At 35.2% G+C, this 130,833-nt stretch overlaps 12 protein-coding genes, 1 long non-coding RNA gene and 2 other non-coding genes across 27 annotated transcripts; 6 read left to right on the top strand and 9 right to left on the bottom strand.

Moving 5' to 3' along the window:
• Window positions 1-2,738: 2,738 nt before the first annotated feature.
• On the bottom strand, window positions 2,739-3,167 carry LOC147383367 (nuclear transcription factor Y subunit B-5-like). The gene has a single exon (XM_086427295.1). It carries the CDS (start codon window positions 3,165-3,167, stop codon window positions 2,739-2,741), a length of 429 nt encoding a protein of 142 aa, XP_086283421.1.
• Window positions 3,168-7,064: 3,897 nt separating this feature from the next.
• TRNAT-AGU (transfer RNA threonine (anticodon AGU)) lies at window positions 7,065-7,138 on the bottom strand. The gene has a single exon. It is a non-coding gene; the product is annotated as a tRNA-Thr (tRNA).
• Window positions 7,139-16,671: 9,533 nt separating this feature from the next.
• On the top strand, window positions 16,672-23,309 carry LOC147383365 (uncharacterized). Its single transcript, XM_086428837.1, has 4 exons — window positions 16,672-16,812; window positions 16,947-16,992; window positions 18,939-19,718; window positions 21,116-23,309. The coding sequence occupies exons 2-4, from the start codon at window positions 16,987-16,989 to the stop codon at window positions 22,898-22,900; spliced, it is 2,571 nt and encodes an 856-aa protein (XP_086284963.1). The 5' UTR covers window positions 16,672-16,812; window positions 16,947-16,986; the 3' UTR covers window positions 22,901-23,309.
• A 1,329-nt stretch (window positions 23,310-24,638) lies between these two features.
• LOC147383364 (cullin-1-like) lies at window positions 24,639-28,536 on the bottom strand. The gene is made up of 16 exons (XM_086428161.1): window positions 28,494-28,536; window positions 28,207-28,407; window positions 28,029-28,106; window positions 27,857-27,946; window positions 27,679-27,759; window positions 27,530-27,592; window positions 27,074-27,109; window positions 26,888-26,974; window positions 26,617-26,766; window positions 26,267-26,322; window positions 26,051-26,171; window positions 25,775-25,936; window positions 25,533-25,676; window positions 25,215-25,433; window positions 24,924-25,091; window positions 24,639-24,769 (listed from the first exon to the last, which is right to left on the bottom strand). Exons 1-16 carry the CDS (start codon window positions 28,527-28,529, stop codon window positions 24,668-24,670), a joined length of 1,794 nt encoding a protein of 597 aa, XP_086284287.1. The 5' UTR covers window positions 28,530-28,536; the 3' UTR covers window positions 24,639-24,667.
• A 600-nt stretch (window positions 28,537-29,136) lies between these two features.
• LOC147383363 (uncharacterized) lies at window positions 29,137-31,342 on the bottom strand. The gene is made up of 3 exons (XR_015173538.1): window positions 31,219-31,342; window positions 30,785-30,881; window positions 29,137-29,314 (listed from the first exon to the last, which is right to left on the bottom strand). It is a non-coding gene; the product is annotated as an uncharacterized LOC147383363 (long non-coding RNA).
• A 2,849-nt stretch (window positions 31,343-34,191) lies between these two features.
• LOC147383362 (lipase-like) lies at window positions 34,192-40,251 on the bottom strand. 3 transcript variants are annotated; one of them, XM_086428512.1, is made up of 11 exons: window positions 40,108-40,251; window positions 39,687-39,756; window positions 38,813-38,886; window positions 38,516-38,581; window positions 37,982-38,029; window positions 37,801-37,868; window positions 36,382-36,454; window positions 36,128-36,289; window positions 35,490-35,684; window positions 34,668-34,756; window positions 34,192-34,586 (listed from the first exon to the last, which is right to left on the bottom strand). In XM_086428512.1, the coding sequence occupies exons 2-11, from the start codon at window positions 39,751-39,753 to the stop codon at window positions 34,370-34,372; spliced, it is 1,059 nt and encodes a 352-aa protein (XP_086284638.1). In that variant the 5' UTR covers window positions 39,754-39,756; window positions 40,108-40,251; the 3' UTR covers window positions 34,192-34,369. The 3 variants fall into 3 exon arrangements, with proteins under 3 accessions (XP_086284638.1, XP_086284637.1, XP_086284639.1); XM_086428511.1 differs by having other exon boundaries at window positions 40,076-40,244; XM_086428513.1 differs by lacking the exon at window positions 40,108-40,251 and having other exon boundaries at window positions 38,516-38,615; window positions 39,687-39,743.
• A 6,288-nt stretch (window positions 40,252-46,539) lies between these two features.
• LOC147383361 (Cysteine proteinases superfamily protein) lies at window positions 46,540-51,036 on the top strand. Its single transcript, XM_086428875.1, has 3 exons — window positions 46,540-46,670; window positions 48,873-48,982; window positions 49,972-51,036. Exons 2-3 carry the CDS (start codon window positions 48,879-48,881, stop codon window positions 50,849-50,851), a joined length of 984 nt encoding a protein of 327 aa, XP_086285001.1. The 5' UTR covers window positions 46,540-46,670; window positions 48,873-48,878; the 3' UTR covers window positions 50,852-51,036.
• A 10,725-nt stretch (window positions 51,037-61,761) lies between these two features.
• On the top strand, window positions 61,762-69,575 carry LOC147383360 (uncharacterized). 7 transcript variants are annotated; one of them, XM_086427389.1, is made up of 18 exons: window positions 61,762-61,812; window positions 61,948-62,006; window positions 62,193-62,305; window positions 62,439-62,517; window positions 62,595-62,753; window positions 62,878-62,955; window positions 63,464-63,568; window positions 63,743-63,809; window positions 63,904-63,965; window positions 64,428-64,567; window positions 65,254-65,380; window positions 65,506-65,620; window positions 66,168-66,256; window positions 66,657-66,740; window positions 66,839-67,225; window positions 68,034-68,531; window positions 68,649-68,708; window positions 69,220-69,575. In XM_086427389.1, exons 3-18 carry the CDS (start codon window positions 62,268-62,270, stop codon window positions 69,298-69,300), a joined length of 2,169 nt encoding a protein of 722 aa, XP_086283515.1. In that variant the 5' UTR covers window positions 61,762-61,812; window positions 61,948-62,006; window positions 62,193-62,267; the 3' UTR covers window positions 69,301-69,575. The 7 variants fall into 7 exon arrangements, with proteins under 7 accessions (XP_086283515.1, XP_086283514.1, XP_086283517.1 ...); XM_086427388.1 differs by having other exon boundaries at window positions 61,787-61,841; XM_086427391.1 differs by lacking the exon at window positions 61,948-62,006 and having other exon boundaries at window positions 61,788-61,812.
• Window positions 69,576-70,619: 1,044 nt separating this feature from the next.
• FASS (tonneau 2 (TON2)) lies at window positions 70,620-79,931 on the bottom strand. Its single transcript, XM_086427393.1, has 12 exons — window positions 79,604-79,931; window positions 77,518-77,609; window positions 77,156-77,218; window positions 76,823-76,921; window positions 76,374-76,532; window positions 75,699-75,770; window positions 75,402-75,534; window positions 74,982-75,046; window positions 73,491-73,566; window positions 72,313-72,414; window positions 71,374-71,566; window positions 70,620-70,993 (listed from the first exon to the last, which is right to left on the bottom strand). The coding sequence occupies exons 1-12, from the start codon at window positions 79,740-79,742 to the stop codon at window positions 70,756-70,758; spliced, it is 1,431 nt and encodes a 476-aa protein (XP_086283519.1). The 5' UTR covers window positions 79,743-79,931; the 3' UTR covers window positions 70,620-70,755.
• Window positions 71,122-71,240, bottom strand: LOC147383359 (small nucleolar RNA snoR104). Its single transcript, XR_015174102.1, has one exon. It is a non-coding gene; the product is annotated as a small nucleolar RNA snoR104 (small nucleolar RNA).
• A 2,223-nt stretch (window positions 79,932-82,154) lies between the features above and the next one.
• Window positions 82,155-103,812, top strand: REV3 (recovery protein 3). The gene is given in 24 exon segments (XM_086427569.1): window positions 82,155-82,312; window positions 82,457-82,539; window positions 84,441-84,498; window positions 85,762-85,811; window positions 85,937-86,049; window positions 87,197-87,239; window positions 87,509-87,577; window positions 88,022-88,177; window positions 88,263-88,434; window positions 88,534-88,625; window positions 88,725-89,171; window positions 89,309-89,873; window positions 89,876-90,691; window positions 91,527-91,775; window positions 91,862-92,325; window positions 92,565-92,710; window positions 94,320-94,911; window positions 95,802-95,948; window positions 97,225-97,500; window positions 98,758-98,865; window positions 99,884-100,089; window positions 100,930-101,233; window positions 101,900-102,514; window positions 103,444-103,812. Coding segments are annotated over 24 exon segments (6,057 nt in total). The 5' UTR covers window positions 82,155-82,200; the 3' UTR covers window positions 103,618-103,812.
• Window positions 103,813-107,471: 3,659 nt separating this feature from the next.
• LOC147383356 (putative serine/threonine-protein kinase PBL22) lies at window positions 107,472-111,078 on the top strand. Of its 2 annotated transcripts, none has more exons than XM_086427577.1 (9): window positions 107,472-107,718; window positions 107,836-108,100; window positions 108,202-108,400; window positions 108,495-108,715; window positions 108,995-109,121; window positions 109,199-109,270; window positions 109,358-109,544; window positions 109,643-109,771; window positions 110,606-110,792. In XM_086427577.1, the coding sequence occupies exons 3-9, from the start codon at window positions 108,247-108,249 to the stop codon at window positions 110,649-110,651; spliced, it is 936 nt and encodes a 311-aa protein (XP_086283703.1). In that variant the 5' UTR covers window positions 107,472-107,718; window positions 107,836-108,100; window positions 108,202-108,246; the 3' UTR covers window positions 110,652-110,792. The 2 variants fall into 2 exon arrangements, with proteins under 2 accessions (XP_086283703.1, XP_086283702.1); XM_086427576.1 differs by having other exon boundaries at window positions 107,476-107,718; window positions 109,643-109,775; window positions 110,606-111,078.
• Window positions 111,079-112,477: 1,399 nt separating this feature from the next.
• Window positions 112,478-115,078, bottom strand: LOC147383355 (zinc metalloproteinase aureolysin). The gene is made up of 2 exons (XM_086427578.1): window positions 114,827-115,078; window positions 112,478-112,813 (listed from the first exon to the last, which is right to left on the bottom strand). Exons 1-2 carry the CDS (start codon window positions 114,880-114,882, stop codon window positions 112,621-112,623), a joined length of 249 nt encoding a protein of 82 aa, XP_086283704.1. The 5' UTR covers window positions 114,883-115,078; the 3' UTR covers window positions 112,478-112,620.
• Window positions 115,079-118,044: 2,966 nt separating this feature from the next.
• LOC147383354 (uncharacterized) lies at window positions 118,045-123,343 on the top strand. The gene is given in 6 exon segments (XM_086427570.1): window positions 118,045-118,650; window positions 118,652-118,747; window positions 119,395-119,512; window positions 120,057-120,409; window positions 120,867-120,965; window positions 121,401-123,343. Coding segments are annotated over 6 exon segments (2,781 nt in total). The 5' UTR covers window positions 118,045-118,102; the 3' UTR covers window positions 122,968-123,343.
• A 529-nt stretch (window positions 123,344-123,872) lies between these two features.
• LOC147383353 (BTB/POZ domain-containing protein At1g03010-like) lies at window positions 123,873-128,678 on the bottom strand. 4 transcript variants are annotated; one of them, XM_086427574.1, is made up of 4 exons: window positions 128,314-128,678; window positions 126,641-126,727; window positions 125,074-126,319; window positions 123,873-124,608 (listed from the first exon to the last, which is right to left on the bottom strand). In XM_086427574.1, exons 1-4 carry the CDS (start codon window positions 128,403-128,405, stop codon window positions 124,069-124,071), a joined length of 1,965 nt encoding a protein of 654 aa, XP_086283700.1. In that variant the 5' UTR covers window positions 128,406-128,678; the 3' UTR covers window positions 123,873-124,068. The 4 variants fall into 4 exon arrangements, with proteins under 4 accessions (XP_086283700.1, XP_086283697.1, XP_086283698.1 ...); XM_086427571.1 differs by having other exon boundaries at window positions 123,874-124,608; window positions 125,074-126,273; window positions 126,661-126,727; window positions 128,314-128,677; XM_086427572.1 differs by lacking the exon at window positions 128,314-128,678 and adding an exon at window positions 126,822-126,940 and having other exon boundaries at window positions 123,874-124,608; window positions 125,074-126,273; window positions 126,661-126,727.
• Window positions 128,679-130,833: the final 2,155 nt, after the last annotated feature.

The raw sequence follows: 130,833 nt of genomic DNA, 5'->3' as shown, positions 1-130,833 counted from the left end.
AAAAAAAATGGGGGATTAATTTTCTACATTTGCCATCAAGTGAACATTTTTTTGCCATACTTATCACATGTGATCAAATACAATTGTCATGAGTGTGTAACAAAGTATTAATGATCATTCACACATAGATTTTGCATGTTTTAAGTTAAATAAATCTTTATCATACTGTTGAAGGAGGAAATTCTTGTTTATGGTCTAAGTTATGTATATATATATAATTAACTTAATTAGTATTTCAGTTTTTTCAATATTGAATCAAGAATTTAATACAAAATATACATAAAAGAATTGGAATAAGATATTGGAGGAAATTGATTGGAATATTTGGGTGATTTTTTTATAATCTTGAAACAATCTACAATGAATTGCAACCAGTTCTTCAATTCCGGGTTTGATAAGTTTGTTTAAACGCAACCAAGTTAAGGAATGTAAATCTAAATTCATAAATTACAACCAGTTCTTCATTTCCGACTTCACTAACTTGTTTAAACGCAACTAAGGTACAGAACGTGAAAAAAATATTTTTTTTATTTGAGTAACATAACATACATTTGAAAAATCATATTTTAATTTGCATTTTTAAATAATTAAATTAAATAAAATTAGGATAAAACAATTAAAAATTAAATGATTTTGTGTGAAAAAAATAGAAAGAATTTCTTTTTAAAAAATGAAATAAAAAAATACATTTAATAGATAAATCTTGAGATACTTAAAAATATTTAGTCAAAGAGTAATGTATGTAACTCAAATCAAATTTTCTTATTCGATATCAAATGGCTATCTTTCCATTTTGGTTTTTTCTCATCTAAGCTATTGTCTTCTTAAATCTTACTTCAATATTGAAATCTTGATTACAGATTGGGATGGCCAAAATATCTTCAAATTTTCAAATCTCTGAAGGAATAAAAAGAAATTGTATCAATACAATTGAAGATATCAAATTTGATTAAGAGGAAGTCGACGAAGTATTTGTTTATAAGAGTCAAAGTCACAGTTTCAAATTCTAATAAAAGTGATTTAAAATGACTTGTGATTACAATGGTATGTTCGAGGCTCAACTTATATTTTCATATATTTTAATTAAATCATATATTTTCTCCACCATATCCTAAGTGACACTTGCCGACTTGTCGTGCAATGCCAATGAACTATGGCTGTCAAAACCGATATCCAATAGTATGAGCCCCATGAGGAAAGAATTTTATTTTAGTAGAGGAAATGAACTATGCTTGATATTCTTTTTCCCATAGTACAGCTTTGAAATTAATAAAGTTGGTCTGATGGTTTCTAGGTTTGTGTTTTGTCTCCAGTCTTGTCTCCTACTGTTGTAAATTTGGAATATTTCTACTTAGTTTCCAATCCACTTTGCATAATGTCTCAAAGACACCCTTAGAAGTTCATCTTGAAATTTAAAAAAAAAAAAATTAATTAAAATAGAAGCCACAACAGTAACCCCATCAAACAAAATCGAATGGTGTCTCTAAAATGCTTCCCTAAGACCTTATATTACACTTTTTTTATTACAAGAGAAACCCTAATTTCTGCTTTTCAAACTTTTGCCCCCTTTAAATGGTGTCTTCAACACACTTAAACACCCTTGTTATAAGTTCACATTGATGATCCAAAATAATTAAAATGGAAGCCACAATAGCAATCTCCTCAAAAAAGATAAAATTGTCTCCGAAATGATTCCTAGGAACTCAATTTACTCCAATTTATCCCTAGAGAAACCCCAATTTTTGTATCAGACTTCTGTCTTCTTTGTTCTTTGTGTTTTTGTTTTTTCACGAAAGATCGTTTAATTTCAAGCCACTTAAACAAGTGGTTTGCAAACAAGGACATCAAGCAATGAGATTCATCAAAGCTTTATCCAAAAATTTGGGGTCTGTTGAATGAATTTTGTATCTCCACTTGATGTAGAATATATATTTGTCTCACTCAATGTATCTCTTCACACTTAGTTCCAGCTATCAATTAGTGAATCCTAAATGAGGTAATAAGAATGAATTAGTATTTCTAAACTAATTAACAAATGTCTAGGTTAATTGGTTATAATTTTCTTCTTCTTATATATGATTTGTTGAAATTCGATCTCTATACAAACCCACTTAAGGTTCTTATAATATATCACCAAATTATTCAACGACGTGATCTCTTTTTGTTACAACGGTATCATCACTTAGGAGCCATGCCAGATGAAAGTCTCATGTGTAGGGTTTTGAATGAAAAACATTGGCATAATGAAAAACAATTATCTGCATTTGATTCAATTTGAAGTAAATATATTGGCATAATTTTTGGGTGAATAATGATGAGTGAGATAAGTAGTATACGGACCTTAAATGTTTCCTTCTACATATGAGTTATTCTCAAAGAATGAACGGTCTCCGTCGACAACCTCTAATGCATGTCAATCCAATTTACAACCATGGGAACACAATTTATCCAAAGCAAAATCAACTAAACCATTTAAGTTTCTTAAACAAATTCCAAATACAAACCAAGGTGAAACTTTTGGTCATTTTCATCTAGAAAGCAAGATAATTTGGGGATTGAATTCAAAGATCAGTTCCGAGTGAAATTAGCTGTAAAGTTAACAACCACTCGATCAATAACAAAAAAACCCAAAATTTTAAGATTGCATAGATGAAAACACCCATACATGTAAAACCCAAGCTTTTGTCCCTCAACACTTTCATAGTTAAAGACTACTATTACAACACTACATGCATGAATTATTTCTGCGATTGATCACCATTTCTAAAGATCGATGGTTCATCATTGTTGTCGGTGTTGTTATTAACTTTATTTTGGTTAGGTTTCTCTCCTTCTAATTCTCTATATTTATGCAAGTACCTTTTTAATGGATCGACATAGTCATCAAAGCCTAGTGTACCCAAAGCCCAACAAATATCGTCTCCGTTCAGGGTTTTGCGCTTCTCCTTGTGACACTTCTCCGACGCTTCACCAGTAACAAAGCTTATGAACTCAGACACGCACTCTTGCATGGTTTCTTTCGCTTCTTTGGAAATCTTGGCATTAGTTGGAAGGATTTGCTTTATGATCCGTCCCACATTGGCAATTGGCAACAATCGATCTTGCTCCATGATACATCCATCATCACCAAGTTCGATACTCGCACTAGTGCCTATGTTATCATCCATCTCTAGAAAAAAACTATAAACTTGATAATGTCAAACATAGACATATTGCCCTCCGCATCAACTGACTTCTATATAAATAGATACAACAAATGTATATGTTAATCGACAAGTACATGTGCATGTATATACCCATGTGCATGGTAAAAGTTCCAAGACATGACTCACATCCCATGTCTTATAGTTCAAAGTGGCATGTCATGATACCACATTGGTGGGTCTTTGTTGGTCGGTCACCACACTTGAGGCGACGGAATTTTTGATTGATTGTGTTTGACTTAGGATCCTTAATTGAGGTTTTTAGAGGGTTTGCCACAAAACTCAAACCTAATATCTCCAAAATAGACATCATCAACCATGTTCAATTGAAATGGTCCCCCCTTCTTCGTACTCCTAATTCAATATTTAAACGTAATCGCCCCAATAAATTTTGATCAAGTTTCTTAAATAATGAAATAATATGGATGTGTGCATTTGGTGGTGTGAATCCAATCAGACCATAACTGAAATATGGGTTAAATTATAATATAAAGCCGTAATGTTGAGTTACCTACTACTTGGGTTTTGCTTAATTAAAGATTGTCTCCCAAACAAATCTCACACAAAAAGTGGAACAATCCACTCTATACGATGGAGAAACCTGTATTTTTCATACTAACTACATAAGGTTGCTATCAAAGTCTTTGAATTATTGTGAATGAGAGGAGATGCCAGGAAGTCTTAGAAGCATTATGTGTTTGATTGTAGAGGATTAATGATTAACTGTGAACCTCCCACAACAGCTCTTACTCAAAACATTAGTGAGAGATGTACATTATTTTATGGGCTCATGATGATCATAACGATGTTAGTAGTCCCTATACCTTACATCATGAAAATAACACACACACAAAAACTTGGATTAGTGGGTGCTTTTGCCTGCAATGGTGATATATGGACAACCCTCTCAACCACTAGCTAGGAGATCCATTCGAGGAATATGTGGATTAGTTTTTTTTTTTTTTGATATTGTGGGTATCCCACCCTTCAGGTGGGACTAATCCTGCTGTCACACACACCGTCCCCTCGGAAAGTCCTACGTGCAACAGGTTGAGTCGAGGGTGAATTGGACCCTGGAGGGTGGCACAAAGAAATTCAGAACTTTGTGGGGTCTTGAATGCTTGACCTACTCTTCCTGAGGAGCTTATCAAGGCTCGGCTTGCCACTAGGCCAATTAATAAGTGAATTAGTTGAAGCAAGACAACTCTCAATATAATATTAAGAGGTTCAGTACTTCAACTAAGGTGATGAAAAATTATATAATTTTTGAATAAAGATAGTGAAAAATAGTATTACATTGTGGTTTACAATTATAGTTCCACACCTGTTTGTATAGAGATAGGGCAAGAGTCAAAGAAAGCAAAACTATGAACCTTGCTTTATTAAATGAAATGCATTTAAATCCAACCATGGTCAAGAAATAAAAAGGCACAAATATGTCCCCTAAACTTCATTAAATTTTAATTAATTATTAGTTATAAGTGGGTTTGTGCTTGTACCTTGTTTAGCCCGTACACATGAAAATATAAACAACCCAAAACTTCCCAAATGACTCATCTAGGATTTGGACATTAATTGTTTTTTGGTGGGCATTATTGCATTAGTAAAAAGTGACAAGTGAGACATGCACTAAAGGACTTGAAAATCTCTTAAAGTTGGAGTTGTTTTTGAGGATCTTAAGATAATCTAATAGTTTATCATACCTCTTCCCTGTCTTCAGAGGCCACACCCACAATATTAAGATTGCCCCTCTTTGCACAAGTACACATTTGATCTGATCTAGGTTTTCAATCTGTTGCTTTGGTAAAATTTGGTTTGGAGTTTGGACAAATATGTAGTTTTTTTTTGTTTAGTTTTATCCCATATAAGTGGTGGGTTCACCTGCTTTGAAATACATATTTTCTTATTACTTGATTGTTGATTGGGGAATATGATCTATTCCGAGATGATAACTTCAGATCTAGATCAATAATTTCATATTTTTATTTATTTATTTATAAAGGTTTGATTGATAAGTGTGGGTGTATAATTACTTTTTATGACAAGGTCTAATGAAAAATATCTACGTGGCCACTAACGCATGAAAAGATTGAGTTGGATCAGACACGTGTTTAAGTATTAAAGAAGTAAATCTACTTAGTTAACGAGTAGATTTTGTGAAAAAACAAAGCCACAAAGAGAAACGGAAACAATCGCACAAACACAAGGATTTACATGGTTCGACAGTGTGTCTACGTCCACAGATCATGACATAATCCAATCACACTATATTCTTCTTTATTACAGTCCTAGAGATCTCTAGCAAAAAACTAAGAGCAGAGCATATGTTTCTCTCTCCCAAAAATAAAAAGAAAAAAAAAAAAATCCTTCAAGCCAAGCCCACTTCGCTTCAGAAAAGGTCTCCTTTGATACTATTTTACCTCTTGAAGCCCAAACCCAACTAGAATACAAGACATTTACACAACAGATCTAACCAAGACGTGCACAGGTCAACTTGAAAGGACTCATCTTGGGTGACATATGGCATAGTTAAAGTACTATGTTGAATGGAACCAAGTGGCCATCTTATTAAGAAAGGATCGCAAAGTTAGAAAGAGGATCCTTGTAGACCTCAACAGAAGAATTCCTGAGATCTTAAGTTTGTATTTACGATTATGTTCTTAAATTGAATTAGAAGGTAATTATAATAAGAAAGAACTCTAACTCAACTTGTAATCAAGGATATAAGAATGGAAAGATCTTGATCACAAAGGATAGTGAAGATTTGCAAGATTTTCACAAGAAAGGCTATCAAAGTAAGTAGGATTTTTTGAATCTATAAATTAGAGGATCATCACAAAGGTAAAGGACATTTTTCTCATTCTCTAAATTTAGCACTTCTTTATCTTTTGTTAACTTGATCATCGGAGGGTCTTGATCTAGGAAGTCCTCTTAGATCAAAATTTTCATCAAGATTCGAATTAGGGGGTGAAATAAATTTTTTTTTTTATTACCTCCAATAAATTGTCGGATTAATCATGTTTCGACCTCATAAGGTCCCAAATCGATGTTAGAATACCCCCCACAAAATGGAAGACGAGGCTTACTTCCCTTACGGAAAATCAATCTCTTAATTTGCTAAAAGATAATGACAAATTTGAAACTTCATAAATTTTTTTTTTTTTTCTAAATACCCTTCCAAGGCTAAAATTATTAAAATGCCATTAGATATTTCCAAAAAAAAAAAAAAAAAAAAAAAGGAGAATCAAGTCCTACACAACAAGAAACTTTGTTCCCAATTGATGACTTGAAATCCTATAAGAATTAGATCTAATATCTTATAAATTTGGCTCTGAATAAACCATATCTCAAACTTTTAATGCACAACAACACAATGTTTCGCCTAGTAGAATGATGTTTGTATTGCTCTCAAATAACGCCATTTTCATGATTTAGACTACATTTATTTCATAAATTTCAAAAATCTTTCTATGAATTATGTATCCGAAACTAGCATTCTCTCCAAAATCAGGTAGCCTACCCTAACTTCTCATTTTTGTAAATTTCGAAGGTATGTCGGTATGTCCTACATTCAAAGTAGGGCATATTGCATGCCATCGAAATTAAATTATCTTTGAATCTACCATAAATTATCAATTTAATTTTTTTTACAAAGACTTATATGCTTAAGAGTAATAAATTCATTATATATATTTCAGTTTATTTATTTATATATATATATATATAAAAAAAAAAAATTTAAAAAAAACCCATAACATTTGTGAATCATGTTTTGTCCGAAGCAGTATAAAATTTATTTCTGGCAATAAAATGAAGCCAAAAAATAAATATAAAACGAAACAAAATATAATATTGCATTATTGCTTTCATTGAGATTCGAACTCAAGACCTCCCGCTTACTAAACGGGTGCTCTAACCAACTGAGCTATGAAAGCATACGTTCTTTGGGGTAGAATTTACTTAAATAAACCGTATTTTATCCGATGAAATCCCAGCCTTCACCTCAGTCTACTCTAATATGCTAATTAAAAATCACTTAAATGCCCATCTTCACTATGTAGCCAAAAATCCATGAAAATCAAGTAAAGCTATGAGAATTAATGGATACATCTCAAACTTAATGCATATTGCTAGGTTCCCAAGATGGCCATCTCGATCCACAGATGAAATCTCCAGCCAATTAACTAAAGCTTATGAACGGAGAACTTGAAGTCGTGAGAAGGACCACGTCGAGAATGAAATGCAAGAAAGAAAACGATCGACACTGTACATCAACCGCAACACTCAACCCTTTTGAATTGATTATACTATCTTTCCAATGATTAGTTTGCTCTTTCCTTCTTAGTCTTGCCCTCCCAGACACCATTACTTCAATTCATGTGACATTATCGCATTAGACCTTAACGTTGCTCAGAATTCCTTGATCTAATTTTTTTAGAGATTAATGGAATTGATGGTGTCTTCTTTGAATTTTGAGGTTGGAGATATCGCAATTGCCTTATATGTATTTTTAGATTAACGTACCACATTATACGCATTCTTAGATCATGGACGTTACGTGTGTCCTAATTCCTAAACATCATTGTGCTTATATATATCATGCTAGTTATAATCTTCGGCTAAGGTGTCGTATATAACATTAGTAGGGCTGCAACTTGGGTGGGCCAAACCTGAATCCGATGGATTCAATCCGTCCTTGAGTCAGATTTGGGCACTGCTAGCTATGGTTAGGGCCGGATTTGGAAAAAAATTTGACCAAACCATATCGGGTTGGATTCGGGGCACAGACATTGGATTGCCTTGAATCTGAATATTATAATTTTTTTTTTTTTTTTAAATATCTTTGTTCTTTATCATTCACAATTCACGTTTCAAATTTCAAATTTTAGTTAATCATCAACATCTTTTTCTTAGCATTTGCTTATAATTTTATAGAACTTTGAAATATATTTTTAGGATAAATAATTGTAAATTTTTTATTTTTATATACTATTTATCTTTATATAAGTCGTTATCATTACTAAATTATCTAATATTAATTAGGGATGAGCCAGCTCGGCTTGGGTTGAGCATTGCATACCCGAGGTCATGTTGAGCGTGGCCATGGGTTGGTGTTTGTCAAGTGTGGGTTGGGTATGGCTTGATCCCCAACCTGCCCGAGTTGCAGCCCTAGCCATTAAGTGTCAAGGACACCAAGGACATCGTAGGCACAAGTGCAACACAGGGTCACGAGTGTCAAGGACATGAATGCACTACGAGCGGCATGAACATCACGGGCACAAGGGTGTCCTGGATGGCATGACTATCAAGGGAATAAAGGCGCCATGTAAGCGCATGCTTCTCAAGCCAAGGGGCATCCACGTTAGTAACGCGACCCATCTCTTTGTTATGCAGGCGTGCGGATGTAACTCTCGTTGACTATTAATTTTTATGAGGAAATACGAATGGAACCATGATGTTCGATGATTACTTTCTATCTTCGCAAATATTTGTTACACATCGACTGAATCCACCTTCACCTCCACTAACCACTAACCCCTTGGTTGCATATATAGCACACAAAAAAAAACGTTGCAAATATCAATCTAGTGATCGTATCTTTAGACAACGGAGGCCTTTTTGTTGTCATTCAAGGAGTACCAACATGGTCCCCGAACAAACTCCTCAAACTAATCAATCGAGAAAAGGCCCCATCACCACCAATAAATCTCAAAATTTCTTGAAGTATTAAAAAATTAATGAGTCATGGTATGACCGAAAGATCAAATTTGAAATTTATTGAAGAATAGCAAAGTCTTACATTTCAATATATATAAAGAAATGCTAACCTCCATGAAGTGTATATATATATATATGTCTATCTATCTATCTATCTATCTATCGTTGCACGCATCTCGCTCCCCGTGATGTTCGGGTGAGTTCACGGATGTGCTGGAGCCAGAGCACATGTCGAATGGCCTAAAACCTGCCCCCATACCATATGAAGCGTGAGCAGAACCGCTTTCGCTGGGCTAGCTTAGTAGCGGTGCGTAACGAAGGACCGGCCCGGGAAGAGCAAGGCACTCGGGCATTCCGAACCATCCCTTTTGCGTAGCTCCCTTTACCAACCATCCCTCCAGATTCAACCGGAGGAGGTGTTACGTGAATTCGATCGATAAATCTTTTTCTTGTGTATCCTTAGGCAAATGATCAACAGTTTTGTAATGGAGGCGTAGGGGGCATATGTCGGAGAGGGTATCAAATTATCATAACTCATTAAATATTCAATGAAATTTTGAGTAAATAGTGTTTATTTTTATTTTTATTTTTTATTGTACTACTTTTTTTACAAATATGAAAAATCTCAATAGTATTTTATAAAAGTATCTATTGTATGTTTTGAAGAAATATTTATTGCAATAATATTTTTATAAAATATTTACTGTACAATAATAAAAATATCTTCTTGTTTGCCTTAAAAATGATAAAATAATAAATATATTTCAAAGACATTTTAGAAAATCAAGGGGGGTTTGAAGAACTTATCTTTACTATTATAAAAAGAAAGGGGTGGTAAGTATGGTTCAACACCAAAATTTTCCTCCAAAAATGGCCATCACATTCAAAAATTGACTTAATATATTACATTCAAACCTACCATAATTAGGACCATTTTCAAAATTGCTATATTCAAAATTGTCTTATTCTTTGAAGTATTGAACCACTCATAAAATTGTCTTATTCTTTGAAGTATTGAACCACTCATGTTTTTTAATTATTTGTTTTTATCAAAACAATAAGATTTTATTTGTGGACATAAAAGTTATTCATCAAATTTATTATTTACTTATTTATCCTTCTTGTGAACCTACATTCGATTTGAGTATAATCGTAAACTCATCAAATTGTCCCTTGGGTACAAGTAGCAGTGTCAATGGGTCAATTTCAATTCGATATGAAATAGAATGGTTTATTTTATTTTATTTTTCTCATTTTCGTTAGCTATCGATTCTGATTTTGATTCTCAAATCAATGGAATCGTAATCAAAACCATCAATAATCTCTCTAAATGATTTCGATTATCAATTTTATCGATTCCTATTAATTTAGGTTTTCTATTGGTTAGATTCTTAGATCTAACTCTAATCAATTTCAACCAAAAAAGGAATCAAACTCGTCCTATGAGATTTTTTTTTTTTCTTTTAGAGTCGATTTAATATTAGACTAATGATAAATTGACGTGGTGATCAAACATAAATGGCTAACATGGCAAGGGTACAGAGCCGTTGATCCTTTTTTCTTGTATATCCCAAAGAAAAAGATCTACGATTTTGTGCCCTTTCTACATCAGCGGCATATAGACAGCGTATGTTTTGCCGTGTAAATTTATCATGACTCTTAATAAGAAAATCCTGGGGTGACATTGGGATTTACTACTATTCTTACATTTCTTACGTGGAGGTGCACACATAACCTTTGATTTATTTTCTCGAGATACAAGTAAAAAGCATTTATGGTTATGTGCACACCTCCACATCACAAATGTGAGAATCACAGTAACTCCCAATGTAACCCCAGCATTACTTCTCCTGATATTATTCTAAAGTCGTGATTTCGGACTGGATTGTTTTCACTCGATCTGTACTCGGCTGACATGGCAAGGACATAGATCGGTTTTTTTTCGGGATACGCATGGAAAAAGATCTATTCCCTTACCATGTTAGCCAAGTACAGATCCAGTGAAACCAAGCGAGTCAGGAAATCTTAAGCGATTATTAATTGTGCGAAACTATCATTGAAAATTCATTAAAATTTTGCCTTGTGACAAGTCAACGTGGAACTACTTTGTAGACGCCATTAATAGTTGAAAGTAGTATTAAAGAGGAGAGAGAAAATTATTATTAAAAAATAAAGTTGAAGTGTTGACCTCAAATACCTATAATCCCAATTTACTACGTTTCATCATACCAACTTCGTGTAAGAGTTTGGAAAATATTTGGAAAAAAAATTCAAGAAAATTTCATTCCAAAGATAGGTGGAAAGAAGCTAATATTGCCTACTTTTTTCAAGAAAGAAATAATTAATCCGAAGGATGTTGTTACATTTCTCAGGACTTACATTACTTTTTTATATTTGATAAAGGGATGTAATCTGCAACAAAATTTTCTCTTCGTAGTGAAATTAGTGTGGATTTATGGATTTATCTCCTCAACTGAAATGTGTCGTTAACGTCATTGCAACATTGCATATTCTATGAGATACATGGCTACTACATGTGCTTTCCCCATCTCATCTTCGAGTTAGAATGTTCGAAGTAGTTCTTGACTTACCATAAAAAATTGTTCTCAGGGTCCTTGGCAAAAGGTATCGATTTAGGAATTCTCACGTCATTTGTAATCATCGTCTCGAAGACCACTATCTTGATTTTGATCTCCTCCAATTGAGTATTCTATCTTACGAACTCCACCAATTATCGTCTCTAAGACCAAAGTCTTCCTATTGATTTACTCATCTACGACGACATCAATACACTATTATTATCTCGCTATCAACTCTTTTGTGTTTTTACTGTGTCATCAAAGGAAACGTTATTTATACTAGAAGATGGCACGTGCAAACGCATATGTATTTGAAGGGTTTATTTGTAATTTAAAATATTAATTAAAGGATGATTTTGAAGATTATATAGTAATATATATATATGGCCCCGTTCAGCAACAAACATTTTGACAAACATTTTTCAAAACATGGGTTAGAGGTTTTGGAATGGGCTGATTTTTGGTGAGGATGATCTCTACGGTGAGAAGATCATCCTCACCAAAAATCAGCCAATTCCAAAACTTCTAGCCCCAGTTTACAAGTTGAAAAATTGTGGACCGTCCATTTTTTGTAAACCATTTTTTATGGGGGTTAGAAGTTTTGGAATGGGCTGATTTTTGGTGATGATGATCTCCTCACCGTAGTGATCATCCTCTCCAAAAATCAGCCCATTCCAAAACCTCTAACCCATGTTTTGAAAAATGTTTTGCCAAAATGTTTGTTGCTGAACATTTCCCATATATATATATATATATATATATATATATTCTTTTATTTTGAAAACTAACTAACTTGATTTTAGAGATGTACATTTGCAATTTTCTTGTTTTTATACCAAAAATGATTCAAATTATATTAATATTAAATGTTTTTTTTTAATAATTGGATATCTTGAGAGAGGACCACGAATGTAACCCGCACCAGGTAAGTGAGGGTGTGCCCTCGCAGGTGGGCCCTGAGGAATTAATGTTCATATTAGGTATCGAACTCACAACTTATGGGCATTAACTACTTATCAATCTAAAATTGTCATTGAGCCAACCCCTCGAGATTGAGGATCCACATGTTATTTATGCGTATTGTTTTAAAGCTCAAAGAGTCTACTAGGCTTGAATCACTTTTAGAAAGAGTTAAATCACAACTCAAAATTTGACTCAGTCGAATTTATAGACAAACCCTAACAATCATGATTGGTCCAAATAGAACATAGTATGATCAAATTGATCATGGTCCAATCAGATTTTATAATTAAATTAAAATCATTAATTTTTGTAAAAGTTAAAACTTGACCACTTTAATAGATTTGGGTTCAATCATTGATCATTCTTAAAACTTGAGAAACCCTTTCCTTACTAAGATAGTGAGGGAAGAGGCCTTACTAAGTCTTGTCCACCGTCAAAAAGACCTCGAGATACAAACATAAGATTTTAAGGTTTCTTTTTAATCTTGAGACTTCTTTATGAATCTCTATGTCTTTTTTACGGTGGATGAGACTTAGTAAGGCCTTGTTTTCTCACTACGTCAATAAGGGTAGTCGAACTCTTAAAACTTTATTTGAAATTCAATTGACCTACTTTGAGAATTAGTAGGTTTTCGTAATTAATTCTCGAAATCAGTAGTTGGTTGACCATCTAAAAGAATGAGTCCAACGGCTTCAAAACTTTGAAGCAATCCTCCTTGCAACATGACACGTAATCATTTGATTTCAAGCAACCACCTCACTGGACACGTGTCATCTAATAAAGAGTGTTTTACCGAAATTTTGAAGCAAGATGACCTCTTCAAAGTTTTTTCCTAAAAGTGTAACGAAATTACTAAAATGCCATCAACCACAAAACGTGTAATAAAGTTCAAAAATTAAAACCACGAGAAAGTATCTCCCGATTTTCTCGCCAAATAAATTTCATGAGAAATTACATATCTCGTTCTTTAAGGGACCGATTGCTTACGTGGACGTTGGAGTCACTTTCCTTCCTTTATTGTCTTGATAGTGGACCCAATATGACACCACCACTTATTTGAGATAATTTTTGACCACTATCTTTCTGACACGTGTGAGTTGGCTTTGTTTTTATGTTGTATATTTTTAGTCGGGAGACAAAGGTTGACAAAAACTCGTGGGCTCAACCCGATTTGACGGGCAAGCCGAGACTAAGTCGCATAGAACATGAGTCGAGCCTGGTTTAAAATTATTCAACCCGACTTTAATTTGTATTGAACTTGAGTTAAAGGTTTAGGCAACCCAACTCAACTCATACCCAAAGTTATATAATAATAAATAAATATTTTATATTAATTATATATTTATATTTATTTTAAAATATTTTTTATTTAAGATATAAAATTAATTGATAATCGCAATAAAATTAAACTTGTTCAATGAACCCAACCTATTCAAAAGACATAAAAAAATTGTTGATCAAAACAAAATTAGGCTTGTTCAATGAACCCAACTTGTCCAACCTATTCAAAACTATCTAACCTAAGCTCAACTTGAGCTTAAAAGCTCAAGTTCAGATTGAGTTTGGATTAATGGGTTCAAGCTCAATGTTCAGATTGAGTTGAATCTTGATCTACCCTCCAACCCACCCATATTACAACCCTAGCAATGACAAGATACATATTTTTAAATAGAATAGAATGGTATGACATAACAAGATTTGTTTAGCTTACCTGAAATCTTTTTTTCCCCCTTTTTCTTTTGTCGTTATAAAAGAATACCTCGATACCAATGTACTGGGACCTGGTTGATATTGTATTACGATATAGGATTAAATCAAATATAAATTTCCTTTAAATTAGTACATATTTCTTAAATGTTATAGGTTCAAACATGTCCTTGCAAAGTTAAGTCAAAGAGAAACACTTAATTTTAAACCTAACTAAGGGTCTTTTTGTTCAAATGGATTACTACATCAACAATCCAACACTACACGCCTCTAAGTTTCATCCAAAACCTTAGATCTTTTTTTTTTCAAAAAATAATTTATTTTGAACTTGATCCAAGTTTTTTAAAAATTGATGGCTACTGAAGTTCCACATAACTCCAAAACCTACAATTAAAATTCAAGTTTCATCCAAGTTTTTTTTATTTAAAGTTCATAGAATTTTTCCTCTAAAGTCTACAACCCAGAAGTATCGAATCATATTTTTGGATGCTACAACGTGAAGTCAAAGACCCATATAGTAAGTCCAAGCTCTGGTTCTCTGCTTCGAATTTTTTTTTAAAGAAAAAAAAATGTGAGAGGAGAAGAGAGTGAGTTTCTCTCTCTCTCTACTTGTTAGCAATAAAAAATGATCGTAATTGTGACATATCTTATTGCAGTTAAATTTGTGGAGAGTGATTTTTGCTAGTACAGTTGGAGTGAAAACCTCCTGAATAGGCAAAAAGACTTTCCACGATGAAATGCCTAGCAGAGATGCCTCTTGGAGTTCAAGTTGCTCTTAGTATGGGTGAAATCCTTACTAACATAGCTAGTATGACTCTAAGTCAAATGTATTTTGTGCACAGAGGATCAAATCAAGTACAAATTCCCTCGAGATTAGCACATATTTCTTATAAAAAAAATCCGAGGAAACATATTCTATAGTTGGACCCGAGAATGTCCTAATCGAATTATTCAAAATTGAGTATGGGTCTGTATTGTTGACTCTATAGATTCACAACTATTAGATCATCTTTGCATATGGGTGGAAAATATTTTACCCTCTTTTTCAAGAATTGAACTATCACCTTAGTGAAAAAGAGAATAAGAGCGGTAAATATTTTCCATAAGAAGTATTACTTAAACAATTATGATTGGCCCCACAAGATCTGAAATATATGTGATGAAATTATCGAAGACATCATAAATGCTGTTTCTGTGATGCATTGGATAAACACCCATGAATGAAAGTCATGAAAAACACATTTATATATCGCGAGAAAATATAATAAGTACGGTTATCCAGAGCTTTCCTCTTGAACGGAGTGTAACCAACTAATGACAACAATACCCTTTATTATTATATTTATGATCCACATTTAACGATACTTCTCATTTATTTATTATTTTTTAGAGTTCCTTTGACACACCAACCTCTTATATAACACATCAAACATGGAATTTAAATGGATTAGGTTGGGATTAAAAAAAATGGTGTCTATCACCTTTCTATATGGGTTGGGTCCAATAGACTCATAAATAAATACCAAATCTCAATCTTTTACATATAAATCCAACAATTGGGATTCAGGTTTTATATTCACACGTTCAAAAATTTGTATTTTGTTGAGTTATTTTTCAGGAGTTTATAGTTTCTAACCTTTTTTATATTATTTAAAGAGTTGTAATTATCTTATGGCCTTCTTACACACTCCCCCCATACGTCCCTTGACGTCGCATGAGCTAAAATTATAAAAAAAATTTCTTCAAGCTACACAACTGTACATCCCCATAAATATGTGTAGTTGTGTTTCTCGAGAAAAATATTTATGGTTCTAGTACATGTCACTTCATGGGGAGTTTGTCAAACGAGACGAGTAAGACTAATCCCACGATCATACGAATTGCCCCCTCTCAAAAAATCTTACGTACAGCTAATTGAGTCAAGGGTCAACCAGATCCTAGAAGATGGCCCAAGAAATTCATTTTGTGAGATTTTGAACGCTTGACCTACCCTACCTGAGAAGCTTATCAAGGTTCAGCTTGCCACTAAGCCAACTCTTTCAGATTATATTATTTAAATTATGTGTTATAACAAAACATTGGTATTTTTAAAAAAATAGAATTTTAAATTGATCAATCATAAGATGTCATGTATATTAAGGAGTTCCTTAACATGACTATTTTATGCCCTCAAGACGTGGCATCCTACGTTTTATTAATCTGAATTTTGTGAAATTGTAAATTGACTTTCTTTGTTTTACAAAAATAAAAATAAAAAAGAAATTCTTCCAAAATAATATTTCATTTTTTCATATATGAATATCATTTAGATAGGTCCAACAACGGGCGTGTCGAAGAACTATGATACAAGAGGAATAGTTGTATTTCATTTTTTTTATTTTTTAAAAATAGAAAAAAAAATAAAGTAAGGGTAATTTGGTCCTTACGAACTCCGTGGTCACATCTTCATGTGACCATAAATCCATCCAAACGAATCTGCGTAAATCTCCTTCTCTCTCCCTCCCCACTTTAAATCCTCTCTCTCTCTCTCTCTCTCTCTCCGCTTGGAAGCGAACGACTTTGATTTTCCTCTTTTAGGCCATCTCTATGTTTTTTCTCCCCTGGAGTTCTCACTTAGTTAGCATGAGCTTCTCTTAAACCAGGTGAACTCTTTCTCTCTTTCTCTACATATATATGTGTTGTTCTTTGTTTTATGTTGTTGTTTTTCTTTCTTTTTAGTCCAAAAGTCGACGATCAAGGTCAATAAATACATAATCATGAACACCCATTTGTACAGGTTTCCTTTTACACGTGGATTTTGACGTACAAGCTCTTCCATGGAGGTTAGCAAATCCTCTCCTTTTCTTCGTTTCTGCATGTTTTACTACTCTTTAATCACGATTTAATGTAGTTTTATTAGTGATTTAGTAGTTGTTAGTCTTTAAAATAGCTAGAATTTGATGGGTTCACATGGGAATTCTTGTTGCTTCGATGGCTTGCTTTGTTTTTATGATTTTTATCTAGTTGAGATCATGTGGTGTTTTGTGTCTAGAAATTGATATATTTTTGCTGGCTATTTATTAATTTAGTGTTATTTTCTGGTTTTTGGTGTATCTTGATATGGGTACATGTGTGGTAACTTCTGATGTTCATTTTGGGTTCAAAAATGAATCTGGGGTTGGTTATTTTGTTGTTGGTTTGTGAATTTGAAGTTCTGTTTGTGTTCCTCATCAATAGTGGATAGATCAGATTAATTGGATTTTTGGGTTTATTTAGTCCTGGTTCTAGATTTTTTGGTGGAACAGAATGACTTTTTTGGCCTCTATAGAAGAAAATGTACGGCTAATTGGGTTTGGTGATAGATTTAATTAAGTTATTTCTTGCACGGTATTTCTTATGGGAAATTTCCTGCTTGAATCCTTGTGGGTTTCTCTTCTGGTTTGAAAATTAAATGTTTAAAATTTTTTTTTTTTTTAGTTTGATCATTGAGCCTTTTGGAAATAAGTGTTAGTGAACTTGCTATTTCTTATTAAGAGTGTACGGATTCTCTATAAACATTTTTTTAAGTATCAGGCATTTTGCCTGTTTAAAGGATTCCGTGTATAAGACGCATATCCCGAACTTGTTATGTGCATCGATTTTGGCACACTAGAAGATGATTATATTCTGCTCTAGCTTTAACGCAATAAAGTGATTTTTTTTTTTTTCAAGAACAACATTTATTTATTTTCGAAACGATTTCACTTGTGGATAGATGAACTATTATCTTAATGTGGTTTATTTTGATCACAAGTGAAGAGAAGTGCCCTTTTCTGTTGGAGACTATAAAGACAAGTGTTAGACTAAATGAAAATTTAATGAACATGATAAATAAAAAATAAAGATATAGAAAGCACGGGGAATGTTTCCTAGGTTTTTCACCAATTATGTCCCTAGACTCATTGAGCTGATCCACTATATTCGGCTTGATTGCATGCATTTTCCCAACCCCCTACCTGTGAGCCATAAGTCCCCCTTTCTCCCCTCCTTTACATGAGAGTTAAGGTCTATTTATAATACAATAGGGTAGATGAGAGTAAAAACATTAAATTGTATATCACTTCTTAAGTCACATCGAAGGTTCTTTAGTTGGTGGGTGGTCACGTCACATCACATCTTTCTTGAAAATCATGTCCCTTGGCTTCTAGTACTTCCAACTTTGTTTGAGCAGTCATTGGTCATGGTAGTGAGTGATCTTCGAGAGATCTTGTGTTTGCGATCTTGAAAGGGATGTTGTCTTTTGAACTTTGGATTGTGAGTCCCAGGATTTGTTTACTAGCTTTCTTTGATCTCAAGACTGGGTATCCAATGTCTTTGATGTTGAGATTGAGTGCTGGATAGTTAGATTTTGAAATCTCGAAGAGCATCGGGCTAACTCGAATCTTTGTTTATTGTGGTAAGATCTAATTGTGTATATTGAAGTTTCACGTGTACGGGTTAGATCATGCGGATTTTTTACTTCTCCCACAGTAAAGTTGGAAGATGTTTAGATAAGTGGAAGAATGTTTATTCCATTCAGTCCCATGAGTTTCACATTTGTTTAGGCCATCTTATGGTTTCTTCATCCTTTTAATGATCGATGGTTTGCAGTTAATTCCTTTTGCTTGACATATATTGTGCTCATATTATACTTCTATGGATAAAAGATTTACTTTAAATTTTTTCAATTTCTATTTCCTAAATAATGATTAGTTCTATTTTGTCTTTTCTAATTTATTGCTTACATTTCTTAGTATCAATTGTTTAACAGATGGATTCAGTTGAACTGGATCGTGATGGAGAGTTCATCATGGAAGAAACATCTTCCAACCAGTTTCTCTCTCCGGGTTCCACTGATGTAAATGATATCTTCGGAGATCCTCAGATACTTCCTCGAGTTGGAGATCCGTACCAGGTGGAAATTCCATCGTTAATAATGGAAATTGACCGTCTTCATCTTATAAAGAATCCAATTGATACAGAAGTCATGGTTGATGTTTCTCATTTTCTTGTAATTGGATTACCCATACCAGTTATGTGGGTCCATGACCAAGTTGATGGTATCAAGCATGAACCACTATATACAAATGGATCGGCAGAATCTGTGAACAGCAAGGTGAGCCATAAAAGCTCTAGTGAATGTGCAATGGTAGGCATTGAGATGGATCTTGACTTGCATTTTCCTCGACATGAGCAATCTAACCTGGATCAGAAATACACCAACAAAGGTTACTTTCCAGTTCCGGGTTCATTAAATAACTCTTGGAGTGATTTGGAACAGCAAAGTTTTCTTCTTGGTCTCTATATTTTCGGGAAGAATCTCGTTCAGGTGAAGAGATTTATCGAGGGGAAAGAAATGGGGGATGTTCTATCGCACTATTATGGGAAATTTTATAGGTCTGATGGATACCGTAGATGGTCAGAGTGTCGGAAGATAAGAAGCAGGAGGTGTATACAAGGACAAAGGATTTTTACAGGTTCAAGGCAACAAGAATTGTTATCACGTTTGCTTCCGCATGTATCAATAGAATGCCAGAATACTCTGGTGGAGGTAATTGCCAGACATTCAATCAGAAATTCTGTTTTTTTATAATTTAGTGTCACCATCATCAAAGCCGTATTCTATAAGATTTGGGGTTGGCCAAATGAATCATGTTCTTCATTTCACTCTGTCCAGAGCCTTGTCTTCTGAAAATTGTGTTCATATTTGCTTTCACTATCTCCATCCATGTTCTTTTGGGTCTTCCTCTCACTCTTTTTAGAGCCTTCAACTTGAATATTTCTTATAATTGAGGCTCTAATTGACCTTTCTTGAACATGTCCAAAGCATCTCAGTCAATTTTCTCTTAGTTTATTGCCTATTGTAGCTGCTCCTACTCAAATGCTTTCATTTATAATTTTATCTTTCCTAATATTTCCATTTATGCATCTCAACATCCTCATCTCTTGTCTGCTCAATTTATTAACATGATACTACTTGATCGCCCAACACTCTGCTCCATTAAGCATAGTTGGTCTCATCACCTAACATGATACTCCTACATTTTTAGAATCTAGTATATCATGATAAATTAGGTGATGACAAAAATGTATTGTGCATTTTCATTCTATTGGAAATTCATCGGCAATAAATATACGAAGTATTGCAATCTTTGGAGGGCTATGATGAATAACTTGTTGGCTTTCTTCTATAAATTATTCCTGCCCCAATACTTGAGACGAGGTTAGAAACTGAAGATGAACTGACTATGTTTCTCGAGTTACATGATTTTCTTCTTTTGGAAGTTGGAGGTTTAGGTTTCATCAGCTCAAGAAATAACTTGTGCACAATGGGTCATTCATAACGTTCATGGTCTATATTCTGCAAAGAGAGTTGTTGAATGAAAAATAAATAAAGATGTCTTTTTGAAGCTGTACGTCACGTGCTACGATACTTAAATGTATGCCAATATCACACTTTTGTCCTAAGATAAATTTTACAATTACATGCTTTCCTTAGTCTCTTATACCTCACCAAGATTTTTGGTCATCAATCTCAAAGCATCTATAACTTGATTGAGGGTTCTTAATTGTTAATATGGGAAGTTGGAGGTTTATGTTCTCAGGCATAAATCAGATGTTGCTTCCTGCCTAGAAAAAAGAAATGATGTTGCTTCCTTTCTTCTCATAAATGGATCCAATTCATGGTCCTCAAAACCAATTTGCTACAAGTTGCATTGTGGGTGTCTTTTTATGGTTCTTTTACTGTTAAGCATATGTGGCAAAGCAACCCATGTCCTAATGTTTAGTTGCAAAAGTCTCTAAAAAAAATTTACCACCAAATATTATCAGCTACTTTGGTTCAGTAAGCCTATTCCAAAACATCTAGAAAGCCTAAAATTACTTCATATCTGTTTATCACAAAAAATTTCGTTCTTTTTCTTTTAATAAACTGTATCACATTGGCAGGTCTCTAAAATGTTCGGAGAGGGAAAAGTTTTGCTAGAAGACTATGTATCCACTTTAAAAGCAATAGTTGGCATGAGCACACTTGTAGAAGCCATTGGAATTGGCAGAGGGAAGCAAGATCTCACTGGCATTACAGAACCAATAAAAACCAATCAAGTTATTCCTATTCGTCAAGAAATACCTAGTGGCAAGGAATGCAACTCTCTTACATCTGACGACATTATAAAGTTTCTAACTGGAGACTTTCGGTTAAGCAAAGCCCGGTCCAACGATCTCTTCTGGGAGGCCGTTTGGCCCCGTTTACTTGCAAGAGGATGGCACTCTGAGCAGCCTAAGAATCAGGGTTATGGTGGATCCAAGCATTCGTTGGTGTTTCTTATCCCTGGTGTCAAGAAATTCTCAAGAAGGAGACTCATGAAAGGAAAACATTATTTTGACTCCGTTAGTGATGTCTTGAATAAAGTTGCATTGGAGCCAAAGCTTATAGAGGTTGAAGTAGAAGCACCTAAAGGTGGCGATGACAAGGAGTACGGGTCGGGCACAGAGATGACATTGAACGAAGATGGTCCTTCTGATAGTAAACGACATTGCTATCTTCAACCACACATTTCAAATTGCACTTCAAACATCATGAAGTTTACAGTTGTTGATACCAGTTTGGTTGATGGAGATGGACCACCCAAGGTGAGAGAACTTAGAACTTTACCTGTTGAAATGGCTAACAGTTCCACCCCGACAAGCCTTTCTAGGGAAACTGATGGGGAGAGCTCTGAAGAACCGGTCGACGAGCCAGACTCCTCTAATATGTTGTTAGATGCTCAAGGGGATAATAATACTATTAAGCCAGAAGAGGATTTATTTGGCCGGGGAATGTGTTCTCAGCTATTGGGTTGTGCGGCTAGTATTACAAAGCCAGTAAAACCAATTAATGGCTCAAGTACCATTGATGTATCCATAAACAATCACTACCCTGACATGTGTATTGATAAGCACCCAATGAGGACTGTGAAGTGCCAGATCAGCCGGAAGATGAGACGTAGCCAGTCAAACAAATCGGCCCCTTTCATGAAACGGCGAAGGTTAACTGCTTGTCATGCAGAGACGAGCCGCATCATGAACAGTCTTTCCGAGGGCTCTGAACTGAAAGAAGATGATACATGTTGCCATTTTGACTCACCCGATGCAAGTGAGAACATGGTTTCAAGTAAATGTAGTCCAGATGACAACAGTGAAAGAATTCATAGTGAGAATTGTTTTGGTAGAGAACAGTCTCTTGAGAAAGCTCAACCCCGTCTCTTGATCGACTTGAACCTACCTCATGACCTACAAGATTTCGAAATTGGTGAACCCTTCATCACCGAGGACGACCCAAGTACAAAGGGGTCTTCCATCCAATTGGAAACAAACTGGTTGGAGGATTCTCACTCATTGAGAACTTCCAATGGTGTGGTTAGTGTAGAACAGCAGTCTGTCGTTAACGCCCGGAGGCAAAGCACAAGAAACCGGCCATTGACTATGAGAGCATTGGAAGCTCTTGCGTGTGGGTTCTTATACACAAAGCGGACACGGAGGGGAACAGAGGCTATAGCACGAGAGAACTCAATACCGAGACCCTCCCGACGAGCCCGTGGCAGAGTTGATGTCTCAGCAAACCTTGTTAGCATTCCTGATGGGGTTGTGGATCCCAAGGTGGATACTGGGGTTGATGCCATGGGCAACGAATCTCAGGTTCAATCTGGCTATCATTCTGAAATTTTGGCAGGCAAAGATTATCAATCTAGCTAATTTTGGGAGTGCCCGTGAACAGGCTCTCGTAATATCTACTGGTCTCGGACTTTGGGGTCCTAAGGATTTCAGTCAGATTCATATTTAATTTACAAGAAAGTTTGACAAGTTCGATACACTGTTCTTGTAAAATTGTAACTGCAGTGGCTGATCATATTAGCTGAGCACCAAGAGAAAAATGGTACCAATTGGTGACATTATGATCTCGTGCTTGCAATTGTGCGCCTTCATACAAATGGTACCTGTACTTATTCTGTACTTCAATGTTGTTCATTCGTCTTTGATTTTCTGGCTTAGCTCCATTCATTAAGAATCAAAACTTTTAGGATTGTTTGGGGATATTCTGTTAATCTTGTATTCTTAAGCTCAGTTCAATAAGCAATTTAATATATGAACTTTAATTGCTACATCGCTAAATCCGTGTTTGGTTAATAAAACTGAGTTAGCAGTTTGAGAGAAGAGTTGTGTGCGCGCGCTCATTTCAGAAGCACAGTTTGTGGCTTAGAAAACTACTGTAGAGAAGTTGGATAACTTTCGTTTACAACATATGGCTCAAATCGTTAACGTAATATTTTTTAGAATGAAAAGAAAACTTTTAAGAAAGCAGGGGGGGAATTGATTCACATGCCACTTCTGTAACACAATTTTGAAATTTTAGGAAAAATGTGATTTTCTTGCTGAATAATTGTGTATTTTTGTGAGAGAATCTCTTCTTTTTTCACAAGAAAACAATCTTTGTAAAAGAAAAAAAATTCTCCAACCCAACCTTACTAAAATAATTTTCTAAGGACCATTTCTAGTAATAAATTTTTCCAGGAAAACATTTTCACCATTATCATATAGACCCAATTTATTAAGATGATGATACTTGATCACCAAACATTCAGCTTCATATTTAGTTTACAAAAAAATTGACAAGTTTCAAGATCTGCTCTTGTAATTTTTTTATTTTTTTATTTTTGGGTTATTTTCAAACATTATGAAATTAGTGTAAATAATAAAATTCCACTTCACACACTAAAATAAGGAACAATTACAAAAGGGCAAGATGAATTTTAAAAGAAACTATAAATCTACATTAACTTTATTATAATTTATAACTTCTAAATTAAAATAAAATAAAAAAAAAAAAAATTAAACATAAGAACCTAAACTACACCATATGTCGACGAATTTTGTACACTTTGCTTCATTCATGCAACATATCTATATAGTTGTTGATTTTTCATATCCCTCTCCAGGTAATCCCTTTCAAGCAGATCTGAGATCTGAAATTTGATCACTTTGACGTCGGGCTGCAAATGAAACAAGTCACTTTAGTAATTTGTAAATGTTATACTAAAGAATGGTTAATAAGAACTTAAATCCATATTCAAAAACAATTTCCAAAACCATCCCGTAACAGGCTATAAAAACACACTTGATTTAAAATAGAATAAAAAATTATACCTTGAACGTGCCATGGAGAATTTGCATGCATTCTAGGACAAGTTGATTGTGTTCTAAAACTTTTCGACTCTTCATGATACGCACTATTGCAGCGTCAATTGCGTATCTCCTATCCCTTCCGACGTCTTCTATCACCTTTTTCTTCTCCTCTATGTGGGGAAGTGGTACCTACATTTTTAACAAAATCAAAACCGATCAACGCTCTATATCTATAGTTTTTCATAAAAGTCCAATTTTATTAAATAAAAAAAAAAAAAAATTAAACATAAGAACCTAAACTACACCATATGTCGACGAATTTTGTACACTTTGCTTCATTCATGCAACATATCTATATAGTTGTTGATTTTTCATATCCCTCTCCAGGTAATCCCTTTCAAGCAGATCTGAGATCTGAAATTTGATCACTTTGACGTCGGGCTGCAAATGAAACAAGTCACTTTAGTAATTTGTAAATGTTATACTAAAGAATGGTTAATAAGAACTTAAATCCATATTCAAAAACAATTTCCAAAACCATCCCGTAACAGGCTATAAAAACACACTTGATTTAAAATAGAATAAAAAATTATACCTTGAACGTGCCATGGAGAATTTGCATGCATTCTAGGACAAGTTGATTGTGTTCTAAAACTTTTCGACTCTTCATGATACGCACTATTGCAGCGTCAATTGCGTATCTCCTATCCCTTCCGACGTCTTCTATCACCTTTTTCTTCTCCTCTATGTGGGGAAGTGGTACCTACATTTTTAACAAAATCAAAACCGATCAACGCTCTATATCTATAGTTTTTCATAAAAGTCCAATTTTATTTAAAAAAAAAAAAAAAAAAAAAACAAAACAAAAAGGAGAGAGTTTTCAAACCTTGATCCTCTTCATTTTATCGGTGAACTTCAAGTTAAATTCAAAGATGTCAGTTTGAGAGATGACTTTGGTATTGGGTTCCTTCATTAAAATTTTGTATTTGCCACAAGAGAGGGAATGTAACACCCTCATGACTTCTTCATGGGGCAAATTCAACTGTGTCACAATCTCCTTAAAACTTAAGCTCTCCGAATTATTAAAGAGCAAAAGTGTCGCGGCCTAAAAATGGAAACAAAAGAAACTCTAAATTAGCAATCTTAGGCAAAAGTTGAAATCTCAATTGAAGAAAATCATCAAATACTCAAGTACACAACACACCTGATAAGTAGAAAGTAGTAACTCAATAGGCTTCGCTTGGAATCTCCCAATTACATTACAACTCCCTAGTGAAAATAACCACGTTAACTTTCGATGTTTGGTCTTTGATTGATGGAATTTTATGAAAACCTCAATACAATTGGCCTGAAAAAATAAATACATGAAGAATATCAAATTGGTGATATTAATTAATAATTCTAAATTTCTATAAAAAAAATTTGAGAGTATAGAAGTCTACTTACCATCTCTGCAGGAATATTGAAATCCAAGGACTTGTATGTAGGCCAAAACCCACTAGTTAATACTGACACACTCAAGTCAATTCCTCGATTTTTTTGTGGGATATCCATCAAGTATTTCTCAAATTCTACTTGGGTATCGTGTGCTAGAGTTAAATCTGTCATCTGTATCAAACAAATTCAAGAAATTGGTCTTCGTTTACTTACATTTCTTGCAAATGAACAGATCAAGATAAAACTACAAATAGATTTGAGTGAATTAGATTATTTAGAACATACCATTCCTTCTAGCTTAGACGTGAAATGCCTACCGAATTGCTCCTTTAATTTCGTTAAAAGATATAATTCATGTTCAAAATTGCTGTTCCGATCATTAAGGAGCCTACGCGCAAGTTTTTTCCTGCAAAGGAAAGAAGCGATAATAAAGAATGGTGAATATCTTCATGGCATAGAGTGGAAATAAGTTGCTTTAAAAATAAAAAATAAAAATCTTACCTGAAGAACTCAGCAAATAGATCTTTTTGGTGGAGATATACAAGTAGTGTAACCATCTATACAAGGTACATTGGTGGTTATTATAGGATTAAAATCAACTTAATAATGCATCATTACATAATGAAAATATACTTTCAACACTCCCCCTCACCATAAGGGTGGAAGGAATCGAACCCGTGACCTATATACAAACCTAGCGATCTGATACCATGTTAGCCAACCAACTACTCCAAAAGACCAATCTTTTGGAGAGGGGGAGAACTATGAATATAAGAGGGTCCCGAGACTTAACACACCCGAGAGTGGAAGAAAATACATTCTCAACTAAGGTTGAGAAAAAAAAAACTAACCTTTTCAAGTTTCTCGTCAATGGCTTCGTCATTCAATTTCTCAGGTCCACCACCTTTCAGTATGTTATCGCAGCACGTGGAGAATATTTCTGCACTAGTGTTGCCAGCAATATCCTTGTTGCATAAAACCTCAAAAGCTTCTTTGAGTGCCTTTTAAACAACCAAAACAAATTTCAAATAATCGAAATCTTTATCTTTAAAGTGAAAGAAAGAAAGGAAAAAAAAAAAAAAAATCCCACACAAAACACGGAGATAAGCATAGAAGACCAACCTTGTGGAAGATAATATTGCTCATAAAACAGTCTTTGCAGTAGGCGAAGTGCTTGTCGTGCAATTCAATCACTTTATTTACGAAAACCTGGATGGCAAAGAAAATATTATTAGAAGTAATTTTTTTTTTCCTAATTTTAGTCTAAGAAGTTTGTTATGTAAGAATTATGTAGTAATGGGTCATTACCTGCTCATGCAAACCAATAATGTCTCTATGATCTGCCTGTAATAAGAAAATCAGAACAAGTATTAAGCCCCAACAATTACATCACATATTATTTATGTCAAGTGTGGAGAGAACATGAAATTTTTGTCCCATTGTTCGATTAGCAGCAGAAATATTTTATGAATTATTGTTACATATGTGTATGTGCACACGTGTACACAAAAAGTATGTATGTCAACTTAGTGTGACACAACTTTTTGGGCACGACTACTTAAATCACGAGCCCAATGGGCAGAGCTCTGCCTAGTTGTTACATATGTGTATGTGCACACATATACACAAAAAGTATGTATGTCGACTTAGTGTGACACAACTTTTTGGGCACAACTACTTAGATCACGAGCCCAATGGGCAGAGCTCTGCCTAGTCGGATAATATACAATAAAACCAAAAGACGATAAGAGAGTATAAACACACCTTTTTTTGGCTTGCTGCATATTCCGCCTCTTTGACAGACTCTAGACCACACGAAATTATATGCTATAGCACAAAGAACACATATTAAGATTAGAATAATTATATTTCTATCTTTAAAATCCAAAGATCTTAGTGAAGATCACACACACCTCTTTAAATATCAAAGATGCTGGTTCAAGTCCTTTCTCTATTTTAGAGAAAATCCTATACATTCTTGATAGATCTTCCACCTAAGTACATAAAAATAAAACATGGAATCGTCAACTTTAACGAAATATTAAAGCTTCAAAATTTAGCTATAATAGTCCTTAGATAATCAATACCGACCTTCTTATCTCGTAACATAACTTGTAATCCGGTATCTTCCTTTCCAAGTAGTTGGTTTGCTTGCAAAAACAATAGTACATGTTGTGTTTTCTGTTCATATAGATCAGATTGAATAAGTTTTGCACTCTACCGAATTTAGTTACCAATGTCAATAAACAAACATAAATGATACCTCTATCAGCTTTGATTCGGTGGTCGAGTTTAAGTAATGGGAGACTCTTTCTTTCTCATTTTCCAAGCATTCCTCTGCCTGTTAAGATCCCACAAACAAGTTTTCATTAATTTGCATGGTTCGCCTTTTATATAATTTATGTTCATAATGATCACTATGAGTTAAAACAAGGACTAACCATCAACATGTAATCCTGGCAAGAATCCTCCAAAATATGTTTTGAAGCCTTTCGAGTGTAATAAACAGCTGTACTTTCAAGCAGAGGTGCTTCAAAGTCCGTCTCGTATAAGTTTAAATCAACCCCAAGGTCTATGAAGATAAGCAAAACATTCTTCAACAGGGATCGATCAATCAGCACTCCGTCCCGTTCTTGATCAATCTGAAAAAAGAGTATCATTGATTGGTCCTGATATACAAGAGAAAAGTCACTATGTCCTCAGATGAGATATGAAGTTATGAACTTACATGAGCAAGTATGACATTCTTTACTTTATCTTTCATCTCATTGTAGACCTGAATACATTAAAAGATGAAAATTATGATTCTAAAGAGTAGAAGAGAGGCTCATTTATTAGATCAGCAATACTTGCCACAATAATTTGACAAGTAATATTCCATTTTACTAATAATTGGGAGTCTTGGAGACCAAGTTGGACTCTAGCATCAAACACATATTAGTGAGGAAATCTTTTGTTCTTTTTTTAGAATATATCTTGAAATTCATATTTTTAATTTTTTTAGAGCAAAAAAGTAAAGGGTATTTTGGTCGTTGTAAAATAAAATCTTTAACAAAATGTCATGGCCATCAACACAATATATATACATATCCTAAGAACAAAAAAAAACTAGTTTTGGCACTAAAAGACAAAGTAATAAATGCATTTTAAGGGTTCAAGGGGTGGGGTGGGAATACTAACATCCCCATGAAGCATTCGAGGTATAGTTATAGTCCCGACCGTAACAGAATGGAATGGGGGAAAAAGATTCGTTTAGCCATCCTCTCAAAGTGGTTTTATGTGTCGACATTGGGGCACGTGGGAAGAAGAAAATCACATACATTTTACATATACAAAAAATATATATATATATATATCACTTACCAGATCATGGAAACATGTTTGAGCAACTGTGTTCAAGTTTGGGAGTGACATTTTTGGAACATAGTAACGATCAAGATAATGGTAGTACTTTGAGAGCCATTTGACCATAATGTGGTGGTTTGACCAACGTTTCTTGAACTCTTGCAGAAAAAACACATCTTGTTTCATTTTTAAAGTTGGTAGTACCTATTATGAGAAGAAAAAAAGGGAAATTAGAAGATCATTGCATCCAAAGGTTTCTTTCAAAGAGTTATTAAACATTAAAAGTTATAATTGATAGCTACATTGCTACAATTTTCAAGTAGGCCAAAAATTTCAGATATATCTACATAAATGGTGTGAACAAGAATAAATACGCGAGATATCAATGAACAAAGCATGAAAATTCAACAATATTGATGAGCTTAGAATATTCAATCTTTCGCTCAAATTAACATCTTCATAACTCATCAGAACCCAAATAAATAAATAAATAAATAAATAAAAGTATTGGGTAATTTCCATTTTTTACTTAATTGGAGAGAGCAACAAAAGTTTAGATACCTAAGAATTGATAAACTATATTGACCTACAATGCTAGCTCCAAGGGTGATTTAGGTAGTTTGACAAAGTATAAATAAATTATATTTCACACTCGCATTAAATAGCCTAATATTTTTATTCAAGATATAAAAGGTATTTATTAATTCAGCTCATTTGAGTCACCACTATTTTTTTTTTTTTTTTTTTGTGAATAATGCTGAAGTGACCTCAAGATTGGACTTCACATCGCACACCTTGACGTGAAAGTGTATGCGAACCATAGATGCTTTTTCACTCGTGTCTCAAGGAAAAGCATCTATGGTTCCCATACATTTTCACATCAGGGTGTGCAATGTGAGATCCAATCTTGATGTCACTCCAGCACGACTCCTTTTTTTTTCTTTCCCTATCCAACTAAAAATCACTCGTGGAGAGCATTGTCACAAAACTCAATCAGTAATTTATTGAAATCTTCAATTTTTTTTTTTTTTCGTTTCTTCCTCGTCAGAGTTTATTTATTTATTCTTTTTTTTTTGGGTGGGGGGTTTGGGGGGCTTAATTTATACACAAATAATTGTCGAATCTGATATTAATTATATTATTTAAAGTGTGACTAATTTGTATCGTAAAGAATAGTTATATTTAAAAGAAAAGTTGTGATAATATGACTCCCACCTCTGACACACGCCCCCATCACATAACCCTAGATCATTTGCCTCAGGATACACAAGAAAAAGATTTATGGCTATGCATATCCCGAGGTAAATGATCTATGATTCTCTGATGGGGGTGTAGGGGGGGCATGTGTCAGTGGGGGCATTATAAAATCATTACACTTAAAAGAAAAAGATAATAAAGAGGCAGCTAATCAATGACCACTGGTGATAAAAATAAAAAGGAAAATGCCAAAGTAACATTAAAATTGACATCAATTCTCACATTGCTGACATGGATATATGTACGGAACCATAGATGCTTTTCATGGAGATACGAGTGAAATACATCTATGGCTATGAGTGCACCTCCACATCAGTAATGTGAGAATCGATGTCAATTTTAACATTACTCCAGCACAATTCAAATAAAAATACTAATAAGTGGACAGTTATATAAAAAATAAAAATATGATCTCACCATCTCAGCAATGTAGTCACATATATTATCCTTGTATTCTTCATAAAGTGGTTGACATTTATTAGCAAAATTGTTGGTACACCAATAGTACACCGTTCTATTTTAAATAGTAAAGGATATGTTTCATATTAATCGATTTCGATAAAATGATAACGAAGAAAATGACAAATTACAAAAAAAATTGTGAACCGTAAAAAATAATAAATTATCATTTTTTGGAATTAAAATATTTTACAAAACCATTACAAAAATGTTACATTGAACTTGACTTTAATGTAGCATTTCTACTTTTTTTTTTTTTTTTTTTCGTAAAATATTTTGATTCTGAAAACAATAATTTACCATTTTCAAAATTAAAATGGATAGCGCGTTGTCACGGGAATTTCACAATTTTTAATGAATGTTTTTGGTAATTCAGTCTAAAAAAAGGATACGAGTAGAGTTCCATAAATTCAACGGGGGTGAAACGTTCATCTTGTTCATCAAGTATGGCCTTAAGCTTGTTAATCCTTTCTTCATTTTGTCCAGAGCGACCTCCCACGTATTGCAATCGTTCCCCATATTCATTCCTGTAGATTATATATAATTAAGAAAAAAATATATATTGGTGGAAGAACATGAGGGTCATAAGTCTCCACATTCAATTAATGCATACATATCAGGGGTGCAACTTGGTTCGATTTATGGAAAAATTGGAACAGAACCAACATAGGTCGGTTACACCAAATTAGAACCAGAACCAAACCAAATAGACGGTTTGGTTCTATGGGTTGCTAATATCCAATAAAGTTGCTTGGAAACAATATATTTTTAATGAAAAATAAAGAAATGATAAAAGTGAAATTTCTCATTAATCTTTCCATGAAAAAAATTTCATTAATCTATAGCCTAACTCCCAAAATAATTCATAATAAATCTATATATTTATTTATTGTATAGAGGTCCGGTTCTATAGAAGACTTGAACCAAGAATCGAACCAAATTGATGGATTCTCCATTTTCTAAACCCAGAACCAAACCGCAACTTATTCCAAACCGAATCAAACCAGCCCAAAGTTATCGGTTTGCTTCGGTTCTCAATTTGAGCTGACCCAAATTGCACATGGAATACATATACACATATAGTATAATTTCTAAATCAGAAACAAAAGTGAGAAATTAGTATCTAGTTGACTCAACCGAGTCAAATCATTTAAATTGTTCTAAGTTTTTCTAATTTTATATAATATAAAATAGACTAATGATTTCGGAACTCAACCTGACAGCCGGATTCAGAACTCGCCCACGTGTCATGTGCAAAGAACCGTAGATTCTTTCGCTCGGGATACACAACTGCAGATAGCAAATCGATCAGGTCTGTTATGTATCCCGAGGGAGAGAATCTATGATTCTTTGCTCATGCCACGTCAGTGAGTTTTTGAGTTTCCCTGTCTGGTTGAGTTCAGAAATCAGTACTCTATAAAATAATACAACGGTGAAAATTACTATTTAAAAAAAAAAAAATCAAAGTTTATAAAAAAATTTCCTCTACAACCCTGAAACATCTGATCATGTTTTTGGATGTGAGCCGAAGCACAAGGACCCTTAGTAAGGGTGAAATCTTTACTAAGTTAGTAAGGCTAGTTGGACTCTGTTTGTTTGATATAAAAAAACAAAAGTCAGCGAGTCAATGTGAAGCGATGATCGCTTCACATTGTAGCCCGATTTGACTCAGAATATCTAGAACTTTAGGAAGGAAATTTGTGATTATAAGATCCTTTTTAAGTTTCAGCGATTGAGGAAAAAAAAAAAAAAAACAGGGCTAATTTTCAAAAGAAGTTATAATTAAAATCATTGATAAAGAACACCTACGTTAGCTTCTACAGCACGATTGATGCAAAAAAAAAAAAAAAAAAAAATTTAATTCAAGATAAAAGTTTTGGTTTTTTGAACTAAAACAGAGAAGAACACCCACTTAAGACTCTAAAAAACTTTATTAAGGAAACTAACCTGAAGATTGATCAAAGCGAGCGAGCGAGCGAGAGAGAGAGATCACGTAGTAGACTATGGAAGAGAGCAAGAGAGAGAGAGAGAGAGAGATTTATAAGAAGAAGACAGAGTTAGTTTGTGAATTGTGATGGAAATAGAAGTTCGTTTCAGGTTCGGACTCGGAATTATACGTTCTTACCTTTTTGACTTCTATTTGTATTAGAAGTTACAACTTAGAACTTAGAATCAAACGAAATAGTGGGCCAGTGAATCTATCGAAATGGGTAGGCCCACTCAATAACAAAGTAGTGGGCCTCACACCCAGTGTATCAAACGAGAGACCAACTTTTGGTGGACTAAAGAAAAGCTTGTTTGAAACAATTCTTTTCTCCTTGGTCCAGTCCACGATATGGAGGAGTCCAATCTAACCACTAGGGCTGTCAATGGATCGGATCCAAATCACTTGGACTCTTATCAGATCGGTTTTTTATTAGATCTCAATAATAAGATCCGTTAACAATTGTATCGGCTCTGGATTTTATATATAAAATCTAAGTAAAATTTATTTATCTCAACAAATATATAATATAATTTATATACTTTCTAACATATTATCGGATCGGGTAGTTATCAAATCAGGACATGATTGACCCAGATCCAAGCTGATAAGATTCAATATCAGATTGTTATCGGAATCTAAAACATCGAGACCTGAAGTTATCGAATTTCGGGTCTGATCCAATCGATTGACAGCCCTATTAACCACCCCCATGGAGAGTGATTTAGTTGTGGCAATCTATTTTACAAGTCAAGATCTGGCTAGAAAAATATATCTGTTTAGAATATTTTTTTTCTCAAACCTAATTTAAATTTGACATCTAGGGGCTGAGATGCAATTTGGAGGAAAGTCATAGTTGCACCATGCAACCTTTTCCCCGTGTATTGGGACTCATTTTGACAATCAAACGCTCCCCTCTGAGCTACGCCCCCATCATAGAATCGTAGATCATTTGACTCGGAATACATAAGAAAAAGATTTATGATTCTACATATTCCGACGTTAATGATCTACGGTATTGTGATGGGGTATACTCGAGGGGGGCATCAAAAAATTATTGTTCTTTCGACAATTTATAGCAACGAATTAACACTCATAAATCGAAGGATTTAGAATTCCAATCTCTATCCTATATAGAGGTCTCCAGTTTTCAAAAGTTACAAAACTCATTGCTTTTCCCCAAACAACAAATTTATTGATTACTTTTAAGTGATTTAAGCGACGATTGTGTTTGCAAGTGTTCTTAATCTCTTTCAAAATGTTCCAATAATCGTGAAATAGTTTTAAAACCAAATTATTTATGGTCTTTTCATTTCAACCTTTACTTTATTTCATGATCGATTTCGAATGGTTTCAGAGTCCCAACAGTAACATATAGATCTCACATAAACCCAATTGTCTGAATTATATAAATACCAAGGGTAAAAATGTACAAAAAAGCAATAATAATTCATATACAAAAGAGACACCTTTCCCAGGTTCCTTGCAAACTTCTTGTCGAATCTCTCTTTCAAATAATTTCAGTTTTTTTTCTTTGCAAGACATGATTCCCAAATACATTACATATAAGAGTTGCTGTCGGAACCAGTTTGGGTATTTAGTTCTAAGGCCGAAGTGGTAAGATTTGTCGACAAGACGATGTTTCCCATAACGTCTATGGTACTATAATTTACCAAAAATGAACCCAAAACAATTCTGCACGAACCCCAGGTTTCCGCTTGTAGATCTATACCAAAATAGGACAAGTGGTCGGAAATGCTGTTCCCACTCACAGACCTGTGGAAAATTGAAGTAAGAGCACTGCCAGGTTTTGCAGATAAAGATGCACATATAGGGGACGAAAGCGGAAATAAATACCTGCTACAAGTTGCGTCTTCACCAGAATTGTCGCAAACCTTCTCAACTGCGAACACTAGACTTCCCAATCCCATGCTGTAGAGCCACACCTGCAATTAGAGGAAACATGATATTAGTTCCTAACGATAGGAAGCTTGTTAAAGAGGGCACGCTCGCATTTTTTGTAATTGCAGCACATACGTCGTACCCTAGTTATATCTGATAGTTTTTCCAAGACGGATCTGTCACGCAACCATTCTCACATATAACCAGCCTATTGAGTGTCTGTATTGCTTGATATGCTGATCAATGGGCTCCACTGTGGTGATGGCTTTTCAATTTGAGAGCTACTATTAGCACCCCATTTTTGCTTATTACACCCAATTTTTAAAATTATTTCTCACATCCTAATCAAAGATTAAAACGCACCATTCAAACTTTATAAAAGTTTGGTTCAAGTTATTATTTCAACGTAACAAAGCATTATTACGCATTGAAACAACTTCAACAGTTGTTTACAGTAAGGATTTAGGGCCATATAAAATCCTAAATCTAACAAATAAAATTTCACCAACCTATAAAAGAGAGATCATGAACTTAAAAGGAAATAACAAATGAACAAAATGAACAGTTGGAAAGTTTAAGGAAGATTAGTTATGTAGGCTTGAATGGTAACGGTGAGACTTACTTAATTCCTTTTTCAGAAGTAAAGGGGAGTGCAGGGAGGTAAGGTTTGATTACAACCTAACATTTGTACTAATAGACCTATATTGCTCATTACTTCATTCCCAGAAAGAAATATATATATATTACAAGGCTTTTCTGCTGTAAGAATCAAATTACCTCTCTTGGGAAGTGGTGGTAAGTCTTCTGTGGAAAAGCTTTGTAGTATGGAGGCAAATGAGGCACCATATCATGGTCATGCGTGATTCGAAATGTATAGGGCACGTGTTCACTATAGTAAGTTGCAAAAACTGCATTCCCAATACGAGGTTGTCCAAATGTCGTAAGTTGAACATTAAGGGCTCCGTGATTAACCTGGAAAGAAGCAAAAACATCCCAAGGTATAATTAATTGTGATTTATACAAGAAACCAACATAAAAAATACATTAACCAACTCAAGCAGGGCTTAACAAGTCAAAAGCATATTCTATGACTTCAAATCAGATAAATCAGACTCTATATCCTTTAAAAAAAAGAGACTGGAAATCCCAAAGATAACATTCAATGCAAAGGTGACAAGAAGTGTCTAATGTTAGAATATGAACAATTCATATAGAAAGGAAGCAAAGGTGGTTGACCCTTGCTTTCAAATCTCACCATCGACGAAGAAATAGAAGAAGGCACTTTTAGGCCTTCTTTACATGTTGGGAAAGAACTACCCCTTTTTTATTCTTATTAATAATATTTCATATACCATCAATCATTCAAAAAAAAAATATGGAATTATATTTTCAGTATATCAAGAAGAGTTCTTTACTGTGAGATCAAGTGCACAAAAGGCAGCCATAGCCCCTCCCATTGAATGACCCGTCACCATAATTGCAATATCACCATACAACTCCTTTGCCCTTTTAACAGCATGTACAACCCCAGAGCGAAGAGACGTGTTATGGTAAGCATAATAAAATCCATGGTGCACCTAAAACCCACAAAAGAGAGCATGAAAATTAGTGATATTCAATCTGATGTGGTTGTATTCTTCATATATAAAAATTATATACAGTTACACACCATCGCATCAGGCATGCCTGGGTAGTTTAGATCAAGTTGTTTCCAGTAAAGGTCTTCAACCCAATTCTGTATGCTGTATAGATGTGGTTAGTCCATAGTAACTTCATAAGGTGTCTGAGAAATGGTATTAAAAAAAATCAATGTAAAATGTTTTGTTCCAGCCTAACTAGCAACTGATTGGGTAATACAACAACATCAACTCAGTTTAGAAGGCCTTGCAGTTAGTACAGGAACAAATGTATATGTTGAATATCAAATCCTATGACTTAGAGAAAATAATTTTGAAGATTCAAATAAGGATGTGTTGCAGTGGTGCATAGGTGCCAATCTGTAACCAAGACATTTGAATGGTATTTTAGAGGTCACAGGATTATGAAATCATACCTCCTTCAATATAAATCGTCACCATCACCATCTAAGCCTTGTCCCAAAACTTGGGTCGGTTGCTCATCCAATGATTAGGATTCTTGTTAAGAGGTGGCAAAAAAAATTTCTAACCCTCTTCATTCAATATGAATGAAATCTAGAATCCTTTTTTTATGGGTTAGGCGGTTAGCTAGATTTAAACCCATGATCTAAAAGTTGTTTTGCAACGTGTAGAACCAACTAAGCTATGGGTCTAAGTCCATGAAATCTATAGCCTTGAATATCTTAAAAATCTCTAATGAATCACAAAACTAGGGAGAGAATTAAAAATGAAACTCCCGGGATTGAGACCCTCTCTCTAGGTTGCTTAAAATATAAAGTGGGAAATCGGTGCTTTGGAAAAGTTCTGTAAAGCGGGAATATTTTTCAATTTTGTGAAGTTCTGGGGCAGAGATCATTTAGGATAATCCAACAGTTTGGATTGGGGGTTTGGGTATAGAAATCCATTGCAAATGAGAAGATAAATGGTCTTTTATCATCCTTCAAATCCATGTCTAATCTAGAGAGAAGAGCTTGAAGTTCCCCTTTATAAGGGATGTCCATTGATCATGAAAACAATGAGGTGTTTAGACACTTTTCTAACACCCTTCTGTTGCATTCTTCTATGTGAGGGACACCATTTCCTCAGCACGATTTGACATGACATGTTATGAAGTGGTGTTAAGGTTATTTTGTATAAAATGTTAGGTACCATCATATTTTTATATTAGTCAATTCTTCCAATTATACCAACCTCAATAAGCTCAAAAATTGAATGATGGACGTATTAGAACTATAAAGTAAATAAAATTAATAAATTAAATATGAAATTAAGTAGAAGAAACGAACTCATATTCCAAATGAACAAATTAAAACTCGAAAAGGATCTTTTTGATTCTCGACGAATGAGGGGCAAAGGGATTGATCAAGGAAGATCTCTTGTTCTCATTATAATCTATAAGATAAGTACGCATTGACAAATAACAAGAACAACGTGCATTACAACATTCGTACCTGTGTTCTTGAGTGCCTCTAAATGCAATTACAATGGCATTAAGATCCTTTGCTACCCCAACAAATGCCTGAATGAAGTTCATAGTAATATTGGATCTTTAGAGAGTGGCACAAACAAATAGGAGTCCCATTTAACAGAATACCATTACAATGGGAGCATATTAATGCAATGAGAATAAACCTGTAGGCAATGTTGGACATCAACAATCAGCTCTAGCATTTCAAACCCCTGTTAAAAATATAGAAATATTTATTAGTAACCTAATTACCATCTTCCAATAAAATGAGCTTGCATGGCTTACTCTTAAGCTTCTATTGAAAATAGAACGTATATAAATAGCATAATCACAAAATTCTCCAAATTTTTCAATGAATTCGTAAAATTCTCCAAATTAGGGGTTAGCCAATTAAATCGGTGAATTGACAAATTAATCAAGGATTCCTCCATTATCATGGAACATGGTAACATTTTTACCATTCACCTTCAAAATCTTCTTTTTTCAACATTCAAACATCAAGAAGAAGATAAGAGTTTTTAGATAAGTTGAAGATGAAGGGTTTTGGAAAGAAACCCAAAAACATTTTTTATATAATGTCCAACATTTGCCAATTTTTTACGAAACTTTCCTGACTTTATCTGATTTAACCGAATTAAACCCCCACCAAATAATTGCTGAATCCGAACTTTTTTACTATGATAAATACATCCATGTACCTTTGTCAAATCATCACACCTAGAGCACGTCCAAGTGAACAATTCTGTCAAATCTGACATGTACACCTGCAAGATGCAGCACCAGGTCTCTGGTCATCATCTACATATTAAAGAATTCTGTTAAGCGACAGATATTTATTACCCAACTAACTTAGTAGAACTAGATAGAATGACGAAATGCACTACATACAATCAAGTATGAAGCCCGAACTACAGTGACACTGAGATAGTGAACCACTTTGATTGAATCAGAATGAACTCAAGAACAATAACTGAAAATTCTATATATAGGCTTACCGCAGAAGCATACTCTGCTAGTATCACTGCAAGAGTGTGATTGTAAATGGGTACATTGTCCTTGACTTTAAGATCTGCATTTGCAGAAAAAACGAAATTAGTAGAGGGTAAGATTTTAGCAGCAGAAATCAAGGTCAAATTTTGCCTTTTTCCTACAAAACTAAGAGCCCGTTTGGATAGAAGATAGAAAGTAGCTTTGGGAGAAAGTAATTTCCTTTAACTTTTTAAAAAGTTCAGAGTTTTTACTTTTTAAAAGTAAAATGAATCCAAGGAGCTTTTTAACTTTCAAAAGCAAAAAAAAGATACTTTTCTATGTGTATCCAAACAGGCTCTAAGAGATACCCATCTAAGTTATTACTTATCACAGTCGCAAAATTCTCCGAATTTTTTCAAAAACTCATAAAATTCTACTACTAAGGGATCAACCAATTAAAACAGCAAAACGAAAATTTACTGATTATTAGTCAAATAGGATAACATTTTTACCCTCAACATTTTATCTTCTGCGACCGTCAAATCTAAAGAACAAGATAGGTTTTTTATGGAGGTCTAAAATGATGGATTTTGGGACAAAACCCAAAAATCACTTACATAATATCCCAAATTTTTATGAAACTTTTCCGAACTTAACCAAATTAATCAAACTGAACCCCCACCAAATCCGAACTTGGTTACTATGTGCCAGTAATTCAAAGAAATACATTGAAAAATTGGGGGTTCTTGCCAAAATTATGAACCCATTCAAGATTTCAAGTTACATTGATTTTCACTGGATCCATTAAGACTTCCAAGTTATAATTTTTATATGATCTACTAACTGAAATAATTTAATAAAGCACACTGAATATAATTGAACAGTTGAGACTAACGTTACCTCTGGCGCCACAACTAGTAAAAAAACAGATTAAAATTGCCACCTTTAGCCATCGAAAACGTTCCATTACCTGCAAATCACCGAAAAATACGAAGCAGACAAAGATTAGGGCTTGTTTAGAAATCCAAGAAAGAAATTTTCTTTTCTTTGTTAGGGTTCTTCCGTTCTTCAATTATTTCAAAACCCCAAATCAAGAAACAAGCAAAGTTATTCAAAATTCGAACAAAACCCTTTAAAATTTTGCCATAAATCAACAGGAACTAATCCATTCTCTGTAAAATAGTTTCCAGAAACAAAGGAGATTCGATCATTTGAGCTCAACTTGTTGTTCTAACTTCCAACCAAAATTAGGGAAAATTTCGCAGGAGTATAAGAAAAGTAAACTAAACTCAATTGGGTCGGAATCTGGGTTGAAATTTACGAAGTTTAATGCCGTGTCGTCAGATTCCGGCGTCTGGATATCTCTTTTTCCGGTGACCGTACAGTTGGTGTCTGATTGTACGGTCGTGGTGGTGTTATCGTATGCGGAAGGAGGCTGCCTTCTAAGAGAGAGAAGGTAAAGAAGTAAACACCACGCACCGAAACTACTTTGATTCTGTCTCATTTTGATTGAATTTACGAAAATACCCTGCATTGGACATTAAAGCCTTCAACCAACTTCGTTGAACGAAGGCAATTAACCGAAGACCGACTAACCTTACTAAGTTAGTAAGAATTTCACCCTTGCTAAGGGTCCTTGGGCTCACCCATGGCATCTAAAATCATGATCCGATACTTCAAAATTGTAGAGGACAAAATTTTATCCTTCTAAAAAAATTTATTTTTCATAATTAAATTTTAACTTTAAATTTGGGAGTTAGGTGAAAGTTCAATAGTTGTTCATTTTCAAATCCTCGAATCAAGTCCAAAAGAATTTTTTTTTTTTCGAACAATCTAATTTTTTCAATGAAATTTGAAGCGTTGTGGGGTTGGATTGCAAATGTGATACTCCATTTGAGCAAAACGACTCTTAGTAAGTCCTAAATTATTACTATGTTAATAAGAAAAGTGTTTTTGAGTAATTATAATTTTAAGGGTATTTTGAACAAAAATAACCTACGAAAAATGAAGAATATTTGAGATACTCCTATGTTTTCAAATGGGATGTCCTTTGAAGTCATTCTTGTTGATAAATTAATATAAATTACCTAAATGTCCTTGTCTTCAACAATGAGAACTTTGAGTCTTTTCTTTACAAAAAAAATCCTAAAGAGATTTTGTTTTTCATTGTATTTCACACTGCATCGATGTTGTAGTCATAGATGTGTTTCCTCAAGATATAAGTGAAAAAGCATCAATGGTTGTGTGCGCACCTCCTCGTCAACGCAGTGTGAAATGTGGTAAAAAACAAAGTCCCCCAACACACACAAACAAACAAAAAAAAGTAATCTTCATCCATTGATTATGTTTAATCTTCAATATTCAAATTGTGATGCGAGATAAGAATTTTGATAAACAGAAAATGTTAGATTTTGAGTGAAAAATCAAGGGTTGTCTATAAAAGGTTGAGAGGGGGTTGAAAAAGATCGATCAAGGTTAAAGCTGGAAAAAAAAAATATCAAAGTCATAGAGTTTGACATGATGGATATTTTAGATGAGGACAAATAAGTCATTTTGTATCAATCTATAAGAGAAGACCTTGTCAAGAGTAATATTTTCCGTGAGTATCTAAAAACGTGGAGGAATATACCAAATGTACCTTAATTTTAAGAGTTTGGATCCAGAACGGTGTCCCGTTCCTATAATAAAGGTAAGGTGTCAACATGGCACGTTTTTGTTGGACTTTGAAACACCTAAGCCTCTAAACCCAGCCGTGCACACATCCCAATGTATTTGACTCTAATAAAAATTTGCCACGTAGATACCGAACGTTGTTATACAAAAAAGACACCGTTCTGGATCGTAACTCTAATTTTAAAGGGTTGTTTCGGTAAGTTCATATAACGGTTTGAAAAATCGGGTTCCAGTTAATTATTGAAACCACGTGTTAAAAATTGTTTGGCACGCGCGACGCACGTGTTAGCTTTCCATTCTTAGGAGTTTGGACGATAAACTTCGAGAATTCGGATTACGTGTTGAAATATCTTGTTCTGTAGATGTTTATTTGGTTTTTACGATAATGATTGACACGTGTCATTCTTTTGTCAAAGATAATCCACGAAACAGTTCTTGACTTCGTGCGTTGGACGCTATTAGTTTTCTGCACACGTAACGGACAGGGGTTCTCTACCGAAATTTTGGACCGCTTCAAAGTTTTTCCCACGTAACGTATCGTACACGGTACACAAAAAGGTACGGTTGTATGAAACGTCAGGCGTACATAATAACGAGACTTTGCAATACGATTTTAAACCTCGACCCACATTTCAAAATTTTGCAAAGCAAAATTTCCTAATTTTAAAGCTACTATTGTCACACCAAATTTTACTAATGCCACACCAATTCTTATATACATTATACGCCATTTAAGTAAATAGTTTTATATATGACAACATACTTTGAATTTAACCATTTAAAAAAAAAATCATGATTTTCTATCACCCCCCTCTAACCTCTGACATACGTACTCACTAGGGGTGCAACTTAATTCCGTCCAAACCGAGAACCGAACCAAACCATGAAATTTAGATTGGTTTGGTTCAGTTTAGATTGATTTCAGTTCGGTTTCGGATTTAAAAAATAAAAAAAAATCGATAAATTCGATTCGATTCTCGATTCAGATAATATAAAAAATCAAACCATTATATTTATATTTAATTTTTAATTTTTACCAAACCTATCCCTCACATCTCTCTTGTCTCTCGTCTCTCTGCGAATGACTGCCGGAAAGCGTCAAGTTGTCGATCGACGAATTATCAGTTTCCTGGAAAATCGTCTCTCGTCTCTTTCTGCAACTTGCTGCAAACGGCTGGCGAAAAGCATCAGGATGCCAATCAATCAATTGTCAATTTTCGGGAAAATCGTCTCTCTCTCTCTTTTTGTGACCTGCTGCCAATGGTTGCCGAAAAACTTCAGGATGCCGATCGACAAATAGGCAATTTTTGGGAAAATCGCATGCGTAACAGGTGTCGGAGGCTGATCTCTCTCTTTCTCTCTCCGACTGCAACCTGTGGTTGCGACTTACGACCAAACCCTAAATCGCTTGGCAGAAATGAGGGATTTCTTGGCAACCCATGGAACCGAACCAGATCAAACCGAATTAAGGTTGGTTTGGGTTGGTTCAATTCTAGTTCTCATATGATGGAACCGATCTTGATCGTTTTGATTCTGATTTTGCTCTAACCCAAACCAAGTTGCACTCCTAGTCCTCACTACAGAACTGCAAATCACTTACATCGGGATACGTAGGATTATAAATATTTGTTATTGTATCCCGAGGCAAATGATCTACGGTTCTGTGGTGGGAGCGTATGTCTGAGGGAGTGTCAAATTATCACAACTCTAAAAAATATGGAATAAGAAAAAGCTCTAGAAAACAAGAAATCCACTTAGCATTATCACAATTATCTACCTTGGTAGATAAAATTACTTGTTAATATAAATGCTTAAAATGCAAATTCTAGCTAGTTATTGTTTGAAAATCACTTTAATTGTGATTTGTTTACAGGAAAAAAATTTTATCCCCAAGTTTCAATCGTTTATAATTAGGCAAAAGCACATTTTCTACAAATCCAAAACTAATCTAAAGAATGTACGTCAATTTCGATAGACTAAACTCTAAATTATTATTATTATTATTATTATTTAACAATGCAACTCATCAAAATCAGTTAACAAAATCAATTATAAAACCCTACGTCGATCATTTAAAAGAAGTCGAATGAGATATATTTCTAAGCAGATTCAAAGAACTTCACTTCTCTTAAACCTATTTGAACTCAAATGAATTATCACATAAGCAATCCAACACCACAACCTCTAAATTTCATCTAAAAAACTAAACAAAAAACTTCAAAAAATAATTTTTAGGCTTGATCCAATGTTTAGAAAGAAGGACGTCCATCGAACTTCCACCTAATTCCAAAATTTAAAAATAAAATTCTATAGCAAAAAATATTTTTTTTCCCAAAGTTCATAGAATTTTGACTTCTTTAACCTTGAAGAAACAGATAATGTTTTTTGTTGTCACGTGATGAGTCCAAGGATCGTTGGTAAGGGTGAAATCCTTACTAAAGACTAGTAGGACTCAACATAATATAATCCTTTTATAGGTTTTTTTTAAGGGGGAAAACATGTTTTTGTTTTAGTACCGAGGTGTGATTTGACCACTTCTTTCTCACACACACTCTCTCTCTCCAAAGAGATTCTCTCTAAACATGATTCTCATGCATGAGATAATATAATCCTTTGTCGGCTCTAGTAGGTGAAAATCAGCTTTAGTATTCTAAAAAAGGAGGCTTAGTAATGAATTCATAAAACATGACCAATATTTCTAAAAAACAGGCTTCAAAGTCAGACTCTCCCATGACAACGACATAAAAGTCTTTTGTGACACCCCCATATATATATCATCTGGGAATTATAAAGAGGTTGTAGCTATAGACTTCTTCTATATCTATATAATAAATATAGAGTTCGAACAATTACGTGGGATGCAAACATCCAATCAACTACAGTATTGTGGGCTAAATCTCTCATCAAACTATAATTAATAGGACGCATTTTATTTTCTTTATTCTTCACATCCTCTAATTTTACTAAATTTTATCTTTTATCGTTTTAATCATTTTCATTATTTTTCATCTTTTACTTCTTTAATCTTTTTTTTTTTAATAATCTCTTTCCAGCTCTATTTTTTTCACTTTTACCCCTATTAACCTCGAAGAGGATACCCCCTCCTCTAATTTTATTATATTTTCTCTTTTACCCCTTTAATCTAGTTTATTATTTTCATTTCTTACCCATTTAATCTCAATCATAGTGTTGTGGGAGATAAATCCAACTAAGACAAATCTCTCATCAGTTACATTTTTGTGAGTTAAATCTCCCATCAAACTATAGTTAATGGAACACATTTTATTTCATTTATTCTTCACCTCCTTTAATTTTATCACATTTTCTTTTTTATCCATTTAATCCATTATATTATTTTTCATCTTTTACCCTTTTAATCTCAATTCTTTTAATAATACCTATCAACTTTATATTTTTTCACTTTTACCCCTCTTCACCCAAAGGATGATGTCCTTCCTCTAATTTTACTATATTTTATATTTTGCCCTTTAATCCATTTTATTGTTTTTCATCTTTTATCCCTTAATTTTAATTTTTTTTTAATAATACTCATTCTACTAAGATAAAGTCTCAAATCTACATAATAAAAGACAAATGAGCTGGAACAGTTGTGTGTGATAGAAATGTCCAATCAACTATAATTTTGTTTCCCATTATCCATAGTTTTGTGTGTTAAACCTCTTATAAGTTATAATTTCATGATATCCACTTTATTTCCTTTATTATTCACATTTTCTAATTTTATTATATTTTCTATTATATTATTTTAATCCACTTTATTATTTTTCATCTTTTACCCTTTTAATATCAATTTTTAATTCGAAAGAGGATGCCCCTTCCTCTAATTTTACTATATTTTATCTTTTACCCCTCTAATTCACTTTATTATTTTTTCATCTCTTATCCCTTTAATATTTTTTTATTTTATTTTAAATAATACATCTTCCATTAAACTATAGTTTTTTTGGGACCCACTTTATTTATTTATTCTTCACCTTGCCTAATTTTATTATGTTTCCTCTTTTACCTCTTTAATCTCATTTAAAAAAAATTAATAATACTCCTCTAACTTTTTTTTTCTCTCACTTTTATACCCTAAACACAAGAGAAGGATACATGTGTCGTAGCCACTTGTGAACTCTAGTTTATATATATATCATTGTTTTAAATCTTGTCCAAGACATAGACGACCCATTCGATTTGTTTCGGTATCATCCACCTATGAGAAGGATAGACAAGTCATCTCATACCTGATGTGTTTCACAAAATGACCTCCATTGGTTCATTGTTGAATAAGACGACTCAAATAAATCAGACGACTCATCGTTCATAGACAAGACGATTATATATAGATACATATCATTGTTTTAAATCTCATCCAAGGCTAAGACAACTCGTCTGATTTGTTTTGGTATTGTCAACCAATGAGATGAATAAACAAATCATCTCATACATGTAAAGCTGTAACATGTGCGAGTCGGAGGGTAAACCCATGCTCAACTCAAATAGCAGCAGAACCCTCAACGCAACCATCGTATTTAAGCTCACTAACCCAAGCTCAATCTGAATTTGATTTTCTAAAATTGGATTGGGTTTGGATTAGTCCGAGTTAGGTAATTTTAGACGATTTGATTGGGTTGAGGTCGTTGAATAACCTAATTTCATTTTGATCAGCAAAATAAATTTTGTATTTATTTAAAAAAATACATCAAAAACAAAAGTACTAGTAAATAAAATGGCACATAACCTTCAAATTCTTTATTGAGAAAATATTTAGACAAACCATAATAAACCAAAGTTCACATTAATATTAATAAATTATCCAAAAGTCATAATAAGATGGAATAAAAAGTTAAATAAAAAATTTATAATTAATATAATTTTTTCTAATATATATTAGTATGTGTCATCGGGTTAGGGTTGTGTCGGATTGTTTGTTTTCTCAATCTAAATTGAAATCGGATTGAGATATTCTAACCCAGGCTTGCCCATCAATCGTGTTGAGTTCGGGCCAGCCAGCCAAGTGGCAGCCTTACATAGCTGATGTGTTTCACAAAATGGACTCATTGAATCATTGTTGAACGAGACGACTCGAGTAAATCGGACGACTCGTCGTTCATAGACGAGACACCAAAACGAGTTTTAAAGTCATCCCTTCAGATAGTTCCACAGCTCGCTCTGCTACTGTGCCTCCTTATTCAAACGGTTGAGGTAAGCTTGCTTCATCCTTCTCCCTTCTTCTTCTTAGGGCTTGTTTGGTTTTTAATATATTTAAAGGCCCCAATCCAATCTGAATCATTGTATTAGGTTTTTTATAGCTTCAAAATAACCCTAACAAACGATTAGGGTTCTGAAATCGAATAGAAATCAGTCTGTCAGGGTTGGATTCTGGTTTTTATAGGTTTTCAGAAGAACCCTAATCGAACACTATGGGGATTGGCAAAAAAGACTTTTTTTTTTTTTAACTTCTGTAATTTTTCTTACATCGCATCAAAATCGGATGATTAGGGTTCTTCTCCTTAGCATGGTAAAATTAATGGCATTTTGTATTTTGTTACCTCTGCATATTCTGAGTCTTTCATGGATAATAAATTGATAATAAACCACGTCTATCTCTAACAAAAATTAAAAAAAAAAAAATGTTGAAAAAAAGAGAGCTTTGGTTGCCATAGATACCATGGAGAAGGCTGGCCATGATGTGTTTGGGTTTTCAATCAAACTTCTAATCCGATTTAGGTAGTAATGCTTGATTAATGACATTGATTGATAATTATTTTCACAGTTATAAACTACCAAAATTACACAAAACAAAAGAAAACCTTAAAAAAAGGGTCAAGAGTGCTTTTGGAGGGTAACATTTTTTTTTGTTTGTTTATTTGAATCTCAGTGATGAAAAAAAATGCAAAATAGAAACAACTTTATGGTCATAGTAGTCGATTTTTTGCTCTTAAGGTCACAAAGAGAGAGAGAGAGGACATGATAATTTTGTTGTTCAGCATGGGTCATGGTTTTAAATCTCGTCCGAGACTGAGACGACTCGTCAGATATGTCTCGGTATCGTCCACCAACGAGACGGATAGAAAATCAAACGTATTGGACGAGATTTAAAATTATAGATCATTTTTCTCATTGTTGAACAAGACGACTCAAACGTATCGGAAAACTCGTCCGAGACGACTTGATCTCGTTCATGGACGAGATGAGATATCAAAACAAGTTTTAAAGCCATGGTATGGGTCCATTAATTTATGTCTATATTTATAATACATATTAGACATCATGCAGTGTTAGTTATACAAATGATAAATGTACGCGTGGAATGGACTTGTTTAAGAGGTTATTTTTTGTTTCTTTATAACACGTGTTACAATGAAAATATAATGTGGTATTTATTTTGTTTAATATTTAGATGTTTGGTTGGTAAGATATTTGTTGCGGAAGAGAGGAATAAAATAACGACCATGATATTGATATTTAGTGAATATCTGATCCTATTGCATCTTAGGTGTAGGGAATATCTAATTAGAGCACCATTAGTAAATAGAGATGTGAAGATGAGACAAATTCAAAGTAGGTTTTAAAAAGGAAGTGGCGGGCATTGTCTTGGGCAACTCCAAATGAATATAGATGTGTACCATACTACCATAGACTATATAGCCGAGATTTAAAAACACTTGGATTAGTTGACCATCAATCGATAAAAGTGAATTGTCTCCATCTTCCTATCAACAACCTGGCACAATCTAAGGTATCAATCATCAAAAAACGAATTTCTTATTTATACATTTCCTCGAATAGGCATTCATTATTTCCATACTATCTCGAGAGCATTACGTACAAGAGGGTCATCAAGCTAGCAAAATAAACGAACTCACCTAGAGACTAGACTACGACATCAATGTCATTACTTTGAGAAAAATCTGTAGTTGATCATACTTATTAATAACATTCATTGATGATGCAGTATAACCATAGGATTTCGATTTAATATAGCTCATTGTGGAAGCCATAAATGGTCCAAACATGCATGCAATGATTCTCGTGGACAAACATTCTAAGAATCATAATAAGAAAGGAATTATTTGTCAAAATGTCTTGGTCCCATGCACTTGTGATTTGGGCGAAACTATCATACTGGCACATTGGCAGGGAATCGCCCCATGACATTCATTGTCGAGGGTGCAGTTAAGCTTAGGACAAATAGATTTAGTTAGGAGTCTCTTTTGTTCATAATATCATGCATGTTACCACATCATTATGTATCCCCTTTCAGATGCCTGCTTATCACCTTCAATTCTTAATTTTCACATTATCTTTCATTGGATCTTATTGGTTTTCCCTATAGTTTGTTGTTATCTTTGTTGGAAGATTCCAACTTACATCTGTGTTTTGTTCCATTTGATTCCACACCAGGTCCAAATGGAGCAAGTCCAAGAAGCAGAGGTCAGTCTATTGGAAGAAATATCAGAAAATAATCCTGAAAAGAAACAGGAAACACTTGAGGAGGTGCTTTCGAGGCACAGGTAATATTCCCTTTTTTATGCTGCATGTTTTTTTGTTCGTACCTGTTTGTGAGTACTTTTCCGGTTCATGATTTACTTTTTTATAGTTTCAAAAGATTAAAAACAATAAATTCATCTTGCTTTTCTTTTGCTTTCTCTGTTTGTTGGGTGGGTCCCCTCAACCCCCCTCCTTCCTTTGTTTTTTCAATAAATTCATCTTTATCGATAATAAAAAAAAAGATTAAAAACAATCATTGTGAACACCGTTGCATTTTTGCAAATTAAATATATTCTGCGTGTTAGTTATTTTTTACTTTTGTTAGTTGCTTGTGTGAGTGCATAACAAATAGTGAAATTGTGGTACAAAACTGTATTTTATTCTAGTATGCATTTAGTGTTCTTTGCTCCTCTGATGTAGTTGTTGTGGAATGTTGAGTGTGTATTTTCCTCCACTTCCGGGTGTGTCATACCCTATTTACCCCCCTTGACCCTCTTGTATTCATAGTTCTCCCCCTCTCCAACAGATCGGTCTTTTGGAGTAGTTGGTTGGTTAACAATGTATCAGAGCGCTACGTTCATATAGGTCACATGTTCGATTCTTTCCACCCTTATGGGTGAGGGGAAGTGTTGAGTGTATATTTTCCTCCACTCTTGGATGTGTTGTACCAGTTAATCCCAATGACCCTCTTACATTCATTGTTCTCCCCCCTCTCCAACAAATCAGTCTTTTGGAGTAGTTGGTTGGTTAACATGATATCAAAGCGCTAGGTTCGTAAAGGTCACGTGTTCTATTCTTTCCACCTTTAGGGGTGAGGGGAGTGTCAAGTGTATATATTCCTCCACTTTTGGGTGTATCATACCCTGGTTATACCCTGTGACCCTTTTATATTCATAGTTCTCCCCCCTCTCTAACAGATCGGTCTTCTGGAGTAGTTGTTTAGTTAACAGATTTATACCACTATATATTTCCCAGCATATGCTCGAGTCACAACCACTAAGGGTGTTTGCAGGAAAGAGATTTCGCAGCTTCAGAACAAAGAAACAGCGTTAAAGAAAGCGGCTGCCAAAGGCAGCAAAGCTGAACAAAAGGCCAAGAAGAAGCAAGTGGAGGATGAGATCTCCAAACTTTCTTCCACACTCAAAGAAAAACATGCCAAGGAACTCTCTTCATTAGGCTATAGCAACAGCAATGGAAAGGAGAAGACCAACCTCGATAACTTGGTGAAGGCCATAGCCGGTGTTTCTGTTAACAGCCAAGGTGACCCATCAAAAACCAGTAAGAGTTTAAAGAGGCGCGAAAAAAGAGCTCAACAAGAAGCAGAGAGAGAGCAAAGGATACAAGAAGAACAGAGTAACATGGTTAGTGATCGGATGATCGAAAACGAGAAGCTAGAGAGAAAGCTCGAACCCCTTTCATTGATGGTTAACGAAATAAAGCCAGACGGACATTGTCTCTACCGAGCTGTAGAGGACCAATTGGCAATTTTTTCGGGCAGTTCTCCTTACAGTTATCAAGATCTTCGAGAAATGGTAGCGTCTTATATGAGGGAACATTCATCCGATTTCGTCCCGTTCTTTCTGTCGGATAATAAGATAGAAGTGGATTCTGATTGTTCACTTTCGGAGATATTTGAGAAGTACTGTAGGGAAGTAGAGTCGACGGCAGCATGGGGAGGGCAACTAGAATTGGGTGCTCTTACTCATTGTCTGAGAAAGCATATTGTGATATTTTCAGGATCATTCCCTGATGTGGAGATGGGGAAGGAGTACAAGAGCGATGGTGGGGGCAACTCTTCGAATCCAAGTATTATGTTATCGTATCATAAGCATGCATTTGGGCTTGGAGAACACTACAATTCCGTCGTCCCCAACGTGCTCGGGCAGAGGTAGAGGTATAATTAAGTCTTCTTTTAACGGATAATTTTTTTTGGTGTGCCGCTATCTCCATTATTCTTGGAACTTTTGTCATTTTGGGCATCGACCCATGTTGGGTTTTAAGCTAAAACTGCATAAATTCAACAGTTAATATGTGATCTATTTATTGCTATAGATAAATTACAGAATTATATTGAGAATTGAGTGAGAACTGGTCGTTTTCATAATTTTTTTTTAATTTTATTTTTGGCATTTCAATCGAGTTTCAGAGACTCTGTTCTATCGAAAAGGATTTAGGAAGGAAGAAGAAACTATTTTCAAGGGGGTTTTCAAATATTTTGAAGATGTATGTAAAAAATTAGGTTTCTTTTCACTTTTTTTTTTCTTAATTTTTAGATAAAAATCAATCAAGAATGGTTCTTTTGAGTTGAAATCATCTAAACAAGTCGTTATCTCAAGTTTTTAGTCGATCTTTCCATGTATTTTAGTCGTTATCTCAAGTTTCTATTTTGAGGAATGGATGTCTCTTACTTAAAATGAGATTGTGTAGCTTCGGATTCGTTCTGGCTTAACTTAAACTTTTTATTTGTCGTGATAAGCAGCTATTATTATTAAGAGTTGTGATAATATGACGTCCTCCTCTGACACACGCTCCCATCACAGAACTGTTGTTCATTTGCCTCAGATACATGAGACATTTTTTATGGTTATGCGTATCCTGAGGTAAATGATATACGGTTCTGTTATGAGGGTGTGTGTCAGAGGGAGGATGTCGGAAAATCATTACTCTATTATTAATTCATTTGCTTCTGTATGACTATTTTCCAACTTCGGAGTTTGTTTTGATTTGAACCAAATGAGCATCACTTTGTCGATCTTCAAGTCTATCTCAGACTGCATTTCTACTTTTTGTTCAAATCTTCATCAAAATTAGCTTTGATGAATTTTGAATGGGTAAAGAAGGGGTGTTTGGTAACAGTCGAAAGTTCATTCCTGAGTAATTGCATGTCTGTTTTTTGTTCAAATTTGTATAGAAAATTAGCTTCTTGAAATATCCCTGTTTTGATTTGCTTAAAAAAGAGGGTGTTTGGTAACAAGGAAAGTTTATTCCTGGATAAACTCACACAGAAAAGGTTCAGTTTATCGATGACAACCCAAACTCATTTAATGCTATCCTTCGACCTATTCAACGCATGGTTTTTAAACTCGTCCAAGACCGAGACGTATCGCCCGAGTTAACTCAGTATCAGAGCTGAACGAAATCAACTCACAAAGTCATTTTTTGACCGAATTTTACGTCTCACATTGTAATTTTTTGAGTAATGTCACGAGACGTCTCATACGTATCGGAAAACTCGTCCGAGATGACTCGGTATCGAAGCTGAATGAGACGAGACGCGATACCGAGTTTAAAAACCATGATTCAACGAGGCAAAATTATAGTGTAATGTGATTCACATAATAATTTCATTTTAAGTTCACAAAATTTTGGGCTGTTGTTAACCGGATTTTGTGTTTTTGGATTAAAATAACTATTATATTAGCCAATTACTTTGGTAAAATAAATGGCCTTTGGTAAAACATTCAATTATCAAAATGTTTTAAATAATAATTTTATAATTACCATTAGGGGTAGTTCTGAGAGATTTACAAAAAAATAATAGGAAAAATTACTTATAGGACCTACACGAAGGGATTTCTTTCTAAATATTTTCAAAGTTTTGAATGATCTCTTAATGGTCCATTTAATAAACTTTTCTTTTCTCAACAGTCTTTAAAACTCATCTCCTACATTTCTCAGGATTAAATATCCTATTTATTCAAACTCGTCGTGTTCATAAAATCTTTTTGGATTTTTGGCATTTTAATCGAGTTTTGGAGATTTTATTCTATCGAAAAGGATTTAAAAAGAAAGAAGTTATTTTTAAGGGGATTTTCAAATATTTTGAAGATGTATGTAAAAAAATTAAATTTTTTTTCTTAATTTTTAGATAAAAATCAATCAAGAATTATTCTTTTGGGTTGAAATCATTTAAACAAGTCGTTATCTTAAGTTTTTAGTCAATCTTTCCATGTATTTTAAATGAAAAAAATTAAAATTTAAAAATAGGTGAATTTTATCAGTGATAAGTTCGATAGTAAAAATTGTGAGCTTGACAATAAATAGTGGTGAGTTCAACAATAAAATTTGTGAACTTGACAATAAATAAAAAACATCGAATTCGACAATAAATAAAAAGTGATTAACTCAATCGACAATAAATAAAAAAAACAATGAGTTTGTAATAATAAGGGATCGTTTAGAAAGCTACCCTAAAAAATTTAGGGATTATTTAGAAAAAAATCCCTCTTTCGAAGTTCTTTTAAGTAATTTTTCCAAATTATAAAGATCTATACACCCCTATGATCACGTTACACGTGTTGCATGCTTAATGAATGTAGGCTTGTTCCCAAAGACAATATGGCATAATGAAGCACGTGCTAGATTGAAAACAGCTCGAGTAGATATAGAAGTCGACATGGAGAATCTCACGACACGACACCGAAATTTATATCGTGTTCGCATCTCACATCAAAATCAAACTTAAACAGGAATTTAAAGAGGAATAAAAGATTGAACGATTCTTTTAAAACCTGTGGGCAATATTTTGTTCCATATTTCAAAGAAATGTGGTGGGAGAATTTTGTAATTTTTTTTTTTATTTAATTTTTAAACAAGGCAGAGAGAGAGAGAGAGAGAGAGAGAGAGAGAGAGAGAGAATAAGCTAATCATTTTCTAACTCAGAAAATTTTCACTCGATTTGTACTCGCCTGATGTGGTAAGAACACAAAATTATTGATCATTTTCCTTGTGTAACTCGAACAAAAAGATTTATGATTTTGTGCTCTTGCCATGTCAGCCGTGCACACATCGAGTGAAAATTTTTGAGTCAGAAAATCACGGTTCTACCAAATATAAGCTGTGATGCCATGATCCAACGACGTGTCACTCCTCTTATCAAAAGTTGGGAGCTTTAAGTATGTTGATGCATGTATGTATTATGTATATAGGCATCCATGGATGCAAGCAATAATGCATTAGGATCTAGTTGAATATGTCCACACAAGCATTCATGCATAGAGTTGCGATCCAAAGTGATATCCCGTTCTTATAGCAACATACGATGTCTACGTGACACATTTTGGTTGGATATAAAGCACATAGGACTCGATGTATTTTAAACACCAATCAAATATTGCCATGTAGATATTGTTCCTATAGAATGAGAACAAGACCTGTTCTAAATCCTGATTCTAATGCATAATGTCCTTGACACCACACATAATTAAATGAAAGAACATGATTAAATAAGACTAGTCTCACTAATATAATCAAGCTCCCAACAATACTAAGGCTTTTGGACACGTCACGTGGAGGGGAAATCGATTCTAACTAATTACCCACGGTGGGATTATCGATAATCATGATTTCAAAACTTGTTAGAGATCAAGACGTATCGTCTAAGTCGTCTAGGTGTCTGGTATAAACGAGACAGACGGATAAATTAATTTTTCAAACAAGATTTAAAATTCTAAATTCATTTTTTAACTAAACATCTCAAACATATCTGAAAACTTGTTTGAGATGACTCAATATCTGATATGGACGAGATGAGAAACAAAAATTTATAACCATGCAGACTATGGCTGATTTCCACGTGGTGTGCACAAAAATCATAATAAAGTTGGTAGCTTACTTTAGTAATAATGTCATATTAGAGTTTTTTTTTACCAAGATTTGTTTACTTATTCCAATTATGTTAGATAAGGTTTTCCATGATTTTGATGATAATGGTACACACGTGTATTCACAAATGCATGCATGCAATATTGTGCATGGAGATATGTCCCATTGGACTGACGCCACCATATCTTTGTCAAATCACCAGACAAAGAAGAAAAGAGATTCATTTATTCCTTCATACCCAATCTTCTGGTGTGACAAAAAATCCCAAAATGTTATGTTGTCATTGATGATCATCATCGTCGTCATCGTCTCTCTATCTACCTATCTATCTATCTGTTTATATAAATATGGCTCCACCAATAATTTATTGGCCTTTGTAGATAGCTACAAGAAGTTGGAACGAGTACCATATACTCCAAGGAGTTGAATAGCTAACTAACTTCTTTGTACGCTACTCGACACTTAACATTGGGTCGTGATTGGAAGATATTTCTAGAGATACACCCTTTATTCCTGTAACATTAGTTTCATATCATGAGAAAGAATCAAAAAGTGAGAAAACATTCGAGTATGTCCCTTCAAACTTAGGAAAGTTAGTAAGAGCACCACAGCGTGAAAAAAACATATATTTGATGGATCAAGGTGTCGAATTTTTTATTGTCAATTTTTTTCGATAAATCGAAATCGTCAAATTAATGGATAATGGGAGAAATTTGATGATTCTAATAAGCCGTCAAAATTCGATTTCTAAAATTTGTGAGGTACAACCCATCAATTTTTTTTGTCAAAATTTTTAGTTTTCGCGTAGTGCATGTCGCCATACACATTAAATTCCAAATAGACGATTCATTATTGAGTCCATCAGAAGGTGTCACTTAGCTAACTAGTAAAAGTTTCAGGAGAGTTGATCCTATGACTTAAGTTCAAATCTCGTTGAACCCATCTTCACTTGTATTAATCACTAATCTCTTGCTTGCTTAGCAAAGAAAAAATATTGAAACCACCAAAAATAAAACCCTAAAACCCCAAAAATGGTATAAGTTAGCCCAAGAATTCACATAGAGCGTTGTAACCACTTGGCAAATAAATCGTATTCTCCCCATGTGATCGTGAAGAGTACATTTGCCAAAAGTTGTCCCTATAAGATCATCCCAAAAGTAATAATTCTACACAATAACTAAACATGATAGAATCGGGAATATTAACACTTCTTGCAACAAATACATTCTTTGTCACAGGATCATTATCTCCTCTATCATTCGGCCTGTGAAAATGCATTTGGCAGAAGTAGCATCTAATTCTTGTCCTGGCTCATTACTTTTAGCTCTATTGAGCCGTATCTTGTACATAGCACTCTTCGCTTTATTTTATCATCCATTTGAGCATATTTTTGATCCAAATTTTTCGTAGTATCACGTTAACTCGGATGCTAGCTGTGGTGCGTAGGTCGGCACCTTGATAAAGCTAACACCTTCTTGTGATGTGTTATCTTTAAGCGTACTTACACTACGTGAAGATTGAAAATTTTGACGAGTAAATGTGAAGAGCCAAAGCCCATAAATTTTTAGAAACCGAATTTCGACAGCCCATGGCTGTTGAAAATTTTAATGTTTCCCAATTCGATGGCTCAGAGCCCATCAAATTTCTCCCATCCTCCATTAATTTGACGATTTCAATCCGTCGAAAAAAATAAATAAATTAACACCTTGGTCTGTCAAATTTTATGAAATTCGATGACCTTGGACCATCAAATATAGGTTTTTTTTTTCTTCATATTTTGTTACAATGTGTTTAGTGAACTGGCCATTGTAGATCCAAAAGGAAACAAGTCTTGGAATCCAAGGAAGCAGCGTATGGGCCATTAGTCGTACTCGTTTATATCACCTCTAAATTCCTACAAAATTAGGGATAAAGTTTCACGAATGCAAATCTCTCCACTCCAATTTAATATTATCAAGATAGATTGGACAATAGAATGTGATTAATTAAGATATAATTTCGAAAGTGATCGGTGAATCAAATCGAAAAGGGTTTGAACCTTAATCACATATCTCGAGGTGTTGGGATCAAGAGTGGCCCACCATTACCTAAATTGTGCACCAAAATTGGTACACCTCACCCACTATTTTCCCCCTTTTTTATTTCTTGAATTGGATGCGAATCTTTGTAGGGGTAAAGGGCTTTCCAATTGGATAAACTCAACTTCTTTCTCCAACTCAGCAGATGCTCACAAGATATATATATATATATCAGAAAAAAAATCTTAAAAATGGAAAAAAAATAAAAAATAAAAAATAAAACTGAAATTACAATAATAGCCTTACTCACTGAGCTATTATACCCTTGGTATTTGATAAAAAAATTAGCAAAAGTAAGGGCATTTCTGTCATTACAATATACAAACCTATGTTCCTCATATTTTTTCTTTCCAATATTTTTGATTTATTGGGATCTTTAATTCGTAAATGATTATTCTCATGCCAATTACTTCAACCTCCCCTTGGCCTCCTCACTTTCTTGTATAAATATACTCACATGGGAGCTCAAACTCATCACAAAATCTTACATTTCTACTCACATCTTTCTCTCATATTTCCATCAAAACCCGATTCATTCTCAACCCTCCGATCGTAATTCAACGCTCCCGATCAGTTCTCTTGATCTCTAGAACCGATTTCCATAAACATTTTCTAGTCCAAATTAAACCCGTTTCGATATTTCCCCTCTTAGTGTCATTTGTTATGGCTGATCAATTATTTCCTGGCACGGATTTTGGCATTGCAAGGTTGGTGTCACAAAACAAAGTAATGGTGTTTAGTAAGAGCTCGTGTTGTATGTGTCACACCATTAAGTGTCTCTTTAGAGACATCGGTGTAAACTTCGCCGTTCATGAGCTTGATCAAGATCCCAATGAAAGGGGGATGGAGAGGGTGTTGCTTCAGAGATATGGAAGTAACCCGGCTGTACCAGCCGTGTTCATTGATGGTCGGCTATTAGGCGGGGCGAATGAGATCATGGCCCATCACCTTAGAGGCACTCTCGTCACATCTCTGAGGAGAATTGGAGCTACTTGTGCTTAGGATTTTAAATAACATATCTGGCTCTGATACCATAGTAGAAAAATAAGTACGATTTCACTTAGTCATATAGAGAAAAACTTTTAATTATGATCGATGTAAGCTCTCTTGTTGGGTTTAGATTTTAAATAACATATCTGGCTCTGATACCATATTAGAAAAATAAGTACGACTTCACTTAGTCATATAGAAAAAACTTTTAATTATGATGAGTGTAAGCCATTATTAGTCTTTTGTTGGGTTGATGTTAATATATATAAGAATTTCTCTAGTTTGGCATCTCTTTATGGTTGGAAAATAAGTAAGATCTTGGCACATGAGATCAACATATTTGTAACTAAATTATTAATAGTGTTGTTATACTTTGCTTGGGGCTTTTCATGGATTTGTGGGTCAGAAAAAAGAATATTGTACTAATTTGTTTGCTAAAATCAATCATCTTAAGACCCACACTTAAGAATTGGGTTCCTTATTCCAATAATTTTTTTTTTCTAATCCAGAATAAAGGAAAGGTTCTTCGCGATTGGGCCGATTATAATTGAGGATGGATTCGAAGTCAAGTGTTCTAATTGTTCGTACTCAAGACCCCACACCCTCTTTGCTTGATGTATAAAAATATTTATATCATGTATTAATGTGCCTTTTTTGTTTTTAAAAAATATCCTCATATATAACTTGGGTTTTATAGTAAATTTATCGTATAATCTAACGTTTGTGATAAAAAATAATACCATTAGAAGGTTTTTTTTTTAATTTTTACAATAATCCATTGCTAATTATTTTTAAAATGCAAGTACTTTTATGTTACCTTTGGAATTATATTTTTTTTTTTCATAAATAATAATGTAAAATAAATTAAAAGAGCTGCTATTGGCACCTCAACTTTTAATTATTACATACTCTTCAAAAAATACAAAGGTTTGGCTTAAATTATAATCTCAATAATATAAAACATTATAACATTCGTTCAAACAATTTCAGTAGTTGTTTACAAGTATGATTAGATTCGTATAAAATCTTAAACCCAAAAAAAAAAACAAGAGAGCTTCTATTGGCACCTCAACTTTTACTTTTTCTCAATCATTCACTTATTTTATTTATTTTTAATTGGGGTGTAATAAGTAAAAGTGGGGAAGATTAACGTGATTCCCTTTGCCCATTGTTTTAATAATAATATTTTTTTTCTTTTTCTTTTGTTTAAATTCTATTTGTTGGAATCGGGCATATATCGATAATGGGCTTGGGCCACCCACCAACCTACCAATAAAGCCCATGAAAAAGGCCTGGAATCCAATAGATTGAAATAATCAATCAACCTACTTTAACTTTATACTTCCGTCAAACATTTGTGTTTTTGTGGAACCGAAACAGTGTTTAGGGTTAGAAAAGTGACAGAAAGACATGGAGGCTGGTAGATTATTTATGAGAATTGCTATTGCCACACCAATTGTATGCAATTCTTTGGCATTTTATACAGGATTTGGTGTGGCGTTAGTAAAACTTGGTGTGTCAATAGTAGCTCTCTTATTTATATTTTTTCTATTATAAGATTGATTAATGGATGCCCAGTCCATAAATAATCTATTTTTTTAGTATAAAAGCTACCTAATTGAGTTGATTAGGCCAATTTTTTTTAATAGAGATTTCCATTAACAGTTCGGCTCGACATATAGATCCATAACTGAAACCTAAATAAACATTCATTCCAATTATGGGTACAATATTTAATTAGATTATATGTACAACTTTTATTTTGAGAGAAATTAGTCTATATAATAAAATACGACTGTGGATCCCACTTTATTACAAATTATAAGGGATAAAGTAGGGTCTATATCAGGGTTACCCAATTCGTTAAAGGGGTACCGAACCACAAATCAATTCGTGGTACAATTTGCTATGGCTAAATGAAACCTAACGAACCAAACAAATCACTCTATTTTGACTTAATTTCTTCACACCCCCTCCACATGTTGATATATTAAGATATTCCCATAAAATTTAAATTGATAGAATACCCCTTTCACCTCGCTCTTTATTAATAAACTGATGAAAAAATGACCAAATACCTTCATTTGTTTTACCCTATTCACCACTTCATCCTTCATATGCCCTCATCTATGTCTACTCTTACGAATCAGGTTTGTTCTCAAGTGGTGAATCACAAATCACGAACTCGAATTTAAAATGAACGAACCCATGGATTAGGTACCAGAGGTCCACACTTCACTACTTTTTTTTTTTTCCCAATAATACTCCTTTAATTTTATTATATTTTCTCTTTTACCTTTTTAACATCAAAGAGGATGTCCTTAACTATGGCACCGGCAGACTCTAATATCTCAAAAATGGACGATCCACATGGACCACCTCGCTTGGCTGCATGAATCATCTTGCTGACATGGCAATAATAAAATGACATGTTTTAGCATCTCGAGAGAAGCTATTTGGACGGACACACTAGAGAAATCTTCCCGTTGCATGTGTACCGTCACCATCTACAACTTACACGTGGCAATATTATGTTTCTCCCTTTCGGATCTGAAGTCCACAATGGTCCACGCAGGTATAAAAGATGTCAGTAAAGCTGACACGTGTCAGTCCAAATTGATAATAAGTTTCAAGTTCACTTTAAAACACGCAGTTATTACTTCTGTTGCCTTAGCCTCGTTGATCGTGTATTAAAAAGCCAAATCAATGACTATAAATCATCGATCCGAGAATCTAAAAAAGCATCTTTTTTAGGTTTGTCAATGGCCCGGGTTCGGGGCGGGTTTACATGAGTCCTAACCCAATCTTAAAGAAGCGGATTGTACCGTCCACTATCCTAATTTGCATAAAATCCGATTCTAATGGACTTGGATTGAATTTTGAAATTTATATCATATAAATCCATCCTCTTAAACTCGTTTAGTCATTTTATGTTACTTTGCATTAAGGTATTGCTCAGGTGACATGAAAATTGACATTGTTTCACACATTACGGACGCAGATATGTGTATGGAACAATTGCACTAAAAGACTAAGCTTGATATTTTATGACATATTTTATTTTTATTTTTCCTTGCAAAATCATATATCTAATTAAAATCATTTTGTAGTGACTTTGAAATTCACTCTGTTTCACACTTTACTGACATGGAGGTGTATAGATTCATATATGATTTTCACTTGAATCTCGATGAAAAGCATCTATGATTTTCACTTGTATAAGAAATATTGTGTACTTGTAGCTTTGGAGACACCATGGGTATTTTATCAAGTTAGTCTTCAAGGTCTCAAATCAACCAATTAAGGTGAAAGAGTGATGTGGTGTATTTTGGGAAGCATACTTATCAACTTTGTACTCAGGGTTCCCCGTATTTCATCACGTTCGGGGATAACCCAATTTGTTAAAAGGGCATCGAACTATGTTTATCGTACAATTCAATATTAGTATTTGAAACCTAACAAACTAAACAAATTACTTTATTTTGACTTAATTTCTTTATATCCGTCCACTTGTTGATATATTAAGATATTTCCTAAAATTTTAAATTGATAGAATACCCTTCTGAATTTGGTCTTTATTAACAAATCAATGGGAAAAAAATGATCAAATACCTTCATCTTTTTTATCCTATTTATCACTTCAACCTTCAAATGCCCTCATCTCTGTCGATCCCTAGGAATCCGGGTTCGTTCTCAAGTGGTGAACCACGAACATCGAACCCAAATTCGAACTGAGCTAAACCACAAATACCTACTTTTAAGCCAGACACTCATAATATTAATAAAAACACTAAAATAACATCCCACGACAACGTGTTCAACACTGAGGTGAGGTGAAGTGGAGGTGTGCTCTGAAGCATAGATGCTTTTTCGACGTCAACTCAGTGTCGAACGCAGTTTCCTTTGCAGTCACTTTAGTAGAGGTGAATACTGATGAAGGTGCCACGTGGTGTGTAAAGGAGACAGGAGTACAGAAGTCAATAACGCATTCAGCAGCAGCGAGTTATTGGGAAATGTGGGGATAGCGAAAGAGAAAAGTAAGAAAAGCCCGGCAAGAAAAAAACAAACACTAACCTACGCACCCCTGCGTATAAGTTATTTTCAGTTGCAGACTTATTAGTTATTACAGCTCAGATTATTAAGTAAGAAAAAAAAAAAAAGCTCTCAATCTCATTAAAGTGGTGATTCTCTCAAGTCTCAACCACCAAATGTTCGTCCTTTAAAAATAAATTTTTTTTTGATCAAATCGATTGCTTCGTTTTCTATCTGAATTTGTGAGTTTTTAAGTTGTTTTTTTTTTTTTACTCTGTAATCAGTTAAGATTTCTTCTCGAAAGATGGAAACACTCACTATTCCTCTGGATTTGCTTCATTAAGTAAGCTTATAGTGTTTATGATTAGTGTGTCGGTTTAATTGATGAACTCGAGTTAATGAATCTTTTGGTGCTATTTATAAATCTCCGTTTTTTTGTGTTTTTCCCCTAATTTTTCGAGTGTTTTATTTGCTTGTGTAGTTTTTTTTTTTTTTTTTGACAATGTAGCTTCTTTTGTTATCTTTCAAGGTTTGAAGTTAGGGTTTTTGTTCCGAACTTCTTGATTGTGATTTTGGACTGATTTTTAAGCTCTAATTGGAGAAAATGTTCGGGTTTTCTCGTAAAAGGATGAAGCTTGGAAGGTGCGATTTTGAATCTCTCCCCCTCTTGAATTCATCATATTGATGTTACTAGGGAAATTTGAAGAATCTAAAACTGTTTATTTATATATAACTTAAGATTTTGGAAGTAAAAACTTCTTAAATGTTTCTTTAGGTTAAAAGTTCAGCTTTCAGATTCTACTCAAGGGACTAGAAGCCCTAAAAAACACTCTAAACGTCTCAACAAATCCAATGTAAGATCATGTAGGAATGTAATTATATGTACTTTGTATTGGTAGATATGGACATTAAGGTGTTAAATTTTGTATAGGGAGAAGGCATTTTGTCAGCAAGTACTAATTCTGATGAACACAAGTGCCAACAGTCGTCGTCCACCGCCGAGGCTGAACCTAACAATTCCACTTCTGGGAACTCTGAAAGTTGGATGGTTTTGTCAACTACTGGGGACAAGCCTATACCTCGCTTCAATGTGATTAATATTCTTTTAAGTCTTAACTTTAAGTTTCACTTATGTTGTTTTACGTGCTTTTACTAAAACAAGGTCATAATAATTTGTTCTTCTGAAATCCATCTCACTTTTTTTTCCTGTATAGCATGCAGCGACTGTGATTGGGGACAAAATGATGGTGGTTGGCGGTGAATCTAATCAGGGATTGTTAGAAGATGTGCAGGTAATGGAATATTATTTTTCTGTTTGAATTTCAGTCCTAGGGGCATTAATGGGTATTGGGTAATTAGTTATGTTATGTATTAAGAGAGCTGCTATTGGCACCCATTGAAAATAAGTAAAAGTTGGGGTGCCAATAGAAGCTCTCTCGTTTTTTGCTAGATTTCTATTTTTCGGGTTTAAGATTTTATATGAACCTGATCATAATTATAAACAACTACTAAAATTGTATGAACGAGTGTTATAATGTTGAGATTATAATTTGAACCAAACCTTGATAATGTTTCAAGAGTGTGTTTTAATCTTAACTGGGGTATGATAAATAGCTTAAGAAGTTGGGGTGTGACAAGAAAAGGTTGGGGTGCCAATAGCAGCTCTCTACATTAAATGGCAGCCAATTTCAATTAGTTTTCATATCATAAGTCATTATTTGCTACAATATGGATCTAAGAGTTGCAAAAATATTTGCCTTGTAGAAACTGCTATAAAATTCATTCTGATTCTCCATTCAGGTGCTTAATTTCGAGAAATTTTCCTGGAGCACGGCTTCCTCAAAGATTTATTTGTCACCAACCATTCTGCCACTAAAGATACCTGCTTGTAAAGGTCATTGTATGGTATAAATCTTTCAGTTTCTTATACCATAAATCATGTTATTTCATATCTAGTGTTGATAGTTAAATTGTTATGAGAGTTGAGCAGTGACCGGTAACATTTGGCGTAGGAAATAGAGCTGCTTTTGGAATGACAGCTATGCTGACAACCTTGCTGGTTTTGTTTGCCTCAACTAGGTTTCTTGGGGGAAAAAAGCACTCCTGATTGGAGGGAAAACTGACCCAGGAAGTGACAGAATTTCAGGTTGGAGTTCTTTATATTTTTCACACTAGCTGTTCCTCACTTTTATTCTCAATATGATACTTGATTATATTTGTTCTCTTTCTGGGTTCTGCAGTATGGGTGTTTGATACAGAAGCAGAATGCTGGTCGCCTGTTGAAGCAAAAGGGGAAATCCCGGTACTGTTTCAAACTTATACTATGTGAACTTCAAACGAAAATATTATTCTATGGGTTTATCCTGAAACAACCTAGACATGGTCTAAGTTGGTTACGTGGGCTATTGTAATTTCAATGGGTCTGTCATGTTTGTCTCATAACGGTCTTCAAGCATGTTTGGAAATTACAATGTCCCTTTCTACATGTATTTTTAATCGCAATAATTTTCTAGCAAAACAATCACATTAAGATACGTAAAGATGTGTGGGTATGCATCTTGATATGTACTGATTTTGAAAATGCCAGCTTTGTAAGTTGGTGATGTCTGTGGATGTTGATACTGCAGACCTCAGTTCAAATCCTGTCTTCATCTTCACTGACTTGCTTGATCTAAAGATCAAGCGGGTTATGGACATCTGAAGAAATGGGTTTGTGTCATATGGTAGTAAAACTATTTATTTTGTAAATTAAATTGCTTTGCAGGTTGCCCGGAATGGTCACACAGTGATCCGAGCAGGTTTTCTTCTAATCCTCTTTGGCGGTGAGGATGTTAAAGGAAGGAAATTAAATGATCTTCATATGTTTGATCTGAAATCTTTGATGTGGCTTCCTCTTCATTGCACGTATGTCTCAATGTATAGAACTAAATATTTTGTTGCTGATTTTCTATAGATGGTGTTGCAGAAACAGTTAATTTATCACTAGAAAGCAAATTTTGAGTCTAATCTTTGTGAATTTCACTGGAAAGTGCCACCTCAGTGAGGTGGTAAAGTCTGCGTGGTAATACCGAAGACCTGGGGATCAAAACTTAATGTCTAAACCTATAAAAAAAATCACTGGGCTAAATATTGAGGGATATTTAGCTTCACCTTCTTACTTAATTGGTTGAACTAGCAAAACACAACATTTTAGTTTATTGACATCTCCCCATTTGACTTGGTGAACATCATTGAAAAGAAACATCTATGAAATCTTTTCATTCAGACACTTGCTGAAATGATCAAAATGTCCATAGATATCCTTAATTACCCCTCTTTAAATTTTCATGGGAGTTTCTGTCATTTTGACAAATGTTTAACACCCTCGAAAAGCAGAGTACAGAGGTCTACAATAAACATCTGGACCCTGGCCAGAGGGGGGTACACAAGTACATTGAAAATGCTGGGTATTTAGCTACTTCAGCCAATTATTTAAGGTGTAGAAAAAAAATCTCTGTAATTATTATTCTATCGTTCTAAGGTAAGTTATGGTTGCCAACATAGTAATGATGAATCTCTATAACTGTGGCACCTTTGATGCATTTCTACAGAGGAACGGGACCATCTCCAAGATCCAACCATGTAGCTGCTCTTTATGATGATAGAATTCTTTACATTTTTGGAGGAGCATCAAAGTCCAGGACTCTAAATGACTTGTATTCTCTTGACTTTGACACAGTACGTAACTTTAGGCACCTCAGGCTCCTTCCATGTCAATGTTGCTTGAAGTTGGCCTCAAACATTTTCATAAATTCACAATCTAACTACAGAATTCTGATGTATCATTTTTTTTCTCCTGTCAGATGATATGGTCACGAATTAAGATCAAAGGGTTCCATCCATCACCAAGGGCGGGTTGTTGTGGGGTTTTATGTGGATATAAATGGTATATTACAGGGGGTGGAAGCAAGAAAAAACGTATGCACCAAAATTTCCAAAGCATATACTGTACTTTAGAAGCTTTTATGATCATGTTTTGATCTTTTGAAGATTTTCTTTGTTATTTTATTGCTTCTTTAAAAGCTAAGAATTTTAGTTTGCTAGACACGTCCACTTAGGGCTCTCATGCTTCAGAGCTCAAAATAGCACATTTCTACATTTTTGTTTCATTTCTGCTTCTGGCTAGCATTTCTGTGAGAGCTACTTAAATGACGAAGCATACTATACTTTAGAAGCTTTTATGATCATGTTTTGATCTTTTGAAGATTTTCTTTGTTATTTTATTGCTTCTTTAAAAGCTAAGAATTTTAGTTTGCTAGACATGTCCACTTAGGGCTCTCATGCTTCAGAGTACAAAATAGCACGTTTCTACATTTTTGTTTCATTTCTGCTTCTGGCTAGCATTTCTGTGAGAGCTACTTAAATGACGAAGCATACATTATCTCATCAGTGGAAAAATGTTTTGAGTGCTCTCTTTCTAGATCTTAATACTTGCTCACACTGAGTTTTCTTTTGGTTAATCCAGGACATGTAGAAACGTTGGTCTTTGATGTTCTAAAAGTCAAGTGGTATGTGGTTGTGGCGTCACCTCCTCCTTCTATTACTACCAACAAAGTGAGCCTTGTTGATTTTACTCTTGATTTTTCTTTTATAAATAATTTTACTCTTGATTTCCTGTGTCAAGATACCAGAAGTACTTTATATTGTTTTGAGTGTTTTGCAATTTACAATCTCCATGCATATGATTGCATAGGTTTTCTTTTCTTACCAAGTCTGATAAATGTAGTTACTGAAAAAATGTAAAATGCAACCCATGATTCTGCACTCCATCCAGTGTTTCCTACTCTTTATTGATTGATATCCTTATATGGATTATGTAACAGATCATTAGATAGTATCCTACATGCACAAGTAGCTACATGAAGCTATAACTTGATAGCATTTTCTCTATGTACCACACTCAGTGATCTGTTGTCTTTTCTTGGCATAATTGTTTTAGGGTGTTGTCATACAGGGATTTAGCTTAGTGCTTGTGCAGCAGAAAGAAAAGGTTTTTTTGGTCGCATTTGGGGGATACAAAAAGGAGCCATCAAATCAGGTTAAAGAGAGAAAGCATGTTTAATCTTTTCCTGTGAATTTAAATTACTACCATGATCTAAACTGTGAATATAGCTCTGATGTGAATGCTTTTTGCAGGTTGAAGTATTGATCGTGGAAAGGAATGAACAATCCATGGGCCGGCAATCTACACTTGACAAAGGACCTTGTCCATTGCTGTTTGAGAATTGCTCAAGTACTACGGGATTGGCTGCTCAACTTGGTAACGATGCTCGCCAATCACCCATGGATTCCATTGCCAGACATAATCTAGCATCTGTACTGGAGCACCATGGCTCCAGTAGAAGATCTGTTTCAGAGTCCTCTCTTGTCGACCCAAATCCTGTCCCTGGCAATGTCTCACTCCGTAGCCAGATTGATAAAAACGAAGTATACAATACAACGCTTAAAATGATGAAGAATCTTGAAGATGAGAATTGTAAGGAGTCTGATAACTGCTCCAGACCAAACAATTCTTCCATGCAGGTAAATAAGAGGGACCTCCATTGTTGTCTAATTTTTGAATTATCGAGTATTCAGTTTCCAGCTGTTACTTTAATGCTTTAACATATATTGAAGTATTAAAAAAGATCCCTTAACATATGGAGTAAAATTGACAGATTTGTGAGGATATCTGGTTCATGGGGTTCAGTTTGTCTGACATTGTTTCAGTGTCTGGCATTGACACGTTTTTTTTTTTGTGGATAAACAGTGACAAGTATCATTATATATATCCATTTACTTAGTTTATTAAAAATAAAGGTTGACTCCACAAATTCTAGTTTTTCTGATTTATGGAATCCACCACTTTATACACGTCTGTCCATACCCATATACATGCAATGTAGTTTCTAATAGTTATAAATCATAATGGTTTGGATCATCTGATCTAATCAGTCTGCTGAAAAGATCTAGTGGAGTCTCATCTAATGATGAGTTGAACCCCTGAATGAGTGACACACATGACAGGATGAGAGAATCATGTTTTGCCATCCTGTATCTTGACCAAAGCTTTTCTCAGCAAAAAAGGTTGGTAGGCTACCTAGGTTCAAATCCTGTTGAACCCACCTTCTCCTTGGCTAACCACTAACCCATTGCTTGCCTAGTAATAAAAATAAAAAAAAGTTTACTTTTCTATCTCAGAGAAAATTTGTCTATGTTTAGGCCGAGTATTTCCTTTACGTCATTTTAGTTTTCTGCTCTCTATAAGTTGCACAAGTGATTGTTTTGAAAATTTAACATGGTACCGCTTTGTAGCACTTGTGGTAACCAAGGTTTGTATCCACTCCTACAGAGAAGAAAACCCCTAGATACAGGAGTTCAGATTGATCTTGCTAGAGGTACGACCAATGCAGAAGAGATGCCTTCCATACTTGACTCTGAAAACTTGAAAGCCCATCAAAAGCAAGTTAACGACAACCTTCTCTCTGATAAGGATGACATACAGCTCTCAGAAACCAATGGAAAATCAGCGGGCTTGCAACAATTTTATGAAACCAAATTGGTTGCCCTAATAAGAAAGAATGAGATTCTAGAAGGACAGTTAACAGCTGCATTGACAGGCAGAGAGGCCGCGGAAAAGAATTTATCTTCTGTTATCACGAGTAGACAGGACGTAGAGAAAAGGCTGGCTAACACGGTGAAAGAAATGGATCTGCTTAAAGAGAAGCTCGCAAGTGTAGAGCTTGCACAAGAAGAGGCCAACAGCTTATCAAATATTGTACACTCTGACAATGTGCGGCTCGAGCATGACGTGGCTTTCCTCAAGGCAGTTTTGGATGATACTCAAAAGGTGTGGAGTGGATAGCATTCTTGTGTGGCAGTGTTGTGATTGGGTTCAAGTTAAAAGCTTATATTTGTTTTGATTTTGATGCTTATTGGACCAATTTTATTGTGTATGTGAAAATAGGAGCTACATTCAACTAGGGGAATCCTTGCAGGAGAAAGGTCAAGAGCATTCCAACTACAGGTATATCTTATGCTTTTGATTGGCAGTACCGTGTGATGTGTGATTTATAGGTTTAGAGGGACTTCTATGATGTCAAGGACCTGATACTCATGCATTGCAGAAGTTGTATACATGGGCCAGGGCCCTTTGATGGGTCCTATATGTGGTTTATTGATAATCATTAATTCATTTTTGCAAAACTTGGATATCATCACTTTGATCAACATGTCAGTAAATTTAAGGCGTTTAAAATGCACGGGAGTTTTCCAATTAAAATGATTGCTTCTCTCTTAATGCCCAACCTCCCATCAAGATGGAAAATTCTCATGAGAAAACACCCATATATTTTGAACGCTACAATTTTAGTCCATCTTGATCAAAGTGAACTGTCCAAGTTTTGCAAAAACAAATCTATGATCATTGATAGACCACATATAGAAAAACTCTTAACAATCCCTCTGTTGTCAATTTTTTTTTTTTTTTTTCATCCTGAGTTTATCGATGCCATCATCAAATCCATGTTGATTTGCAGGTAGAAGTCTTTCATCTCAAGCAAAGATTGCAGTCTCTGGAAAACCGAGCGGCAACACCCAGAAAACCTTTCCACATGTAGTTTGGACTGTGAGGAAGGCCTTATCAAATTACTAGCTCTGTATCTTTTGTTGGTTGCATCACAAAATATTTGTGGTGAACATCATTTGTATTTATTTTAGTTTTTCTTTTTTCCCTCTACTAGGGTTACCTCTTGTATATATCTGCCCCCTGCTTGGGTAATCTATGGTATGTTGTCGTTCAGGTGTAATATTCTTTTGGGAAAAAAACAACAGTTGCAATTCTGTCTTTGGGGTAAAAAAACCTGTTTGGTCCGTTTCACACCAAATTTTAATCTTCTTTAGATTGATAAATTTATGGTGAAATGTTAATCTTCTTTGGGGGTGAAAATAACATTTCATGGAAAAATCATCTTCCCATTTTCTTGGGAATGGGAGTATATATTTTTCCAGCTTGGAAAATTGTTTTCTAGAGAAATGTGTGATTATTGCCTGAAAACTTCATTCGAGGGAAAATCACTATTGTACATGGGGCAATCTGACAGACCTCCCTTGAAGGGTCTGAGGAATTTTTTTTTTCATTTTTCATTTTTCATTTTTTTTTATCCTTTTAAAGAAAATTCACACGCACCCTTAGAGGTCTCAGGAATGACATTTGGTATGGCCGAGTGCATACAGTCGTTGGATCAGCTCAATTTTCAATTGGATGGGCGTGGGCTGATACACTTAACCAATTGTTGATTGGAATGAACATTGATCAATCAAATGTTTATTAGATAAATATTTACCAACGTGAGAATGTTTACTAATTCTCCCTATGAGCATAAAAAATGCCTCGAATACAACCACTATGTAAGCTGTTAGGATCCTCTATGCAATCTTTCTAATTCATTTGAGCATTTGGAGATGATCATGGCTTGAGTGGTCAATAACTATGTGGGTCGGATCAATACTAGTTGGGGCCCATTCATCACTACCAAACCCACCCAAAGGGATGAAGCATGGGAAGGGGCACCCATCACCAAGTAGCACCAAACATAGCCCTCGGTCACACCCCAACCCGCACACGACACATTCCAACTTTATTCCACGCATGAGACCCACATCAACTGAATAGCACAACACAGCTAATTCTAGTCCATGACTTTTGGCCACCGAAACAAATCCCATTTATTGATTCAATTATGTCATAAGGCCAAATCTTAATGAGAAATTTCTATGTAAATAGTACATCTTTTAAGCGGTACACATCAAATATGGGGGTTTGTATGGATAACCTGGTTTTAAAGCATTCGTAACTATCCCTAACAATGGGTCTTCTTCCCCTCCATATCCTCCAAGGGACACAATTTATGGATGCATTTTATCCTTGTTATTAACATAGTAGACAACTTCAATTCAGTATGTATTAAATGACAGTAACAGAAAAACCAGTAATGAGTACAGGTTACAGAGTACATACATTGTTGTGTTAGCATAAGCACCAACTGTTTGAGAGGAAAAAAAACCCAGGTCGGTCACTCTTCCTCGGGCTCTTCCTCTTCTTGAAGAAGATTTTCTCTATTGTCATGGGCCCAGAACCCACGCACATCTATTAGCATGCTAGCAACCGTACCGCCTTGTTTGCAACCAAGGAGATCTGCCAGTGTTATCCTTAAGGGATCAACTGGTTTCACCATATCCCAGATTTCATCTCTCACATCCTCGATACACAACTCGTAGTTCCCTCCCTCGATCCATTTCTGATGTACATCTCTGTTACACACCAAGAGGGAAGATTTTGGATCAGTCAATTAACAACTGCTTAATGGGGAAAATAATTTTGAGAGTAATAACACGGTTTCAAAAAAACCATGTTTTAGTTTCCTTTGATTGAATTGAATTCAAATGTTCGGTAATTTGAGACTCGTAGAACTTGCTCCAAGAACTCCAAGCAGGAAATTACAGAAGTTTTCTGTAGGAAGATTGTATCAGATTGCACCCCGACTCTAGGATGCTCCCCTTCTTTTCTTCCATATATAGCTCTAAGATAAAACCGGATAAAATGTCTTTTTTGGAAGAAAATTTAAACAAAAAACTCATTACTACGATTGCTAAACTGTCATGAAAACATCCATTCAACAAACGAAGTTTACCTGAAAAGTGTGTGAATATCAGCTGTTGTAAGGAATCCCCTTCCATTAAGATCCAGACACCGAAACAAATATGTCAATCCTTCTGGTGTGTCTTTGTTTTCCAGGGCCAAAACAAAGTCAAGAAAGCTTTCAAAATCCATCTCTCGGGCATTACCACCTCCACTTTTGCCACGACGTACATGCTCATCAAATGCTGCAAAAGTAGTAATAGTGAAAAGGATATCATCAAACAATCAGGAAGCACGACAGCCGTAGAATCTAATATGATCCACATTATAAAACAAGTTAAGCGATCCCCAAAAAAGCAACACTTGCAAGATCTGAAACACATGAAACAAATATAATCACTCATGACAATTGAGAGGAAATAGCAGACTGAAAGTGGAGTTTTGCAGTAGACACGGCTATAGAAAACAGAAATCCCATCACAAAAACTCCAATCCCCCAAAGAACAAGCTATTAGACCTTTATGAAGGATATCGAAATGCAAAACAAAGAGATTAATTGTTGGTACAACGATCTCTCTAAAGAAAGCCAAAGCCCAACAAGTACAAAATTTTAACTAAAAGAAAAACCAAGAGGATCTTATATGGGAAATTGATAATAAACATGTGAGATACACTGTCCAAACACCAAAGAACAACATTTACAAGATCCACAATTTCTTAACTTCGTATATTCACAGATAGTTTGTTGTACCACAAGTTAATATTTGTATGTCCATGCGCCGTATTAAAATTTTCAGAAGTTTCCGTGCCGGACACCTTGACACTTAGCACCCGTGCCATGTGTCAAGATAACACTGAGGTGACATGAAAATAAGTAATTATCTTGACCAAAAGGAGACCAAGTAACTAAATGCACATGCTGAAATAGAGCAAAAGAAATGAAGCAAGAAAATTTTCAGAAAACTTAATAAAACTAGTGTCAATTCCTAACCCCGCTCAACGAAAATTTCTGTCAGTGTCCCGTCTGCATATTCTCGAAGCTCCTGTTTGCTCAATGTCCCATTCATATCTTTATCTAAAGCAAGAAACATATCTGCAGAAATATAAAAAACCAGTAAGCAACAATACCCATACTAATAGCTTTCAAATACAACCTGAAAATTCGCACAAGTAAATGCATTGCTAATGTGACTGCATGTGGGGGCATTAGCTTTCTAATGCCACGCATATGTGACTCATGTGCTTGAATTTTTACTGTGTACCACATCATTAATCATATCAAGGAATCATCAAGCTAACGGGAGCTATAATATTTTCTCATGCACGAGGGAAGAAAATGAAAGCCTTGGCTAAAATAAGATATCTTCTGTATATTGGGAATGATATTCTCTAACTCTCTACACTTTCACGTCCTCAATACAAAGTTACCTTGGGCTGCTATTTTTTTTTTTTTGGGTGTTTAACTCGTTTTGGAATTCAAAGATGTATTTTTTGAGAAGCTTGCTTTTAGGAGGGAGTTTGTGTACTCAAGGTAGGTTTTTTTTTTCATTTTTTGCCTTAGGTCGGTCACCTCGAGTTGACTGCATCAAGTTGAGTTTGGCTTTAGAATAGAACAATTAGCACAGAACATACTGAAGTACCAACTTGATAAGTTGAAAAGTCTGAGTAGTAATACCACAAACATGGGATCAAATCCCAGCCTTCACCCTCATATCTATAAAAAACTAATATATAAAAACAGCTGATCCTATTGTCACCCTGATCTGCAATTATACATTGATTTTTTATCATAGTCATCTTAATCTATGTTACATTCTAATCAGTTCAGTAAATCCCGTCCAATCAAATTTTCCAGTTCAAGTTCTTTTTATTTCAACTTCATATCATACGCTCAATTGCTCACTAGTTTAACCAGCACTCAATGTATATACAGACCACAGACAAGAGAAAAGTTTTAGCTCTCAAAAATAAATAAAGAAAGAATGGTGCTCACAAAATTTCACTATTTTGTGAGTCAGCATAGTTTCTCACATAAAGAATAAGAATGGACTAGCGAAACACGACATAAATAATAAGAATAAACCTACCACAAAAAGATATAAAAGAAAAACAGAAATTATCAAATGTAAGCAGTATTCCATTGAATCATAGAAAATCCAAGGTACATACCACATATTCGTTGTGCAGATGTCAAAGAGAACCAGTTCTCTGCTTGTTCAGTATCAGTGACTTCTTCCTCACTTTCCTAATAAACAAAGAAGATCAGAACAGAGAGTAAGCTTGAAATTTAAAAGGTAACTAGGTACTAGGTTCTAACAAATACAATTCAATACATTATCTCTTGCCTTGACAAATAGAATCAAGCAGTTCATGTCAATACTTCTATTCAAATCTCTCCTAGTGACAAATCATAATTTGATGACAATTAGTCCACATTGAATTTATTCGCCAGTCAACATTGTCGCCATCAACGCTTACCAAAAATTTGTTATCGGCTGAACGAATCTTGTTTCTCCATTCAATTATGTCAAAGCCATGTCTTCTATTATTTCAAATGCGTTCATATCCACTCTCGTTCCCTCAATCCCTGTTATTTTTGGTCTCTCTCACTCATCTTGAACCTTCAACTTACATGTTCCTTCTAAGCCATCTCAATCAATTTTCCCTTATTTTACCACATGAATAAGCTCATTTCTAATTTTATCTTCCTTGGTCTTTCGCTTTCCACTCATCTATCTCAGCATCCACATCTCCACAATGCTCGATCTATGAACATGTTTCTTGACTGCCAAACATGTAGCTCTATAAAGCATAGCCTGTACAACTGCATTCTTGCAAGGGTTTCACCAATTGATATGTTTCCACAAGTAATTGAAATTCAATTTGTTGATCTGTATCTTCAATTTTTGGACTTTTCTTTTTAATTGGATTGGGATGCGGCAATCACATAGTAATCCAGAAACATACCTCCACTTTAACCTTGCAACCCTAATACAATGGACATCCTCCCCAATCTCTCCATCCTTAGGTAAATTAGAACAAGGTGATGAAAATGGTTGTTTCGACATATTTCCTGGCCTAGTGCCCTTCCCCTCTATGGGTTTCATTACTAAAGCTGCAGTGCTGCATTGCACATTCTATGTCTCAGTTCTACTTATTATAAAACCTTGAACTCCAAAACAGCTCTCCAAAGTTCTAATTTTAGGTTGAGGGCCTCTTGGGTCTCATCAACTAACACTGTCATTTGCAAATAATACATGCCCAAATGATAGCAAATAAAGAAAGAACATTTAAACATAATGGATGACTGCGGAAAACTATCTACCATAAGAAAATGTATACAACCATACACTAGATTGTGATGCACGTTCGCTAGTTGCAAGTAATTAACATTAACACCAAGAAGAAACCAATCGTTTAATCATTGGTCTAGTTTAATTATTCAACAAATTGCAAAAGGTGAATCCTAACCAAGCATGAAATTCAAGAGGATTGGTCACCAAATTTTTGAAAACTCACGGATAAAATGGGGCGGGGATCTAAAATATACATTAATTAAGGACGATAAATGATTACAACCTACAAGAGTAATGGTAATTCTTCCTTACAAGGAAATGCGAAAACAATAAAGAATGCAAACACAGATTGACCACGAAGTACCTGATGCAGTTCCATGAGTTCCTGAAGGCAGTTACTGAGCAGCACCTTCTTTATGCATGCTTTACCTGTCAGTTCGCAAGGAGATTTCTTACATTGAAATATTTTGTCCAAAAGCATAAATAAAGAAAATTCCCATAAAGTGTGAGACTCACTACCAGTAATTAATGTTCCAAAAGTCAAAAACAGGCAAATGCCATATGTTTGTAGTTGATTTCTTTTTTGTTTGTGTTTCCAGAGCCATAGAATGCCAGTGGGAGGCTGGTATTAACTGGATTTAAATGTTTTCAGGCCTCTATTTGTGGCCTTTGTATGCACAAGCGGAAAATGGTGTCCCCGAAAAGATATAAGTTTCGTAATTACTATATATAGTATGAAATCGTTTCTCAGTTGCAATCAAAATATGCGAGGCAAGTAGCAAACCTCGTCTGTGAGGATCACAGAAAAAGAAAAATTTGCGTGCAGCTATGCGGCAATACATTTGAACAAAGGCTGCAGGCATATCTCGTAGTTGTGCCAAATTAGGAATGAGGCCCCTAATGTAGGCCTCCATTTCCTGAAGAAACATTATGTGTTAGAAAAGAATAAATCGGACAAGAAAAACACAAAAGAAATAGTATTTTAAAAGAGATCAATTGTACAAGAAAACAAACATCCCATGTAAATAAACTAGGACAATTTAAAAGATCACAAGCTCAAGAAGGTGAAGGAGATCCACACATGAGGCTGAAGGAAACCATCAGAATCCTCATCAAGCTCACTCATATCAATTCTTGCCTGAGTAAGTGAAACCTGAACAAAAACAACAAATTGTTAAAGTAGCAGTACACGTTATTTTTACAGAAATATCTGACTGAACTTTTCCAAATAACATGCAACAAAATCAACAGGAAGAAACTAATTCAAGTCATGAATTAACATTTCTACTTGAAACCAAAGCTAGAACCTATGTTTGGTCCAAAACTCCCCCACTATTGGTTTCAGCTACTAATTTGGGATACTTGCTTCAATTGAGAAGACAGAGAAGTTTGAATCCTGTCCCATCCCATTAACTAAAAATAAGGTAGGGGGGGATTAAGTAAATGTTTTAATAAGAATAAAGCTTTAATGTTTCATGTATGCATTTAATTTAAGTTTATGAAATGTTCTTTGCAAGGTTTAAAATCTCGGTCACGTTTGTTTTTTAGACCCAGTAAGCTGATGGATGAGAGGTCTCGATCAAAACCAAATCACGGATTGAGGAAGAGATGCTGTCTCGATACCCAAAGATACGATATAGAGAGAGAATTGATAGTACACTAACTATTTTTTTTTGTAAAAACTTTATTTTGCTCCTTTAGAACAGTTTGTTACTAATAAAAAGAAGTTATTTAAGAACAGAACAGTAAGACCCACCGTGCGCATCACATAAAGGTAAAAAGGTAAGATTGCTATTCTTCCTGACTCATCCTTTTCAAACTTCATAAAATTTGAAGGGCTAAAAAAACGTCGACATTTTGGGCCTATTTGCTCAGTACACACAGATGCAATGTGGCAGAAATCTTCGTAGTTCATCTGCAAGAGGCAATCAAAGAAATACATCAGCATAATTACTAGATGAAGATGATAAGTCAAATAGTGAATTAGAAATCAATTAATATAGCAAAAAGGAAGGGAGAGACAAGGGGGAAAAAACATAAGAAAAAGTAACTCATGAAAGACCTTGACCAAACCTTCCATCCTAACAAATTCTGACTGAAAGTTAAGAGTAAAAATTTTATTTACATAGCCAAAAATGCATTCATGGAGATATGTGTGTGAAACATGAAGCAGGAGAGAGAGAGAAGTTGAAAGTACACACCAACCTTTTCTGCACCAGTGGAATCATCAATCACACAATTTTCTCTGAGGCAAACCCACATGGCATCTAGATCATCAGCGTTAAGCAAAAGATCTGATTGCTTCTGCATAAGCGAAGTGGGGAAAAATAGTTAATACATCTAACTATTTCCAGATAGCAAATCAAGCAGCCAGTAATGCAATGGGAATGAATTAAAAATGCTGGCAACATTGAGAAATAGATTTTTTTTTTTAAGTTCAAATATCTCATTTCATGGAGTGATCAGGCTCTAATAATAATTTCAATCAAGCATTAATGATGCCCAGCAAAGCAGGCAAGAATCACAACATATTGATACCTTCAAAAAGCGGTACTTTGCTAACCTTTGGACTCTGTGACTGATAGATCCTTCTTCAGGTTTCTGAGCCATGAGAAAACAGGAAAAAGAAGAGAGAAAATTAATAAAAATTTAAATAGAGAATAACCTCATGAAAGTGGAATACCAATATGCGTTCAAGTAAATACCACTAAAAACATGTGCATAAGCATTATATTGGGGTAAAATTGAAATGCTAAAATAACAAGGGATGTGTATCAATCGGAACAAAAAAACCGATGCAAAACTAAAATGACACCCACAGTTTACTCAGTAACCCTCCCAATTGTAAAATACAACAAATACTATGCACAACCACCCATGCAAACAGTTGGGGCACATGCCTTTTTGTAGAAGCTCGGAATTGTGCCAGCTTCAGCATTCTTTTGTTGCTTCTCTTTAAAAATGTCTAGCAAAATTCTCTTTGTTTCAAGCTCTGCAAATGAGAAGGGTAATGAGCTACTAGAATTTAGAAGTACTAACATCAAGGAAGAAATTTTAACAATGGCCTTCTGTCAGTTCCATTTCACATTGAAGAGCAAGTGCTGAAACAAAATGTTAGATGGAATAAAACAAAAATAAGAGAATTAAGGTTAGTCGGTGGGCAGGAGGGATGTAAGTTTCATACAACTGGTCGGTCACCTAGACCTCCTTTTTAAAATGAAATTTTATCTATAAAAAGGCAAAAATGATGATGATGATAGTTGAAGCAGGTGGAAGAGTCGTTTCCAACAGTAGCTATCTGAAGCCCAAGAGTTCCTTTTAAGATCTCTTTCTTGGTTGGGACTGCAGCTTTGGGTAAAACACTAACAGTGAATAATCTTATTTGTAAGGGCTTATGTGCTCCAAACTTTTGTAGATTGTGTAAGAAGAATGGGGAATCTGTTAACCAATTGTTCCTTCATGGTGCGATGACCCGTGAGGTATGGAGTTATGTATTGGCGTTGTTTGGTGTTACAATGTGCTTCCCTGTGTCGATAAGATGTCTCTTTGAGTCTTGGATGGCTTTGGGTTATTCATTCAAATTGGCAAAGAGGAGGATCCCTTGTTCCTTTTTTTGTATGTTGGGGCATTTGGAAGGAAAGGAACCATTGAGCGTTCGAGGCTAAGGAATTTTCATTGCAGGATATTTCCATCTCTATAATGGATTTTGTGCTCTGGTGGACTAAAGCTTTAAAAGAACGTAAAGGTGTCTTTTTTGAGAATTTTTTGGGGAGATGGAAGTGGGTGTGTAGATTAAATACTATGTAATCCGGGGCTCCCCTCGTATATTGTTGATTGTCTCGACCATTGCTAATTTATAATATTGTATTTACTATCAAAAAAGGGTAAGAAAAACCAACTAGAAAGATGAGCACGTGGAATAGCTTTGTCGGAACAATTTGATGGTAAATAAAGAAGGTAACCTTGAGAATTCTATATAAAATCATTTAAAAATAATTATTATTTTTCTATTTTTGATCAATACTAGAGATTTATAAGGGAGATGAAACAAAAAAGGGCAGAAGTTGCAAATAAGACCTAAGAGAGGAACTCATAACAAATGTATAAGGGAAGAAAAGGGTAACCAAAGGGTCACCAGCTATCTAGTTCCTCCTAAAAATCAAGAACGACAAACCAATCACCAGCTAACAAGTTCCACCCAAAAATCAACAACAACAAATCAATCACATCTAAATCAGATCCTTGCAATGAATGTGAAATCATCAGACTTGATACCCTTAAACTCAAAAGAGATGGGGACTCACTAGTACAAAATAAATTTAAAATTCAGTATCATCTTAGTTTCATCCAGCCCTTCATTAGCAAGTACATGGTTATTTATTTTTATTTTTCCTTCGTCCCCTCCATTGTGGATACAGGTTGAACTTCCATCAAAATTAGGTTAAAGAACCCTTTTCGGAATAAATTATTGTACTTCAACAACCTTATGTGGGACTATCCACGCTTCTCACGATAACATTTCAATTCTTATTCAAATCACCACCTCCTTTCAGTATAATCCACCACAAACCCAACACCATAAATAATAAGAACTTCAGTCACTCAACGCTAGATCTTCTTGAGAAGATTCCATAAATGTGAATGAACCATTCAACTCGAACAAAAGATTAAAACTCCATAATTATTTAACCGACTAATATTTATAATTTACATTCCACCAAAAACTACCCTAATCTTAAAATTATCGTCGCATGCAAGTCGTACTTTCCAAAACAAATTCTCTAGGTAATCCAAAACCTTGTGCAGGCAAGCATTTCAATTGAACTACATTAGATTTCTAATTATCAAGTAAAACTAACACATCAAAAACAAATTCAATCGCACAAATCAGTTCCAATCAACAACGATGGAGAACATTAAATGAGTAATTTTTATAAAAAAAAGTACATAATTTTATAAAATTAAAAAAATGTGAGAAAGACTGACCCATCAGAGCTTCAGAGCCCAGTCCAGCACCAGATCCGATGAACCGACGAAGATTCCGAACCCACAACATCGATGAAGCTGGAGGGATCTTTCTCTGAGGCGCTTCGTGGCCTTCTCCATCGCTGGAACCACTATACATGCTTAAGCTTTGTTCTTCCGATATTCTCCTCGAATGAGCCTAGATTTCTGGAAAATGACCGCATAAACCCTAGAAGCAACGACAGTAGTGGTTCGAAACCCTAATCCCCTGATCTTGGTTTACAGAGCATCTTCGCTTCTGAAATCGAGAGAGAGGAGAAAATGAAGGAATGAAGTGCCGAACTAAGACCATTACCAGGGACTACTATGGCAAAAATGTTAAGGTGGTTTGTTTAGACATACCCCTCCGGAGTTTTGAGAATATTTGCAATACCCCTGTGTTTTCAAACTGGCGACAAAACCCTTGATCTTGGTGTTCTCGGATAAACTAACTAAAATGACCTGAATACCCTCGTCTCTAGGCTATAAACAAAACCCCTTGATTTTTTTCCCTCCAAAACTATTAATATTCAGATTCTTCAATCTATGAGGTAAATTATCCTTGTCTTACTATAAAAACAATATTTGCAAATTAAAGTAGACGAAAGAATGTTAAAGTTGATGGATAAGATACTTTTTTTTTACTCAAATAGGTAAAATATCTCTAATTTTGAGAAGAAAGAAAAAAAAAAGGGTCATTGATGATGATTGGTGATGATGTGATTTAAAACTTTTTTAGTAGTGAATTAAAAGATGAAAAGAGAGAATAAGTTACCCAAATTAGTTTTGTGAAAATCGTGGTGAGAGATTTCTCATGACACTTTTTTCGTAATAAATGACTCAAAAGATTAAAAGTTTTGATGTTTGAAAAAATAAATGTTTAAGATGAAAAATAGATGTTGATACATGCAAATGAATGTGATTGTAATAACAAGATTAGTTGATAATATTATAAATTTGGATAACTTTTTATATAATTACAAAGGTCTTACAATCCCACTGGGAGTTAGTTGAGATGGTAAGAAGTGATTAAGTGTGCTTCTATATGCCCCTCCGCATAAATGTGACTACTTACCCAACATAACATGTAGTAAGGTGGAATGGTGCATACGGCCGCAAGGAGATTAGCCTCACCAAATACGGTGATATTCGTTGGACTAATAAGAACAAGGGTTTTATAATTATAATGATGTGAAATAATATATATATATATATATATATAATAAAACATGATTATAAGGCTCATAATTATTACAATTTCGTGAGGATAAACATCAATCCAACTATGATTTTGTGGGTCACACTTTATTGTCTTTATTCTTTATCTATCAACTTTACTATATTTTCTCTTTTACCCTTTAATCTACTTCGTGATTTTTCATCTTTTACCACTTTAATATTAAAATATTTTATTAACACCACACCACTCCAATTTTATTTTTTATTCTTCATTTTTACCTCCTTAACTTCAAAGAGGATGCATGTGTCACAGGCACAGATGAACCTCATTCTATATGATAAAACACAACGATGGATTTTACTCTAACTAAATTATGGAGGGTAAACATCCTACCCCAACTACAATGCAATGGGGTCCACATTACCCCACATTTTATTACCTTTCATCTTCACCCCTTCAAATTTATTGTATTTTATCCCCCTTTCAATAATATCCATTTAATTAGATTATATTTATTTGTTTGCACCCTTTCCATTAATACGTCTCTAACTTTTTTATTTTCTTTATTTATCTCTCTAACCCCAAAGGACGCATAGACACGAACATATTCTAATTATTTTATAAAATATAAAAATAATTTGAAAAAGAAAGTTTTCACGTCACAAGTGACTTAGACATACCCCTTCATATTTTGATGAATGGATGAGATACCCCTATATTTTAAAATTGGTGACATACCCCCTCTGCAAGCAAATGAAATATGATCTAAATGTCCTCATCCTCAACTTTCAAAGTTTAGTAAAAATCCTTCTCTATTTCTTCCCTAGACAAGTCATATTCAACATACAAGGCCTTGGTGCCTTCTCTAGAAAATCATCGATTTTTCTATCCAAAATTCTATCCTATCAAAGGAAAAAAAGACCGGAGAACAAGGTTGAAAAATTATACCCAATAAGTTAAAGATGACTGGTTTTGGAAAGTTAAAGTATTATTTTTTTTTAAACAAAAAGTTACATACAAGGGTATCTATGTTATTTACTATTAGTACATTAGAGAAGACTTAGGTGAGCTTGTGAGGGGTATGCAGTGAGTTTGAAAAAACAGGATTATCTCAAATATTCAACAAAACATGGAGGGTATGTATAAATCACTCCAAACGTTAACGTTCCACTTTATTTACTAAAGAAAAGTAAGGTTATTTCCGTAATTTTGTAGAAGATCAGTGTCTTATTCAAGAACTCAGCGCACTCGAGAAGACTTTGCCACGCGCGGGCTTCTCACACCATCCATATAAATCCCTAAAACCGCGCCAAATAAACCCGCGAAAACTATCCGATTTCCCATTTCTCCTACAAATTCTCCAAGTAAAAAATAAAAAATAAAAAATAAAAAATAAAAAATGGAGAACTCGCAATCAGATTCAAACATCTTCAGCGTTCGAATCGTTTCGATCGACTACTACATGGCGCCTCCAATAACTGACATCGATATTTGTTACAGTAGTTTTCAAGGCATCAAACAGAACTCTTCAAATCCCTGATACTCTTATATTAGTTACAGAAATGTAGTTCGAATAGTTCATTTTAGGTTTTTTTTTTTCCTCTTTCAGTATTAGTTTACCATCTCAAATCTACATATGTGTTGGAATTTTGAAGGTGGGAAGGTGAACGAGGTGCCTGTTATAAGGATTTACGGTTCGACTCCTGCTGGTCAGAAGACTTGCTTGCATGTTCATCGGGTACATTAATCACCATTTTTCCCCCCAATTTTACAGTAAGATTGTATTGAAGTATTTTGATGTTCTTCGAATGAATTATAGGATTAAAATAAAAACCCACAAAGAGACAATGATGAATTTTAAGCAAAGCCAGTTGTATTAGGAGAATTTGAACTTAAGGTGTATTGGATTTGAAAATGATTGTGAACTTAAGAAGATTTTTTATTTATTTTTGATAAGTTGAAATTTGATTGAAAAGAGAAAATGGGGTCGAGATGACCCCTACAAACAAAAAGGTGATTTTTTTTTTAAAAGAAGAATTTTGCAATTAAGAGGTGAAAGTGTGATTGCCTTTTGATATCTTAGTGTTGAGGGATTGTACATTACACTCTTAGTTTATTTTTTAATTTTTTATGAGAATATTAGTTGATGTACTCATTCTGTAGGTATTGCTGTATTGTGACATTGTAGGACTTTTCTGCATCATTTGGATGTCTGATAACACTAGTTGTTGCCACATGGAACCATTATCCTCATGAATGTTTACTCCTCTTTTTAGTGCATCAGCACACCGAAAATCAGCGTAGTGGATGATTTCTAGCTCACTAGGTTCGAGCATCTTTAAACCTCAGTGTTATGTACTTTCTATCAGAGGATGAAACTTATGAATTATAGTAGGAATTATGGGAAAGCGTACTGAAACAGAGATTAAGACAAAAACAGTGATATCAAATATGAATTTTTTTTCATGTCAAGGAGTCCAGCTACCGATACATTTTTTTGATGTAGACAAATGACCGAGAAGTTGAAAAAAAGAAAAAAGAAAAAGAAAGAAAGAAAGAAAGAGAGTAAGGATCCTCATTTGATTTTGGTGTCTTAGAGAGTGCAAAGTACAAAGTATCTGGAGTGTTAATTCAATGGGTATTGAGAATGAAAGGAGTTTCAAGTGCATGTATTGAATAACTAAGGACATGTAAGAGAGAGCTATGTCTAGTGGGCCAACAAATAGTGAGGAAATAAATGAGTTCTTGGTTATGTTTGATTTTCTCTAGCTATAGATGAAACACCTACGCATATTCAATAGCAGGTCATTTGATATATGTCAATTGTAAACGATGTAATGTTAAGTTGGTGAACCTAGAGAGGGAAGCATCACAAAACTAAAGCTCTAGAAAGTTTCTTTGGAGGCGAAGATGTTATTTTAAAGTAGCTTCAATTGGTGATTGAAATGGTCTAATCATGTTCAGTGAAGACCGTCAACCATCCCAATTAGAAGGAATGTGCAAGTTGAATGTTCTAAAAGAGTGAGAGGGAGATAAAAAACGCATGGATTGAGGTAGTGAGAGCATATATGAACACAATTGAATTAACATAAGACATGGATTTAGACAAAACTAAATGGGGGATAGGATGTATCAAGCTAAGCCTAATCCCAAAATTTGGGGACTTTGATGTCGATGAATGCTTTGCTCCCATTGTTCCAATCAATGACGACATTTCTCGGATCCCGCAGATGGAATCATCTATCAGACTAATTTTTTGGGGGTGTGCTTGTGTTCATCGAGGATGGCCCAAAACTTCCTGCAAGAAGAGTGTGCCATGTGGGAATATTTTGTGTGACTAACACACAAGACTGATACTTATGACCAATGCCTCAGGTTTTGCTACTCTTTTTTATGCTAATGGTTGTACATTAAACATATTTTCTGGTTGGGTTCCTGCCTTATCCCTGTGTTTCCATAAACAGAGCTATTCACCATGGTTGATACTATCAGCTATCATCCAACATTTCTGAATGGTTTCTTCCATGGTTTTGCTTTTTACATAATTTGAGAATACATTGCCAACTCTTTTTAATAATTTTATTCCAACAGTTCTTCCTTATTGGGTCATGTATAACTTTTCCTAATTGGTTGCTGTAGGCTTTGCCCTATTTCTATGTGCCATGTTCTGATATCTCACTGGAGACACCCAAAGAAGGTAATTAACTTGTTCAGGTGTTTTCTTTTAATTGTTTATATATATATATATATATCGGGGGGTGGGGGGGAGTGTTCAAGGGCCATATACGAAACCAAACATTTTCAATATATGGGTTAGAAGTTTCAGAATGGGCTGATTTTTTCCGAGGAGGATCTTTGTGGTGAGGAGATCATCCTCACAAAAACTCATCCCATTCCAAAACTTCTAACCCATATATTGAACAATGTTTGACACAATATTTGGTTTTGTATGTGGCCCTTGAACTTATATATATTTATTAGAGTTTGCCCATGCCGTAGGCATGGGAATCCTTTTTGGGGTTAAAGGGGTAAAAAAGTAAGATAGTAAAGTTAGAGAGGTATTATTGAAAGGGGGGTGGCGGGAGGAAAGACAATAAAATTGAAGGGGGAGAAGAGGAAAGGTAATTGTAGCTTACAGGACGTTTATACCCCATAAATGTAGTTGGAGTGGGACCCACCGTTGTGTTTTATTATATAGATATATGTATAAATAAAATGTTTGGTGTTACATCCCACTCACACATCATCATGGTTTTAAAACTCGTTTTGACGTCTCGTCTCATTCATGAACGAGACCGAGTCATCTTGGATGAGTTTTCCGATACGTTTGAGTCGTCTCGTTCAACCATGAGAAAAATGAACCATGGTTTTAAATCTCGTCCAATACGTTTGACTTGTCCATCCGTCTTGTTGGTGGACGATACTGAGACGTATTGGACGAGTCGTCTCGGACGAGATTTAAAGCCATGCATATCATGGCCTATAAATTAATAATTGTTGCCTAGTGCAGTTGTTTTGCTTATATTAATATGTTATACTGCTAGGTACTTATTCTTAGGTCAAGGAACAATTATATGCACACACACACATACACACACTTGGTTAGACATTCACATTCGACTCTGGCCAGTAGAGAATCATTTGAATCCCCTCCTTCAATGGTTGTTGAGTTGGCACATGAGGGAAAGGAGACAGCCTATCAAAATGCTGTTGATGAACTGTAGATCTTTATCCCGTGCGTGAAGCAATTGGGTCACGATTCCAATTGCTGAGCAGCTCAACCTGCCTTTCTATCCTTATTTTTTTTGCCTAGGGAGAATTGATTGAATCGAGGTTCCTATCTCATCAAGGGATGGCTCTCGATCCCTACCTCAAATTCATAAGAGGACACACACTCTCTCTCCTTTTATGTCCAAGATATGATTGGTAAGCTTTTATTTTTTATTTTTTCATAACATAGGGGACGTGTACACACGTGTCATATCTCGTGCAATTGAGAAGGCTTTGAAGGTATGTTCGGTTCTGTCAGATGAAGTTCTGATTATACAATGTATCTCATGGTTGGTTTTTGGACTTAGTTCCCTATGTATTAGCTGCAGATATAACGTGAACATAGTTTTCTTGAACTCTCACAGCTTAAAGGTTGTAGTGGATCAAAAAGACAACATGTGCATGGTTGTAGCCTTGTACGGGGGAGGAAATTCTATGGTTATCATTCGTCAGAGGAGCTATTTGTAAAAATATACTTGTATCCAAATTCTCATTTAGGGTTTGTGAACTTTGATGTCTAAGCTAGGTCAAATTTCAACTCTATTTTAATATTTTAATGTTGCGAACTCCAAATGGTTGTCATACTGCATAGATGATTATGATGATGAGAAGGGTATGTGTTTGCTCAACTTGTAAAACTATTTTCATTTGCTTTGATAGAATGAGTTGGCTTTATTATATTTTTGCTTGAAGCTAATAAATTGTTTTACTTTTCGCTCCTTTAATGTGCGATGTATTTTAGAAGACCTCGTCAAGAGTAATATATCTACAGTATACTGGATCTTGTGCATGCAAATGTAATGAGTGAGAGTTAACTTCCTTTTTAAGTGTCACTAGCTTAGATAATTTTACAAGAGCAATAATACCAGCTATAGTTTATGAGATAATTTGGGAACTCAACAAACATGTTCGTAACAAGGATACAAAGACGAGGACAATGATATTGAGCGAAATATGAGTAGAGTGAAAGTCAGAGATGAGCGCATTTGAGGCAATCTAGGAGTAGGTCTGTAAGGGGTAAATTAAAGGGAATTCAATTGAGATGTCTTAGACGTGCACAACGAAGACCATTGATGAGACTAGTGAGAAAGAATGATTTGATGCAAGTTGAAGGTTCTAAAAGGAAGAGAGGAAGGTTGAAATGACATGGATAATAGAATAGCTTTAGAAAGAATTGAATAAAAAAATAGGTTTCATGTTCCCAACCCAAATAGTTGAGAATTGAAATAAGGCAATGATGATGCTGAGGTTCTACTGCTAGCTTCCTATTTGAAAATCCTATACACCATGTGCTTACGCAAACTACCATACCAATTAGTAGAAGCTGTCATTTTTCATAGTTTCGTTTTGTTTTATTCATATTGACCTAGATGCATCAACCAAAATTAAAAATATTGTCCACATGAACTTAATAATAAAATAAAATGTTTCTTAGATTCATTATTAACTTATTTACAAATTCTAGTTTTTGTTCAATCTTGTTTGATTTGGGAAAAGTGCATCTTCTAGTAGTTATACATGTTTAGTTTATGCTTATGTTGGTTAGTTCTGGATATCTTCCTTTATTCCTTTTTTTCCCATGTTAATTAATTATATCATTGAACTCCTTGACTTATATATCAAAGATATTATCCACATGAAGTTGCTCGTGTTGCTACTCTCCTTCTGGTACGTGCTCAGATGCTGTTTGGTGTTTTTTTGGATGCAATTTGTTGCTACAATATATCCTTCTGTTTTCACTCAATCATGACGTTAATACTGCTTCATATCAAGAAAATAAATAAATTATATATCCTGATAAGGTAGCTCAATAGCTGGATTCATGGGTGAGTTATTGCCTTTATTATCCAATATGTTTTTTATTTTATTTTCCAGGTTGCATGCATGCTTTGCATTTGTTAGCTTTGTGACTGGAGGACGAACTACTTGGTTTGCAGGGTGGTGCAGTTTTAGATAAAAGTTTACAGCCTCACGAATCACATATTCCATATCTTCTCCAATTTTTGGTAAGGATTGTTTATTGTTCAATTGTCTTATATTCTGGGATATTTTCAAGGGCTCTCGATTAATACTCTGTTTTTAGATGGGAGATGCTTGTTTGAACTTAGAAGGCCACCATTCTAGCTTTGTTTCTCGTCTCAGGATTCTGTTGCACTAGCCCCTCTTGTGCTTCTTTTTTCCCTATAATAAAACCCTCCTTTTACCAATACAAAACTGGTAATTTGATAAAATGAACAGGGAAATGAATTTGGGATTATTCATAATCAAATTTTGCTTATTAAAAAAAAAAGCTCATTTTATTTTCCTCTTTAATGTTCTCTTGTTTTATTCCTGCTGGGACCATATTCAACCCATGATAAATTTTAAGGTCTTTTCCCCTTTTCATTTGTTGATTGTTTTCCTCTAAACTTAAATGCTTCTTTTCTTATCTTCACATTGGAAAATGTTAGGTTGACTATAACTTGTATGGGATGGGTCATCTACATGTATCAAAGGTGAAGTTCCGCCACCCGTTACCTGATAATTTCATCCCAAGAGCAGCTCATCATGGTGGCAAATGTAATCTACCCACAGAGAAGTTGACTTGTGTTAATGATGATTTTCAGGTTATTTTTCTGTGCGTAAATTAATGAACTAGACACATGTGTTGATGCTGTTTGATCTGATGTTCTTGTGGAAACTTTTTCTTAGGCAGATTCAAGTACTGATGCATGTCTAGGTTCACCAATTTGGATATCTTCCACTATCCCATGTGGTTGGATGTGGCCAATTCCTGTTGAGCATGATAGTTCACTAGATCATGATCTTCACCTTATTAAACGTCAGAGTACTTGTGAACTTGAAGGAGATGCTACTGTGGATGGTGTGTTATGACTTCTTGGAAAAAAATTGCGCACCACAAGCTCCTGCGTTCATTCCCACAAGGCCTTGCTCACATTATTTATCATTTTTTTTCTTGCAGAGATTTTAAATCAGCAATGTAAAATGTACTCGTCTCTTTCTCAGACTCGATCAGAGGTGAAGATGGTTCAATCACTAGTACCAATTTGGGAGGTCTGTTGTCATTTGACTTTATGTTTTGTTTTATGCTGTTGTGTGCAAAAGTTGACCTATTCTTTTGACATCTCATTAAGGTAAGCTTTCTTGATTTAGGAGGAATATGGAAGAACGGGGATGCACGAAGAAATGATATCTCCTGACCCTAGCAAACCACTTCCTGAAAATGTTCTGAAGACTTTCTCACATGAACATGAGTTCGAGAATGCATTCTTGGATTTGTGCAGGGAAGCCAGAAACTTGACATCTTCTCAAGGTACTCCTTCGGAGAAGTCTGAAAATTTTGTGCAGTCTATAAGATCTTTAACTGAAGTTGGAAGCTTGGTTGAATTCGCCAAAGATGTGAACCCCAACTGTTCGGATTCTCCATCTTCAGAGTGTTCTGACGAAAGAAATAGAGATGGATCCATGTTATCACAAGGATCATTACCAAAACAGGAGGATGATGCAATATGTTCTGAATGGAGGGATGTATCTCCAGAAATAATACCTGTTCATGAGGAAATGCTAATATCTGAGAAGACTGAAATGTCAGATCCAAAGGTAGAATGTCATGCTTTCATTTGCCCATCTCCTTTCAAGTGCATGCTAGAATTTGAGGCTCTACTGAGAAATTTTGGTTGAAATTATTTCATGCCTTCTTTTTTGTCTCATATATGTATATATTTATGATTTTGCAGGTTATAGATATGGAGGCTCTTGGGCTTTTGAGGTGGCTTGTCTCTTCTCAAGCTGCAGAGGATTTAATTACTGAAGATGAACTTGTTCATGATATTATTCTGAGTCCTTTGCTGCCTACGGCAACAATTAATGAAGTCTTGGAAAAAGCTAATTTGGATTATGAGTGTGAATCCCAACGAGAATGCCAAGACATTCTGGATTCAGTCGAGGATATAACTGGTTCTGAGGCTTTAAAGAAACAAGATATACGTTCTACAGGTCATAACCAATTACCCCAGACACCATCAGATAATATGATTCCTCAAGTAGATGGTTCATTCGATGATCAACTCACAGAGCAAGTTGGTAATTCATCTGAAATTGAGGTGAATGGTGAATTAGAGAGGTCATCACACCAGGAGTTGCAATATGCACACATGGGTCTCAGTAGTGAGCAGAAAATGAACAAAAAAATATGGGGTTCTTTACCTTTGTCCTCACAACAAAATGCGAATGATGATTTAGAGTCCAGCTTCAACTCTAGTCCCAATTCATCTGGAAATGCAGTGCATACAGATGTTAGTACTTTAAAGAAGGAAACAATCTGACTGGGTGTTCCATGAGGGATTTAATGAGGAGAAAACGATCCTCCCGGGTTGAGCCATCTGATCGTGAAACTTGTGGGATTAAGAAGATTTTTTTAGGGAAGGAGCAGGAGGAATCATCTCTCAATCCTAAGCGGCTAGAGTTTCAAACGATGCAGAGTGATATGGAGATATCCAAAGAAACTTTCAATCGGAGCTCATGTGCCGCTACTTGTGTGCCGGACTATTCAAACTTCCCCATGTACGGGAAGCTTCCTCTTTCGTCCCACAATGATAGTTCATTGCAAGCCAGTACATTAAAGGATGGGCCTTTTTGTTTAAATGAAAGACCAGATGATATTGTGTGTGTAGGGACTTGTGCTGAATCTGAAAGTGTCACAATGACTGATCCTTCACTGTTACTTACTGAGACAAGGGAAGTACCTGAATCTCTTAGCTCGGTGAAGCAAGACAATGCAACTTCTACAGCCCTTTATGACAAAAACAACCAAGAGTGTTGCCCTGCCATGAAACATTTACCTGAAATGTCTTCTAACAGTCGTGGAAACGCAAATGCTGCAATTGATGTGAATGCATTGTCCAGTCCTCGTAATTCATTATCCACAGTGGCCAACACCGAAGAAAAAAGGCCTGAGGAATACGTTGAGATGAGCTTTAGCAAAAGGCCCTCCACAATAGACCAAACAGTTGGGATATCTGAAGATACTTCATTTGCAGCTGTGGTGGACAATCACACTTTTATTGTGGAGATGGGGAACTCTGAAGGAACATTGGGTCGCAACTCCAATTTAGAAGATGGTACATGTTAGCTTTCTAATTCCTTTTCTTTGGATCTGTTATCTTTATGCCTTAGCATATATCAGCGGAAAAATTTATGTATTTTTCTTCCCGTAACAGATATTTAATTTCCAATGTTTATCTATCATTTAAGGAAGGACGTGTGGTATGGTACTGTTTCGTACTTGATTATTTTGCTGTTACATGTATGTGTAGTTCATAATTTCCATGTTAGATGGCTAGAAGCTAGAATGCCAGACACTAGGGTTTTTAATTAGTTGATACACCAGGAAAAACGTGCTTCTTTCTTGTTTTTTCTTGAACACCTCAGAATTTCGTAATATGACCTGGATAAATATTTTTCTATGATAGAGATGTCTCCGATATGGTGCTTCATGAAGCTTAAAACACAGACATGTCCATGCACACATATTACTATATGGTATTTAGAGATGGGAAAGTACTAGACAAGTGCACTAACAGTTGATTTATAAGTCATTTCGTTGGTTGTTATTGTTTGCGTATTCAATCGAATCTCAATTCATTGTTGACAATATCTGTACCATTTTATAAATATGATATTGTATGTTGGTATCCTTTAATGGTTCTATTCTATTTTCATTTGGTATATTTGGATTTGAATGCAGCTTCAGACACATCCTTGTACTAATTTAAACCTTTGAATTTATTTTTCCCTTACTTACAGCTCCAGGTAAAATAATCTGAGGGTTCTATTGTTTCAAGTTCTCTGTTTCTGCTGCTCTTTTTTGTTTTTAAATTTTAATTTTCTTAATGTTGTTTATTGCAAAAGATATGCCTATACCCTTTCTGACATATTTCTTTGCCCTTTTTGCAGCTAGAGGGAGAGGTGCTGACGAAATTCTCCCTTTTTTTGCTAGCAATATCAAAGATGAGCAAGTTTATGATAAGCCATACAAAAATCTTAGTTTTCATCAAGAAACTGTATTAGGTCTCCCTACTCACTATAAGAATGATGGTTCTTTCTCATACTTACTGACAACTGTATCTTCACCACCATCTGTGGATTCTGTTTATAAATGGCTGTCGCATCTGGCCCCACAAAATAGTACTGATGATGCTATAGGTATTGAGTATGAATTTTGCCCGAGTAAGTCATGTTATTTGCAAAGCATGCGTTTTTATTCTAATTTCTGGCTCATGTAATTCTAGGTACTTCGAAGGAGACTATCGATTCGGCATTTCTGGAGCAGCGTTCTACAAAACATAATAGTTTAGGGTTTGTAAGCAAGGAGAATAATTCTTTGAATGATGAAAAAACATCATCTGAGGCCCCAAAACTCCATGAAATCCAAGGGTTTATGATCAATGCTTGCCATGGTACTATGCCTGAATCTGGATCTAAAACTCATGTGAAGCCTTTTCTGGATCAATTGAGTCAAGAAAACCACAAAAACCTGAATACAGAAGTTAATCTTTGCCATAATGAGGTTTCAACTGAAGTCTGCATTGAAGGATCTAAAATGGAAGAAAATGAACACACTAAAAGCTGGCAAGATATCTCTCAGATTTCAGGTCCGGGTGTGAGATCAAAACTCACCCCCCTTAGTCAAATTGGATTCCGTGATCCTGCTAGTGTTGGTGCTGGCCAACAGCTTACATTGTTGAGTATAGAGGTATTGTGTATATATTGTCGTGCTATCTCTGTTGGATTCGTGCAAACATTACTTGATACCTACTCACCCACCTACATATATATGGACTGCTAGTATTACTTATTGGAGTATTTTCATGCAATTAAGAGGGCTGTCTGATTCAATATATATTTTTTAAAATTTTTGTTAAACACTTCGTAGTTACCCATTCGTAAAAGGGTTCCAATATTCTTTTACTCAAATTCAACTTTGGGTAACAGGTTCAAGCAGAATCAAGTGGAGATCTTCGACCTGATCCTCGATTTGATGCTATTAATGTTATCGCCCTAGCAGTTCAGGAGGATAATGATCATGTCCTTGAAGCCTTTGTGCTTTTACGTAGTAATGATGAGGAATACTGCCAGAGGTCTGATGACTAGTTTCATGCTAATTTCTAATGGTTTCTTACATTATTTATTTATTGTTCTATGCTGACTTTTTTTCATTTTTTTCAATACATTAGTATCAGAGATGCTGTTCTCGCTTCCCTTTATAGAGTCAATACGCTGACAGCTTGATGCAGTTTTTCTTGTTACAGCATGGTGTCATGAATGATTGGTGTTTATGCTTTCTGCTGTATAACAGGAGGGCTGTTGTTGGAATGATATACAGACATGTTATTACCGATTAACCATGCATTGTATCTTCTCATGATTAGCTGTAATTTTCTTTTGATAGATTCATGATATCTGTACTTGGAAACGCCTTGTTTTCATAGATTCAGTGTAAGAAATGTGAGAAGACACTGAGATGGATGAGTGGAACTAAGAAAGAAAAAATTAAAAATGAGTGCACGCATGAAAATTTAACAGTCCCTATAGGTGATAAACTAAGGGGAAGTCGATTGAGATGGTTTAGCTATGTGCAGCGAAGGCTGATTAAATCCCCAATTTGAAATAGGTATGCACAAGTTGCAGGTTCTACAAGAGCGATAGGAAGGTCATACAGAATGCGGAGTGAAGTTGTTAGAGTAGATATGAACATATTTGGATTGACAGAAAACATGGCTTTGGACAGAATGAATGGAGGAACATGATTTGTTTCAGCCGATCCCAATTTTTGGATAGGCTTTGGTGTTGGTGATAATTAGCAGTGCAAGAACCAGCTTAACCTTTTAACGTATCTCTCAATATCAATTCCTAGGCATCTCTTGATGTTGTTGTCCCATTTGGTGTTCATCAATTAATGAAGACATGGATGCGTGTCAATGCTTGAAACTGGAACAAAGTGTCTGACACATTGATCCCACAAAACTGATATGCTGCCATATGTTAAAACAATTATTTATTTTTTCAAGTTCATATTAAATATACAAGCATCGAAATAATGTATTTCACATAAACTGATATAACTTAAAATCATATAAATAATATTATGTAACAGTTGAAAACAAAATATTTGACTCAAGTCTTTCCTTGTTTTAGTGTTCGGGCACATGTTTGACACATGGGTAGATCATGGTGCCCAACATTTCAAGTTTTTTCACAATGGGGTGGCCTTGAAGAGTAGTTACCCATTCTGGAAGGTTTCGTTCTTACACGTTGAATTCATAATATACTCATGCTTTGCCAAGGAAACTTGGTTAGAAGTGGAACTCACAACAATTGCAGACATGCATTTATTATTAATTGTAGAATAGTTTTCTATGTAAAATGAGTGGTGTTATTATGAAAGAAGAAAGCATACCTTCTACAATTCCGTTAGGTAACACTCGGATTTTTGTACCTTGATAAAAATTTTCCTATATCCTCATACTAATTGTTTCTCTTTGTTGTCTTGTATTTTGCTTATGTTTTGTGGTTTAATTTTGATATATAAAATTCTAGATACATTTATGTGACTTCTTTGAATCTCTAACTCTGACAGAGGGATGGGTGAAACATGGAATGCCTATTCTTTTTCTTTTTCTTCTTCTTTTAAATGAAAGGAACAGCTGTGTTTTTTGGCTCTGATGATTGGTTTTATCACTTCTGCAGAAATCTTGATGGGATTTCTGGTTGCAAGGTGGTAGTTGCCTATGACGAAAAACACTTATATAACCATTTTGTGAAAATTGTACGCTCATTTGATCCAGATATCCTGATGGGTTGGGAGATTCAGGGTGGCTCACTAGGGTTTTTAGCTGAAAGGGCTGCACATCTTGGTATAGTTTTACTAAATAACATTTCTCGGACACCGTCTGAAACCAAAAGTCCAGCTAGAAATTCAGAAACTCTTGAAAAGGGAATGTCTGATAATCAATTACCTGGAGCCTTAATGACCGATTCCGTTGTTTTTGAGGATGCAATAATTGACGATGAATGGGGCCGCACTCATGCCAGTGGTGTCCATGTAGGTGGAAGAATTGTTCTCAATATTTGGCGACTGATGCGTAGTGAAGTTAAGCTTAATATGTACACAATTGAAGCTGTAGCTAAAGAAGTTCTAAGGCGAAAAATTCCTTCAATTCCTTTCAGAATATTGACACAGTGGTTTTCAAGTGGTCTTGGACGGGCAAGATTTCGTTGTATCAATTATGTTTTAGAAAGAGTGAAGCTGAACCTTGAAATAATGAATCAACTTGATATGGTAATTAACCGGTTATTTTCTTTGTGAACATGAATTTGGGGTTTGCTTATTTCATTTCAACATGTTACCTTCTTTCACTCCCTCATGATGTTTTTATTGCACATTAAATTTCAATTTGATTGCCTTTGACACTTATTGGGGGTGTTCTTTGGGGATTTTCTTTGGTGATGGTATTGGGTTGGTAGCATAAGATTGAGATGTTTGGCTGACATGTTTTGTTGAGCGTTGGTGGTGCTGCTATTCTTGTTTTTGTTCTTCTTGTGGCTGTGGTTGGTCATCTTGACCTCCTTATGCCTTTTTAATATATGTTACTTATATATATATAAATGTTGACTCATGGGGACAAAGTAGTAATTTCTTGATTATGTACACCAAGTGTCATACATGGTATTTACTGAGTTTCACATGTGACTGATGACTTGAAGATTTTTAAGGGAGAATCCAAGTACTCCTAGATTGGAGAGGTGGGAGGGAGTCTCGATCCCTCCTTGGTGGTTGCTACTTAGGGTCTTGGAAATGATCCGACCTCACTTTCACTCTTTGTGCAATGGGAGCTGTGTGGGTGATGACGTTACTAATTAATGGAAATTGTTCTCTTTGGGGAAATTTGTATCTTTAATCTATTTTTTAATTTCTCGCTTGTTTGTATTTTTTTTATAAGTACAACTTTATTCGAACAGGATCCATTTTTGTATTTTGAGCTAAAGGTGCTTTGTGAATTTATTATGTTTAATAAAACTTCTTATCAAATTGAACAAGTAAAATACTGATGCTGATGTTCCGACCTAGTACTTTTATGAATAAAATACTACAATTAGTAACTAATTTTTGTTGTTTGATTGATATGCATATGTCTAAACCTTTATGTTTTTTCTTTCCTGTTTTGGCAGATAAACCGAACATCGGAGCTTGCTCGTGTTTTTGGCATTGACTTTTTTTCAGTTCTCTCTCGAGGTTCACAGTACCGTGTTGAATCTATGTTTCTGAGATTGGCACATACACAAAACTACCTTGCCATCTCTCCTGGGAACCACCAGGTTTTCTGCTTGTCTATTTTAACTGTTTAATGCCTATCATAGTATTACCGAAGATTTATTGCAGGTTCCACAGCATATTTTATTGCTTTTCCTCTGCTCCATTAATTTTTTTTTGGATAGATAAACAGAATTTTATTTTATTTTGTTAAAAGAAGAATAGAGGTTGAGAGACCTACCAAACAAAAAGGAAATTAAGAGATACTAACCTTGTAACTAACTGAATTTCATCTGAACAAGATCTCCTCAAAACCCTCTAAATTCTATAAAGGTTTTACACGAACAAGAAGCTTACAATTTGATAAGAGCCTCATTCATGGTAATGGGATGATCTTTCCTGTCAAATAAGCTATTATTTCTTTCAATTCCAAAAGCCCCAAGAAACAGCATAGGGGACTAATCTTCACAGAACCCTTTCTCTAGAGCTGAGAAGTTTGACCTTCCACCCATGGAACAAAGATTTGACAGAATAAGCAAACACCTCATGCATGGGTAACAAATGCCTCATGTTCCATGCCCAATCTCATGTGAGTTCCAAATTTTAACTTGGTTATATAGTGGGTTTTTACATGGATATTTTGTCCGCTTGTGTGTTTCTATGAAGTTTGCTATAACAAAAAAGAGCACTCCTGAGAAGTTAGTTAAGAGTTGTCTTTCGGAACCTTTATACACTATTGGCTTTTATTTTTATACTGAATAAGTAAACTACAGTCTTGAACTTACATTTGGTATCTGAATGTTGTTCCAGTTTGAAAAGATTCCTTTTCTTTACTGGATTCAATCTTAATTCAAATCTTATCTTATCAATCATTCCACACAATATCTTAGATGGAAGATGCATAGTCAACCTCAAGGGTACATTTTTCACAGTCCAAGATTTGACATCGAGATACACATTACCCCAAAATAGGATTCAACCTCGAGATACACACAATATTTTATGCCCTTTAGGTTAGCCAATATGTAAAAATATTTTACTCTTTCCTTTCATCTCTGATCAATTAGGTGCTCCTACAAGGTAGTTAAGCTTATACAAGTTTACAAATGACTGATCTGGTTGGTCTCCAGCTTCTACATGCCAGCTCCTTAATGTTTTATTAGTGTGTCTTGGCTTTACTGAGTCATGAATTGTGCATTAATATACTTTTTTATTTTTATTTTTGAAGTGTGCCTCTTGAGGTATAATATCTTGCTTTTTCTCATCTTTTTATGCACATCCCTTCTGTTATAACTTATAAGAATGTGTTAGCGTATATTGAAAGTTATTGTTCCTAACCAGGTAGCTTCACAACCTGCAATGGAGTGCTTACCCCTTGTAATGGAGCCTGAATCTGGCTTTTATGGTGATCCGGTCATTGTTTTGGATTTTCAATCACTTTATCCATCGATGATAATTGCATACAATCTCTGCTTTTGTACGTGCCTTGGTAAAGTTGTGCCTTCAAAAGTAAATACACTTGGTGTCAGCTCATTTTCACCAGATCCACAGCTTTTGATGGGTTTAGAACATCAAATACTGCTTACTCCAAATGGTGTTATGTATGTGCCTTCAAAGGTATTTTTCTTCCAATATTGTTTCATTTCATATTTCCTCCGGATATTATTATTTTTTTGATCGATAAAGATAATTTTATTAAGAGAAAGAAAAACAAGGGGGGTCAAGAGGACCAACCCAAAACAAGGCAAAAGAAAGGTGTGTCTACAAAATTTTAAGACTACCATTTTGTTTTTCTTTTTGTACTAATTATTAAATCATCATTTGAGCCTTGTCAGCTTTAAGAGGTTGGCAAAACGAATTCAGTTTTCCCATTCAATTCTCTACCTAGAAACAATTCTCACGTAAAGGCAAGTGTCTTCGTATCTTTTCATCTTTTCTTATCACTTGATCCACAGACTCTTTTCGCCTTCCCTTGCCCATTTTAAGCGTTTCAACCCACACGTTCCTTCTGACTGCTGTTGTCATTGGTATTTGTTGTACATGGCCAAACCATCTTAATTGCCTGTCTTCTTTTTTTTGGCCTAATGGTTCCACTCTTATATTCTCTCAATTTCATTCATTTCCAATTGCTTTCCATTCATCTATGTCAACATCATAATCTTGGCTATGCTTATTGCGTGTAGAAGCTATTTTCTCTCTCTCTCTCTCTCTCTCTCTCTATCTCTCTCACATTTATGTGAACATATTTTTTTCTTTATTTCTTATTTTGCTCCATAAAGCATAGGCTACTTTGAAGCCATCTTATAACATTCTCCCTTTAACTGGATTGGTATGCATTGATCCATAGCACACTGGACACAAATCTTCATTTTAGCCACACAATTCTATTTTTCTTTTGCATAATCCTCTTCAATATTTCTTTACAATTAATTGAACCGAGATTACTCAAATGATTTCTTTGAGTTTTCAGCTGGGCCGTCAATCTTAACTAGTGCTTCATTCTATGTTTCTCTCCAAAGCATTGGGAGTTCAGAACATCCCTCCATAGTTTTAGTTTGCATTAATCTATCTTTATCATCTACTAATGTGGCATCATCTGCAAATAACAGATGCCAAAGGGTCCTCTTGAAAATGAGCAATTAATTCATCCATTGCTAGAGCTAAAATTTATGGATTTAGAGCCTATCCCTGATGAAAACCCACAGTGACTGGAAACTTGTTTTACCACCAATGGTTTCAATATATTATTGGCTTCTTTTTATTTTGCAAATCTTTTAGTATCTGCCATACTCTATAATTTTTATTGTTTGGTAAGATTAATCCTGTCATACATGTCAATATGGTGAATAATATACATTCCTTTGTATAATACAGGTTCGAAAAGGTGTGCTACCTCGTTTATTGGAGGAGATACTATCAACTAGAATAATGGTGAAAAAGGCAATGAAAAAATTAACACCTTCGCAACGGGTTTTATTTAAGGTGAAATTATACTTATTGATTTAACTAAAGTCAATTCTTGCAAGATATGCTCTTTGAAGTTTGGTATGATGAATATATTCGCTATGACTTCCAGTCCATTTCTTGTGCCAGGAATCTAACATGAATATTGATGCTAATGTAAGTTGCACAATAGTTGGCCTGGCCCTTAAGGTACCCTAGAAGCCTATGAGTGGGCCTGACTTTTTGGCTGGGCTTTGAAAAATAAACTTGATGCCTTTTCATCCAACAAGCTGCCATGAATATATCTAGTTTTGGGACCTAAAATTTTTTGGCTGGCGATTAGGTGATAGGCCAAGCCTGGGTTGGGATAACTCATTTGGTCCTTGGTTTTGCTCGGGCTAAACTTAGTGGCCAATGTGCACCCCCCATTAATGTTTGTGCTTGGCCTTGATGGTCTAATCTGCCAGTCACAGAAATTGGGATCTCAGAAGTTTGCAAAGGCTTCTGTTTTAACTTTAAATATGTCAACATGTCAAGTAAAAGAGAATTTTGAAGGACATAATTTTAAATGCCTTCGCATTTATTAAGCACCTTTTTTGGGATCTTAGAAGTGTTTTGAACTGTGTCATATATTGAAGTATAGAATTTTTTGGGTATTTAGAATACCCCCCTGTTAAATTGGTGATGTTAGGTTTACCCCCCCTTGACCGTAAGTTAACTTTGCTTTTTCTTGATGATTTAACAGTGAACTTTTGATTTTTTTTTTCCTCCAAACCTTGATTTAGTAATTTCAGTATTTGAAAAAAAAAAACAAAATTTCACTGTGAGCAAGAAAACGCAACATTGACTTACGGTCAAGGGGGATAAACCTAATATTGCATTTTGCAAGGGGTAAACCTAATATAACCAATTTAACAAAGGGGTATTCTAAAATACCCATTTTTTTCCTGTAATAATTATTGTTCTTGAATGAAATTTATATTGCTATCTCCTCAAATTTTCTATGTAAACATGACTGGTGCATTTTTTTTGTCCTCCCCTCTTTTTCCGTCCACAGATATTTAATGCAAGACAGCTTGCTCTAAAGCTGATAGCAAACGTAACGTATGGTTATACAGCTGCGGGGTTTAGTGGCCGTATGCCCTGTGCAGAACTTGCGGACAGTATTGTCCAGTGTGGTCGTAGAACTCTTGAAAAGGCTATTTCATTTGTAAATTCACATGATAAGTGGAACGCCAGAGTTATTTATGGTGACACCGATAGGTATCTAGTCTTCAAAAGCAATCAGTTTTCACTAATGGGGGAGATCTAATGTTGCATGACTATAAACAATGTCTGTAAACTACGTGGCATTACACATGATAGTGGTGGGGACCCACCATTTGATGGGGTCACACCTAGGGGATCCTTCATAATCAGAAAGATGTGATTATTGTAGCCATCCGGATCATGTGGCATTCTTTGTATTCAACAATGTTATACTTCATTGCCGGTAGGGCTTAAAATGGGTCGGATCTGAGTATATCCATATCCAGATCCAGAATTCTTTATCTGGATCCGTATCCGAATCGGATCTTGGTAGATAAACCATATCCGGACCATTTTGATTTCACTTAATCTAGACCCGGATCCAATTAAATTGCTTGATTCAGGTTGGATTATCCCAGATAGTTCAACATTTTTTCTTTTATACTTGTTTGTTAATTTCTATACTATCCTACTTTACCATTATAATCATTTTATTTTTTTTAAGAATTTATCCATCCTGGATCCGATTCAGATCATGGGACATTAAACCATATCCGACTCATTTTTATTCAAATCTACTCCAAAGACCCAAACCTGCCAAACCATTTTATGCCCTAATTGCCGGGAAAAAAATGCAGATTGGGCCAATTTTTACCCTTGAGAACTTTTCATGGTAATAGTGATAAAATGCTGGGTCCTCCTTCCTATGCATGTGGATAATGGATATGAAATTATAGACAATCATTATGATCAATGGTTCTCAGATTGTAAATAGCCCCCCTTACCTTATCTCTGTTTCACCATTTGTTCCATAAATTTGAAAATGACTTCGGTTATTTGTTCCATTTTGTGCAGCATGTTTGTCCTCCTTAAAGGACGCACAGTGAAAGAATCTTTCAGAATTGGACAGGAAATTGCATCTGAAATAACTTCAATGAATCCAAACCCGGTAGCATTGAAAATGGAGAAGGTCTACCATCCATGTTTTCTCCTTACAAAGAAGCGGTATGTTGGTTACAGCTATGAGAGCCCTGACCAAGCTGAACCTTCATTTGATGCTAAAGGCATTGAAACTGTACGGAGAGATACATGTGGAGCCGTTGCAAAGACACTGGAGCAGTCATTAAGACTTTTTTTCGAACAACAGGATATTTCAAAGGTAAGAGTGCCTGCTTTTTCAATTTTCCAGTTTCAATGTTCGAAAGCTAAGCCTTTGAGTAAGAAAATTGTCCTTTTTTTATTCGAGCTTGACTAGGCAGCAAGGTATTGTATTTGGGTATCATTGTCCATTTAGGTTTGCCCGAAAATGGGAAAAAAAATTGTGAGAGTGGAAATCATCATTTTTTTTTAAGGAAATGTTCTTAGAACTTTACGAAATTCTAAAAAACCCATAAAACATACTCATAAGTTGATAAACTATAATAGATAATCGTGATGGAACACATGATGCAAAAGATGAGAGCTAACAACGAGAAACAACATTTTTTTTATAAGCAATTTGTTAAATGAAAAAAATTGGTGGTCAATAATATTGCATCTGAAATCAAGAACCTCTAAGAAGCAGCTTTGCTCATAGGATCCTAATGCCGTATAAAGCGGATGCAAAGTAATACAATGAACCTGGAATCAAAACGCCATCTTCACACTTTAAATTTAAGATGGATGTTTATATAATATAGCTGGGTATTTGTAACATTTAAGTTGAAATATACTGTTCATAATTTATTCATGTTTGGTCAAAATGAATGGCAATTTTTTGTTTTCCATTTAGTGCTAAATAACATTTTTGTGAAACTAAAAGCCATCTTATTTTTTTCCACTTCAGGTTAAAGAGTATTTACAGCGCCAGTGGAGACGGATTTTAGGTGACAAGGTGTCTCTTCAGGATTTTGTATTTGCAAAGGAAGTTCGTTTGGGCACATACAGTACCAGGATTACTTCCCTTCCACCAGCAGCCATTGTGGCCACTAAAGCAATGAGAGCTGATCCTAGGGCAGAGCCACGTTATGCAGAGCGAATACCTTATGTCGTTATCCACGGAGAACCTGGGGCTCGTCTTGTTGATATGGTTATAGATCCATTGGATCTTTTGAGGATTGATTCCCCTTTCAGATTAAACGATCTATATTACATCAACAAACAGATAGTCCCGGCACTACAACGGGTGTTTGGACTTGTTGATGCAGACTTGAATCAGTGGTTTTCGGAGATGCCCCGTCCAGTTAGGCCAACTGTCGGTAAACGCCATTGTTATGCTCCAAATGCACAAAGAACGAGGATAGATTATTACTATCTTTCCAAACATTGTATCTTGTGTGGGGAGTTGGTGCAAGCGTCAACCCATTTGTGTGACAAGTGCTCTAAGAAGGGACCCGTTGTTGCAACTGCTGTGATTGGTAGAACCTCGAAATTGGAGAGGGACATTCAACACCTTGCTGCTGTAAGTATTGTGATTGCTTTTATTTGATTGTAGATTGCACTGTTCTGATAGCATCTGTAGTTCATAAAATGAATCTTTTCCAATGTTGTGTAGATCTAGAGACCTACCTAGAAAACAACAGACAACTAAACGTGGAAAACATAAAGGACCACACACAAGCACAACCTGCACCCCCTATGAGTCCTCACCCATGTGACTAACCATCTGAACATATAAAAAACTTCATAAAAAAGTGGAAAAAAGATCCTAAAATCCTTCAAATTTTATTGGGAAAAAAAGAGAGGAAAAGCCCAAAATACTGATAAAGAACTTCATGAATCTGAGTGCTCAACGCATGGGTGTTCTTTCTCTCTAATGAACTCAAGCACCAAAGATTTAATTTTTTTCATATATATAGAAAGAGTTGTGCTGGACTGACCTCAAGATTGGACCTCATATCGCACATCTTGACATGAAAGTGGATAGGAACCATAGATACTTTTCACTCGTATCTCGAGAAAAAGCATCTATGGTTCCCATACACTTTCACGTCAGGGTGTGCAATGTGAGGTCCTATCTTGAGGTCGCTTCAGCATTATTCATAGAATCGTGATAATCTGACTACACCACCTGTCACACTCAATCGGCTCTCCTGACGTGACAGGTTCGGGAAACCGTAGATCTGTACTCCTCGGGATACAAAAGTGCACTTCCCCATACAAAAGTGCATCCCGAAGCATACAAATCTACGGTTCACGAACTTGTCATGTCAGGAGAGTTGATTGAGTGTGCCACATGGGGTAGTCAGATTATCATGAATCTTATTCATATAGAAATGGTGATGAACCAACATTGAAACAAACCCGAAAAGGATTTAGGATTATGGAATTGAAATGCTGGTCTCATAACTACATTTCCTTGATGTCTTCTTTTTTTCTGCCTTAAAATAGATATGCCGGCATTGTGGAGGTGGGGATTGGATCATGGAAAGTGGGGTTAAGTGCACATCACTTGCGTGTACGGTGTTCTACGAAAGGCGAAAAGTCCAGAAAGAACTTCAAACCCTTTCTGCTGTTGCCACAGAGGCCGGATTCTACCCTAGGTGCATGATTGAGTGGTTCTGAAACTTTCATTTTCTCATTAATGTCTCATGTGACATGAAATGAGTTGTCTTTGCTTGTACCCACTGTTTGGGTTTTTTATTGTCTATTAGCCTTACGTATGTATGCATACACAGTGCAATGTCACTGTTGTGCAGTTCTTGTTGTTGTACATAGACTATGCATGATTTGTAAGAGATTAGATTCTAGAATTTTTTATTTTATTTTTTAATTTAAAAGAAGTTGCCAACTTGGTAAAAGTCAGTGAATGTAGACACGATGATCTGGCGTCAAGACTCGCCGATTACCAACAATTAACTTGCTCATCAAAATGGAAAAAACAAAATCAAGAGGGTTTTAGCTTTGTAGAAATATAATCTAAATACCTGACAAGAGACGGCTTCTCTCGTCATTTTTCCTTTTTAACGTCGTAAGTACAATTTGATATCCATAATTTACTATGATTGAGATGGTTAGAATAAGTGAAATCTTTCACTGGAGATAAAGGTCAAATGGACTAGGTTTTGGTCCATCCAGTTGTAGGCTGGGTTTGGGTATAGTATGAGTTCCACTTAGTTGTCGGGTTGGATAGGATCCATTTAAGTTTAGGATTGGGTTTTGGTTTCGGACTAGGTCGTTAGGTGGGTCAGCCCAGCCTGTAACCCGAGTTAGGCTTTGGCTAGGTATATTACTCGGTGGCCGACGATATAAACCAGCTAGGGTTGGGTTAGGTTTTGAAGCTAGATTTTAACAAGGCCATTTACAGCCCAATCCAGCCCTTTGACACCATGGTTTCAAAAGTCGGTTTGACGTCTCTTCCGTGAACGAGACCAACCTAATAAATACAACCAACCCATCCAGTCCCATTGTTTGAAATAATTTATCTCTCAAAACTTAAAACTCCCAAAAGTATATCATAATAACTCAATTTTGGTCTATAGTAACCTAATTTTCTAATTTAATTATTTAAATTTAAAATCTAATAAAATTAAGACAACTAATCCTTCTATTTTTATTATTTAAACTTATTTGTCAGAGATACATTTGTCTCTCAAAATCTTAAAATCATGAAAATAAATCATAATAAACCTATTGTAACCTAATTTTAGCCTATAATAACCAGATTTTCTATTAAATTTTTTTAGCTCAAAATTTAGAAAAAAATTTAAAATAGAAAGTCTTTGCAAACGTACAGACATATTGATCTAAATGCTTTATCTAAAAACTATCTTTTCTTAAGCTACATTGAGTGCTTCTCCGGACCCTACTAAGATTCTAATATTATACCTGGGACCCACACTACACGTACGCAAAAAATAAATTTGGGATCTTTCTGATTCTTATATAGTAATGTAATTAGGGCTGTCAATGGATCTGACCCGAGATCCAATAACGTGAGGTATGGATCATGGATTCAGGTTCCAACAAGGATCCGATCTGATAGGGTCAATGGAAAAAATATATATAAATTATATTATAGAATATTTTTTAGTATATGAAAATTATTTAGTTTTAATATATCAAATCAGAATTTTTTTTTTCCCAATTGTTATTGGATCCTAATTTTGAGAAACAAAAAAAAAAAAAAAAAATCCCAATTTGACAAGAGTCTGATCCTATCGTACTATTTGGGAGAAGCTTATTGGATTGATCCCAAATTGACCTCAATTAAACCCTTTCGAATTTTTTATTTGAGCCATGATGCTCCCTTCTAACAAATACCCCGATTAGAGAATCGTAGATCAAATGCCTTGGGGGCACACAAGAAAAAGATTTATGATTTTGTGTATCCCAAGGCAAATGATTTAAGGCTCTGTGATGGAGGAGTTTATCAGAAGGGGGTGTCATATTATCACGACTCTTTTTATATTTATCTTTATGGGTAAGCTGGACTTGAACCCATGACCTCAAAGTTGCTTTGCAATGAGTGAACCATTCATTGAGAGGCTATTTCTTTGAACATCAAAGCGATCATCCTTAGAATTCTTAGGTTTATGTTCAATATGAGTTCAAGGATTTATTTTTATTTTTTTAAAACTTCCTTATCTTTTAATTTATTTATTTACATTCCTCTGCTTTGATGGTCTCCTCAAAGTACATCTTTAATCTTTTACTTTTGATTATAATATAATTTATATTTATTAAAAAAAATGTGTTGATTTGATGTGGTTAGCATACAGCTTTGATAAAAAGCAGTCCACCATATAATTATTTGTTCTAAAAGTGTAAAAAAAATATATATGTATATATATATAGGAGAAAATCAAAAAAGACATTTGTTTTACATAGGTAAGCTAAAGTTAGACAAGCCAACTAGTTTTATTTTTTATTTTTAAAAAAAATCAAAACGATAATTGGTCCTTTTTTTTTTTTTTAATAGTTGAGATACCCTTAATGTTTTTTCAAACTGTTGACATCCCCTTAATCTCAGATCTATATGCCCTCATCTTCAACCTTTAGCCAAAAAAAAAAAAAAAATTTCAATTTTTCTTCACAAAATCAGTCATCTTCAATCTCTAGAGTAAAATTGTTTATCCTCACTTTCAACTGAAAACAAGATAAGAAGACGATGGAATTTTGGGTAAAAAAATAAAAAGATTTTTTTTACAAGGAGTTAAAATAAGGTTTAAAATGTTGGATTGAAGATGAAGTGAAATAGATTAAAAATAATTACCATGGAGGTTGAAAACGACTGATTTTGGGAAGAAACATACGTAGTTTTTAGCGCGAAGATCGAAATCAGGGGGTCATGTTATCAACTTGAAAATAGACGAGGGGGTATCTCAAATATTCACCAAAATGCAGAGGGGAATTTCTAAATCACATGTTTCCCCTTGTAGTTAGATCTACTTGACATAGTCATTGGGTTGTTTTTCTTCCCCAATTCAATCTTACATTAATCTATAATAAAAAAAAGGGAACTATTTCATGGCGTTTGGGCGCATCTCTATCACCTTCAGATGGGGTGGGCTTCAAATGTAATTCACCGAACAATCTGCTCGATTTGCTTGCTTTGAACACAGATGGTTAATACAAAACTGTGTATTAATTCAAAATTCTCATAAAGTTCACCCCAAGAAACCAATGAAATTAAGAAGGCTGAAAAGCAATCCTTAATAAATACTCTAGACAATCCAAGCAAAAAAAAAAAAAAACAAGGATAACAAAGTACAAATAAATAAAAACAAAAAAAATGTGAAAAACACATCCAAACAAACTACTGTTTGAGAAACCCACATTTCCCAACAAACCCTGTTTTTCTCTTTCCCTCCTCTTCTGTTGCACAACTTACTGACATGGTCCTTTCTGTCCAGCTCTCAATCTTACACAACATGACAATCTCACTTCCACCAATAACCCATTTTGCTTTCAACCCCAAAAAAAAACAAACATAATTAAGTGAGAAAGATAGGAAGGAAACAAAAAAATACAGCTCAAGATCCTTCCTCCCCCCTTCCTCAATACATTTCAACCATAAACATAAATATAAAAACAAAGCAAGCAAAGATGGGACTTTAGTAAGAACTTACAGACACCCATATTGGAAAAACAGATAGAATTTCTCTTATGCAAGGGAGGAAAAAAAAAAGCAAGAACAGCTAGCTATGAAGGTGTGGGTAGGGTCATGTTGAGCTGCCATGACCCATCATCTCCTCTCCTTACAGAAATGAGAACATAGTGTCTCTTTCCAGATCAGATAGACAGAAAAGGTAAAAGGGATGGTCATGTGAATTGAGAGAAGATACTTGAAATTGGAAGACTGATTACTACCTTTTTCTTTGATCCCCCTTAAATAATTATGTCTCTAATCATCCAAATTACAGTTGGTAAGAACTAACAACAACAACCCAACTTGGGTTTAAGTATTTTTGGTTTGGTTAAAAAGATTCCAAAGAGAAGATATAATTAAGTTCATCTATATTCATGTAAAAATTATATACATTTGTACTCATCGGTCATCTCTTCCACTTTGTAGAAGCTCTAACTAGATATCAAATACCCATCTTAAATTCTTTTTTGACATGTTTATTCTGTTTTGGACATTAGAATTTGAAAATAGAATCATCAATAAACACGGAATCAAAGGAGAAACATTTCCACGATTCGACGATGCAGGATAAGATGGTAACTCATGCTTGAGGTTTTCTACCATTTTTTAGAATTCTCCACACATATATTAGTATTTACTTCATATTTTTATCTGTTTTTTTCTTTTTTCCTTCATTCTTCACTTTTCTTTAGGAAAGGGTCTCTCCTCTGGCATTGTGTGGCATGAGATGCTGAACTGAAAAGCACACTGGGGTACCTGTAAAAAGGCCAGTATTTGGTTTTTGATCTCGTCTAGATTTGAGTCGCATTGGGCCGTACAACAATATCGATCGGCCAGTTCAGTTATCTGAGCACTTGTCAGTGTTGAAGCCCACTTGGGGTACTAGGACTCTAGCCATTTTATATAAGTGTGGCTGTTCAATTCAAAGCATCACTCAATCAAAAATCATCATTCTTGGTATAGTCAGTCTCAATTCTCATTTTTCTACTTACAGAGTGGTATATATCTTTTAACCATTTGATTGATTTTAATGCTTACTTAGTTATTTCACATTACAGGTTCAATGTTTAGGTTTGTGGTAGAAGACATACTGCCCCTACAAGATGTCGCAGCCATTTGCAGCCATAGCTGGAGGTGCTGCCGGAGGGCTTGCATTTGCCATGATAGTAATTGGGTTTGTATGGTTTTGTATGTTACAGTTTAAGAAATTGTCAAACAAGAGTTCAGAAGCAGGTTCTTCAGACCCATCTGCACTAGGTAGGGATTATTCCTTCATACCATTGAGATTTTCAGCTGACCTACTATACACTAAGTAGTTTAATATTTGTTCTTTTGAAACTGAAATTTTCAGTGGAGTTGAATAGGGGAGGTGGTTCGACTTCAGGAGGAGGCCCCCTTCCATCAAGGCAATTCACACTGGAAGAGTTGGAGCAAGCAACCAAGAAATTCCGTGAAAGCAATCTTATCGGAGATGGTAGTTTCGGTTTGGCATATAAAGGTTTCCTTCGTGATGGAACTATAGTGGCAATTAAAAGGCGTACTGGTCCTCCTCGGCCAGAATTTGTTGAAGAGGTAATGATTTTTTAGCATTTTGAGATCAATTACAAATACCATAACTATTAACAAACTAGATATGTTTCTGACAATACAATTAGAACCATTGAAATTTCTTTATTTTGCTCCAAGAAGGGATTCTAAAGATTTTTCAATTAGAACCATACTTCGAGGATTTAGGAATCATTCCTCTATAAAGATCTCAAAAAAAGAAAGAAAAAAAAAAGAGAGAGGATAATACAAGCCCCAAACTCACTTGTTCTGAACAGAATGTGACACCTTAAAATGGCCAAACAGGTGAGTTACCTATTGGAGATAAGGCACCGTAACCTTGTTACTCTTCTCGGCTACTGTCAGGAAGATGGTTCTCAAATGTTAGTTTTTGAATATTTACCCAATGGCAGTGTCCGTGGTCATTTATATGGTAAGTCCCAATGGGTTAAAACGAGTTTTATTTTTATTGTCCAAGGATGCATGTAATTATGATATATTATTTATCAGATACCGGACACGATTCAACAACACAACTAGAGTTCAAACGAAGGCTTTCCATAGCTCTAGGGGCAGCAAAAGGTAGATACCAATAGAACCAAAATCAGGTTTCTTTTGACCTTAAGAAAGAGTATAAGTTTCTAAAATCTAAAAATTCTAAATGTGCAGGTTTATGTCATTTGCATTGTCTGACACCTCCTTTAGTACACAAGAACTTCAACACAGCCAATGTCCTGGTCGATGAGAACTTCATAGCTAAAGTTGCAGATGCGGGGATTTTTAAACTACTGGAGAGAATTGAAGATGCTGGCCCTTCATATCGAACGACTGGCAGCAATGTTTTTCGAGATCCAGAGTATCTTCAATCCCTTTCTTTCGTTTTTTGCTTATACAAAGAATGAGATTGGTCCATCTTTCATATTTGTTCGATCACCTGTGTGAATAATTATTTAGGGTTGGAGATTCAGGCCGGCTTTCTGAAAAGAGTGATGTATACAGCTTTGGAGTATTTCTATTGGAGATCATAAGTGGACAAGAGGTTTCACAGATTAGCTGCTTGGGATCTGGTGAAAGCTTGATACAGTGGGTAAATAAACATCTTCTATATATATATATATATTTTAAATAAAGTTTCTTCTGAGGTTTTATGCTTGATGTATTAAACATATTTTGCATGCATTATGATAGAAAAGCATGTTAACCAACCAACTACTCCAAAAGACTGATCTATTGGAGAGGGGGAGAGCTATGAATGTAAGAGGGTCACGGGGCTTAATTGGGGTATGACACACCTGAGAGTGGAGGAAAATATACCCTCAACGCTCCCCGTCACCCATAAGGGTGGAAAGAATCTAACCCGTGAACCATACGAACCTAGCGCTCTGATGCCATGTTAACCAATCAACTACTCTAAAAGACTGATCTGTTGGATAGGGGGAGAACTATGAATATAAGAGGGTCGCCGGGCTTAATTGGGGTATGACACACCCGAGACCTTGAGGAATAACAATTACCCTTTAAACTAGAAGGAATCTACCCCTTGTGATGTTTATTTCAGTCCTTGGGCTCTCAATGTCTTCCCAAATCCCAAACTAGTTGTTTGAGTTGGCACTCTTGGAAGGTGTTTTGGGACTCTTAACTCTTTTTTCTTTCTTTTTTAATAAAAAGTAGTGTGTTTTGAATTGGTCAGTTGTAGACATAAGAGAGTAGCTAGTTGCTTGTCCTTGCAAGCTGAAAGCTTTTCACCACTGTTTTAGGTACCATAGATGAATGTAAATTTGGTGTATTGGCTATTATCAAGCTACGTAATGCAAATTAAACTCTTTTGCTGTTAGCTTTCCTAAACAGCTATCTTTAGATTTATTTGTACAACTATCTCTGGCTTTGATTATCACAGTAGTCTCTAACTTGGTGAAGGTCAAATCGCGAGCGGTTTCAAACAGCCTCGTGGATAATAGATTGACTGGCAGCTTCACTTCCGAAGGAATGAAGGATTTGATCAGGCTAACACTGTGGTGCCTGAATATAACCGGAATAGGGCGACCAATGATGGGAATGGTTGAATTAGAGATTGACCGAATTCTTGAAAAGGAGATGACATGGACAACAGGCATGGGTGAAGGTACTACTACATTTACTCTCGGTAGCCATCTATTTACTTAAGGTGAGGAATTGAAAAAAGGGGTGGTAAAAAAAGCATGTTGTAACGGAAGATAAGACCCTACAAACTGGAATAGGGAAGGACTCATGCACCCAACCCCAATTAGCTAGAATAAAGCTTTGGGGATGATGGTGTCGGTGGTGGTCAAGAGAAAAAAAATGATTTTTTTTGTTTTGTTTGGGTTAAGCTTATTCATGCGTACATTGAAAAACTAGTAATGGCATCATTTTTCTTGCAAGTGTGTAAAGCCTTACTCCCACTTGGTTACAAGTGGCTGGAATGTAAATTATAATTTAATTTTTTAAATGATGTGCAATAACAAGTTTGTTATCCAGAAACATTAGTTTCTGCTACTTGACCATTATCATCCCTGCATTATTTCTTCTTCTTCTTTTTTTGGTTGGGGGTGGGGGGGAAGGAAAAAATGTGAACTACGTTAGAAACCTGGGGTCCAGGCCAAATCATCCGAGCCGTTACATGTGTCCACCAAAGGAACGACCAAATTTCATACAGAGGACTGCAATATATTTTATTAATAAAATCATGTAACAAGGAAAATACATTAGAAAACATGAATACAAATGAACCTACAGGGAAAATATTAATTCCAACTAATACCCTTTTCTTTGGATAGATTTAGTTCAAGTTTATACCAAAAAACATTAACAACAAAGTTATAACTATAACCAGCAATAATATGAACGTCATATATAGCTAAACTGTTGCCTACAAGAAAATCAAGAGTTTTACATAAGCCGTTCTATAGAAATAAACAAAACCCTACCAAAGAAAAATAGGAAACAGGATAAACACAATATTTTCCATTTACAATATCTGGGTCTGGGTGCAGATGCAAGAAACTATGAAAACATGACAAAAAATTTAGGACCATAAGAGAACCTCATAAAGAACGGGTAGACACACACACATCCCTACTCCCTAGGAGTGTTGTTTCGTTGAGAGGTGCCCAAGTGTCCTCAAATCTCAGCAAAACAATAACCAAAGAGCAGAATTATCAGGTTAACATTACTTTTTCGGTCTCGTTGGAATCTTAGTGAAGAATTTTTTTAATATAAATCCCAATCATTATCTACTCCAGAGTCTTATGTCAACAATACATACCAATCAAGATTTAGTTTTAATATAAATTACAGTTGAGTAGCTAAAGTCAAGATTTGGTTCCAGAGTCTTATGTCGACAATACATACCAATCAAACCAAAACAAAATTTTTGGAAAACCACAACAAGACCAGCCACAGTTCTGGTGCACATATATTGGCAACCAAGAAATAAAATGTTCATAGGATGAGTAGCAGAGATGGACAAAAGAAAATGCTAGGAAAAAAAAAACAGAAATGAATACACGAGGACTTGTACTTAACTTTTCGATTTTTATAGACCATAATAATGAGAAAAGTGAAACAAATAAGCACACAATTTCACTAATCGTTATAGATTAGAGAACATCTCATGAAGATTCAAGGACTCCTAGTCCTCTTTTCAATAAATTCTTTGGTTTTTTTAAAATTAAAAAAAAAAAAAAAACTTCTCATGAAGGAAATTGTCTTTCAGAATAAATTTTGATAGACCACGTTACACGGATATTTTAACCAGGCATAAAGAAGAGATTGTATACTATATGGAAACTATATTCTGTCCAATTATTCAGGAAAGGGGGCAACAAATAATCCAACATGTATCAATATGATCATTCAAGTACAGAAACTATATTTTTTCCAATAATTCAGAAAAAGGGGTAACTAATAATCGATCATATATCAATATGATCGTTCAAGATGTGGGATCTCTTCTCTAAGGCCGCATTCCTCTTCCAATTCTCAACCGCTTTATCAACTGTGGCCTTTGCTTCACGTACCTCTTTGGCAGAAAACTTGTGTTCTATGATGCCCAAAGGTCCTGGCTGCAGTACCTCGATTACAGTCTCCATCTCTTGCTCCAGCTGTCTGTGAAAGAAGTAAATAACAGGTAACCATCATGAAACTGAAAATTGACAAAGTAGTCTTGAGAAGTGTAAAACTTGTAGGGAATAAAAATCACTGAATTTGAGAAGTAACGTCCGTCTTAGTCTATGAATTACTGTTTCTAACCTTCTTTTTTTGATAGGCAATTCACAAAGATTAAATAACTCAATGATTTATTTTTATTTTATTTTTTTGATACATGGCTATCCAGATTTAGTCCAACTATTCCCGTGGACACGTGAATCACCCCTTCCAACACGTGGCAAGTGTACTGGCCTCTTAAAGCACTAGGGGGGTGGCCAACAAGCGGATTTGAACTCAAGACCACTCCCTTTTTGAAGGGAGGCCCTAGCCACTACACCCGACACTCGTTGATTTAAATAACTGTTCATTCACCGGTAGTAGAAGTGAAAATTTTGGTGGATAGGGATCCCATAAAAACTTCTTTCAAGGAATGGGCCAAACCCGGTCATTTCTCAAGAACTATAGCTAAGAGCCTAGATACTACCACTTTAGTTGACTGATTGCATGCTAGTATGGCATGAAAAAAAAAAAGTAGAGGAGAGGGGAAGAGGGGGAGGAAAAATATTATACTAAATAAAATTTTCCTGTGAAGATGCCACCTCAGTGAGGTGGTAAAATCTGAGTGTGGTAATACAACAAACATGGTATCACACCCTGCCTTAACACTTAAACCTATCAAAAAAATAAAAAAAGTTTCTTGTCATTGTATTTCCAATTTTTAAGAGGTTCAAGGGGTGGGGGGGCATTGAAGGAAAAATTCATGTTGTTGCCATTAGGTAGTCCTGTTTTATCAAAAACTCAAAGGTGAAGAGGGATTCTGACCCTAGGTCCATGGTATCAACACTCACAAACTTTATCGACTTAACAATTGAGACATACAAAAAATGAACTTGTCTAAATGTCTCTTACAGTTCTTCTTTTACCCCTTTTTTTTTATAAATATAAGTTTATTACAAAAGCAAGAAGAATGTACAAAGAGCAGGAGGCCATTGAGATGAACGGCTACAACCAAAGAAAAGAGAAGCCTAAGTGGGGCACACGGACTCCCATCTAAAACAAACTCATCAAAGAATACACTTTTAAACTCTGGAAAGAGTTTACTAATCTTGTTGTTTCTATCAAAGTCTAGTTTTGGCACATATTTCATACTTCCTTCTTCTACTCTTTTGAGCATAGATAAATTGGTTACTTTTTTCTTTACTGAGCCAAGAATAACTTGAAATCAAAACTACCCCAAGACTTCTAAGACATCTTCCAAAACACATCCTCACAAGTTTCTACTGCTAGTTTGTAAGTAACCGTAAACAACGACTCTATCTAATCCACCTTTAATGTCATGGGTCTTGCATTACTTGAATTTTGTTAGAATTTTTTTATCTTCATTATTGTACAAAAATTCTACATTTGAATAACATTATGGTTAAATTGTAAGGTTCAATACCATATGTGATCCCCAAAAAATTTAGGTGTCCCAGCTTTAGATGCAGTTCTTTCGTTTAGTCCATTTTGGGGAAAAAGTAATTCGAAGAGACCACACATTCGATTCTAATAGGGCAACCATGGCCAATATAATTTACTTCTAGTAATCTACACTCTATAATTCAGTTTTTTTTTTTTTCTAAATGAAACAAACACCTGTTCTAATAATTAACTCTGACGATTTTGCATCCACGGATTCAGTTCGACTTCGAGAACCTTAATTATTTTGAGCCAAAACCTAAACCCTATAGAACTAATGGAATCTATATATTCCGAATTTAAACTGGGTTTCTTCTATAAAACTGGATCAAACAAAGGTGTTGCTCATACTTCTGAAACCCTAGATATTCTGATTTTGAGAAAAATTTCAGCTTTTCGTGATTAATGTGCACGAGAAATCACAGTATCAGTGTGAGGATGGACGGATGGATCGATGAAGCATTTTTTCACAGAAAACCAATTTAAAAAAAAAAAAACAGAAAATTGAGTTACCTTAAAATCCTGGAAAAAGGCAAGGAGTTGCCAAACCCTGCGAAAGATTTGGGCATTTTCTCGGAAAAATGGTTCTCGGCGAAGAAGATTTTGATTCCAGAACCAAAGCACACAGAGAGAGAGATTTTGCCACGACTGGGCCTGCGACCTGGGCGGGTTGGAGGGTCAACCTAGGCTCAGCCCAAGTGAGTGAGCCCCCTACCCGAATACAACTCGAATTGAGATCGGATTGAGACATTCCAACATAAACTCAACTCATCTTCTACGTAACTTGGCCTAGACATGCCCGTTAATCGGGTCGAGTTCGGGCCATCCCGCCCAAGTTGCACCCCTAACCACAACTGCATGAACGAGGGTTGTTAGTGGATCATATCAAACCCATAGTTAAATAACTTTGGACCTAGATTGAGGCCTTGGGTCTTGGTAATGATTTGATTTGATAACTGATGGTCCAATTGTTCTCGTATTGGATTTGGATATAAATGTCGAGATCATACAAAAAAAACTCAAGTTGACAAAGGTTTGATTTGAACCATTGGCAGGTCCTGTTGAAAACCACGATATCAAACACCAAAAAAACAAATCAAGCAAGAATACAAGATTTACTCGGTTCAATAAGATTTTCTACACCCACAGCTATAGTCAACAAAAAGATTTCTTCTTAAACTGTGAAAAAAAAGGGACTACGGTAATTGAGATTTTATAATAAGTATATATATAGTTCAAACGACAACCATTTCAACACACATTGCGACAACATGTTTTGTCTTATATGGGCAAAAATGTTTGGAATGGGCTGATTTTTTGTGAGGATGATCTCTATGGTGAGGAGATCATTCTTGCCAAAAATCAGTTCATTATGAAATTTCTAGACCGTCCAATTTTTGTAAATCAATTTTGATGGGGTTACAAGTTTTGGAATGGGATGATTTTTTGCCAGGATGATCCCCTCATCACAAAGATCATCCTCACAAAAAATCAGCCCATTCCAAACATTTTTGACCATATAAGACAAACACGTTGTCGCAACGTGTGTCGTTGGAACCCCACCCATATATATATATCCATACAAGTGGCGTAAGTATTCTTAAGAAAAGCATTATGCATTTTCTCTTTCCGTAATCTAGTAAAATTTGGTTTAGGGGCTTCGCCCCTGAACACTTGGGCAAGGGCGCACAATTCAACAGGCTCAGCATCCATGTCGTACCTCGAACAAAATACAAGGCTCGTGCACAACAAACCCAAGCATGAGTAGTGAAGTGAATTTTTTACTTAGTAGTATGCAAATAAAGAAGACACTCGGCTATATGCATTCTTCATTGCAATTGAGGTCCAACTTGTAGTGTTACACCTAAAAAATGATTGTTAGCACACATCTTGAGAGTACACGTGACTTGACATTTTGTAAATGAATTTTTCTTGCGACACCTATGAAGATCTTTAGAATAATACTAACAAGTAAACAAATGTTACACACAAGATCTTTTGACTATAGATAGTGAGTAATGAAGGTAAGAGAACCCAACTTATGTTATTCCAAGAAGAAACTCTATCGATCGACATTTGTACCCACAAGTATCGTTAACTATGACACAATCTAGGGGTATGACATGGAAGAATTGCTATGCTCGGACTAGGTTTTTTATATATTTTTTTCCTTGATGTAGTATAATTATGTCCCACTAAATTGTCAAAGCAAGCTCATAAAAGAACAAACCTACAAAACAATTGAATGGTTTGCATGATTTGCAAGGAATTCATTTTCAAGGAAAAATAACAGTTTTTTTTTTTTTTTTGAAAAAATTTTAGAGAAAAATAAATTTCTAAAGAAAAATAAAATAAAAAAGAGAGTTGGTTTTCAATTTTAGGATGTGGATAATCATATGACAGAATATCGAAAGTCACTTTTTTGGGTGGAGTGGATAAACTTTTTTTTTTTTTTCTTACCTTGAAAGAAAATTATTTTTTTGTGAAAAATTACTTTTCATAAAAATGCACAATCATAATTCATACATTTGAAAATTATATTTTTTATAAAATAAAATAAAAACATTTGCAAGCCCATTTTTCGTGCACAATCATGTCGATCATGGTTTTAAAACTCACAATAGACCGAGACAACTGGTGACTCATCCCAAAAGGCAATTGGGTGAGATGGTGAAGGTGAATGGTCCATCATTGACTAAGTTGGATTTTAAAAATGTCGACCTAAATTAAAAACTTGAACAAATCAATTGGACTTTTTAACTCTTATATAAAGTAATTATTTTTTCAATCCATATAAAATAAGATTTTGTGACACAACATTTTCCAATTGATATTATAGTTATTTACTTATATATATTGATGAGCGATGGTAGGGGTTCTAGACCGTAGGCTCGACCAGCAGGGGTGGGGAACTAACCTCTTAGAGCACTATATCTCACCCAAATCTCTTAGGTACATACAATACCACACACATCATACATACCACGTAAACAAGGATAAATCCTTGTGAGTGATTAACGAGGTGACTTGAACTCAAGACATCTCTCTTTTTGAAGGAATGCCTTGGACACTGTGCCAAACGCTTGTTGGTTATTTAGTCATATTTATTAAAAGTAAAAGTTGGTATGACAGTAGAATCTCTCATAAATAATTAGAGGTACAACTTGATTCAGTTTGGTTCCAAATAAGAACTGAATACATGATTTTAAATCTCATCCTAAATCGAGACTTCTCGTCCTATACGTCTCGATATCGTCCATCAACGAAATAGATATACAAATCAAATATATCAAACGAGATTTAAAATCACAATTCATTTTTTCTCATTGTTGAACGAGACGACTCAAATATATTGAAAAACTCATCCAAGATGACTCGATTTTGTTCATAGACAAGACAAGACGTCAAAATGAGTTTTAAAATCATGCCAAACAGACATAAGTAAGTTCCACTAAATAAGAACTAGAATTGAAACGAAATGCTAATATTTGAAAGTAATATTTTTTAATAAAAAAAATATAAATATATAATAAACATAAATTTTCATATAATAAATCATCCAACTATCCATAAACAAAATCAAATCAGCCCAAAATTATCGGTTTGGTGCCCTACAAATAGTTTTGTTACAAACCGGTTTAAATGGGTTGAATAGTTCAAAAGGAGATGACCCGGACACTTCAACTCGGTGCCCGTTTGGGGCGAATTACAGATCCGAAGGGTTTAAGCTTTCGTCGTTCCCTCCTTACTTTGAGGGTTTTAGGGCAGTGACCTCTCTCTCTCCACATCATGGCTTTCTCTCTCCTTCTTCGTAATCTCTCCTCCAAAAACCCTAATTTCCATTATCGAACACCCTCTTTGATCAGAGGAATTCGACCTTTCTCCTGGTTCTCTAATGGCGGCAACATCAAATCGTTTTCGACCTCTGGATCCTCTCTCTTGCAAACAGAAGCAAACCTCTCAAATCTCTCCGACCCCAAAACAAGTCTTTCAGATCGTATGAGCTTTGTTTTCGATCAAATCGACATAATCGAGAAAGAAAGAAGCAACAAAGACGAGGCATTGCAGAGGATTCGTGCTTGGAGGGAGACTAAGAAGAAGAAGAACGACGATGAGAGTTCAAAATTCGGGGTTTTGGATTCAGTTGATTCGAATTTGAGTTCGGAGTCTGAGGTGACAACGGGGAAAAAAGAGAATTTGTTTACGAAGGAGGTTGAAGTGGTTCATCCATGGCCGGAATGGATCGAATTGATGGAACGTTTGGTTCAACAGAACTACTTCGACCATCGGCGTGTAGACGAGGATAGAATGGTTCAGAATCTGGATATTGATGTATCGGGGTTTTTCAGAAGAAGGGTTCGATTTTACGAGGGATTGGACCACTGTTCGCACTGCTTGTCTCAACTTTGGTCGTGACCGCTTTGATATCCTGAGGTGTATATTTTTTCCCTTGCATTTTATTTCATTTTCTAGTGATTTAGTAGTGTTTTGGTCTGTTTTATTTCATGATTATTGTTTGATTTTCTAAATGTGATAAGTTGAAAGAGCAATTTAGACTGAAATGAGAATCATAGGGGGGATACGCCAATGCAATCTAAGTTTTACATAAAATAGTAGGTCAAGAAGACAGACCAAGCATACAAGAAACAAAGAACACAATGCACCCGAGAAAACAATATATTACAAACCCAATCCAAGCGACCTAAAAGGTCCAAAAAAATGAAAAGAAAAGAAAAAGAACCCCTCTTCGAAGATTTTACACTAGAAAAAGAGAAGGCCCAAAATTGAAACCAGAAATAGCATTCTAAATGGTCTTCTTCTTATTATTATTTTTTTTGGGGTGGGGGGGAGCGTTCTACCCCCACTAATTCCCTTAAATCAACCCACCAAGCCAACAGTAGAGATGCTATACCAGCTCAAAATACACCAGTGCATCTAGGGTTATATTTGTAACAAAAAAAGGTAACCCATAAGAATTCACCTCACGCTATCTTTTTTTTTTTTTTTGTATGTGTGTGAACCCATTGAGTGTATAGCATTATTCTGCTTGGTACCTGTGCTAAGCTGGCAATAGATTTCAGGTCGTTGTCGAGGCAGGATATTCAAATTTTAGTTGGTCATGGATGCCCTAGTGTGGACAGGAAAGTAGTTTTTTCTGCAAAGCTGTTAAGGAAGCATGTCCACCTTGATGAAGGAGATGTACGTATTATATCCCTAACTTTTCATTTTTCAAATAGCATTTGCTTCATCTTTGGTTTTGGATAAGAGTGTTCATGTTGCAGGAATTGTCACAACCGTTCTTTCGTGTTAAATTAGTTGTTTATTATGGGTTTAGGATCCACTATTGGTTTAATTGTATCCAAATTGCTTAGCATTTGTGATTTTGGCCATCTTAGTATGAATTGTTTCTGATTTAGTTCTGATTTCTTATATAGATAAATGAACTTAATTTCTATTGTTCTTTACCAATATGAGGATCGGCTGACCATAGTCGTTCACTTTGACATTTTCTGGACCACTACCATTATTTTTAAGTGGTAAGAATATAATGTGGTTGATTTTAGAAGTCGGAGATCGCTCATAGACTCACTGAAAGTTGTTTACTCAAGCTTCCCTTCATTTACACCATGTGTCCTCACATGGCAGATTTACTCTTGTTTTGGAGAATTGGTTTCCTCCACTAAGATAATCTGAAGATAGGAATATATTTTACCTCCATAAATGACCAAGTATGCATTTTCAGGTTTGTAGTTCATGCAATTTGAGAAGCTCTTGTGACAAAGGATATCTTCTATCGCGTAAAGAGGATGAGGCACGGACCCTCGATATTATGCGTATCCTGTTGACATTTGGTTTTGATCCCGTGAATGGGTCAGTTGATAATAAATCTCTTCTGAAAATGAAATCTGTGAAAACAGTAATCCGCAAGTTGCTTCATGAGGTCGTCAAGTTGAGTGCAGTTCCAATAGATCCAAATCTTCCACCACCGGTAATCAAGAGGCCCCCGCCAAAAGTAAAGCAACCACCTCCCCCACCAAAGAAACGAGTAGGACGTGACGACATAGAGATGAAGAAAGGGGACTGGCTCTGTCCTAAGTATGGCTCTATCTCAAATGTTTATGATTTGGTCGTGCCTTATCTCTTCTCTGTAAGTTAAGAGGAAAAAAGATGCCCATGAATAGACCCAAAGGAAGCTATATTGGCATAAAAGCTGATGAATGTTTCCCATACGCAGGGATGAAACCATCATTTAATGTGTTCATCCCTGGTAACCTTATATGCCAAGAATTGTCCATATAAGGTGCTGTACAGCATAGATTAGATGGTTCGTGTCATCCATGTGGTGTATTTTTTGACAGAGTTCTAATCTGCCTGGGCAACACATATACTGATTTCAAGGACCGACCTTAGCATTTGCATGACCGATACCTTAGATTTTTCTTATGTACTCAGCCTATGTTTTGTTATTTTTTTATCTTTAATCACTAATGCATTATTTTGGAAATTGAAATTTTCTTTTTAGTTTGCTAAAGATGATAAGTATTGGTTACAGGTGCGACTTTATGAATTTCGCAAAGAATACGGTGTGCTTGCAATGTGATGCCAAGCGCCCGAAGAGACAACTGCTTCCCGGGGAATGGGAGTGTCCTGAGTAAGTTTTCTCTGCACCATTATTACTGAACTTTTTTTGTTGGTTCTATCAATGGATTATTGCCATAATGTTTGGGTGATGCTTCTGTGGCCCATTCTCCCCAAACTCTGAATTATTAGAAGATGTGGGATACATGTCAAAAGAGATGGCATTTGATGGGTTCCTTGGTAAAAAATGGACATGGTTGAATGATTGCCAGTTCCTTGGCTGTTGAATTCCCTTTTTCATTTGTCAGAATTTTCTTGACCGTGGAAAATTCTAAATATCAGATAAATTGTTTTGTCCAATAGCATTGACTTTTGACTGTCGCAATCTCCTTGGTGGGATCCAACCCATTGCATGCTATGGTTGTACTTTTCTTTTTCCCATGCATGTACCCTTTTTTCAACTCGAGAGTTCTCACACATTCATCATCATTGCTTCTGTCATTCTTAGGTGCAACTTCTTGAATTATAGACGAAATATGGCGTGCTTTCATTGTGAACACAAGCGCCCACCCGATGAATTTATGGAGAATCAAACGCAGGCAAGATCACATGATCCAAGAACGAGGTTCGAGAGGATTGCCAGTATGCCTGGGGGTTCTAATGCTTGGAATTTTGACTTTGACGACAATGAATCAGATGGTGCAGATGTTGCTGCTTTTGAATTTGCAGATCCTCCCAGAATAGCTGAAGATTCTTCTTTCGAGAACCACGTTCAAGGGGGAAGTTTGAGGGGACCTGAAGATGACTCTTTTGAGACCAACAGAATACCAAGAGCCAATAGCAGAGTCAGATTTTTAGATCTTGATCAAAGGAAGTCTCGGGCAGGATTTGATGACTTTGATGAAGAAGAAGAGGATGATGTCGATAGTTATGAGCTAGTCACACCAAATAATAATTCAATGGAGGAGACTTCTTCAAAAGATTTCTCTGAGATCGAAGGATATTCTGATTCTGAAGATTTTGAAGGTTCTGATCATATGTCGCATGGTCGTCGGCCTCCCAATTCTTCCTCGCGTAATAGGAGGTCTAAGCCAATGCGAGGGACAGTAGATTTGTCAGGCTCTGAGGATGATGGGCAAGGATTTGATTCAAAAGAAGACCTTTCAATTTATCCCAACTGGAAATCTAGTCATATTGCTGATTCGAGAAATGGACTTGAGAGCGATTCTGACTCTGATGGTGATATAGACCGAGGTTTTGGACCCAATCAAACTAAGAGGAATAACTGGAGTTCAAAGAGAAGGGGTTTTAAAAATGGAACAAATTCTGATTCTGAAGATGCACTTCCATATGGTTCAGAATCTGACAATGAGGATCTAGAATTTGGTAGAAATAAGTTCAGAGGAAGAATGGAAAATATTGATAGAAGAGGAAACACTTGCAAGGGTCGTGGCCAGTTTAAATCATCTAGAGATTCAGATATGAGGAGTGACAGAAGGAACTCCTTTGGTAATGACGATGACGATCTACAATCTGGTAGAAGAGGAAACACTTTCAAGGGTCGTGGCCAGTTTAAATCATCTAGAGATTCAGATATGAGGAGTGACAGAAGGAACTCCTTTGGTAATGACGATGACGATCTACAATCTGGTAGAAATAATATTAGAAGAAATAAAGCAGACCCTAATAGAAGAGGAAACACTTTCAAGGGCCGTGATCAATTTGAGTCAACTAGAGATGCACGATTCAAATCCAATGATAGGATGGGTGACAGAAGGAACTCTTTTGGTAATGCCGATCTTGATAGACCGTTTAGAGGTTCTCGTAGGAACGACAGAGGATCTAGTGATGATCTTGATAGACCATTTCGAGGTTCTCGTAGGAACGACAGAGGATCTAGTGATGATGGCTATGGAGGGAGAGTGGATGACAGACGGGGTAATTTGCGGAATTTCGGTAGGCCTGGACAAGGGGAAGGATTTGAACATCGGCATCGTGGAAGATCTAATGCATTCAATGATCAACCAATGGATTTTGATGATGATAGACGAAGGAGGCGCAAAATTGAAAGATGAATAGAATTTCAGAATGGGTGCTCCAGGGAACTTTAAACCATTGAATTAGTCTTACAGTAAATTAGAGGGATGGTGTTGAATCTCCTTCTCACCAAGGATCAAGTTATTCAGCAGAAGTCACAGAATGGCAGCTGGAGTCCATCAATTGTGTGAGATCTAAGTTATGTTCACCATTTTCCTATATGATTTGAATTTCTAGTGCTTGCTTGAGGAGATTTGTGGGCCTAGAAACGTCAGTTTTTTTTTGGATATCATTAATTTGTTTCAGATGCAACATCCACTGAACTGTTGTACATAAATGTTCTCTTTTCATTATTATGGTTATTTTCCAAAGCATGTACTCTGTTACCATTTCAAGGGAAATTTTGCATCTTAATCTCGACTGTCTCCAAAAAAATTTCCTCAAATTTCTCTGTTGACGAAAGCTGCTATAATAGCTAAAACAGAAATCTTAGGTTGTTAGACTGCAAAGATGATCTACCAATGACCCCCACTCCAGGCAAATGCATGCAGCATCACTTTCACCGGCACATCATTGGTAGATCTTTTTATTTATTTATTTTATAAGTAAAAATTTTATTAAATAAAAGAAAGGGTGGTCGAGATGACCATCCTTCTCCAGTACATAAGAGTTCATTGGCTCCGTCTAGGCAGACTCCTTCACTAAATTGATTTCATTGGAAAATTATGATACCTGTAATAGTTCTGCAATGTGCTTCGTTGGCTGATAGGATAACAAATTAATGTCTTAGTATATCTACATTAGGCCTTTTATCTGTTAAGAGTGGAAGGTTAGAACACCTGAATAATCCACAAGTAGACCAATGAGCTGCAAAAAGTGACGCCATATTGGCTGTTCTGACTATTTCAAAGTCCTACAAGTTTTTTTTTTTTTTTTTTGATTGATCAAAGTCCTACAAATTCTTTCTCACACACTTCACCATACACACGTTTTGGATATGAGTTGACTAATTGCCAACTTGCATGCCTTCATCAGAAGGCCAAGGGAGAGAGATCATTGAAAACAGATTCATCTCTGGAAACTATCAACCCAAGATTATACACAATCACAACATTTAAACTATACACACTTGTATACAGTCAAGAAAGGGAGTGACGCCTTCGCTTTTGAAATAAAAAGCGTTGTTCCGAGTTAGCCTTTCCATCGATGGTCTTGATATTGTTTACCCGAAATAGAGTATGAAGCTTGCTTAGTTTTTTGGTGAAAGATTTGAGCATTTTGTTAGCTGGGTTTGACCGAACAAGCTCTTGCTTCATCGATACATGATCCTTCTCTAAATCAGTCAACCTCATCCTCATTCTTGCAACTTCAAGTTTCAGTTCTCGGTTCTCTCTTCTTACGGATGCATAGTTGTCTCTTGGGGAGATGGCGCCACTGCCCGCACCGCTACTTGAACGTTGAGGGAATTGACCATTGATCGAACCAAAGAAGAACTGATTGTGGCCCCCATTCATTGCGTTCCTAAGCCTTATCTGCTCGAAATACAGCACTTGGACTGCCATCTGTACAGGTAACCTTTCATTTTGAGCCGCATGGCTGCATGCCTCCTGTGATAGTTTCTGACAATCAATGGTTTTGCAGAGTCGGTAGCGTTCGGAATCCTTGATATTTGGATGAACCTGCAAGTATGCAAACTAATTGATGTTTAAAACCTTTACATAATTATAATAGAGAGCTGCTATGGGCAACCCAACTTTTACTCATTACACCCCAATTAAAAATTTACAAAAAATGTATGGTTGAGAATAACTAAAAGTTGGGGTGCCAATAGTAGCTCCTTATCTCTCTCTTTTTGTGTAAGATTTCTACTTTTAGGTTCCGGATTTTACACGAGCCTAATCATAATTGAAAACAACTACTGAAATTGTGTGAACTCATCTTATAATGTTTTGTAATGTCCAATTAATAATTTGAGCCAAATCTTTGTATAATGTTTGAGTGGTGTGTTTTAATCTTTAATTGGGTGTGATAAATAATTTAAGAAATTGGGGGGTGTTACAAGTAAAAGTTGGGGTGCCAATAGCGCTCTATTATAATACTGTAAAAAAAAATATCAATATTGTTTCATACAATATTATTCATACCTTCAGGAAGATATCTACAGCTCTGTATAACCCATCGTTTACAAGCCGAGCATGATCTGGAAGTAGTTCTGCTAAAGCAATGAACTTCGATGGCATCAAATTTGAATCAAGTGCAATTTCTGCTAGATAATTGTCCATTAGCTTTGATACCTTAAGAATCGAGCTCTGTTTAGGAGATCCTGGGATATCAAAATCATAACCCAATTCATTTTCATCTCTCAAGTGGTTTTGTTCGTCATCTTCGTCTTCATCCACATTTAGAAAGATAGAAAAGATCTTAAATATCGTATCTGTTTCATACAACGGATGATGGTTGTTTCCATGTGAGTTTGCAGGGATGAGGATGTCTTCAAGAATTGCTTGGTCCAATTGCATGCCAATTCTCCTCTCTAAATCAGCTTTACAAGCGGTGGATGCTGAATTCATAATCGCAGTTTTCAGCAGACTTGAAAGAAATGCCATTGGTACCGTACTCTTTCTAGATTGGGTTGGTAATAAACTAATGATTGCTTCAACAATCACCCTTTGTTTCTTCTGCAACTCTAAATCCGAGAAGTTTTCTTTAACTAAGTGAGTCTCTCTGACAACAGGACCTTGAAGAGAGTTATTTGCATAGTTCATCAAAATCTTGCTAATTAAGTCCTGTTTCAGACCCTTTGATTTTACTGCCGATAGAACCCGTTGGAAGAAATCTAAGTTAAGAACTGTGAGTGCCTTTCCCCACCAATCTGACGGGGTTTCCATTTCAGTGCTTGTTATGGGTTTGACGGGAAAGTTCTGCTCAAGTTTGGATAAGCCAGACGTGAGCTGTTCTTTACAAGCGTTAGATGCAATTCCGTTAATAATCCGGCTAACCAAGTTGATTTCCTCTGCAATGGGTAGGAGGCTTTCACAGCAGTGAAGAACAGTTATCGAGTTCGAGATGTTTGGGAGAACTATCTCTTTTAGATATATTTCTGTTCGGGTTTCCAAGTTTTTCTCAGCAAACTCTTCTGTCATTTCTAGGTAATTAGCTACACACCGTAACATGGCAACATTTGATAGCTTTATCTCAATGTTCACTCCATAACAGAACTTTGCAGCTATCTCAAATGTCTCTGATCCACCAGGAACGGCTGAGAGATTAATCCGTGACACTTTCGAATCCTTCGCTTCCAACAACATTTTGCGAATCTTTCCACTCCTTGAAACTAAAGGGAACTGCAAAAGATCATGACCATATGAATGAAGGGTCAGTCCTTTTCTACTTTTTGTTATATTTTTTTTCTTCTTGACGGTTCAAATCTTGCAGGTTCATGGACTCCCATGATTGAAACAAAACTGAGAACTTTATATTGGACAGAAATATACATAGAAATTGAAATCAATAAATTAGGGCTTAGACCCATAGCTCAGTTGGTTTGACACATTGCAAAAACAACTTTGAGGGCGTGGGTTCAAGTCCAGCTTACCCATTAAGAAAAATGGAGAACTTATAAACACTCTTTTCCTTAGAAATCTATGAAGATAGAACTTACAGAAGAGAACATGGCAAGTAATTGTGGAAGAGAACGAAGAAACAAGATGCCAAACCAGATTCTTTCTTACCTTATGAAGTGAAAAGCTTGTTGTTCCTACTTCAACAGTAAGATCACTAGAAACATCAGAAATTGGCCTACAAAAAGAAACAATATTTAGATTTTGAACTGCATAAGAGCAACAGAACCCAGAAATTGCAGAAAGATGACAGAACTGAAACAATGGCCTACATGTTTGTTAATGCTAATGGTGGAACACAACCTTACAGGAATCTATATCTGCACCACCTTGTTTGAACCCAAAGTTCTAAAAATTGAGTTTCAATGACATGGTGTTTTTTTCCGTATATTTTGAACAAATACAAATCCATGCACAGTTTGATTCATCTGAATAGTGTTGGTCACCATGAATGGCCCACGTAGAAAAGTACACCATTAATAATTGTAAATTGAATACGACTTAGCGAGTGATATTGTGGAAAAGATAAGGCTAAGAGTTATAAACGTTGGAAAATCGAACTTAAGAGTGTGGACATTGGAATTTCCCGGGCTAAAATACCAATAATGGAGATGAGTTCACATGGACTTGTAGGGAATGGGACAGACGGGTCATCTGGTTTCCTTTGGTTTTATTAAGAAGCACTGTTTGTTTTTCTTTGTTTCTGTTTAAAGTAGGACACCATGTCGTATTCAATACTGTTGTACAACTTTCCGTACCATTTAGAGGATCTTTAGCACAAACAATTATTTATAAGCAAAGGCTAATTTAATTTGTATTTATGATGCATGTTGATTTCAGGATTTTAGGGTTCGAGACTCCTGCCAGATGCAATGGTCACAAGGTCAGGCCCACAATTGGATCACATTTTTACGCTGTTCAAGTGTTTATAACTGTCATATCAGGTTATCTTTGCAAATTTATTATCAAATCAAACTATTTATTCCTAAAATGCCCCTGCTATAAGAAATTTCAACTTTAAAATTTTGATTAAATTACTATAAAATGGCCTCCATACTTTGAACTATTGGAACCATCAATATCAAGAGTTTTTGTTATTATGTATATGATTTGTTTGAGATAACTTGCTATTTATTCTTGATGTATCCTTCAAACCATTCTATAGCTTATATCATTTATTCCTAAAATGGCCTCAATGATGCATGACTAAACCAATCCCTGATAAAATTATTGGGGAATATTGCTCTTTCAGAGGTGTGATCGTTAAGAAACATTTAAGTATACCCTTTACTTGAAATTAGATGGCCATTTGTGAACATAAATCAAACTCATGCCTTTTGTGAATTGAACCCACCCAACAAATCCAAAGCACTTGAAACAAGATGTAAAACAGAATAACGACTTTATCGAAAACAGAAGCAAATTGTGCAAGGCTTCGAACTATGCAAGTTGAAGCCAGTTCCAATTTCGTTTTTCGAAACAGCTTGCATTGCCATTGCCTCTTGTCACCATGAATTAGTACATCTTTAAACAAATCAAACAATGAGAACAGTTCTGCCTTGCTTCTTTGTTCCATAATTCTTCACTAAAAATAACTAAAACAATAAAATCTTAGATAAACCAAAACCCAAAATTATAAAAAGTTCCAATGCAGCCTTTTCATGCACAGTGCCTGACATGTGACAACCACCTCAGGCCCATATTAGCAGAAACATTCATTAAAAACACTACTGAAATATTTGTGAAGAAGAAGAAGAAGAATACCATTCGGTGGCATGCCTCGCACTTGAACTTGGACGAAATGATCTCTTACCGGAAATACTGGGCTTCAATTCAGCAATTGTAGCTACACCCATCTCTCTAAATCCAACCAATTCAAACCCAGAATTCAGTTGAAGACGACCTCACCCACGCTTCACCCAAGACAGAGAACAAGTATCGTTGCTTAATGACCCATGTCAATGAAGGGTGATTAGTTGCAGAGAAAGCAAGTTGGACTTTTCTTTTTGTGGAGAGAATGATGAAGGAGTCTCTCTCTCTATATATATCTTTCACTCTATTTGAAAAAAGTAAGTTGGAGTAATATTGAAGTTTGATGAACCCATGCAGGATTAAGGGGTAGTTAAGATGGGTTTGTATTGCATTTCAATTGTTCTTAATTTGATTAATCTAAAGTCAAGGAAATGTAGCTCTTCTTCCTCTTTTCGGTGAAAGTGGTTTTTCCCTTTTAGAGCTGCTATTGGCAGACCAACTTTTACTAATGCCACACCAATTCCTATGTAAATCATCAAAGAATTGTTTACAATTGGTGTGGTGTTAGTAAAAGTTGGTGCAGCAATAGTAACTCTTTTTTTTTATCCCTTGCAGGATTCCTGAGGTTCTGCAGTGCTTTTGGTTGCTATAATCATAGCTAATGAAAGCTACCGAAATAAAGTATGGGTTAAAAAACTCTATATTATGTGTAAAGTCTACTAAAGTGGCAATTAAGAGGATGACTTGCTTAACATAATATGATGAAGAGGCAAAAAGTAGTTCAATAAAGCTAAACTTTTACAAACCAAGTGTGTATGGATCCTGGGAAAATAATTTTTCAAGAAATTTAATTCTTAAAGAAAATGGGTTTTCTTTGAAAATGATTGCCGATGTTTGATTGCAACAATGAAAATGACAAAAAGTGGCTTTTAGTTTTGAGATTCTGGATAATCGTGAGATGATAGCATTAGGATTTCCCTCCGTAACATTGGGTTGGAAAACGGATTTTATCCAAAACGAGAAAATCATTCTATAGAGAAGAAATTTTCAAAACGGGAAAAGTTTTTCTTTTTCCAATCTTTTGTGTACATGTTGCTTTTATTTGTACTTGGTAAACTTAAATGCAACATTTCACGAATAATTCCAATAATCGAATGGTTACGATCATTCGATCAAAACTTTGGTTCATTAAATGTGGTAGGGACCAGGGAGACAAATAATAGCCAAAGGGATTTTTCACATGGAGGGAAATATTTTTGAATCATTAGTTCTTGTGGTTGCCATTATAGTGTACAGTAAACATGTGAGCCCTCCACCCCTATAAAACAATAAGAAAGGAGACATGATAATGTAGTTTGCGCAGCATTTTACGTACTCTGCTTGTTTGATGATGATCCAACAAGTGGTGGAACCCACATTGTTATGTTTTTTATTGGGGACAACTAGACAAAATAGAGTGAAAATGGTTTAGATGATTGTGATTGTTTCGATCGAATTTACTTTTGACTTGTGGGATTTATTGGACTATAAACCCATTAATCCACCATTATTATATTACCCCGAATAAGATTCGGAAGATGAGAAATTTTCCCTAAAAGTTAGAAAATGGTCGAACGAGAAGAAGAGCGTTGGACTCAACGAATCATGGACTGCTCAAGAATAATCTCTGTTATGAAAATTGGCCATTGAATTCGGATCTTTCATTCCACCCTGTCCAGAGCCAAGTCTTCTGTTACTAAAAGTGAGTTCATGTTCAGACTCTTTTAAGTCTTTTTCTCACACTTTTATAACTTATAACTTGAATATTTTTTCTCATTGGGATTGTAATCGACCTTTGTTGAATATTCACAATTGATTTTTTCTTAGTTTATCATATATTTGAAGTTACTCTTTTTCTTTTCTTTTCCTAGTCTTTCCTCTCATCCATTTTAATCGTTTGATATTCAACTCCATAAAACATAATTGGTTTTACAAACCGGTTGATATTCCTAATCAACTAAAAAGCTTATTGTATTATCAAGCCCATTAACAGGCCCAATTCCCAACCATAAGCCCATTATTAACTTCATTTGATGTTCTCACATTTTTAAGGAATTACTGTCCTTCCTCTCCTTTTCATATGACACATAGTAGAGAATCAACTTTTGTATAATTATATTCCTCTTGGCATATTTTGGTAACTTAATTTCCAGCTTTTACTTACCTGAAACCTCCTAAAAAGAGGAAGGAAAGGTGTTTTTAGCTTTTACCCTAACTCACTATCATTAAAAGTTGTTTTTTTGTTTTTTTTTTTAATTTTTATTGTGGAAAGTAGGGCAACAACCTAGGTGGGTTTGCCCGAACTCAACCGGATTGATGGGCGAGCTTGGGCCAATTTATGTAGAAGATGAGTAGAGCCTAGGTTAGAATATCTCAACCCGATTTTAATTCGGGTCGAGGGTACAAGCAACCTGACTGAACCAGAACCCGATACTATTTATTAATATATAAATATTTTTATTTCATCTTATCACTATGACTTGTGGACAATTG

The sequence above is a fragment of the Akebia trifoliata genome, chromosome 16, assembly GCF_017979445.1.
Source record: "Akebia trifoliata isolate Shusen 1 chromosome 16, ASM1797944v1, whole genome shotgun sequence".
NCBI classification, from domain to species: domain Eukaryota; kingdom Viridiplantae; phylum Streptophyta; class Magnoliopsida; order Ranunculales; family Lardizabalaceae; genus Akebia; species Akebia trifoliata.
Note: the sequence above shows the minus strand (reverse complement) of the source record. Positions and strands in the feature narration are given on the sequence as shown.

Excerpts from the sequence above, each read along its gene's own strand:
- LOC147383364 (XM_086428161.1), bottom strand. The coding sequence starts at position 28,529 with ATGAAAGATAAAGTAAAGAATGTCATACTTGCTCAT. Across the intron at positions 27,947-28,028 it reads CCGAATCAAAGCTGATAGAG|AAAACACAACATGTACTATT; the intron begins GTATCATTTATG and ends CTATATGAACAG. Across the intron at positions 25,434-25,532 it reads TACTACTTTCTACTTATCAG|GCCGCGACACTTTTGCTCTT; the intron begins GTGTGTTGTGTA and ends TTCCATTTTTAG.
- LOC147383361 (XM_086428875.1), top strand. The coding sequence starts at position 48,879 with ATGGAGCAAGTCCAAGAAGCAGAGGTCAGTCTATTGGAAGAAATATCA. Across the intron at positions 48,983-49,971 it reads GAGGTGCTTTCGAGGCACAG|GAAAGAGATTTCGCAGCTTC; the intron begins GTAATATTCCCT and ends GGGTGTTTGCAG.
- LOC147383365 (XM_086428837.1), top strand. Across the intron at positions 19,719-21,115 it reads GCCAGAATACTCTGGTGGAG|GTCTCTAAAATGTTCGGAGA; the intron begins GTAATTGCCAGA and ends TCACATTGGCAG.
- LOC147383353 (XM_086427574.1), bottom strand. The coding sequence starts at position 128,405 with ATGGGTGTAGCTACAATTGCTGAATTGAAGCCCAGTATTTCCGGTAAG. Across the intron at positions 126,728-128,313 it reads GCGAGGCATGCCACCGAATG|GCCAATTTCTGATGTTTCTA; the intron begins GTATTCTTCTTC and ends TTCTTTTTGTAG. Across the intron at positions 126,320-126,640 it reads GTAAGAAAGAATCTGGTTTG|TAGAAAAGGACTGACCCTTC; the intron begins GCATCTTGTTTC and ends TATAACAAAAAG.
- LOC147383355 (XM_086427578.1), bottom strand. The coding sequence starts at position 114,882 with ATGCCCAAATCTTTCGCAGGGTTTGGCAACTCCTTGCCTTTTTCCAGG. Across the intron at positions 112,814-114,826 it reads CCTTTTTCCAGGATTTTAAG|ACAGCTGGAGCAAGAGATGG; the intron begins GTAACTCAATTT and ends CTTCTTTCACAG.
- LOC147383356 (XM_086427576.1), top strand. The coding sequence starts at position 108,247 with ATGTCGCAGCCATTTGCAGCCATAGCTGGAGGTGCTGCCGGAGGGCTT. Across the intron at positions 109,122-109,198 it reads TGTCCGTGGTCATTTATATG|ATACCGGACACGATTCAACA; the intron begins GTAAGTCCCAAT and ends ATTATTTATCAG. Across the intron at positions 109,271-109,357 it reads AGCTCTAGGGGCAGCAAAAG|GTTTATGTCATTTGCATTGT; the intron begins GTAGATACCAAT and ends CTAAATGTGCAG.
- LOC147383367 (XM_086427295.1), bottom strand. The coding sequence starts at position 3,167 with ATGGATGATAACATAGGCACTAGTGCGAGTATCGAACTTGGTGATGAT.
- LOC147383362 (XM_086428512.1), bottom strand. The coding sequence starts at position 39,753 with ATGGAACGTTTTCGATGGCTAAAGGTGGCAATTTTAATCTGTTTTTTT. Across the intron at positions 37,869-37,981 it reads ATGTCCAACATTGCCTACAG|GCATTTGTTGGGGTAGCAAA; the intron begins GTTTATTCTCAT and ends AACTTCATTCAG. Across the intron at positions 34,587-34,667 it reads GAAGACGCAACTTGTAGCAG|GTCTGTGAGTGGGAACAGCA; the intron begins GTATTTATTTCC and ends AATTTTCCACAG.
- LOC147383360 (XM_086427389.1), top strand. The coding sequence starts at position 62,268 with ATGTTCGGGTTTTCTCGTAAAAGGATGAAGCTTGGAAG. Across the intron at positions 66,741-66,838 it reads AAAAGGAGCCATCAAATCAG|GTTGAAGTATTGATCGTGGA; the intron begins GTTAAAGAGAGA and ends TGCTTTTTGCAG. Across the intron at positions 67,226-68,033 it reads CAAACAATTCTTCCATGCAG|AGAAGAAAACCCCTAGATAC; the intron begins GTAAATAAGAGG and ends CCACTCCTACAG.
- FASS (XM_086427393.1), bottom strand. The coding sequence starts at position 79,742 with ATGTATAGTGGTTCCAGCGATGGAGAAGGCCACGAAGCGCCTCAGAGA. Across the intron at positions 72,415-73,490 it reads ATCTGCACAACGAATATGTG|ATATGTTTCTTGCTTTAGAT; the intron begins GTATGTACCTTG and ends ATATTTCTGCAG. Across the intron at positions 71,567-72,312 it reads AGAAATTTTCGTTGAGCGGG|CATTTGATGAGCATGTACGT; the intron begins GTTAGGAATTGA and ends CTACTTTTGCAG.